The following is a 144,179-nucleotide window of genomic DNA, read 5'->3' as shown; positions in this document are numbered from 1 at the left end:
AAGTCATATTCCAAGTTTGGAAATGATCCGGTGCATTTATGGCAGGTTCTAGAAGGTTCTAGAAAAGTCCGGAAGAAATCACCATGGAAAGTAGAGTCCCGGAGGGACTCCACCTTGCATGGCCAGCCAACCCTAAAGGGGAGGAGTCCAAGGTGGACTCCCCAAGGGTGGCCGGCCAACCCCCCTCATGGAAGGGGGGAATCCCACCCCAAGTGGGATTCCCACCTTGGGTAGGTTTCCCTACACATGGAAGGTTTTTGGTTCGGGTCTTATTCGAAGACTTGTAGTCCAACACTTGGGGCTTCCACCTATATAATGAGGGGCATAGGAGAGGGGGCTGACCACCACAAGCCCATAGCTTGGCCGCACCCATAGGTGGCCGGCCACCCCCTCTCCCAACCCTAGCCGCCCCCTCTCTCCTCCTCTTCTCCCGCACGCTTAGCGAAGCTCCGCCGGAGATCTCCACCGCCACCGCCACCACGCCGTCGTGCTGCCGGATTCAAGGAGGAGCTACTACTTCCGCTGCCCGCTGGAACGGGGAGAAGGACGTCGTCTTCATCAACACCGAACGTGTGACCGAGTACGGAGGTGCTGCCCGATCGTGGCACCGTGATCAAGATCTTCTACGCGCTTTTGCAAGCGGCAAGTGATCATCTACCGCAGCAATAAGAGCCTACTCTTATAGGCTTTGGAAATCTTCAAGGGTTAGTCTTGATCATCCCCTCGTTGCTCCCGTCTTCTAGATTGCATCTTGGCTTGGATTGCGTTCTCGCGGCAGGAATTTTTTTGTTTTCTATGCAACGAATCCCTACACACACACACACCTCTTTTTATTTGTATAGCAAAAATGTTTATTTGTAATATAAGAAAGTCAAGCAAGCAACAATGCGAAATGTGTTTCGAAAGTCATAAATAAAATGAAGTGCATGAACCTAATGGCCAACACCGGAGGGAGATGATTCCCGTCATTGAACCCAGGAATGTTAATCTAGAAAAAAGACACATACCCGCAAGCTAACGTGATAATTTTAGTCCCGCGGAGTGAATGCATTGTGAACCATTGGATCTTCAATTATACGTTGGATGATAATTTGTTTTTTTAAACTTGCCAAGGGGAAAATTGCTATGGCATGTACAAAACCCAATTTTCTTGGCAACTTCCCATGAGAGTCGTTCGTGTGTATGATCGCGCACATGCACGTGCAATCAGTGTCCTATATAAAGTCAGGCAAGAAAATATAATAGAAAGAACAAACAACTTAAACAAAACCTTTGCAAAATTTAACGAATAAGCATATCTACGGCTCGAGCCTTTCTTCACCCCTATATCTTGTAAAGATACTAGGTGACCACCATGATGACAATGAGAGTACCTTGCCACCTTGCTCTTTTGATCTTGTCATTTGGGCCACAAGTCCACGACTGATCCATCATCCCTCCATGGGCATCGTGTACAACGGGGATGCTTTGCTCAGGCGCTAGGATATAATTCATGGTATATCCAAGCTAGGATATATTTCACGGTTTCTAGACAATGGGGTGAACTGTCTCCAAAAGAAATTAGACTCGTGTATATCCAAGCTAGCCATATGACCACATGAAGATTAAACTATAATTCTAGACACTTTATTGTATATTTGTGAAAAGTCAAGGGCTCACCGAATTGTGGTGTGGTTGGGCTCGGGTCCTGACGTTTTGTTGCAGGATCTGAAGCTTACGTCACTCTGTAATCCCGCCTGCTTAATAAAATCCTCTTTTACCCGCATTTTTTTCAATCCTAACTCACTTCGTACAATCATGGCAACAAAAAGTCATATTATGATAAAAATTGCATGCAGAAAATAAAAACTACATGGGAAAATACTAGTAATATTGAGATCTTTCCATGCAACAAATTTCGTGTGATGAAAATATCTGTTTTGCGTGATGTGCTTCTACGTAATACAGCAAACACATCCTAGAAAAGCAAGTTAGTACTGTAGTAGTACATGAAGACATATAGAATTTATGAATAATTTTGCCAAGTTAATAGAATGATGTAAAGTTATTTATGTGAGTGATTAATCCTCAGCCAATCTGTAGTAGTTATTTCTGATTCAACATTCATAAATCTTGCATGAAGATCTTCTCATCCCTATTTTCTTATAAGGAATTTCTCACCCCTATGTACCTGCAAAAATCCTCAATATTTAAATCCAGAGAATATATGGAGTCCACTTGAAAATAGTTAGTACCATCTCATAGTCGAGATATAGCAAAACTGTTTATCTGTGTATATAAGGAAGTCAAGCAAGCCATAAGCTAAAACATATTTAGAAAGTCAATAAAATGAAGTACATGACACTGATTGCCAACACTAGAGGGAGATGATTCTTGTCATTGAACTAGAAAAATAAATCTATAGAAAGACGACTAGAGAACACAGTAATTTAGCCCCTCGGATGAATGTATCGTCAACCGTCGGATGTTTATTTAAGAAATCTGCAAAGTTGCAAATTCCCAAGGCCCACAACCCAATTTCTTTGGCAGCTTCCGGTGGGAGTCGTGCGTGTGGATGAACCGTGCGGACATATGTGCAATCAACAACCTATATAAATTAGGCGCGAGAATATAATAGAAAGAACAAACAACTTGAAGAAGATCTGAATCGCAAAATTTACCCAAAGAAACATATCTAGGTCTTGCGCCTGTCTTTCACCCCTATTTCCTATGACAAGACCTGGTGACCACCATGATAACCCTAAGTGTGTCGCGCCACCTTGCTCTTTTGATCTTGTCATTTGGGCCACAAGTCCACCACTGATCCATCATTCCTCCGTGGACATGTACAACATGGGCGCTAGGATATAATTCTTGGTATACCCATGCTATGCTATAACTCCCGGTATTTGGATAATGGAATGATCTGTCTCCAAATGGACACTGACTCTTTGTATGGGGAGATTAAACTGTAATGCTCGATTCTTTATTGTACATTTGGGAGAAGGTAAGGACTCAATAGTTCAATCCTAACAAACTATCGTACAACCATGGCAACAAAAAGTCATACTTTGACAACAAAGTTCGCATGCATAAAATAAAAAGATATATGGGGAAATACTATTGCTATTGAGATTCTTTTATGCAACAAACTCCGTGTGATGAAAACATTGTTTTGCATGATGGGCTTCTGCGTAAAACATTAGCCACGTCCTGGAAAAGCAAAGATCGGGCTACATGAAGATGTATATGATCTCGGAATATTTTCCAAGTTATTTATAATAATGTAAATTTATTTATGGGAGTGATTATTCCTCATCCAATTTGCAGCTATTTCTCATTCGACATTCCTAAATGCTGCATGAAGATCTTCTCATCCCTTTTTTGTTTGTGGGGAATTTATCATCCCTTTGTACTTGCACAAATTCTCAATATTTAAATTGGATGATACATGAAGTCAACTTGAAAAAAGTTAGTACACCATCTCACAGTCGAGAAATAGCAAAACTGTTTATCTGTATATATAAGCATGTCGAGCAAGCCACAACCTAAAATGTGTTTAGATAATCATAAATGAAATGAAGTACTCCGCATGACACTGATCGCCAACATCGGAGTGAGAGATGATTGCCGTCATTGAACCAGGAAAGCAAATCTAGAGAAAAAGACGCATACCCGCTAGCCAGTACTCCTAATAATTAACTAACACCGATTGATACATTTAATTTCCAAATCAAGCACATGCGAAGAAGACGCATACCCGCTAGCTAGTACTCCTAATTAACTAACACCGATTGATACATTTAATTTCCAAATCAAGCACACCATACCGAACAAGTGGGCACGCGCACGCATGCAATTACCGTCACCACTCACCACCCGGCCTGGCCCTTTTTTCAAAAGAGTAACTACCGCCTTACCGGCTTACTCAGGTATATGTTGTCGAATGCATGCATCTATCGACTTTCGCCTACGTATATGTTCAGATGAATCTCCAAAGAGAAAACCATTAGACTACCCACAATGAAAGTATTATAGGTAGTATCATGCATCACATGCATGCAAAAAACTAATGTGACAGTGCGATTAAAGATGAGAGAGGGTTGTATTATCATAGGTAGATACTGTATCATAGCACATAGTACTAGAAAACTTAATGTTAAATACATCTTATACATATATTTGTACTGAGGATTCTACAAATCAATTAATATAAGAAAACTATGATACTAGTACATGATACTATGCATTGTTGATATATTAACATATGGAAGTATCATACGCATGATACTTCTATATGATACTATGCATTGTGACTAGTCTTAGACATCGCTGTCAAATATAGCCTGGCTGGCTACTTCGGTCTTCTTCACCTTGGTAATAACCAAAAGTTGCCTAACCGTGAGGGCTATAAAGTTTTTTCTTTTCGAAGATAGTACACATTTTTTGACGAAGTAGTAATTCAAGCAAACGGATCAATCCGAAGTAGTAGAATCCCATTCAAGCCTAGCTAACAACGAGATGATCGACCGGTTGTGTCTCTTTGACAAGATACAGTTACTGCTGATTGCCAGCTAGCTAGAGGAGTAGAGGATAGACACTTGACAAAATTCAGGTCTAGCTAATAACAAGGAGATGTGATCGACCGGTAGTAGTATCTCTAGTTTAACAATTGTGAGCTAGGTGCCGATCGCCTGCTTGATCACCGCCGTCGGGCGTACTCAGGCGCATAGTAGGTTTGCAAGCGGCATTTTTGCATAAGCCTGTGAAAACATTATTTAGATCAAGCTAAACTTATTTACTAAAATAATTATAAATTACTTAACTGATTTTGACTTAGAAGGGTTGAGTAATCCCCTCTTGATGTTTCAGACTTAAACCATATCACATGGGACGAAACCCACCCCGCATCGCCCAACCCTAAGCGACACAGGGGTGAGCCGCGCCGCTGGTCTCGAGCCCCACCCACCCCCGTCCCCGCTCCTCTGCCGCCGCCAGAGGTCTAGGGCGAAGCAAAGGACGGTGGGGCCTCTCCCTCGCGCAACGACGATATTCTCTTCTGACGAAGACGGTGTGTGCCGTTCTGTTGGCGAGGTACTGCAGGAGTCTGACGACATGCGCATCTTGGTGATGATAGTGGAGGCGCCCTCCCCACTCTCTCTCTCTCTCTCTATGGAGGCATCGACGGTTGCGGCCATGAACTTGGGGCTCGCTCGTGGCCCAGATGGGCCTCCACGGTCCTACGGCTGCAAGCCGGTTCGTTGACACATGTAGGCATCGGCTGGTGGGCACTCTGGCGGGGCCAGCAGCCGGCCGGGTGGCCCTCAATTAAGTGTTGGAAGCAGTAACTCCTATCCACTCGTACCACGGAGGGGAGCCCCAAGTATTTCTGAGTGAGCAATTTGGTGACAATATTCCGCAGGTTCCATACCTCTTAGTGTGGGTTGTGTTAAACCGTGTGGCGTCATGTTTGTATCGTGTTGTCTTGCTTGATGTTGCTTTGCCGTCTTGGTCCCTTCTTCTGTAAAATTTGATACACCTCACATGGTGTATTCTCGAAACAAGATTTTGTCTACGAGGGTGGGCAGATCGGGTGCCGCTTTACAGCCTTAGGTGCACCGTACGATAATAAATTTAAGAGTTAGTGACTCTGTCGCTGGACATGGAGTGACTACGAGCGCTAAATTTGGACCTGAAAGCAGCTAGCCCCAGATCCTCACTCTGACGGGATTAGGTACTGCATGTACTGTACGTCCGATCAGAATGAATGAGAAATCGGCGCTCAGATTTGCGGCTCTGGCGCCAGTGCAAAAGAACTGTGTAACGTACTGCATCAAATTAATCGCACGCACGGCCATCCTTCGCGAGCTAACGGTCCAGATGATCCAAGCCAACATTTAAGTCTTGTCTTGACTACTTCCGGCCTGGCCGTCCGGTCCACGTCGCCGTCGGAATAATCCGAAAGCGCAAGCTAGGCCAGCACGTACGCGCGCGTCGCTATACCACGGTCCACGGCGCGCTCGATCGCGCGCGCGCGCGCGAGTGCAATCAATCGACATGTGACTGATCACGTATGTGACGCAACGCACACGATCGGAACCTTCGGGTCAGCATCCCCGTGATGAAGCATCCATGAAGCTGAGAGCTTGCCGGCCGTCGTCCTAATAGCTAGTATAAATTGCGGAGCTTGACACGGGAAATCCCGTCAAGGCTATCTGCACAGGCCCACCGCCGCGCGCCCACCACCACTGCCGAGTACCCTAGCAGGCGGCACACCAGTACGTGCTAGTGCTAGCTAGTCGATCATGGCGGCTTCGTTAGGATTTAACAGCAGCCATGAAGCATACTACTACCAAGCTGCTGATCCCCTCGTAGCAGCAGCAGCAGCAGCACACAGTGCCGCTCCGCTCAGCTTCCCCGAGCTCGGCGCCGTTCGGCCCTCCGACTACTCGCCGGCGCTGTCTCCGGGGTACTTCGCCGCGGCAGGAAGCGAGATGAGCAGCTTCCCAACGTCGTACTACTACTACAACGGAGCCGGAGCGTACGACGGCGGCGCGGCGAGGGGAGTGAGCGGGCGGTCGCCGGCGGGGAGGATCGGGTTCCGGACGCGGTCGGAGGTGGAGGTGATGGACGACGGCTTCCGGTGGAGGAAGTACGGGAAGAAGGCGGTGAAGAGCAGCCCCAACCTGCGGAACTACTACCGGTGCTCCGTCGAGGGGTGCGGGGTGAAGAAGAGGGTGGAGAGGGACCGCGACGACCCGCGGTACGTGATCACCTCCTACGACGGCGTCCACAACCACCCCACCCCCGGCAGCCACGGCGCGTCGCGGGAGGCGGCGTACTCGGCACCGGCGCCGCCCACCTGGACCTGGAGCGACCTGCACGCGGCGGCGGCTCATTCGTCCGAGTCTTCGTACTGAACTGAGCTACGGATGAACGGTAGCAGCCGGTTGGTATGTGCTACTATATGAATATGGTTCAGAATCGTCACGGATCCATATATGCAATTCGTTGGCCTTGGTGGTGTTGTGCTGTCACTGAATAACTCGATCTGTCGCTTCCATGTTCATCGCGGTGGGAACGTCGATCGACGGCATGCAGCATCTGTAAAAACAAAATAAACTGGTCTCCAACAAACAAACTTTTTTTTTTGTTTAACCCAACGAGGCCCATCGTCTATTTCCATCAAAGAAATCGCCATCGTTTTTACAGTGAAGCAGAAAGTAAAATAAGTAGTAGCAAGAAAGCAAAAGGGTTCTAAAGATGATGCCTGATGCACATCAGAACCTTTGAAGAAAATGTTAGCTCAACTTTTTTGCAATTTGTATATTGAACAGTTTGTTGATGTTGTTGGAGTAAATTGACAACTCTCATTTAGGAGATGGTTGAATGAGGAACAACACTATCTTTTAAGAAGGCTCTCTGATCTCATTATTACTTGTCCTTTTAGGTGTAGGGCAAGATAAACCAATGTGGTCCCTGACAAAATCTAGTCTTTTCTCTCTTAAATCATTGTACTAAAAATTACATGGTAATCTGAGAAGATGAAATTTTAAATATCCGTAAAAAGCAAAAATTCCTCCCAAAACTAAAGTATGGCTTTGGTTGATATGGCATAATGCAATAGCAACAAAAGACAATATAGAAAAAAGACATTGGCATGTGGATTTTAAATGTAGATTCTGTGATGAATTAGAAACAATTCATCATTTGTTTTTCACTTGTTCATCTGCAAAATATATGTGGAGTGTGGTGAGCCCAACTATAGGAGCTAATACTAGACCTGGTAACCTCACCCAATACTTTAGGTTGATTGATGTTGTTTTTCCTAGGAAGACAAATCTCCATGTTGTTGGTCTGGCTACTCTGTACTGGGCACTTTGAAAACTGAGAAACATAGCATGTTTTGAATTCAAAATAATTAAGACACATGCGGAAAGTATATATGTATGCATGTTCCTTTTTGAAATACTGGGCTGGGTTACAAAAAAGGTTGACAAGTAAGATATCTTGGCAGGTGCAGAAGCACTTCAGAAGATGGTGTTATCTTATCAGGTATCTACATCGACATATGTGATGTGAAGGCTTGATCCTTCGAGTTCGATGGAAGATGAGGAGAACTAGGTGGTGGCTGCGAAGAAACAATAAAAGTACTGAAGTTGTTTTGCCAGAGTTATGAAGGTGCTTTTGGTATTTTAATTGGGCCGTGCCTCTTGTCATCTAAATTCAGTTGGTTGAAGTGCTTTGTAATGATCGTGGATGCTCAGGATTTGGGGTCTGTATCTACCAATAGTCGGTTAGACAGTTATGTTCTAAGATATGTTTGACGTATTGAACTTGTAATGTTTCTTTTTCTTTCTTTCTTTTGTTTTTGGGTGGTGGTCCGAAGCTCATTTGAGCAGGACGATGTTGTTCCATTATCTTTTGATACTCAAACCGGGAGCCATGCTTCATGTGGAAACAAAAGGTTCTAAAGCAAAGAAGGGTAAAGAGCTGATTAAGCTACTTATTTAAATGAACACAAAAGGAACTCAGGGAAGCATAGTAGACACCAACATATAGGCATAACATCAGCTTCCAGATCATCAAGACTGAAGCAAGACCAATTTTTCTTTTCACAACACCATCCTAGCCTCGCCGTAATAGGTACCCAACAATGTCGAACTAACAGATGTTCTTGTGTAACTACCACCACGACTCCCATGCAATTATACAAGACCAAGAGAATAGATGGCTCATCCCGTGTTTCCCCTGCTCGGGTGGCATGGGAGCCCCCCAACCCTAGCCATCGCGACCCATAGGCCAAGTCTCCTGGACGCTTTCGCCTTTAGTGGCGGTGGCGGTGCCCGTCTTGTCGAAGTAGGAGGGCCGAGGAGACACACAGTGGCGGTGCATCAGGGCAGAAATTCATGGCGCCGAGGGCGGGTGCGTGTGTATGGTGGTTTGTGGGAGAGAAAGCAAGGTGGTGGCACACCTAGGGGCGGATTGGGCGAGGTGACGATCCTCAGCGGTGCCATCAGGTCGGCAGCGGTCTGGTTTTGTCTTCTCCTCTATAGTCGGCTGGTGGCGTGGGGGCTACTGGCAAACCAAGAATAAAAGTGGTTGGACCTGTTGTTTTTCGAGTTACAAATAATTAATCTTGTTCATGCCGGTTGGACCTGTTGTTTTTTGAGTTACAAATAATTAATCTTGTTCATGCCGGTGATGATGGTTAACAACAACGCTAAATAAATCTTGATACATTGGGACTTCAAGTGCAGAGTGTTGTGTCAGCAGAGTATTTATCCCACAAGGGTGACTCGAGTGTTTAAATCGAACTCTCGGGAAACTACACAAAGAGTATTCTCTTCTCTCTTCTTCTAGCAATCCTGCAAATAAATAAAAGCTTTGTGTCCCCAACTCCACCGTGTGGTTGTCAAGCACAAGGTTTTTGCGTAAGTAAATAAAACACAAGTAAAAATAAAGCGAGTAAAACTAGATGAAATAAAGTAACTAAGTAAAAACTGTAAAGGGGTTGATTGTTTTTGGTATTTTGGATGCAAATAAGAAAAGTAAATATTTTTATATTTTCAGATTAAAATAATGCAGAAAGTAGACAACAGGATAAAAGCAATATAAAGGTGTTTCTTATGATAAAACATGGACCGAGGTTTCATGGGTTCACTTGATTATTCTCTCTTTTAAGTTGTAGCGGAGAAATAATAATTCATCAGTGAGATATGAGATGCAAAATAATAATATGAGTAATATGCGCATTCATATGGGCATCAACTCCTAATATAGAGATGATGGAACACATCTCTCTTATACTCCACAGGAAAGGAAAACCTCCATACAATCCTGTATTAGGAATTAACAGAGCATAGCCTTAAGTACTTTGACATGATGTTTGAATATCAAATATGATACCTTGACAAAACAAGATCATCACTTTTTTGTACCTGACGAACATAACACATGCATTCACTTTATCCCTAGTGAGGTAGCAAAAGAAAAGCCAAAGCCACAATAGATCATGAATTTGTTGTCACTATTCAATCACTAAAATCATGCTAGTCCATCTAATACACACATCACCCCACACACGCTCTTACATAGAGGTTGGACCAGAACAAATACTTAAGAACGGGGTACATAATATGCATCTATCAATACATCTTACACATAATACGATCAGATCTCATAGCACAATATCATAGAAAAGGATCCACCACATAGGTATTACAAACATGGCCATAATCATGTGAGGCAGCTCATATGACACTAAGAACTATGAAGAACATGAGAGAAGTAGATCAAGCTACTGCCACAAACCCGTAGTCCAGAGGTGGGCTACTCTCCCTTGATCATGGTGATGATAACGAAGACGTTGGAGAAGGCGGAGATCCTCCGGTGGTGATCCTAACGGAGTTTCCCCCTCCAGTCTTCTCTGTTGCAGCCTCCATTTTCGTGTTTCTGTCTTTTTGTGGTGCTCTCCTCCCGAGAACTCCTCGAGGCCATATATATAGTGATTTTTAGGTCAAAATACATCGGTGCGCGAAAGAATTAGGTCGATTGGACGAACGACTACTAAAAGAGTATGGGTGGCGCGTCCTACATGTTTGGGCGCGCCATCTATGCTCTTTTGGACCTCAGGGCCATCCAGGCCTCCTCCAAAGCTCCAGGGTGCTTCTCCCGATGAAAAAGTGACGCTCCAAAAATCCTAAGTCAATATTACTCCGTATAGGTCTTTGAAAATGAAAATCACGCAAAACAGGGTTTTCCTGTTCTGGAGAGTTATAAACCAAATAAAGGGGATCATTGGTACATCCCCATAAATCAATGCAAAGTATGGTATTAACATCATATATGTTGCAAATATGTGTGAATTCAACATGATAAAGGACAAAGTTCATGTATGCATTTTACATGCATCATCCGGCCTCCTCGATATGTATGTCGATGAGTTCTAGTCTCCCTCTCTGAGATCTCCGCTGATTGGCGCATAACATCACTTGATATCTAGATCGGAATTGATCCGGTCGTCCACGCCCTTATCTTTGGCTAGCGAGGCTTCCTGATGGCATGACAAGAAGCTTCTCTTTCTTGTCAGTGCCATGAGGCATGTCTAAATATAGATTTTCATGGTATTGACATTGGTGATGAAAGGTATGGTGGCTGCGATTGAAGGCTGGTAATGGCGGAGAGGAGTTTTGGTTGCGATGGAGACTTGCAACACATGTTTTTTCCTGTGTATCCGGTGTTGATGACTTGCATCAGTGGCCTTGGCAGGAGGGGGCAGAAACACATGTGGATATCATTATTGGTGGTGCTTCTCGAGTACGGAGCCACAATTTTCAGGGTGAAAGCCCAAGGTCTTGCCATCATTGTTAGTGCCTAGAATTGGCCTTGTTGAAGACAATGTTTAAGGAACTCAGACCTTCTCCATGGCGAAAACTCTAGATCCTTGATCGTGCGAAAAACTCTCGTTTAGGAGATGGTTGAGTTAGGAACAAAAAATCTTTTGAGGGGCTATGTGATATGATTTTTTTACTTGTCTTTTGGGGTCAGGATAAACCAAGTTGGTCCGTGAAAAAAATCTTAGTTTTTTTTCTCTTAGATCATCTCCACCGACGGCCCCCAAATAGGCACCGACATCAATGCCAGCACACGCGTATGGGGGACTCCGGCACGAGTTCCTCCGTTTGGGAAAGGGTTCCCCACACCAGCGGCCCCAATACGACGGCCCGAATAAATGTCGAAAACACAAATTTTGATGTCCAATATAGTATGAGTCCCCCACCCCGTGATGTGCATATCTTAGAACTTGAGGGAAATCAAATTCACATATCCATCTATGAATATTCCGAGGAATTTAAACCAATTGAGGATCCAAAGATTGCAATAAGATGACATGGTGAAGAAACTTTAACAAAAGAAGAACGCTATTAAAAGGTCTAATGAACTAGTTGGAAAAACGATATTATAAGAGAGAAAGAGTGATCAAATGAAATAAGGAAGCTCTCCAAGGTTACTGCACAAAATAAATGTGATAGGACATAAAAATGCCGATACGAAAAACACAATATTTTTGGTATCTGGGCTCCGATTTTGATAAAAAATTAGCTTGTTTTCAAGATAGCAAAAAAAAAAAAACACTCGGAATTACATGGAGAGAAAATACCAACACCGGGGAGGTGTGAAACCCCCTCCCAAAACAAAAAACACAGCAAAACCTCCAAACTCGAAAACTCAATAGAAGATGCGTACGAATTTTGTTTTCAATGAACTTGGACTTGCTGAAAATATAACAACAAGATCAGAAGCATCACACAAAGAAACATCAATAAGCAATAAAATAGAGAGATACATGGTATGCAAAGGATTGATCTCCCCATGATGATATGATCAAGTTACTCAACCAAAAGCCCCTTTTGATGGTAAAACTACACACCCTATAACCCAGTCTCCCAACAATAACCTTGGGACCGGTAAAACGAATACCTAGAAAGGCTATTCCTTTGCCTTGCACGTCCACTTGATCTTGATGACGAGGCTTTACGGTTCCCTCAAGCTGAAATTCTTCAGTTGATCATTGTTACTTGGTGAAGACTCAAGATTTTCTCCCTATACACGACTATGGGATAGATTCATTAAAGAACATCTTCACATGTCCATTATCAACAAATGAGATCATGAGCTTTAATCATATGATCTTCTTGAGATTCTCATCATGAACTTGTGATTCTCAACCTTGATGGCGATCACCATTAGATGTCATGCTTTCATGGGCTATGTGAAATCCTCCTTTTGATGTAAGCCCATAGAAAGATACCTAAGCTAACCCCACATACAACGCATGAGAAATACATCATGGGATATCTTAAAAGCATGGTTGATAAATCTTACCATACCACGTGATCACATGATATCACATCATGCATTCTTTATGCTTAGTGTGTTGAACAACTAGAATACAATCTCCGCTCTTCATCTCTAATAATAAAACAGCGCTGTGATCATGGTATGTCGCGGTATTCTTTTGTCCATGGTACGTCTTCCAGCCACGAACTCGAGTTCCTACCGAACTCTCCTAGCCAATCAAAGTCGGGTCAATTTTATTTTTGTTTCTTGCTCAATTACCAAAGAATACGTCCATATATAGCATGTGTCCTCTGCCAATGATTACCACAGAAACCAACCAAATTGATTGGATAAATTCGCCCAACTTCGCTAGCCACAAGCTCAAAATCAAGTTCTCTAAATAGAGAAAAAAATCGGGGAGTCACCTGAAGGGGTGACGGAGCTCTAGCTCTAGGTGGAGGCCGGTTGGAAGCAGGTGAGAAGAGCCGGCAAGCGAGCGAGATAAAGGGGAGAGGTTGAACAAGTGGGAGGCATCGGAGGGGAGTGACATAGGCATCCCCAATGGGCCTGCCGATGAGGGTACCCGGGGTTTACTGAAGGCCCACGACCCGAAGATTACAAAGCCCGGAAGCCCAATAAAGTGTCGATATGGAAGTTAGAGATATATTAGGAATAGACTTGTAATTATATGGGACGAACTCAAAGAGTCTCCCGTTGTTTGTAACTTGTACATCACGAAACCCTCGACTCCATCTCCTATATAAGGGGGAGAAAGAAGGATCGATTCATTGTCAACACAACCCTAACTTTTAGCAGTCGAACACTTTTTCGACTGAAACCTTCGAGATCTACTTGTCCTCTACTTTCCACGAAACCCTAGTCTAGAACTTGTAGGCATTGACAAGTCGATACCTTGTCAATTGGCGCCATCTGTGGGAACTAGAGGCGACAAGGAGCTAATCTCGATGGCACGTTCAACATCTTCGACATCTTCGGTGGCAAGCAACGCGATGGACGGAGGTAAACAGATCAAAAATGGTCTCATTGATTTTGTTCCTCACCCTCCCGCCCGTTTGGATGCATATGCCCTTCTGTAAGAGCCAATGGAGATGAAGTTTGGGAGCTTCCACTTCTGCATCGGGAGAGAAGGATCACATCGTTTAGTGTCACCGATTTGTTTGGGACCGTTAGCAGTTGGTTCCGATTTCTTGGGATCATCATCATCAATCAAGTCAAGCGACGGGGAAATTTCGTCGGCAAGCTGCGTCAAGCCCGCCGTCGGAGATCTCGCCAATTTGTTTGGCGGGATGTCTTTCGGGTTGTTTATGGACTCCGATCTGGACAACGACTCGAAAAGCATCGATAGCTTCAACTTCATCGACAAATCTACTTCTATTCGGGAGATCTTCGCTGATCGTTACGACGTTGTCACCGACCCCGAAGATGAGCACACAACGCAAACATACCATCAAGTTTGTGTGATCAGCGAGTCAAGTCGTCCAGATGAGGAAGCATCAGAGGCTTTCGATGATTTGGGAAATCTATACATCGATCCCGCTGACCTCACACGAGGATTGGGGAGTAAGTACGTCGGGCTTACACCTCGCCAGAGGTTACAACTTTCGCAAGCATCTTGGGACAGAGCGACAAGAGCTATGAACGGTACAGAACCGATGACTACCACGGCCACGGTGGAAGAGCTGCAAGCATATCAATATAGACTCGCACGCGCTAGCTGAGAGTTGGAAAAACAAAGGGTGATACTCGAGCAAAGAAAAGCTGCAGCCTCCGTGTCGAGCAAGCGAAGAGCTGAGCAAAGTCGACAATCAAGAACCTCGGGGGATAATCATAGAGAAACTCGTGATAGAGGAAGATCTCGGCTGCAGCATATACCTGAGGGCGAGCGGGAGCATCTGATCCAAAACCTCAACATGTCTTTTATGTCGATAGATACAAGAGAAAACATCATCCCAAAACACCGGAAGCTGGATACATGGCGACTCAAGCTTATATATTGGAATTCAGGCCACCTCCTGGAGATCCAAGAGAAGCGCTATACAACATAGCTATGGCAGGAGTTGGAGCCATGGGAACAACGTTCGCAAGCACAAGCGCACCACCTGAAGGTGCGCCGAGGCGAAATAGTCCTCGACCCGCCGTGGTAACACAAGATCCTCCAAGGACAGGCGACACAAGAGACACAACGACACAAGCACGAGTCGATAGAGCATGGCAAGAAAGGAGAGAACTTCAACATTCACCAGAAGTAGATGAGGATGATATGTGTGGGCTCCTTTGCTTTACTCGACGAGTTCGTAAAACTCGGGTTCCGTTTGGGTTTAAATTACCTGACAACTACAAAAAAATGATGGTTTGCAAGATCCTGAGGACTGGTTAGTCGACTATCTGGAGACAATGAAGTTGACAGGTGGAACTAAAGCAACTGCCATGCAGAGCATCCAGGTCCACCTAAGCGGAGTGGCAAGGTCATGGATAAAAAAGTTACCAGCAGGATCCATCGACAGCTGGGAAACTTTTGAGGACATGTTTGTGAAAAACTTTCTATCCACATGCAAGAAACATGCATCAATAGAGCAGCTGAGGTCCTGCTGGCAGAAGTTTGATGAGCCAATGAGAACATATATCCAGAGGTGGAACATTATCAAAAATTCGGCAGAAAACATATCTGACAAAAGAGAAATAGATGCGTTTGTGGCGGGGATCCGAAGAAAGGACCTAATCGAGGACTTGGGAAGGAATAACCCGAAAACAATAGCAGCGCTCATGGAAATAGCGAATCGCTGGGCAGATGGAGAGGATGCTATTCAAAACAAATGGCACAGGTCACCTGATGACGACCGCAACAAAAACAATCAAAATAGACGACGTTTTTCTCGACAGTTCTCAGACTACGATGGCCCTGGCCAAGTAGCGGCTGGTTTCCGAGGAAATAGTAGAGGAAATAATCGAGATGACTATTAGAGGAGTAACGAGCAGCGCAGTGACTACATGGATGCTCCCCGATCTAACAGGAAAAATAGTGGACCAAGGTTCCAAAGGCCATATGTATTACCCGAGGATCTTCTGAACGGACCATGTCAGATGCACTTCTTTCTCGATAATAATGGGAAAAGACAGTCGGGTTATCTCCAGAAGGACTGCCGAACTTTCCTAGCATTGCATAGATACGCAGGACATACCAATGCGCATGCAGCAAGCAGGAACCCTCAAGGGCCAAGGAGCGAGATTCACCTTCCACCTCCACCTACAATTACCGATGAAAATCGACATCAGTTGCAATTGGCGGCAGCCCCAACTAACGGTCATTATATTCAGAAGGGCAGACCCTCGAATAGGGCCCAGAAGGTGATTTCGCGACAAGTTTATATGGCAGAGAAGATGCCTCCACCAACGATTGAGTACTTGAATTGGTCGGCACAGGACATCGGTTTCACCCAAGCGGACCACCCGCAGCAAGTTCCACGACCAGGGCAGTCAGCTCTGATTCTGCCAGCGGTGATTGCAGGATTCGACGTTTCACGTGTGTTCATGGATGGAGGGAGCAGCTTGAACCTTATGTACGCAAATACATTGAGGAAGATGAACATATCTCTGGCAAATTTAACACAACTGACACGCGATTCCACGACATTACACCGTAGAAGCCAAGCTATCCATTGGGAAAGATCAATCTCGACGTTCAGTTTGGAACTCGAGAGAATTATAGAAGAGAGAGGCTGGAGTTCGAAGTCGTAGATTTCCCATCGCAGTATCATGCTCTACTAGGACGACCTGCTTATGCCAGATTTATGGTGGTACCACACTACACATACTTGTTGTGGAGGCTCCCTGGACCCAAGGGCCCAATTACGGTAATGGGGAGTTTTTCCCTAGCAGATAAGTACGACAAAGATTTCCACAGGTTGTCAGAAACCTTCGGGATGCAGGCATAATACATGGCGTCAAGGTTAACAACTGATTATGATGAGTTGCCTGATGGAGGGAGGCTGCTGAAAGAGAAAACTTTCGACACCTCCAAGAATTCAAAGGAAGTGCAGATTCACCCGACAGATCCTAAGAAGATGACAGCTATCGCAACAAACATGGATAGCGCATAGGAAAGCGCGCTCGTCGAGTTCCTCCGTGAGCGTTGGGAAATCTTCGCATGGTGTCCAGCTGACATGCCAAGAGTACCCAGGGAACTTGCCGAGCACCCCCTTAATCTGGATCCAAGGGCTAGGCCAATTCGACAACCTTTGCGGTGTTTTTCGGAACCAAACCGCAAAGCTATGCTATTGGAAATTAATCGACTCCGAGAAGCAAACTTCATCAGGGAGCTGCACACAGAGGCCACATGCGTAGCTAACCCAGTTCTGGCCCCGAAAAAAATACTGATGTCCTTCGCATGTGCGTCAACTTCACGTGTCTCCATAAACATTGTCCAAAGGATCACTTTCCCATCCCGAGGATTGATCAAATTATCGACTCCACAGCGGGATGCGAACGTCTTTCCTTCCTGGACGCATATTCTGGTTACAACCAGATCCGCCTAAAAGAAGAAGATGAGGTCAAAACAGCTTTTATAACCCCTTATGGCGTGTTCTGCTACAGAACAATGCCCTTCGGGTTGAAAAACGTGGGAGCTACCTATCAGAGGATGATACAAAAGTGTCTCGCCACGCAGATTGGCAAGAACGTTCAAGTGTAAATCGATGACATCGTCATAATAACAAAACATGGATTGTCTCTGATTGATGATCTTCGGGAAAACTTCGACAACCTTAACAAGTTTCGCCTCAAGCTAAACCCGACGAAATGCTCCTTTGGCGTTTCCGCAGGAGAACTCCTCGGATACTTGGTATCAGCGAGAGGAATTGAGGCGAACCCTGAGAAAATACAAGCCATCGTGACAATGAGGAAGCCCACGAGCGCAAGGAAATACAGAAGCTAACAGGATGTGTTGCAGCTTTGAGCAGGTTTGTCGCCAGGCTAGGAGAAAAAGCGCTGCCCTTCTACGCGCTCATCAAGCAAGGAGAAAATTCGAATGGAACGAAGAAGCAGACAGGGCTTTCGAGCACCTCAAGCGTACAATATCGACACCTCCAATATTGGTGGCTCCAAAGGAAAAAAGAACCTCTCCTGCTGTATATTGCAGCCACACCTCAGGTGGTCAGCACAGTTCTTGTTGTAGAAAGGGAAGAAGAAGGGAAAATCAATGGAGTTCAAAGGCCGGTATACTTCATCAGTGAAGTTTTATCGCCTTCAAAACAGCGTTACCCGCATTATCAAAAGTTGGCATATGGGGTGTTTACGACTGCAAGAAAGTTGTGCCACTATTTTTCGGCACATCTGATAATAGTGGTCAACGAGGCGCCTTTATCAAACATCCTAAACAATCCAGAAGCTACGGGCTGTGTCTCCCTTTGGGGAATAGAGCTTTCCCCTCGGGACATCACGTATGAAAAACGAAAAGCAATAAAGTTGCAAATTCTGCCAGATTTCGTCGCAGAGTGGATGGAGCTGCAAACCACGGGACCCCCTGATTTGTCGAGTACCTGGCATATGAACTTCGACGGGTCTAAGAGAGTAGAAGGAGCTGAAGCAGGCGTGATATTAGTGTCACCCCAAGGCAAAAAATGAAGTATGTACCGCGGATGACATTCCCCAATGCATCCAACAATGAAGCAGAATATGAAGCACTCATACATGGAATGAAGATGGCAAAGGAGTGTGGCGCGACTCGATTAAAAATCTTCGGCGACTCCTAATTGGTGGCTCAATAGGTGATGAACCAGTGCGATGCAGTCAACGACAACATGATAGCATACAAGGAGGTATACAATGAACTCGAGAAACTCTTTGATGGACGCGAAGTAAACCATATCAACAGACTCAACAACGATGAAGCCGATGTTTTGGCAAATATCGGGTCACAGTGTTTACCGATACCACCTGACGTATTTTGGGAAGAGATAAGGGAGAGATCAACTAAGGCGAAGAAAACATCGAAGCAGCCGAAGAAAAAAGAGAAGCATGAAAAATAGTCGGGGGCTCCAATAGTCCTAGAAACAAACACATCGGAAGATGAGGAGGAACCACATGAGGTTATGATGGTACAAGTTCCTTGGATACAAGTTTACGTAGCATATATCCTGAGGAAAGAAATACCCGAAGATCCGGTAGAGGCAAGATGAAATATATCGGGAGTATTGCAAAGGTGCGTCACACCCGAGGAAGGAAGAGTTATACTGAAGGATGTACATGAGGGAATATGCGGCCACCATGCTAGCAGCCGAGCAATAGCAGCCAAAGTCTTCAGGGTAGGTTTTTATTGGTTAACCGCAGTAGAAGACGCAAAAGACATAGTCCGCACCTGTGATGCGTGCCAAAGGTTTGCGGCAAAACCTCATTCTCCGGTAGCAGAGCTGATGCCAATACCATTGGCATGGCGCTTAACTACCAGTAACTTCGGCAGATGCAGCATCGGTGGTGAGCATCATCAAGGGCATAGTCTTTCGATTTAGTGTTCCTAACAACATAGTTACAGACAATGGCAGCAATTTTACCTCCAAGGAATTCAAGGCGTACTGTGCAGAGGTAGGCATCAAATTACACTTTGCATCAGTGGCGCACCCGGAAACCAATGGCCAAGTCGAAAAAGCAAACGACATCATCTGCAACGGTATAAAGAAACGGCTGTTAACACCATTGGAGAAAGCTTGACACACTTGGCTAGATGAGTTGCCTAGCGTGCTATGGAGCATACGGACAACACCCAACACAGCGACGTAAGAAACTCCATTCTTTTTGGTCCATGGAGCTGACGCGGTGCTCCCGATAGAAATAGAACATAACTCCCCAAGGGTGGCGAAATATGATGAAGAAGCTTCGAGAAAGGCGCTAGAGGATGATGTCGATGCACTCGATGAAGCTAGAGATGAGGTGTTGTCAAGAGTCACCAAGTACCAAAAGGACCTGAAAAATTACCATAGTCGATGTTTGCGACCGAGGTCCTTTCAAGTTGGCGACCTGGTTCTTCGGCTTACGCAGGACAGCCATGAAAAATTCAAGTCACCGTGGGTAGGACCATACATCATCACCGAGGTGACCGTAGGAGGAGCATACATATTGAAGGACAAGAAAACAGGGGTCGCAGAACCAAACCCCTGTAATGTGGCGCAACTTCGGCGTTTTTTACGCGTAGAAGTCAAAATAGAGTTACATATGTAAACATACAATGTACTGAAAAGCTCGCGAGTTTTCAGACGCACTCTTTTCCGTTCAGGGCACCGAGTGGGGTGATACGTCTCAAATGTATCTATAATTTCTTATGTTCCATGCTACTTTTATGACAATACTCACATGTTTTATACACACTTTACATCATTATTATGCATTTTCCGGCACTAACCTATTGACAAGATGCCGAAGAGCCAGTTCCTGTTTTGTGCTGTTTTTGGTTTCAGAATTCCTACAAAGGAAATATTCTCGGAATTGGACAAAACCAACGCCCATGGTCTTATTTTTCCACGGAGCTTCCAGAAGACCGAAGAGGATACGAAGTGGGGCCACGAGGCGCCCTAACCATAGGGCGGCGCGACCATCATGGGGCCCATGCCGGCCTATGGTGTGGGGCCCTCGTGCCTCTCCTGACTCTGCCCTTCCGCCTACTTAAACTCTCCGTCGCGAAAACCCTATTACCGAGAGCCATGATACGGAAAAAGTTCCAGAGACGCCGCCACCACCAATCCCATCTCGGGGGATTCAGGAGATCGCCTCCGGCACCCTTCCGGAGAGGGGAATCATCTCCCGGAGGACTCTACATCACCATGATCGCCTCCAGACTGATGTGTGAGTAGTTCATCATTGGACTATGGATCCATAGCAGTAGCTAGATGGTTGTCTTCTCCTCATTGTGCTATCATGTTAGATCTTGTGAGCTGCCTATCATGATCAAGATCATCTATTTGTAATGCTACATGTTGTGTTTGTTGGGATCCGATGAATATGGAATACTATGTCAAGTTGATTATCAATCTATCATATATGTGTTGTTTATGATCTTGCACACTACAAGGGAAAGGCCTACCGCCGGCGCACCAAATAGGCTTATTGCCGGCGCACCAAAGCCCGCTGGTGCGAACGGGCCGGTGATAACTGGCCACTGCCGGCGCACCAGGCAGTGCGCCGGCGATAGGTCAGATACTGCCGGCGCACCATCCAAGCTTCGCCGGCAAAGGCAAGTTCCACCGGCGCACGTGCAGCTGCGCCGACAGTAGGTCTTCCAGCAGTGGCGCATGACACGTGCGCCAGCAGTAGGGCATTTAGGTGCGCTGGCAATAATATTCGAATATTCACTTTTACAGCTTTTTTTTCCAGCATATTACAATACATATTTGACAGCGGTATATATTTACAAAGCAGTTCATATTTATACAGCAGTACATGCAATATGAGAAGCACATAGAGAGCCAAGTTTCATTTCGGTATCAATACACAAATACGCAAGTCTCGTTTCGGAATGTTGATTCATACAACACATGTGCATATGCAACACCGAACGACGAAGTTTCACAAAGTTAGAAGTCTCGGTACATAGTCGTCACAAGTATCGTCATACACCTCACAATGTAGGTCCTAACCTAAACTACAATCACATAGAACATGACCAACATGGTCATGATGACCATCATCACGAAGGCCATGGTCTTCATCTGGTTCCTCCTCATGTCCCTCATCTCTCCCGCTAGATAACGAGCGTATCTTCCTTCCGCCTCCACCCTAGTGGGGTATCCCTTGTAGCTGTTGCCGCTGAAATGGTGCACCTGTCTCCGACAGTCCTCCCAGTCGTCGTAGACTCCAGGAACCCTCCCCTTGTACACGACGACATATGTCGTTGGCATCTCCATGCACAAGACAAGTAAAACGTTAGTACCAATTCAATGAACAAGTGCCAACTCAAATAAGAGACAAGTAGTATGAACTAAATAGCATGTGCCTCATACTTTGTTGGTCAAAATAAATAATAACATACAGGGATGGGATCAGCGAGGCTAGGTAGGATGCACAATAGATTGATATTTGTGGCCATCACACCAAGCCTCACTGGCCCCACCCCGGAATGTACAAGTGACCAAACATTTTAATCATCGGCCAATGCAATTAAGAAGTGTGAACTCAAATAAAAGACAAGTAGTACGAATTAAATAGCGTGCCTCATACTTTGTCGGTCGAAAGAAATATTAACATCCAGGGATGGAGTCAGTGAGGCTAGGTAGGATGCACAATAGATTGATACTTGTGGCCATCGCACCAAGGCTCACTGGCTCCACCCCCGAGTGTACGAGTGACCGAACATTCTAATCATCGGCGAACTCCAAATACGAGGCAAGTAGTGGTCGAGTAAATGCAAATAATTATTAAGCTATCTACGCCATAATCTTGAAATATATAGCAAAGTAAATGAAACTATAGACACATGTAAACGGATCGGATTGGATCGGATATTGCTCTTACCATATCCTTTACCATATTTTTATAATGGATTCGGATCGGAGCGGATAATGGTCGGATGCGGATTCGGATGCGGATTATATCGGATTATGGATATGGAGCGGATTCGGATCGGACTCGGATCGGAAGCGGATTATTAAGAAAATATACATAAAAAATTGATGTAGGCTTTTTTATGTAAAATATGTTTGTAATTATAGACTATAGCTAAATGTACACACTTGTTCGTACAACAAAGCAAATTGCGTGCTAATAGAATACATATTTTGGCTGATGAATTAACTATATTGTCTAAATATTTAGGGTTGGGCTAGTTTTCTCGGATTATCCTCTTTGTGCGACCTCGAATAATCCGCAAAAAATGGCGGATAATCCGTATCCGTCGGATAGTACCAATACCATATCCTCTACCATATCCGCCGGATATCCGCTTGATCACTATCCGCATCCGTATCCATATCCGGCGAATTTCTAAAAATGCATACCATATCCTCAAAAACGGATACGGATGCGTATTCGGAGCGGAAATTATCCGTACCATTTACATCCCTACATGTTCACATGCACATCCATACAACTAAATAAAAGCAACAAGTAGATTGTATGGGAATATATAGCAATTATTACAATACGGAAGTTCAAGGACATATCGTTCAAGCTTTAGCAAGTGTTCCCGTCGTAGGATCAGGTTGTACGCCTAGGGGGGAATGGACGGCAGCCCTCAAGCGAGTTGAACGGCCTCTCATCACGCGACATCTCCAAGTGGAGTTCTATCTCGTCATTAGGTGGTACACCGTAGCCGTAGAAGAACTCGCCAGACCTACCGTTGACATCCTGCAGGATTATCGTGCAAATGAACTGCTGGATGCGACCCCAATTCTTTCTAATCTCTCTATCAGGGGCATCCGCCATGTTTGCAAACCTGTTTCTGAGATTCTCTGGCAGCAACATGTCATCTGCGTACTTTATGTACTCCTGCATCTGAAGGATGGCGTACCACGCGTCCATCCCATTGTCTTGCGTCGACTGCCTGAGGCAGGGGAAGTTGGTTGTGCGGGTTAAGACCAAGCCTCCTCGGGATTTCCTCTCTACTTTGAGGGGGCCTGCCTTGTTGGCGAAGCCGGTGAGAGCATCATTGAGAAGGGCCTTGATGTGGGTGTAGTCTTTCTTGTGGTCCCTACCCGAGTCGAGATAGACGGCATGCGAGTGTTGCGGGTGCACGACGATGAGGGTGCAGAACTTGTCTCTGCGGAAAACACACGGATTAACCTTTGGAAATGCAAATGGAGATATAGGATAGAATGGTAATGGGGGACTAGCGAGTGATTACTTACTCGGGGTAGTAAGGGATGAGAATGGCGCCCTTTTTAATGTTCGCCAGCATGAAATCCTCGACCTGCTGGGTGGCAATCGCCCGATCCCCAGCGTTGCAGATGATGCTCTCCCGCATATAGAAGGGGTCCATTATCGCGATGGTCGGCGTCCCCTCCTTAACAATCTGGGAAGACAAGCTAAGAGCAACTAGGCGAACCACACTAAAGTGGAGCATTTGCATGCGATAGATGCTGAAGATGTCATTGAACCGGATGAAGCGCAAGTCCGCGGGGTACTTCTCGACGAAGTTCATGCCAGTTGGCACCTTCGCCACGAAGAGAGGGTAACTAGGATTTTTTGATTTGAGAAGTTGCTTCTCCAGATGCCTGACACTCTCATGCAAGCTCCTCATATCCGGGGTGAGTTTGTTGACGACATGCTCTGGCAGCATCGGTTCACCCAAGTGATGCAGAGGTTGCCAATTGTTTGGCAACTTGTCAAGGAGTGGGACCTTGTCCTTGGATTTGGCCGCCGCCTTGTCTTGGGCGTCCTTCTTATTTGGCCTCTTCCTCTTCTTGGGTTGTACTACTGGACCATCCATCGCCGTATTGGACGTAGCACGGAGTGTGTTTGGGCTCAGCATCTTTTTGACGGCGGTGGTGGCGACCTCCTCAGGATTTTCCTCCTCAGCCGTTTCTTGAGAATCAAACAGCTTCTTGGAGCACACATATTTCGAGGCCGGTGCATCCTCATGGACAACTTGTGAATACGTAGGAATATCCCATTGGAAGTTCTCATGTTCGTATTCCTCGGCCTCTGGCGCAGCTGGCCGTTGTGGTGGGGCGCTGACCTCTGGCGCAGCTGGCCGTTCTGGTGGGGCAATGACCACCGGCGCCGCTGGCTATCGTGGAGGGACGCTGACCTGTGGCACCGCAAGTTGCTTGTCTTTGCTTGTCGTCGACCCAGAGTAGGTGTTGATCCGAATTAGGGTCTTCGGCCATAGCAGTACCCAACCCTTCAGTGAGGCCAGATTCAACGGGCTATCGTCATCGGCACCATGCGGTTGATTAGGAGGAAACAAATCCTCATAGCCTGGTAACGCCCGATCCACTTCAACCCGGTAAACTTCATCCTCCATATCTCGTGTGTGCCACTTCTTATCTAGGGGCTGAAGGATGGACCCCCTCACGACGTCTTTGAGTTCGTCGTTTACTCTCATCAGGAAGGTGCATGGCGTTGAGAGCGCCTGCGAGAACATGTGTATGACGTTAGAGAGAGGGAAAGGATGACGAAACTAATATATTAACTTGATGTACACATTAGTTAATTACCGTGAGGGCGTTGAGCTCGGCTAATGTCGACGGGCCGGCTCATGCGGCGGCGGGCGTGCAAGTGACAGAGGGGCTGCTACCCGGCATGGACGGTGAATCCCTAGCACCAGCGACATTGCCGGCGGCCGGAGGAGTCTCCATTATAACATTGTCATTGCCGGCAGCGCCATCGAGTTGCTGGCATCGAAGTTAACCACTTGCATTTCCGGGGGGGGGGGGGGGGGCTTGTTTGCCACCCTCATACGACGCGCGTAGAGCGTTGAAATCTGCTTGGACTGAAGCGGCGACTTCAGCTTTGACTTCAGGTACGAGTGTAGCTTTGAGTTGCGGTACCAGTTGCGGTACCAAACCAGCTTGGACTTGGGCTAGGATTGAATCCCTCATTTCCTCCGCCTCCCGCTGCTTCCTCTCATTGCGCGCATTTTTATCGGCCGCAGACGACAAGCCATAGTGACCATGCTTGTAGCCTGTACCGGTGCCAGCCACACGGCCTCTATGCGGCCTTCTCATAGGTGAATGCTCATTAACGATGTTTAGCGCCCGTACGAGAGGCTTGTCCCATGCTACCCTGCCCGTTGACGCCTGGGACGAGGAGCCTTCGTCACCTTGAGAAAGTCTTTGTCTTTCTTCTTCCTGCGGAAGAAACGTGAACCATTTAGAAATATTGCTACTATTATATGAACGATACTTGATCTAATTAAACCGGTAAATTGCTTACCAGTTTTTTCTCCAACGACAGGACCTTCTGGTCGTTCGTGAACCAAATTATGTCGGTTACGACCTTGGGGTCCGTGACAAGTTCCCCGGTTAGTTTCTTCTTATGCTACCGGGACCTGATGAATCTTCTTTCAAGCGGGTCCTTGTACTTGAGCCATGGGTTCTCAATGCTGACATTTACATACGCCTCGTCCTCCTTCGCCCAATAGGGCTCCTTTCCCTCGTACCCACGGCTCCCAAGGTTGTGGTTGCCGATGTTAAGCTCCCGCATTTCCTTCCCCCACAACTTGCGATTCTTGGTCGCTTGTAGCTCTTCATTGGCCACAAAAGCAGTGCTCCTCTAACTGTTCTTGAGATTCCATGGTGGCTTGCACTAATAGAAGATGAAAAAGAGTTAGAATTCACAGAAAAATTCGGCATGACCTTTGCTAAAAAAAATTCATGCCGAGTGCTAGAATTGCCAGAACGGAAATGAATCGACATTCCGGCACTCTATAGCAACTCAATCCCTGTAACAGAAATGCAATTCACATATATATAGCCATGAACACCATAACCATCACCATAAACGAGAGACAATATAACTTGACCATTATAGTAGGGGAGCAGCTTCATTTTCATTTTCATTTCACCATAACCATCAGTAATAGCACTTACAGTAGCATTACTGTAGCACTTAGCATTACAGTAGATGAATGTAAATCAAATTCTCACACTCAGACAACAACAGCTTTAGAGCTTCCTAACTACTGACTATGTTCTCTGTATTAAGAAAGAAATATTCCAGTGACAGAATTTCATCATGCTAGCCCTGGACACTTGCTACTGGTGGCTGTTTGATGCTTAGGTACTGCAAGCATAAAAAAAACCTACTGCCTAGCTACCTAGGTACTGCAAGCATTTTTATTTTCATTTTCTTTTTTGGCAGTGAGCATGAGCATGAGCAGTAGCATTTCAAAATCTTTATTTGCAACCAGTGATCATCAACATGAGCATTCAACCATGGTGAACTAAACCAGAGCACATCAAATTTTAGCCATGAAGAAATCAACCATTTAAATCATTCATACTGCAAGAAATCGGAGGCAGAGAGGGAGATGGCAGGGGAGGGAAGAATTCGCCCTAACTAGCAGGAACCCTAAAGCATTTCAATTTGCAAACAGAGACTATGAACTCCAATGAACCCTAACTAGCAGGAACCCTAGCCGGGAGGGGGGAAGGTGGAGGGAAGGGGAGAGGGGAGGGAAGAGGGGAGGGGGAAGGTGGAGGGAAGGAGAGAGGGAAGCTCACCGATGGTGATGGTAGCGACGACGGTGGCCTCTCCTCTTCCTCCTCGAGGTGCAGCGGCCTCCTCCTCCTCGATGTGCGGCGGCCTCCTTCTCGGGTCCTCCGCGGCGGCGTACAGGAAAGGTGGTGGGGGCTGGTGGAGGGATGGTGGAGGACGGTGGCGGGGCAGAATGGCGGCGCCCGAGAGGGGGGAGTTGGGGTGGCGCGCGCGGATCCTTCTTCTCCAACGACGGCGGCGCTCGATCTAGGCAGAGGGGATTTGGCTGGGGAGAGGAAGAGAGAAAGCGGTTAAGTCATCGTTACAGTTGTGCCACGCTTATTGCCGGCGCACCAGGTCCCTCATTCGCCGGGGACACGTATACCCCCGGCGAACAGTGGACGTGGTGCGCCGGCAATAAGCATGGCACAGCTATAACCTGGGACATGTGTAGCAGTATACATGCTATACAAAATCCTATACTTTTATTTATTTATTTATTTTCTCTTTATTGTATGTTTATTTTCTTTTACCCAAAATGCTATACTATTTTATTTTTCTTATCTTTTCAAGATAATAACAAAGAAAATATGCATGAGTTATGTAAAAAAACATGAAGAGTGTTTCACAAAATAATACATACACAAAATATTGACCAACACAATATTAATTAGTCATACATAAAATATTGGCCATGACCATATGAGTAGTTATGAATTACACAAAATATGAGTAATACATTGCAAATAAAGTTTTACATCATCGATTGAGAAGAGTGTTTCACTTTCTTCTTGCTTTTGAAGGGTCGACCTGACCTCGGTAGCGTGGTCCTGCTTCTTCTTGTGGTGTATGTTGTGTCTTCGTCCTCGGATTCTTCCATCATTGGGTCTCCGACTTGTCCTTCGAAGTCTTCCTCGTTGGCGACTCCATCCATTCCGACGATGGTCCTCTTGCCTCTCCTCACGATAACACGGCTAGGCCTGGATGGGTCGGTTATGAAGAAGCATTGGTGCACGTGTTCTGCCAGTACCCATGGCTCATTCTGCGCGGTGGCGTTCGTGGACTTTGATTTGTTGGCTTCGGGTAGAACCTGTTGCGGTCAGAAACCCACCGGCGAGCAGCGACGGGCAACACAGTAGAGCCGGGAACAACTTAGGGCTGCGGCTGGCCCTGGTCCCTCCGAGCGACGGCCCGCAAAGATTCGGCACGCACGTCCGATGCTGGTGCAAGGGCGTGCCACCTGACCTATACCTGGCCAGGAAGGTGATGGATGTGCCTCGCTTAGTTTCCTGCATAGCATACACGTAAACATTAAATACGAGCCTCGATCGGCTCTCAGGTTATCCTGTGAATCGGCTCAAAGAGCCGATCCACCCATGATTCGCACGAGGTGTGCGAATATATGGTGGTCCTGCTTGATCAGAATAAAGCTAAAATGATCTACGACGATTTAGGGTTTTCACCACATAATCGGAACATCCTACTCGTGATTGAGCCTCGCGGCCACGCACGGTGATCGTAAGCCGATCCTAGACAAGGCCTAAAAACCAACACGAGGTTGATCCCCGAAACATCCTGTCTAGGGCTAGCAAACTACACCCTACGTGCCGCTGGATCCTTCAACCCTTTGTAAGGCCTAACTATGCAGATATTAAACTAATCCTTGAAGAACAAGGAGCAACCATAACGGATCGGATCTACTAAATAATGATCAAGAGGGGTGCCGCCCCTACACCTAAGATAGGTGTAAGGGCGGCTAGATGTCTAAGGGTTGCACGACGACAGCATATGATACGAAGAACAATGCTAACCCTAACACATCTAAGATAACTACGTTGCTCGCCATCAAAAAGGCTTCAGTACGAGCAACACATGAACAACGAATAAACTTGTACTGCCTAGATCGCAAGATGCGATCTAGGCAGCATGATGCTTAACCGGAAGAAACCCTCGAGACAAGGGAGTTGGCGATGCGCCTAGATTGGTTTGTGGTGAACGTGATTGTTGTTTATTTCATAAACCCTAGATACATATTTATAGTCCGTAGACTTTCTAATGTGGGAATAATCCCAACCGTGCACGAGCCAAACTCTAATCTAATCAACACGTATCCTACTATATTACAGATACACGGGCAAACTAGCCCAAACTTTGCATACAAGGCCGATTCACGTATATTCTTCCATGTATATTCTTCAAGCCCATCTTGATCGCGGCCCACCTCTGATTCGGTCAAATTCTGGTGATAACACATGCCCCCCTGGTTTTGGAATTGATAATTCCAAAATCACTCTGCTTTTCTTCGTCGGGTCATGTCGTGGCAGAGCAGAACCGTCGCAGTATCCTTCATCATGATGCCCTGCCTTCTCGACTTCTACGCGTGACTTGGCAGTTTTTTCTTTGGGCACCACCTCCTCGGAAACCGCTGTGGCATTGAATCTCCACTATATCTCCTTTATTTAACTACGCCGCATGGTTCGCCACTTCATCCCCTTGCTCTGTTCCGGCTATCGGCACCTAAAAAACCCTCTTCCCCTGCAGCAATGTCATCCTCTTCCTCCATCTCCTCAGGCCTCTCCCTCCAGTCTTCCTCCTCGAGCGAGCAGGAGTGGAACTTTGATCAGGTGCCAGACGGCCCACCCGAAGCACTCGTCGGGTCAGATGGTGACTTACCTCTGACCGATGGGGAAGACGACCTCAAGTTCCTCATCGAAGGGGAGCTGAAGAGCGAAAGCGAAGATGACTGATACGTCTCCGACGTATCGATAATTTCTTGTGTTCCATGCCACATTATTGATGATATCTACATGTTTTATGCACACTTTATGTCATATTCGTGCATTTTCTGGAACTAACCTATTAACAAGATGCCGAAGTGCCAGTTCCTGTTTTCTGCTGTTTTTGGTTTCAGAAATCCTAGTAACAAAATATTCTCGGAATCGGACGAAATCAACGCCCAAGTTCCTATTTTCACCGGAAGCATCCAGAACACCTGGGAAGGACCAGAGGGGGGGCACTGGGCCCCCAAACCATAGGCCGGCGCGGCCCAGGCCCTGGCCGCGCCGCCCTATGGTGTCGTCGCCCCTTCGACCCTCCTGCGCGGCCTCTTCGCCTATATAAAGCCCCTGGATCGAAAACCCTGATACGTTCGACGAAAACCACAGAAACCTTCCAGAGCCGCCGCCATCGCGAGGCCAAGATCTGGGGGACATGAGTCTCTGTTCCGGCACGCTGCCGGAGCGGGGAAGTGCCCCCGGAAGGCTTCTCCATCGACACCGCTGCCATCTCCACCGCCATCTTCATCACCGCTGCTGCTCCCATGAGGAGGGAGTAGTTCTCCATCGAGGCTCGGGGCTGTACCTGTAGCTATGTGGTTCATCTCTCTCTCATGTACCTCAATACAATAATCTCATGAGCTGCTTTACATGATTGAGATTCATATGAGTTTTGTATCACAATTCATCTATGTGCTACTCTAGTGATGTTATTAAAGTATTCTATTCCTCCTGCATTGGTGTAAAGGTGACTAGTGTGTGCACCATGTGGTTCTTGTCGTAGGCTATGATCATGATCTCTTGTGGATTGTGAAGTTAACTATTACTATGATGGTATTGATGTGATCTATTTGGTTATGTTGATCTATCTTGCACTATAAGGTTACTAAAATATGAACATTAATTGTGGAGCTTGTTAACTCCGGCATTGAGGGTTCGTGTAATCCTACGCAATGTGTTCATCATCCAACAAAAGTGTAGAGTATGCATTTATCTATTCTGTTATGTGATCAATGTTGAGAGTGTACACTAGTGAAAGTGTAATCCCTAGGCCTTGTTCCTAAATACTGCTATCGCTGCTTGTTTACTGTTTTACTGTGTTACTACTGCTGCAATACTACCACCATCAACTACACGCCAGCAAGCTATTTTCTGGCACCGTTGCTACTGCTCATATATATTCATACCACCTGTATTTCACTATCTCTTCGCCGAACTAGTGCACCTATTAGGTGTGTTGGGGACACAAGAGACTTCTTGCTTTGTGGTTGCAGGGTTGCATGAGAGGGATATCTTTGACCTCTTCCTCCCTGAGTTCGATAAACCTTGGGTGATCCACTTAAGGGAAAACCTGCTGCTGTTCTACAAACCTCTGCTCTTGGAGGCCCAACACTGTCTACAGGAAAGGAGGGGGAACGTAGACATCAAGCTATTTTCTGGCGCCGTTGCCGGGGAGGAAAGGTAAAAGGTACTCACACTCCGGACCTCGGCTACCAAGCTATTTTCCGCCATTGTAAGTACTCGAAGCTATTTCCTTTAGATCCTGCAATTGCAACTTTTTGTTTCTTGTTTACACTAGTTAGGCATAATGGAAAACAACAAAAAAATTGGTGAGCTTTTTAATCTTTTTCCTGATTTAGAATTGTTTGATGCGAAAATTAAAAAACCTATGGAACTTATTTGCATGCTAGTAGCGATGTTATTAGTATGAATGCAATTACTGCTAATACTATGAAGAAGTCTAAGCTTGGGGAAGCTAGTTTTTGTGATCTTTTTAGCTTCCCATCTTTAGGGGAGAAAATTTGTTCTGATAATGCTTTATCTTCCATATGCGATAACTCTAATGATGCTTCTGATATTTTGAATCCACCTGCTGAAAGTATTCCGTATAAAATACCTATGAAAATTATTGAACGTGTTATGGACAATCACTATAAAGGGGATGGAACTGTCCATCCTAGAAATCATTTACTGTTTTTGCACGAATTGTGCGGGTTATTCAAGTGTGCAGGTATCTCTATGGATGAAGTGAAGAAGAAGCTATTCTCCGTTTCGCTGTCTGGTAAAGCGGCGCATTGGTATAAATTGTTGGAGAATAGGCATTCTCTTGGTTGGGAGGAAATTGCATCTCTCTTTTATTCTAAATTTTATCCTCCGCATGAAGTGCATATTGATAGCAATTATATTTATAACTTTTATCCTCGTGATGGAGAGAGTATTTCTCAAGCGTGGGGGAGATTGAAATCACTAATGCTCAAATGTCCCATTCATGAGCTCCCCCGTAATGTTATTGTTAACAATTTTTATGCGAGGCTTTCAGGACAACACAAGGACTATCTGGACGCGTGTTCAGAGGGATCTTTCACAAGCAAGGAGGTTGAAGCTAGGTGGGATCTCCTTGATCGGATTGAGGATAACGCTGAAGGATGGGAGAACGACAAAGGTAAAGAGTCAGGTATAAATTATGATTATGAATGCATTGAAGCTTTTATGGATACCGATAAATTTCGAAATATGAGTGCTACTTATGGTCTTGACTCTCAAGTTGCTGCAAATCTTTATAAAGCCTTTGCTTCTCATTTTGAATTGCCTAAAAATAATTTTGATAAGTATCATGAACCTTTTAAAGAGGCTTGCATGAAGAATGAAATTGTTGTTAATTATTGCAATAAGCATGCTCAAACTCCTAAGAATGCTATTTCCTATAAGCATGTTAATTTTTGTGGAATTCATAGACCTTGTGGAATTAATCAAGTCAAAGATGAATATTGCATCCATCATATTAATGAAAAAACTAGAAAGTGGTTTAGGGCTCTAGATGATCTTGGTAAAGAAGTTTGTGCCCTCTATCCTTTTATTTGTGAAGTTTGCCATGAAGTGGGTCATTTTAATTTTCAATGCTCCTCCAATGATAATTTGAACCCAATGAGTGCTGCAAATTTGTATTGTGATGATGAAATTACTCCTAATCAGCATGATGAACTTACTTTATTTTTGGGGTGTGAAGAACTGTCGAGAAAAATCTCTTTGTTACATATGAGTGATCTTGATATTGATGATGTCCTGCATGGGTGTTTTTCTTATTGCATTGATAATAGCCATACAAATATTTACATACAAAATATTTTAGAAGATGACACCTTGCCAAAATATGATAGGACCGCCATGTGTTTTGAACTAATTAATGAAAAGGAGGAATCCTCCCAAGTTTCTTCTATTGTTTCTAAAAGTAAATCAGGTTATGCGGACAAGCCACCCTTCAAGCCTCTTCCCCCTAAAGAAGGAAATGAGGAGAAGGAAGTGAAGAAGAAGAAGAAGGAGAGTAAAAAGAAAGAGGTAACGGCGTATCCCCGCGTGAATGAGATAACGCTAAGTAACCGTAAGTATGTTGCTCCTAATGATTATTGTGATAATGAATCTAAATATGATGATCTTCCTATGCCCTTTACATACATTAGAGATCATGATTTGAATGAGCACACTACTTTTGATATTACAAATCTCTGGGAAACTAATTCTGAAAATGATGATGATAATAATTGCCATAGTGTCAGTGCTATCCATGCTTCCTCCCATAATGATATAGAAAGCTTTAAGCTTGGGGAAGAGGTGTTTGAAAATCCTTTTGCTACTGATCATTATGTGTTTGATACATCTCCTTCTAATAACAATGATGGTATGGTCATAGATAAACCGACTGTGAAAGATAACTATTCTATTTCTTATGATGACACTGTGCCTCCGATCTTTGATGATTATTATAAAGAATGCTATGATATAGGTTATAATTATCCTTATGAAACTTTTCATAGTCATGATTGGATTACCAAAAACAATTCTTTTAATATGCAACTTGTTTACCATGTTCAAATTCTTGATAATAATCTTGCTCCAATTACTATTAATGAGAATAACTCTTCTTATGCCAAATTTAATGATACTTCTATGCATATGAACCATGATAAGAATGTTTTAAGTGATGGGTATATTGTGGATTTCATCAATGATGCCACTGAAAGTTATTATGAGAGAGGGAAATATGGTCGTATGCATCTTAATAATATTAAGTTTCCCCTCTTTATGTTGAGAATCTTGAAGTTACTCGTGTTTTATCCTCTTATGCTTGTCACTTTGTTCTTCATGAATTCATTTGTGTACAAGATTCCTCTTCATAGGAAGCATGTTAGACTTAAATTTGTTTTGAATTTGCCTCTTGAAGCTCTCTTTTGCTTCAAATACTATTTCCCGCGAATGGATTATTAAGACTGCTGAGCCCATCTTAATGGCTATAAAGAAAGAACTTCTTGGGAGATAACCCATGTGTTATTTTGCTACAGTAATTTGTTTTTATTTTGTGTTTTGGAAGTTGTTTACTACTGTAGCAACCTCTCATTATCTTAGTTTTGTGTTTTGTTGTGCCAAGTAAAGCCTCTAATCGAAGGTTGATACTAGATTTGGATTTCTGCGCAGAAACAGATTTCTATCTGTCACGAATCTGGGCTGTTTTCTCTGTAGAAAAATCAGAAAAATATGCCAATTTACGTGCGTGTTCCTCAGATATTTACGCAACTTTCATTAGTTTTGAGTTTTCTGATCTGAGCAACGGAATTATTTATTAGAAATTCGTCTTTACGGACTGTTCTGTTTTGACAGATTCTGCCTTTTATTTCGCATTGCTTCTTTCGCTGTGTTGGGTGGATTCCTTTGTTCCATTACCTTCCAGTAGCTTTGAGCAATGTCCAGAAGTGTTAAGAATGATTGTGTCACCTCTGAACATGTGAGTTTTTGATTATGTACTAACCCCTCTAATGAAGATTATGAGAAGTTTGGTGTGAAGGAAGTTTTCAAGGGTCAAGAGAGGAGGATGATATACTATGATCAAGAAGAGTGAAAAGTCTAAGCTTGGGGATGCCCCGGTGGTTCATCCCTGCATATATCAAGAAGACTCAAGCGTCTAAGCTTGGGGATGCCCAAGGCATCCCCTTCTTCATCGACAAATTATCAGGTTCCTTCTCTTGAAACTATATTTTTATTCGGTCACATCTTATGTGCTTTACTTGGAGCGTCTGTATGTTTCTTGTTTTTGTTTAAATAAATGCTTGTGTGGGAGAGAGACACGCTCCGCTGGTTCGTATGAACACATGTGTTCTTAGCTCATAATATTCATGGCGAAGGTTGAAACTGCTTCGTTAATTATTATATGGTTGGAATTGGAAAATGCTACATGTAGTAATTGGTATGATGTCTTGGATAATGTGATACTTGGCAATTGTTGTGCTCATGTTTAAGCTCTTGCATCATATACTTTGCACCCATTAGTGAAGAAATACATAGAGCTTGTTAAAATTTGGTTTGCATGAGTGGTTTCTCTAGAGTCTAGATATTTTCTAGTGAGGTGTTTGAACAACAAGGAAGACGATGTATAGTCTTATAATGCTTGTAATATGTCTTTTATGTGAGTTTTGCTGTACTAGTTCGTGCTTGTGTTTGCTTCAAACAACCTTGCTAGCCTAAACCTTGTATCGAGAGGGAATACTTCTCATGCATCCAAATACTTGAGCCAACCACTATGCCATTTGTGTCCACCATACCTACCTACTACATGGTATTTTCCGCCATTCCAAAGTAAATTGCTTGAGTGCTACCTTTAAAATTCCATCATTCACTTTGCAATATATAGCTCATGGGACAAATAGCTTAAAAACTATTGTGGTATTGAATATGTAATTATGCACTTTATCTCTTATTAAGTTGCTTGTTGTGCGATAACCATGTTCACTGGGGACGCCATCAACTTTTCATTGTTGAATTTCATGTGAGTTGCTATGCATGTTCGTCTTGTCTGAAGTAAGAGCGATCTACCACCTTATGGTTAAGCATGCATATTGTTAGAGAAGAACATTGGGCCGCTAACTAAAGCCATGATCCATGGTGGAAGTTTCAGTTTTGGACATATATCCTCAATCTCAAATGAGAAAATTATTAATTGTTGTTACATGCTTATGCATAAAAGAGGAGTCCATTATCTGTTGTCTATGTTGTCCCGGTATGGATGTCTAAGTTGAGAATAATCAATAGCGAGAAATCCAATGCGAGCTTTCTCCTTAGACCTTTGTACAGGCGGCATAGAGGTACCCCATTGCGACACTTGGTTAAAACATGTGCATTGTGATGATCCGGTAGTCCAAGCTAATTAGGACAAGGTGCGGGCACTATTAGTATACTATGCATGAGGCTTGCAACTTGTAAGATATAATTTACATGATGCATATGCTTTATTACTACCGTTGACAAAATTGTTTCATGCTTTCAAAATCAAAGCTCTAGCACAAATATAGCAATCAATGCTTTTCCTCTATGGAGGACCATTCTTTTACTTTCAATGTTGAGTCAGTTCACCTATTTCTCTCCACCTCAAGAAGCAAACACTTGTGTGAACTGTGTATTGATTCCTACATATTTGCTTATTGCACTTATTATATTACTCTATGTTGACAATATCCATGAGATATACATGTTACAAGTTGAAAGCAACCGCTGAAACTTAATCTTCTTTTGTGTTGCTTCAATGCTTTTACTTTGAATTATTGCTTTATGAGTTAACTCTTATGCAAGACTTATTGATGCTTGTCTTGAAGTGCTATTCATGAAAAGTCTTTGCTTTATGATTCAGTTGTTTACTTATGTCATATACATTGTTTCGATCGCTGCATTCACTACATATGCTTTACAAATAGTATGATCAAGGTTATGATGGCATGTCACTCCAGAAATTATCTTTGTTATCGTTTTACCTGCTCGGGACGAGCAGAACTAAGCTTGGGGATGCTGATACGTCTCCGACGTATCGATAATTTCTTGTGTTCCATGCCACATTATTGATGATATCTACATGTTTTATGCACACTTTATGTCATATTCGTGCATTTTCTGGAACTAACCTATTAACAAGATGCCGAAGTGCCAGTTCCTGTTTTCTACTGTTTTTGGTTTCAGAAATCCTAGTAACGAAATATTCTCGGAATCGGACGAAATCAACGCCCAAGTTCCTATTTTCACCGGAAGCATCCAGAACACCCGGGAAGGACCAGAGGGGGGGCACTGGGCCCCCAGACCATAGGCCGGTGCGGCCCAGGCCCTGGCCGCGCCGCCCTATGGTGTCGTCGCCCCTTCGACCCTCCTGCGCGGCCTCTTCGCCTATATAAAGCCCCTGGATCGAAAACCCTGATACGTTCGACGAAAACCACAGAAACCTTCCAGAGCCGCCGCCATCGCGAGGCCAAGATCTGGGGGACAGGAGTCTCTGTTCCGGCACGCTGCCGGAGCGGGGAAGTGCCCCCGGAAGGCTTCTCCATCGACACCGCTGCCATCTCCACCGCCATCTTCATCACCGCTGCTGCTCCCATGAGGAGGGAGTAGTTCTCCATCGAGGCTCGGGGCTGTACCGGTAGCTATGTGGTTCATCTCTCTCTCATGTACCTCAATACAATAATCTCATGAGCTGCTTTACATGATTGAGATTCATATGAGTTTTGTATCACAATTCATCTATGTGCTACTCTAGTGATGTTATTAAAGTATTCTATTCCTCCTGCATTGGTGTAAAGGTGACTAGTGTATGCACCATGTGGTTCTTGTCGTAGGCTATGATCATGATCTCTTGTGGATTGTGAAGTTAACTATTACTATGATGGTATTGATGTGATCTATTTGGTTATGTTGATCTATCTTGCACTATAAGGTTACTAAAATATGAACATTAATTGTGGAGCTTGTTAACTCCGGCATTGAGGGTTCGTGTAATCCTACGCAATGTGTTCATCATCCAACAAAAGTGTAGAGTATGCATTTATCTATTCTGTTATGTGATCAATGTTGAGAGTGTCCACTAGTGAAAGTGTAATCCCTAGGCCTTGTTCCTAAATACTGCTATCGCTGCTTGTTTACTGTTTTACTGTGTTACTACTGCTGCAATACAACCACCATCAACTACACGCCAGCAAGCTATTTTCTGGCACCGTTGCTACTGCTCATATATATTCATACCACCTGTATTTCACTATCTCTTCGCCGAACTAGTGCACCTATTAGGTGTGTTGGGGACACAAGAGACTTCTTGCTTTGTGGTTGCAGGGTTGCATGAGAGGGATATCTTTGACCTCTTCCTCCCTGAGTTCGATAAACCTTGGGTGATCCACTTAAGGGAAAACCTGCTGCTGTTCTACAAACCTCTGCTCTTGGAGGCCCAACACTGTCTACAGGAAAGGAGGGGGAACGTAGACATCAATGACCTCCACCCCTGGGCGAAACCCACCTCCTCCGACGGGGAGGAGGAAGAAGAAGAAGTAGAGGAAGAAGAGGAAAAGGAGGAGGATGATTCCTCCTCCTCCGCTGGGTATCCGCCGGCAAAGCGATTCCGCGCTTGGGCGGACAGCAAGGACGATGATGATGACGAGGAAGAAGAGGAGAAGGAGGAGGATGATTCCTCCTCCTCCGCTGGGTATCCGCCGGCAAAGCGCTTCCGCGCTTGGGCGGACAGCGAGGATGATGATGATGATGAGGAGGAAGAGGCTCCGGCCGAGGGCTGGGGTAGCAGCGACGAGGAACTCTCCGGAAACAGCGCCGACGGCAGCGATGCCGACGACGAGGCCAGCGAGGACTAGTAGGACTAGTAGCCCCTGAGCAATCGGCTCTTCTTTTGTTTTTCCCTTTCTTGAGCAATCAGCTCTTCTTTTGTAAAAAACCCCTCTTATTATGAAGAAGAACTTCTCAGCTGATTCTGTCCTTTCACCGAATTTACCGATTGCTAAAATAAGTCAACAAATTACGAGCCGATGGCAGCGCATCGGTCCTTGGCATGAAAACGCGAGCAGAGCCAACTCTATTGTTTACCCAAATGGTAATCTGTGGCCTGTCCGCAAGGGCAAAACCCAATTCCCCAAAGCGCCACTTGAACAGATCCAACCCACGGCCATACGAACCTCAGATGTCAATCGCGTAGGTTCGCAACTGCAATGAATCCATGGGCAGCACCATCCAATGCCCACGCTATGGTTTCCAGCCTGAAGGTGATCCTTAACTGCCCCTTACTGTCCGAACATAGCGCCTTGCTCTATCGTTTCGCAACAATAGAAATGGTTCTGACCCTGTAGATGATGACGGCTTCCCTTTCAGCAGCTCTAGTAGTCTTCTACTGCAACAACTCACCGTTTTCGAAGAAGGTTATGATGCAGGGTCAGCCGACGACACTCCGATCGGCTTCTAAAAACAGAGCATCTACCAGGCCAGCTGCCCCCGAGCCTCAGTCAAGGCGAGAATAGCGGTGAGGATGCACAGATCAAACAAAGGGCTTTGAACTCAGGTAATCTGAGACAGCCACCATGCAGAGTCAGCCAAACTTGCCCCCATTGACCACCTTTCTTCCGCTGAAAGCCGATGTTGCAGACGAAACACCAACAGCTTAATGAGAAAAAGGTTGCCTTGCATGCCAAAACTGATGCTCCTGACAGTACTGCTGAATTGGCGCAAAATCGGCTCCTTGCAGCTGAGGCAGTTCTCATTGTTCACCCCCTCACGGAAGCAGAAGGCCTTGAAGCTGAACTGAAGACCGTCTTGGCGAAAATCCGCGTTTTGAACACGCAGCTGGTAGACCTTGTGCAACTGTACTAGAGTCGATGTCCGTGCATCGGCTGTATACCATGAGAATTTTTTTTACTGGCCGATTTTCTATCGGCCGATTTTCTATCGGCCCCCAATATTGTACATGTATCGCACATGTTCATCTGATTAAGTGCCCCCCGAGCCGAATCTGCCAGGCAACTGCGGATATCGGCTCTGTAGTTAGCCAAGGCACTGTATTTGCACGTCGGCTCTGGTAGGACCAATGTTGATTTTTTCCAAGCTCATCAGCCGACGTAAAACCGCTGCCCATTAGATAGATGTTGAATACAGGCAGAACGTATGGTGAGGATAATTTTGGCTGATTGCTGGAATCGGCCTCCATGTTGATCGAAGCGCTGAATGAAGGTTTTGCAATGTCCCTCCATAGATCTTTGGGGCCGATCCCAAGGATCGGCCTCGCCACGTTTGTCCATAGGTTTGTTCTTGCTACACGGTCAGGCCGGTGGATAAGACCAGCCTAACCCCGTTCTTCGTCACGTCGATGCGCTCGCAGTCGTCCAAATTGATGCCTGAGAGTGGCTCTTGGCCTGCTGTTTCCCAAGCGTTCATGCCAGCCGTTGAAATCTCGGCTGAGTCATCGGCCTGGACGACCTCTACCTCATCTCCATCCCACTGTATTACGCATTGGTGCATCGTGGAGGGAATGCAACAGTTGGCGTGGATCCAATCTCTTCCCAGCAGGACAGCATAGGTGCTCTTGCTATCGACAATAAAGAACGTCGTAGGGATGGTTTTCCTTCCTACGGTCAGATCCACGTTCAGAACACCTTGTGCGTCAGACGCTTGGCCGTTGAAATCGCTCAATGTCACGTTGGTCTTGATCAGATCCGAGCTAGAGCGTCCCAACCGACGTAGCATGGAGTATGGCATAATGTTGACTGCCGCTCCGGTGTCCACCAGCATCTTGTTGACAGGCCTCCCATCGATATAACCTCGCAAGTACAGGGCCTTCAGATGTCTGTAGCTTCTTTCTCGTGGCTTCTCAAAGATAACCGGCCGTGGGCCGCAGTCAAGTTGTGCCACAGGTGCTTCGTCTAATCCTGGAGCACTAAACTCCGTCGGAAGGATGAACACCATGTTCGTGCCAGCCGATGTTTCATCATCGGCTTTCCTTTGCTTGGGGCTCCACTCCATTTTTTGTGGTCGACCCTCTTCATCCAAGGTTCGCTGAATTTTGGCGGCCAGATCAGGCCGCGCCTTCCTCAACGTGTGCAGGTACAACCTTTCGGCTTCCTCCAAACCACGTAGTCGCTAAACCCTACGCTTTTGGGAACGGCTGAGTCCATCAGGGCACCACCTTGGCCGGTGGTACTTATCTTCTTCTTCTTCATCGTCTTCCAAATCCTCGAGATCTTCCACCCGAGGGGACTCAGCGCGCTTGTTCCGAGGCGGGAGAGGCCCTAGACGTTGGAACACAGACACGTTAGCTGCCTCCTTCTTCTTCTGTTTACATTCTGGGCAATTGCCGATTGTAGGCAATCGGCTCATTCCTGAATCCCAACAGTGTCTGAAGAAGGGACAGTCCTAGTGCCTATCCTCGTCGTCTTGCTCCCTTGACTTTTCCTTGGCACGGCGCTCGTACTCCTCCTCATCGCGATCATGCCGACGATGTCTCCTGGCGTCCCTAGCCAGACGATCTCTTTCATCATCATCGTTGGGTAGTCGGCGTTGGTCATATTGACTCACATACTTGTTGAGGAGGTGATCAGAGAGAGGTCGCTGATATCTCACGTTCCTTACTTCTCCCTCTGTGATGTAGCGCTTGCCATCGTGACGGAGCCGATCGCGTGGAGCGGCTTCCTCTGTGTCCTTGCTATGAGAGCAGCTGCCCTCGTCTCCTTCCTTACCAGAGTGGTGTCCAGGTCCTACCATGTTGATGTTGAACGAGAATCCTGGCTGGCACCCTCCAGGGTAAGTGCACTCCACCATGTTAACGGCGGGGAAGGGGTGAGTGTCGACTTTCATGGCGTACTGGTTGAAAATTAGACGTCCCTGTTCTATCGCCATTTGGATCTGCTGACGCCACACCCTGCAGTCGTTGGTGGTATGGGAGAACGAGTTATGCCATTTGCAGTATGGCTTTCCGTTCAGCTCCTGTACCATGGGGATTTTGAGGCCTTCGGGTAACTTCAACTGCTTCTCCTTCAGTAAGAGGTCAAAAATTTGCTCAGTTTTCGTTACGTCGAAATCAAACCCTCGATGGCTTAACCCATTTGCAGGATATGGGGGTTGCCCCCCGAGTCCATTCAGCCACTGCTACCTCTTGATCTCCCGCAGACCCTTCATCTTCTCCTGTTTCAACCAAGACTACCGCACGCTTGAATTTGTCCTGGTACAAGTCTGGGTGGCGCTGTTCATATAATGACAGTTTCTGAACCATGTGCGCCAGTGAAGGGTAGTCTGCTTGGGAGGCCATATCCTTGATTGGTGATGCAAGGCCCACCACTGCCAACTCGACTGCTTCTTTTTCAGTCAAACGAGCCGAATAACATCGGTTCCTAACAGTTCTGAAGCGCTGGACGTATTCTGCCACAGTTTCTCCACGCTTCTGACGTACTTGTGCTAGATCGGCAATGCCAGACTCGGAAGCCTCTGAGTGATACTGCATGTGGAACTGTTCCTCCAACTGCTTCCAAGTCCGGATTGAGTCTGGTGGCAGCGATGTGTACCACCCGAAAGCCGATCCTGTGAGGGACTATGCGAAGAACCTCACACGTAGCTCATCTGCCGCTGAGATCGTGCCCAGCTGTGCCAAATATCGGCTCACATGCTCGATGGAGCTGGAACCATCTGATCCATTAAACTTGGAGAAATCAGGGAGCCGATATTTCGGTGGTAGCGGGATCAACTCGTACTCGTTGGGGTACGGCTTGGAATAGCCGATTGTCCTCCTCTTCGGCACCATGCCGAACTGGTCTCTCAGGATTGTACTGATCTGATCCGCGGTGCTGGCTGCAGGAGTCGAACTCTGAAGATTCGCCGGAGTGGCATACTTAGCCAGCCATGCTTGCTTTTCCAGCTCTGAGCCAAGTGCAGGAGCTGAGCTCTGGAGGTTTGTCGGAGTGGCATACTTAGCTAGCCACGTCTGCTTCTCAAGATCTGTTCCCGAAGTTCCTCCTGTTGTTCCAGAAGTCCCTGCCGTCGCAGCCTGGTTTGTGAGTGCCCAGTTACTGCAGTTTGGCACGTATGTGCACGTGTATCCGTGAGGGATCTCCTTAGGCGCCTCATGCAAGAACTGGTAGTCGCTAGGGTCACCACCGATCTTGTAGACGACGTATGCCGGTGAACTCGGCACTTCTGGTGCTGCCAACGCGAATTGCAGCGGTGGACGGGACTGGAGTGGCATCTCTCCTTGGTAAGTCCCGAGAGCTGGTCCTGACGGAGAGTATTGATGCCTCATGATTTCCTGGATCACCCGAAGAGCGACACGCTCCAAAGTGTTCACCAGGCTCTCAGAATGGCGGTGCAGCGAGTGAGCTACCATGTAGTTAATCTCCTGACGCAGAGACCTGGTGCGTTCTTCTGACGGGGCGGACAGGTCCACTCCATCGAGCGCACCTTCAGGTGAGAACCCTTTCCACCTGACGCCATGTGAGCGGGTTCTGTGAAAAGAGCCGATGAGGTCGGCTTCGAGGATTGCTTTGACCTCGTCATACTTCTTCTTGAGCTCCTCGGTCAAATCCTCGTACGTGACTGGAGTGCCCTCCGCCATCTCGGATGTAGATGGCGATGTGGTTGATGTCGAAGATGGTCCCACCGGGCGTGCCAGAATGTGTTGCGGTCAGAAACCCACCGGCGAGCAGCGACGGGCAACACAGTAGAGCCGGGAACAACTTAGGGCTGCGGCTGGCCCTGGTCCCTCCGAGCGACGGCCCGCAAAGATTCGGCACGCACGTCCGATGCTGGTGCAAGGGCGTGCCACCTGACCTATACCTGGCCAGGAAGGTGATGGATGTGCCTCGCTTAGTTTCCTGCATAGCATACACGTAAACATTAAATACGAGCCTCGATCGGCTCTCAGGTTATCCTGTGAATCGGCTCAAAGAGCCGATCCACCCATGATTCGCACGAGGTGTGCGAATATATGGTGGTCCTACTTGATCAGAATAAAGCTAAAATGATCTACGACGATTTAGGGTTTTCACCACATAATCGGAACATCCTACTCGTGATTGAGCCTCGCGGCCACGCACGGTGATCGTAAGCCGATCCTAGACAAGGCCTAAAAACCAACACGAGGTTGATCCCCGGAACATCCTGTCTAGGGCTAGCAAACTACACCCTACGTGCCGCTGGATCCTTCAACCCTTTGTAAGGCCTAACTATGCAGATATTAAACTAATCCTTGAAGAACAAGGAGCAACCATAACGGATCGGATCTACTAAATAATGATCAAGCGGGGTGCCGCCCCTACACCTAAGATAGGTGTAAGGGCGGCTAGATGTCTAAGGGTTGCACGACGACAGCATATGATACGAAGAACAATGCTAACCCTAACACATCTAAGATAACTACGTTGCTCGCCATAAAAAAGGCTTCAGTACGAGCAACGCATGAACAACGAATAAACTTGTACTGCCTAGATCGCAAGATGCGATCTAGGCAGCATGATGCTTACCTGGAAGAAACCCTCGAGACAAGGGAGTTGGCGATGCGCCTAGATTGGTTTGTGGTGAACGTGATTGTTGTTTATTTCATAAACCCTAGATACATATTTATAGTCCGTAGACTTTCTAATGTGGGAATAATCCCAACCGTGCACGAGCCGAACTCTAATCTAATCAACACGTATCCTACTATATTACAGATATACGGGCAAACTAGCCCAAACTTTGCATACAAGGCCGATTCACGTATATTCTTCCATGTATATTCTTCAAGCCCATCTTGATCGCGGCCCACCTCTGATTCGGTCAAATTCTGGTGATAATAGAACCATGGTGGTGAAATACCGGTCTTCTTTTGTGACGCTCTTAGCCCATCTGATACGGAACATCGGCACTTTCTCCCCAGCGTAGCTAAGCTCCCAGATTTCCTCGATTCTTCCGTAGTATCTAGTCTTTACGTCACCCGTCCAGGAATCCATCGTTACCCCTGAGTTCTGGTAAACACTGTTCTTGTCTTTTTCTTCCGTGTAGAATGTGTACCCGTTGATATCGTACGCTTGGTAAGTCATGATGTTGGGTGCGGGGCCATGTGACAAGGCCAATACTAGTTTATCCTTGTTAGAATCCATTGGTGGGGGATTAGCATCAATGTGGTCTTTGAACCAGCGCGCGAAAGGGGAGTTGTGCTCTCTGTATATTTCTGCTTCCGTCATCATCGGCTTTCCACTTTTCTCTATCATGGTTTTGTGCTCTTTCAACCAAGGATCGATCAATTCAATGTGTTGTAGCGCTACTAAGTTGGCCCTGTCAAAGTCGGAAGTCCGACCAGACATGTGCACGTGTAGTTCCTTCCTTCCATTTTTGTGGCATACTCCCTCGAACCTGCGGAGGTGCTTGTTTTGAGGCAAACCAACAGGGTCCTCGATGTCTAGATAATTCGTGCAGAAAGAGATGCACTCTTCGGTGAGCCAGCCCTGGATGATGCTTCCATCCGGATGTGACCTGTTACAAACGTATCCTTTAATGACCCAATTCATTCTTTCAAACGGCATCATGTTGTGTAAGAATGCCGGCCCTAGACTGATGATATCATCCATGATATGGACCAACAGATGGACCATCACGTCAAAGAATGCAGGCGGGAAGTACATCTCAAGCTCACATAGGATCACCACGATCTCTTCCTGGAGCCTTGCGAGTTTCTTAACGCTTATCGACTTCCGAGTTATGACATCAAATAAGTTACAGAGCCCAGTCAGCGTTGCACGGACATGGTCATCCATTATACCTCGGATTGCAACCGGAAGAATCTGCGTCATCATCACGTGACAGTCATGAGACTTCATGCCGCTGAAGTTTCGTTTCTTGGGGTCCATGTATCTGCTTATTATCCCGGAGTAACCGAAGGGCACTTTGACTCCTAGAAGGCAATTGAAAAATTGATCGACCTCAGCCGGACTAAAAGTGAAGCAGGAGGGGGGACAGTAATAGTCTGGCTGCTTAATCCTTTTGCGCTTCTGACCGCCGTCCGCCTCGTCCTCCGACTGTCCCTCTTGGGCCGCCGGGATCTGAAGCTCTTCCATGATGCCCAAAACTTTCAGGTCGTGTCTTGCTTTCGGCCCATCTTTGGTCCGGTCCGGCATGTTGAGAAGAGTGTCAAGCAAGCTCTCGCACACGTTCTTTGTAATATGCATGACATCAAGGCAGTGAGTTGTATCGAGAATTTTCCAGTACGGCAAGTCCCAAAACACGGACCTCCTTTTCCATACACCAATGAGCGGCGTCGTTTCCTTTTTCTTCTTCTCTCCAGGCTTTTGACGAATCTTTCCCGGCACAGGGCACTCCTTCCAACCTTTCAGTAATATATCGATCTCTTCGCCGCTCTTCTTACGTGGAGGTCCTCGGGGTTCATTTGTACCATCGAACAGATCTCCACGCTTTCTCATCGGGTCAGTCTTGTGTAGCCACCTTCGATGCCCCATGTAAACTGTTTTCGAAGAGCCGGGATCCTTACCAAGCTGCGAAAACATCGTCTCTTCCATGCACCTGACACATGCCTTGTGTCCATGGCACACCTGACATGAAATATAACCGTATCCGAGGTAGTCCTGCACCGTCGTGATGAACGCAGCTCTCAAAGGGAAATATTCTTCCGCGACGGCGTCCCATGTATCTACCCCTTCCTCCGCCCACAACGTTTCAAGATCCTCCTTTAATAATTCGAGATACATGTTGATATCGTTTCCTGGCTGTGTCGGCCCTTGAATTAGCATACTCATCTGTATGTACTTCCTCTTCATGCACAGCCAGGGCGGGAGGTTGTAGATCCATACAAACACGGGCCATGTGCTATGTGTGCTGCTTTTGTTTCCGAATGGATTGAATCCGTCCGTGCTCGCACCCAACCTAATGTTTCTGGGATCTGCCCCAAAACTTCCGAATTCATTGTCTAATGCTTTCCACTGGCTTGCGTCCGAAGGGTGCGTCAGCACTGGGTGCTCAATCCGCTCTTCATCATTCAACACTGCCTCCTTTCTTTCAGCGTGCCAGCGCGTGAGCTTTGCTTCCTTGCGGTCCGCGTAGAACCGTTGAAGCCGGGGGGCGAGCGGGAAGTACCACACAACTTTCCGAGGAGCTTTCTTCTTCCCTTTCTTGTACCGTTCAGCGTCACACACAGGACATTTGGTCTTGTCCACGTGCTCCTTGCGATACATGATACAGTCGTTGATGCAGGCGTGATACTTTTCGTGGGGTAAGTCGAGAGGGCACACGATTCTCTTGGCCTCAGCTAGACTACCAGGACACGTGTTCTGGGCAGGAAGGAGATCTTTCACGTATTCCAGAATGTCTTCGACGCTTGTGTCCGTCCATCCGTGTTTCGCCTTCATCTGTAGCACATCGAGCGCTACTCTTAAGCGAGACTCCCCCAACCCGCAACCTGAGTCGTACAACGGAGTATTCGAGTCTATCTCCAGTTGCTCAAGTTTTGATTTCCGCTTGGCGCCTTTCGTCTTTTCGAGAAGCAGATCTTGAAGATGAGGGTCCCGCACGACTGAAGCTAGCGGCACCTCTTCGTCGTCGTCAAGGTTATTGTCTTCGTCAAGGTTATCGTCCTGTGCGACAAACTCTTCATCTTCATCAATATCATGATGCCCTCCTTCTTGTCGGCCATTACCACCTACTGCCGTCGCCCCATTGACCTCCGCGCCATCATCACTCATCCATTGAGTCTGTCCATGCATGAAACCATTAGTGAGCAGGTGCCCCTTCAATTTGCCTGAATAGGGGTCAAACCATTTCACTCGTTTGCATCTTCGGCACGGACACAATACCTCCGTGCGGTTATTTTCATACATGTCGATGATCGCGTGTTCCAGATATCTCATCACGACACTTTCACTCATCTCGATAACCATTATCGCCTGCATGGTAAGATTATATAATTGATTAGAACCATGCATCCGACGGTAGTTTTCACGGAAAATTTCGGCATGACCTTCCTACACGATAGGACATAGGAGCGCCAGAATTGTGCCGAAACGGAAACTTAACGAATCAACATTTCGGCGCAACGTTGGCAACTCATTTTCAACGCCAACACACACAAACACAACATATATATATGCAACACACGAGCTTTTGCTTCAAATGTCCAACATACGTCGATTTCATTAATCAATTTATTCATTAATCACCTATTGGTTTGATATATTCGTCGACGAGATCGAGACGACGCGCCGCGACCATGGCGTATGGAAGCCGACTTTCTAGATCTAGATCTCGATTGAGCGGTCAATGCGGGATAGTAGATCTAGATCTACATAGGGGGATGTGGGAGATGCATGTAGGAAGGGAAGATTTGCTCAAAAAAATATGATTTTGTATGGTCAAATTGGCTAAATTGGGGGTAGAAATGGGCAAAAATGAGCTGGGTTGGAAGAAGGCTCGGGTTGTGTGGAGGAGTTGAGTGTAGTGTGGTGTGTGTGAGTGCTTGTTGTGGCTGAAATATAGCCCAGGTTACTGCCGGCGCACCAGCACCAGGGTGCGCCGGCAGTATATAGCCCATCCGGCTATGTCTGCTCCGGGCCAGGCCCAGGAAACACTGCCGGCGGACCAGCCCAGGAGCGCGCCGGCAACAGAAAATTACCGCCGGCGCGCTCCTGGGCTGGTGCGCTAGCAGTGTTTCCTGGGCCTGGCCCGAATCGGCCGAGCCCATGCGAGGAAATAACGCCGACGCGTCTACTTCCCTTGTGCGCCGGCAGTAGACATGCATCGCCGGCGCGGCTGAAATGTGGTGCGCCGGCAGCACATTCCACCGGCGCGTGGATAGGGTGGTGCGCCGGCAGCACATTCCACCACCTATAGGCTTTTCCCTAGTAGTGGCATGCTCTCCGTTGCTAGTAGAGGCTCTGGCCAAGTTGATACTTGTGACTCCAAGAGGGAGTATTTATGCTCGATAGTGGGTTCATGCCTCCATTGAATCTGGGATAGTGACAGAAAGTTCTAAGGTTGTGGATGTGCTGTTGCCACTAGGGATAAAACATCAATGCTTTGTCTAAGGATATTTGTGTTGATTACATTACGCACCATACTTAATGCAATTGTCTGTTGTTTGCAACTTAATACTGGAAGGGGTGCGGATGCTAACCCGAAGGTGGACTTTTTAGGCATAGAAGCATGCTGGATAGCGGTCTATGTACTTTGTCATAATGCCCTAAGTAAATCTCATATTAGTCTTCATGATATGTATGTGCATTGTTATGCCCTCTCTATTTTTCAATTGCCCAACTGTAATTTGTTCACCCAACATGCTATTTCTTATTGGAGAGACACCACTAGTGAACTGTTGTCAACACCCGGATTTTTAAGTCCGGATGCCTATTATGTCATACATCGCAATCCCAGGAATATTGTTGTTGCGAGGCATAATAGTTAAGTATCACAGTCATCATTCATTACAAACCATAATGTCTTACAAATTGGAATCACATGATCCATATTACATGAATAGTTGATCTACTGATCAACGAACAAACACAAGTTCATAGCGGAAGCGTAAGATACAAGGACTCTCTAGTCCACAGGCCAACGCTTGACGTCGGAAGGCTCCTAGTTGTCGTAGGCGTCCTGCTGGTCATCTCCTTGTTCATCCTCATACTCTGGCCATTTGAATAGCCAGGGACAAAGCCGTGAGTACTTCAAGTACTTGCAAACTAATACTAATATAAGTGCTAGACATTTCTAGTAAGGTTTGCTAAGCTCTATTTTATTTGCATAAAGCCAATTTTAGTTCACAAGTATTTGAGAAAAGCTTATTCATGTGCTAACGAACTCAAGTGGGAACATTAGTGTCATTCCCACCATTCAAGTGGTGATTTCAGTTCAATTCACCACTTCACCATTCATTTCACCCATTTCATTTCAACATCACTTTCAAGAATTTGACATCGGAAACTGTATGGCCTTTCCAACCGTCCGTATCCGTGGACACGGCTATTCGAATAGATTGACACTCCGCAGAGGTTGCACAATTGTGCCACAACATTTGATTTCATCCGTCGGGATTACCCCGAATCATCGTAACACAGTACGCGGATCATCAACCATAACCTTTCACTTATAAATCCTAGTATGAGCACCTCTCCCCATGAGCTTGGACTCCCAGTGAAGACCAACTGTCAACCTGGGAACTGCACAGGGCTTGGCCGTACAATTCACCTCAATTCACATCATTTCTCAACACGGAGGCAGCCTCGGCATAACCCCTATGACGTGTGTTCAGAGGGAACTCATACTAAGATACATAAACTTCCAGTTAAGCCCTACCCATAATCAGGTATTGTGGGGGTACTCAATATTGGAAAGGTGTCGCATTCAAACCAATATCATTTTTATCAAAAATCACCATCTTCTCTTGTTCACCTTCACCTTCAAAATTCATTCAATGGAATGCTTCATCATTCCAAGGTTTCAAAATTCAGTTCAAGTCACCTTGTTCCCATCTAGAGTAGTCAAATTTTAAATCATTAGCACTAGCTCTAAATCATGAGGGGTGCTATCTTGCTTTGCTTGATTGAGACTAACTTTACCACTATAGTAAACTTCTTTACTTTAACCAAAGTTAACTATAAAAGTAACTCTTGGAAAACAACAAGTAAAACTTGTAATGTAGAAACTTGGGATAGGCTTATGGTAAGAAAAGATAAGACTAATGGTGCCTTGCCCCAAAGGGCTTTGCACTTTGCAAGAATATTAGCTTGCCTTGGTAGTTCTCAAAGTTTTCATCCTCCTCCTCTTGGTAGCAACCTTCTTCTTCTGGGTATTCTCCGGTGCTAGCGTCTAAATTTGAAATACGAGTATAATCACTCAACTAATTCAATGGCTATTCCATACATCACATATATTCACACAAACTATTCTAAGCACACAATTAATCTAATTTGGGTGCATTGATTGTGTTGCTTGAGGAGAATTAACTTCCTTTTATTTAATATGTAAATGATAGTTTCCATAGGGTTCTTGAGAAATAATTTCCTCTCATTAAAATCTTCTTAAGATTTAATTTCTCAAACAATCATGCATGACTTTATATTGACCTAAGTCAAACATTCATTATCATCATTTGAGAAAATGATTTAAATGAGGTAGACCACCTCATACCATTTAATAAATCTACAAATGATTTAAATCTCCAAGTAATTCATATAAGAGAGTTTGACCAGGGGTTCAAACATCACATGAATTCATTTGGGACAAGCTTTAAATGAAGTTAAATACTTCATATGATTTGCATAATAGTTTTGGACAATATCACTTAGATAAACTAGCCATATGGTCCATTATTTAAACTAGGGCATGATCATGCAAAGTGACCACACCATTTTCTTGCAGAAACAATTAGTGTAAGTCAAATGTGAGCTATTGGAGTTGGAATTAACTTAATATCTATTTTGTTTGATTTTTAATAATTATTTGAATAGGGAAAAGTCCCTGCCTTCTTCTTTTTATCAGATTAATTCTACAACTAATCTTGAAGTGGGACCAGTGGCATATTGTAGATCTTTTTAGTAGCTTTCCAATAATATCAAATTGGTTAAATTTGGCCAAGCCAAACAGATTCTATGGATTTTCAAAGTTGGAGCCAGTATTGAAATTTAAATGGATTTGGATTAATCTGGATTTGAATTAATGGGCTGGCGGGAAATAGAGTGGGCCGAAACCAATTAAAACGTAGCAAATTGGCCCAGTAACGAGTCCAACGCGCGTGGGCCTGCTGACAGGGTGGGTCCCGCATGTCAGCGGCTGTTTAAACCCGAAACGGTATGAGCTAACATGGTGCATTGGATTAGATCATCATCGGACGGCTCACGTGCATCGTCGTCTCCGACGAGATGCCGTGGCTTCTCCGGCGAGCCTAGGGGGTCGGAGGGCTAACCAGTGGTCCGGCGAGCGACGGCGGTGGTCGAGGCGAGGTTGTCGACGATGAGGAAGCAGCCTGTAGCAGTGGCATCTCTCGAGGAGGCTCCAGTCGATGGCGATTGCTCCAGGGCTTCCGTGGCTTCGAGCTTGCGATTGCGGCATCTCCGGCGATGATCGAGGTAGCTACTGGGTTGAGGAGAGGCAGTGGAGGATGGGGAACGAGGTGGTGTGCTCAATGGCTTCCCCAGGGAACGCTCTATTTATAGAGGCGGAGAGGTGCTGCGGGGCAGGGTTGAAGTCGACCATGCCTCGGCGATTCCGGCGAGTTGTTGGGCTAGGCAATGGTGCGGCAGCGTTCTCCTCGTCCAGGCGAAGCTATAGGTGGTGACGGCACGGTCGGGCGACGTCTGGTGGCGACGCATTGCTTCCGTGTTTGCGGGCGGCGTCTACGGGATCTGCTCCGTCGTCTCCGGCGGCGGCGGTCCAGGGAGTGGTCGTGAGCGTGTTTGGTGGAGTCGTGGTGTCACGGCGGTGCTCAACGCAGCAAGAGAGGGGCCAGAGGCGGCGTGTACTGGCAGGGTGGCGCGTGGCCAGTGCGCGTCCGCGACGTGCATGGTCGCGACGCGAGCGGCATGCTGGCGCGTTCTGCGCGCGCGTGCTCCGGCGATGGTCGGCGTCGAGCTGGACCGTGGCTGGGCTAGGGTGATGTAGGAGAGTGCGGTGGCGAGTTTCGGCACGGTGGCCAGGGCAGGAGAAGAAGGAAGAGAGGGGAGGTGCATCGGGGTGGCGACATGGCCGGCATGGCCATGCCCTAGCTTACCCTCCTCTCTCCTTAGGGTTCCTGTGGGTCATTAAGTGTGAGAGGGAACCAGGGGACCAAGTAGAGGGGTTTAGGGCAGGTTAGGGTAGTGTAGATCACTATTTGACATAGTGTCAAATAGTTCCATATTTGGAATTTGTAAATTTGTCCAATTTTTGAGTAAATTCAAATGGTGGCAAGATTTGAATTGTGTGTGTTTGGTTGAGTTATAAATGACCAGAGAAGATGAGGTGTGGTGGTGGAATTGTTAAATTCAAAGATTTGCAAAAATTGATAAGTGTGAGGATGTTCCACTTGATAAAATGTTGCAACTTTGGATGAGCATAGTATTTGATCTAAAAGGAGTTTGGCATGGTGATCTTTACAAAAAGTGTTCACCTTGATGTTGTCTTGGATGAGGTGCAAAGAGTTGACAAAGTTTAGTTTGGAAAATTAGAATTGCAGGGGCTCAAAGTAGTGATCAGACTAAAAATGGCAGATTTGACCATTATCATATGTGATCCAAATTTGAGTTTGAAATTTATTTGATTTGTGTTTCTTTGATTCCAAAAGTTGTAATAAGTGTTTAGTAACATTGTTCAACTAATGGTGAAGACCAAATTGGTCTAGGGTCAAAATTTATAAAAATGGCATAGGCCATATGTGAGGGTTTTAGGGTTTTTCTTTTATTTGATTTCTTTCTCTTTTTGATTTATTTGGTTGGTGATCTTCATATGATCACATTAGGGTTTTAGAGTATAGCACATACCCATAATAACAATAATCATGGCATATCACTCAAATGCACAAGTCCTATGCATGGCACTATATGCAATTTAAAAAGTTTTTGTTGGTTTGAAATTTTGCTCTCTGGAATCTTCTAACTTTCTTTTTATTGAAATTTGGGATGTTGCAAACCCTTCTCCCTTACAAAAGATCTCGTCCCGAGATCTAAAAGAAAGTTAGGTACTAAAGAGATCTGGGTACTCCTTCTTCATGAAGTCTTCACGTTCCCAGGTGGCTTCATCCTCGGTATGATTGCTCCATTATATCTTCAGAAATTTGATGCTTCGGGTGCGGGTGGTTCGGTAAGCTTCCTCCAGGATGCGAATCGGCACTTCGTGGTATATTAGGTCCTGGTTGATATCCACCGATCGGTGAACGATGTTCTTGAACACTTCGGTCTTCTCAGGGACTTCAAGGCACTTCCGGAGGAGTGATATGTGAAACACGTCGTGCATAGCCGTCATTTCTTCAGGCAACTCCAGTTGATAAGATACTTCACCGTGGCGGCTGAGAACTTTGAAGGGTCCAACGTATCGGGGTGCAAGCTTTCCTTTCAGCTGAAACCTCTGCATTCCTTTCAAGGGGGATACCTTGAGATAGACAAAATCTCCGATCTCGAAGGTCATCTCCCGACGTCTCTTGTCGGCGTAGCTCTTCTGTCTTGATTGCGCCGTCTTGAGGTACTCGCGAATCTTGTGCACTTTCTCTTTGGCTTCACGAAGAACATCTGGGCCAAAAACTTGGCTTTCTCCAACTTCCGACCAGTTCAGGGGGGTACGGCATTTCCTTCCGTACAAGGCTTCAAAGGGGGCCATCTGCAGGCTAGCTTGATAGCTGTTGTTGTAAGAGAATTCTGCGTAAGGTAAGCAGTCTTCCCACTTGGATCCATACTCCAGTACACATGCTCTCAGCATGTCCTCCAGTATCTGGTTGACTCTCTCAGTCTGTCCGTCGGTCTGAGGGTGATAGGCGGTGCTGAAATTCAGACGGGTTCCTAGTCCTTCATGCACTTTCTGCCAGAATCTTGAGATGAACTGTGATCCTTTATCTGACACTATCGACTTCGGGGTTCCGTGCAGGGCGACTATTCTGGAGATATACAGTTCAGCTAACTTTGGGCCTTGGTATGTGGTCTTGACGGCGATGAAATGGGCTACCTTGGTCAATCTATCGACAACTACCCATATTGAATCATTGCCTTTGCTGGATTTGGGTAGTCCGGTGATAAAGTCCATTCCTACGGAGTCCCACTTCCATTCTGGAATCTGCAGTGGTTGTAGCAGTCCGGTGGGTCATTGATGTTCTGCCTTGACTCTCTGACAGATGTCACACTTGGCGATGTAGCTGCCGATTTCTCTCTTCATTCCATGCCACCAGAATTGTTCCTTCAGGTCTTGATACATCTTGGTACCTCCGGGGTGGATTGAGTAAAGGGTGTCATGGGCTTCTTGCAGGATGACTTGCTTCAAGTCTGAGTCCGATGGTACGCAGAGACGTTCTTTGTACCAAAGAACTCCTGCTTCATCAACGGTGAATCCAGGGGCTTTTCCTGCGGCTATCTGTTTCTTGATTCCATCGATGCTAGCATTTCCCTTCTGGGCTTCCTTGATCTGGCTAACCAAGGTGGGTTGCAGTTCTATGCTGGCTAGGAATCCTTCGCTAACAAGTTCTAGGCGAAACTGTTCAAACTCTTGATACAAGCTGGGCTGCTCGGTTGCGATCATGGAGTTCAACTGACACGGCAGTCGACTCAAAGCATCCGCTACCACATTGGCCTTGCCGGGGTGGTAGTGAATCTCCATGTCGTAATCCTTGATCAATTTGATCCATCGGCGTTGTCTCATGTTCAGCTCCTTCTGGGTGAAGATATATTTCAGGCTCTTGTGGTCGGAGTAGATCTCGCATCGATTACCCATGAGGTAATGACGCCACACTTTCAAGGCTAGGACCACGGCTGTAAGCTCGAGGTCATGGGTTGGGTAGTTCTGATCATGTTGTTTTAGCTGTCTTGAAAGGTAGGATACAACCTTGCCTTCTTGCATAAGCACACATCCAAGACCAGTCTTGGAGGCATCGCAATATACGTCAAAGGGCTTAGCGATGTCTGGCATGATCAGGATTGGGGCTGTTGTCAGTCTACTCTTGAGCTGTTGAAAGCTCTCTTCACATTTATCGGTCCACTCAAACTTCTTGTCCTTCTTCAACAGTTGGGTAATTGGTCGAGCGATGCTCGAAAAGCCTTCTACAAATCTGCGGTAATATCCGGCTAATCCAAGAAAAGCGCGGACCTCGGTTTGGGTGGTTGGGGCTTGCCATTCCATAACGGTTTTGATCTTGGCGGGATCTACGGCAATTCCTCCTGCAGACAATATATGTCCCAGGAATCCAACTTCTTCCAACCAAAACTCACACTTGCTGAACTTGGCATACAACTTGTGGTGTCTAAGGGTTTCTAGGACAGTCTCCAAGTGCTGTTCATGTTCCTCTTCGGACTTGGAGTATACCAGAATGTCATCGATGAAGACAACGACAAACTTGTCCAAAAAGTTCATGAAGATCTTATTCATGAGATTCATGAAATAAGCGGGGGCATAGGTTAATCCAAATGACATGACGTTGTACTCATACAACCCATATCTGGTGGTGAAGGCAGTTTTTGGAATGTCGGTGGCTCGGATCTTCAGCTGATGATAACCAGTTCTAAGATCTATCTTGGAGAAAACTTTGGCTCCGGTGAGTTGATCAAACAAGTCTTCTATCTTGGGTAGGGGGTATTTGTTTTTGATGGTGACATCGTTAAGCTTACGATATTCCATACATAAACGATTGGCACCATCCTTCTTGTCCACAAACAAAACTGGGGATCTCCAGGGGGATGCACTAGGTCTAATCAGACCTTTGGCTAACATATCATCTATCTGTTTCTTCAGCTCCACAAGCTCTGTTGCGTTCATGTTGTAGGCTCTTTGGGCTATAGGTCCAGTTCCGGGGATTAACTCGATGATAAACTCGATATCCCGATCCGGGGGCATACCGGGTAGATCATCCGAAAACACATCAGGGTAGCGACAAACGACCCTGATTTGATCCAGAGTTGGCTTGGATACACTTTGGTTGCAGGTGAATTTTCTGGGTAGTCTTTCAGAGACATGTTCTACTATGATACCGGTGCTGCTAGTCATAGTGATGGCTTTCTTGGCACAGTCTATCAATACATTGTGTTTTGACATCCATTTCATTCCTAGTACGACTTCCAAACCTTTGGTTCCCAGAATGATTAGATTGGCATAGAAATCTACATCATGGATTTTGATGGGTACATTTTTGCAAAATTTTCTGGCTTTGGTGGTTGATCCGGGGATTTGAACTATCATAACATGCTTCAAACTGATGGGTTGAATTTTACTTGTTGATGCAAAGTCTTCAGTGACAAAAGAATGAGATGCTCCGGAATCAAACAACACTCTGGCAGGGATATGGTTGACAGAAAACATACCCAGTACAACATCTGGTGCTTCCTGGGCTTCTTCGGCGTTCATGTGGTAGAGACGGCCGTTGCGGTTATTGGGGTTGTTGGGGGCGAACTTCTTGCCGGTGGAGACACGGCGTTGCTGCTGAGCAGGTGCAGCGGTGTTCCCTGCGAGCTTGGCGAGCCTCTTGGGACACTCGTTGGAGTAGTGCCCCACTACACCACACTCATAACAAGTGATGGTGGCCTTGTCCTTGGTCGCAACGGGGATGGCGTTGCTTCCGGTTCTGGGAGCGGTATTGTTGTTGTTGTTGTTGTTGTTGGGGGCTCTGGGCGGAGCGCGGTTGTAGTAGTAGTAGTAGTTGTTGTAGTAGTAGTTGTTGTTGTACTTGTTGTTGTTGTAGCCTCCTGGCTTGGAGTTTCCTCCACTCCGGTTCTGATATCCGGGGCGCGAGTTCTGCATGGGGGGCTTGTTGTTGTTTTCTCGGAGTGAAACCTCCGCTTGAGCTGGGGCGATACTTCTGGGCATTTCTAGACCCACTCTGGTGCATCATGCGGCGCTTGCGGTTCTCATTGGCTTGGTTCAGCTTGCCTTCCATCTGGATGGCGGAGTCAACAACGGCTTCAAGGTCGGCGAAGGGGATGTTGACGAGGACAGTCTGCATCTCATCATGCAGTCCGTTCAGGAATCTCTCCTTCCTCTTCTCGGTGGTGTCGGTCTCATCGGGGGCGTACCTTGACAGTGTAAGGAACTTGTCGCGGTATTCTACCACCGTCATGCGACCTTGCTTCAGTTCACGGAACTCATCCCTCATCTTTTTGATAAGACCCGGGGGTACATGGTACTTGCTGAACTTGAGCTTGAAATCCTCCCAAGTCATGAACTGACCTCCGTTCATGGCACGAGTGCTTGTCCACCAAGCGCGGGCTGGTCCGGCGAGATAGTGGGTTGCAAACAAAACCTTCTCATTGGCTTCCACTCCGGCTACTTCCAAGTTATTCTCCATAGTCTGGAGCCAGTCGTCGGCGTCGAGGGGTTCCTCCGTCTTGCTAAACACCGGAGGGTTGGTGTTCTGAAAGTTCTTGAGCTTGGATCCGGGGTGGTCATGATTTCCAGGGCCCTGATTGGCAATGTTCTGCAAGGCTGCGATGTTGGCTTGGCGTTCAGCTCTTTCTGTCTCCCTGTCGGCAAGCAGGGTTTGCAGCAGTTGCATCATCGCATCATTGGTGCGATTGGGAGGGGCCATCTGAAGATAGAGAAGATCATGAGATAAGAGAGAACATTTCTATGGTTTATTTTGAGTAAGTTTGAAAACATTTGAAACTTGTAATCTTTTCATGACAAACATAACATTCATTCCTTCATTCAACACACATTACAAACTAACACACTCATACTCCAAGGTTTTAAGAACCATTCTCATGCTATGATACAAAGGACGGGATAAAACTCACACCTACATAAGTGAAACTAGTGCAACTACTCCTCATCCTCGACGTCGATCGGGACGTAGTCGTCAGGTCCTGCCTCCAGGAACTCGTAGTCCTCCTCCTCGGTGAACTCGTCCTCCTCAAAGTCGTCGTCATCACTCAGGAAGGCTCCTCCTCCCTGAAGGTCGATACCTCCGTCGTCGTCCTCCAGCTCTCTAATCTGATCCTCCTGGGCCTTGACAGTGGCCTCAAGAGACGCGATCTTGGCGCGAAGGCGCACAATCGTAGCATCCTTCTTGGCACGCTGCTGGCGAAGGCTCTTGCGGTCGTTGTTGAGTAGCTTGATCGCCTCACCCTGCTCGACGATGTGAGCATGGGTCTGATTCGCGTAAGCGCGAGTGGCGTCGAGGTCCTTATGAGTCTGGTAGAGCATGAAGTCCAGGTGCTCAGCATGGTGCCTCAACTGCGGGTGCGGCTGCAGCTCCATGGGCACTCCCATGGCATCACGCCTCACGAGATGCGCGAAGCGCGAAGCGAGGATGCGCACCACGTTCTGTCCACAAAGGCGCGCAAGTGCCTCCTGAAGGCCACGTGCGAGTCCGTCGAGCCAGTTGCTCTCGCGGAAGGAGAAGAGGATCCTCTCCGAGGTGGGAGGCTCCATTTTGCCCCTCAAGTCAGCGGTGATGATCCACTGCAATTCTCCTCCAGGAGTGTCGTCCACCTGAATCCCGTGGAACTCAGGGTGCGGGCGCTCGAGGAAGTCCGAAAGGGCGTTGAGGTCGTGCTCGAAGATCAAGCTCCCTCCGTTCCCAAGCTGGTAAAACTTGGTGTTGATGGGTTCATTCGGTTCCATGTAAAAGAAAAATGGGATGAGTAAGTTAGAGAGTGACAGGTGTGGCAAAATTTTAAGTAGATTCAAATAAGATAGAACATGATTCATCAAATTTTGGCAAAGTCTCAAAGACAAGAGTGTAAGTAAGTTTTCACAAATATTCACTTCATTTGATTTCAAAGTTAAGTTTTTCAGAACGCCCATTTTAACTAAGGTCTTCTAAGGTCAAACAATGGCTCTGATACCAACTTGTCAACACCCGGATTTTTAAGTCCGGATGCCTATTATGTCATACATCGCAATCCCAGGAATATTGTTGTTGCGAGGCATAATAGTTAAGTATCACAGTCATCATTCATTACAAACCATAATGTCTTACAAATTGGAATCACATGATGCATATTACACGAATAGTTGATCTACTGATCAACGAACAAACACAAGTTCATAGCGGAAGCGTAAGATACAAGGACTCTCTAGTCCACAGGCCAACGCTTGACGTCGGAAGACTCCTAGTTGTCGTAGGCGTCCTGCTGGTCATCTCCTTGTTCATCCTCATACTCTGGCCATTTGAATAGCCAGGGACAAAGCCGTGAGTACTTCAAGTACTTGCAAACTAATACTAATGTAAGTGCTAGACATTTCTAGTAAGGTTTGCTAAGCTCTAGTTTATTTGCATAGAGCCAATTTTAGTTCACAAGTATTTGAGAAAAGCTTATTCATGTGCTAACGAACTCAAGTGGGAACATTAGTGTCATTCCCACCATTCAAGTGGTGATTTCAGTTCAATTCACCACTTCACCATTCATTTCACCCATTTCATTTCAACATCACTTTCAAGAATTTGACATCGGAAACTGTATGACATTTCCAACCGTCCATATCCGTGGACACGGCTATTCGAATAGATTGACACTCCGCAGAGGTTGCACACTTGTGCCACAACATTTGATTTCATCCGTCGGGATTACCCCGAATCATCGTAACACAGTACGCGGATCATCAACCATAACCTTTCACTTATAAATCCTAGTATGAGCACCTCTCCCCATGAGCTTGGCCTCCCAGTGAAGACCAACTGTCAACCTGGGAACTGCACAGGGCTTGGCCGTACAATTCACCTCAATTCACATCATTTCTCAACACGGAGGCAGCCTCGGTATAACCCCTATGACGTGTGTTCAGAGGGAACTCATACTAAGATACATAAACTTCCAGTTAAGCCCTACCCATAATCAGGTATTGTGGGGGTACTCAATATTGGAAAGGTGTCGCATTCAAACCAATATCATTTTTATCAAAAATCACCATCTTCTCTTGTTCACCTTCACCTTCAAAATTCATTCAATGGAATGCTTCATCATTCCAAGGTTTCAAAATTCAGTTCAAGTCAACTTGTTCCCATCTAGAGTAGTCAAATTTTAAATCATTAACACTAGCTCTAAATCATGAGGGGTGCTATCTTGCTTTGCTTGATTGACACTAACTTTACCACTCTAGTAAACTTCTTTACTTTGACCAAAGTTAACTATAAAAGTAACTCTTGGAAAACAACAAGTAAAACTTGTAATGTAGAAACTTGGGATAGGCTTATGGTAAGAAAAGATAAGACTAATGGTGCCTTGCCCCAAAGGGCTTTGCACTTTGCAAGAATATTAGCTTGCCTTGGTAGTTCTCAAAGTTTTCCTCCTCCTCCTCTTGGTAGCAACCTTCTTCTTCTGGGTATTCTCCGGTGCTAGCGTCTAAATTTGAAATACGAGTATAATCACTCAACTAATTCAATGGCTATTCCATACATCACATATATTCACACAAACTATTCTAAGCACACAATTAATCTAATTTGGGTGCATTGATTGTGTTGCTTGAGGAGAATTAACTTCCTTTTATTTAATATGTAAATGATAGTTTCCATAGGGTTCTTGAGAAATAATTTCCTCTCATTGAAATCTTCTTAAGATTTAATTTCTCAAACAATCATGCATGACTTTATATTGACCTAAGTCAAACATTCATTATCATCACTAGTCATCATCCCGTGCGCGTTGCACGGGCTACATATGTCCCACACTTGGATATATTAAAATTATTTATTTTAAAAGTTCGGCATGTTTCAGTTGTGTCAGCGTAGTATGTTGTCAAGCATATTGATGATTAACTATTGAATTTATTTCATATTTTTAATCTTACTTTGGCGTGCCTATATTTAATTGTGATCCATATTTCCTTATTTAACATAATCGTATGTATGGATTTAGATATTGTAGTTAAAAGCTAAATGCATTTTCTAATTTTATCTTCCTCGTCTATGTTTTATTTTCTTAGCATGGTATTATACATAATGTTCCTTATATTCTTGTAAATAGTAAAACATCTTAGCCAAATGCAGAAAATTATGACCTATATAATAAATAATTAAATATTGGGTGTTGCCAGAAACTGTACGTTTTATGACAATATATGTTTACAACGGAACAAATACTCTCCGCGTTATATCTGCAACTAATAAATAATTAAGCAAATGTGCATTCAATTGTAGAAGTCTCCTGCCATGGTGTGTCCCTCAGTTTGAAATATCATTCCTTTTGTTTTTTTATGCAAAAGACAAAGCCAAGTTGTACTTCATCTAAAACACCAGCCACGTTACAACACAGAAAGGACAATCTATCATGTCATTTTGGGCCTGGTTTGCGCCATAATAGATCAGGGGGGAAATTTAGTACTTGTAAATTTCAAGCACAAACTATAGCTTCTTTAGTGATCATGATTTTGATCTGGAAGTCCCAGTGTGTCAGTGTAACATTGTGACTAACAATTCTGCATAGCTCAGGCACATGTTTTGTAACACCTGAGTAAACTATCGAACAGTGTGATGCACCACTTGAATAGATGTGGCATTTATCTTTGGATGGATAAATTGATGCAGCTTATTGGAGATGCCTCCTGCAGTATGTGCATTCTTAGAGACAAACCATGCAACATGTCGATCTTACTACTTACTATTACTTTCTGAAAATCCCACACGCCGTCTGTCGTGTCCTTATGCAACACAGATTTCTGCAAGTATTTGGCTATTTGCTAAAGATAAGGTGCATCGAGACAATACTACATTAGTGGAGAAACTTGAGTTGTATGTACAGAAGCAAATATAGCTTGTTAAATAATTACGCCATAAACTTTACTGCATATCGGTAGTAGCTAAGATCATATATAGACACCCAAGATGAAGATTACAAATTCCTATTTGCAGTCGGGGTAAATAATTAGGTTAGTATTTGCATCTTTAAATGCTCATATTTAGATGTTGGAAGGCATAATTTTTCTAATTTGGTGAAATTTTGTTTAACTAACACTATATGACCATTAGGTCATAATCCTTGTTCAGGAGTATTATTGCTGCTAGACTTTCAAATAATTAGTTATTTGTATTCTATAATCTATATAAGAGGCAAAACAACTTATAGAATTGTGCTGATGAATTCAGCCCCCCCCCCCCCCCCTCCTCTTCGTCATTGCGATGGATGTGCTCCCCGCCATGTTCCGCTTTGTACAAGACGCCGGTGCCCTCTCTGACCTCTCCTCCTTTGGGCTTCATCATCGGGTCTCCCTATACGCCGACGATGTGGTGGTCTTTGCGCGGCCGTCACTTGAGGAACTGACGGCGGTGTGGCGAACCCTGGCTTGTTTTGGGGCGGCCTCTGGGCTGCATGCCAACTTCTCCAAGAGCTCGGCCGCGCCCATCCAGTGTTCCCCTGAAGTGATCCAGGCTGCCTCTCAGGTGTTGCCATGTCCGCTTGGGTCTCTTCCTTGTGCCTACCTGGGCCTACCTCTGTCCCTTTCCAAGCCCAGGAAAGCGGAGCTGCAGATTGTCCTGGACAAACTTGCAGCCAAACTCCCCTCTTGGAAAGCCAAGCTGATGTCGAGAGAAGGCCGGCTGGTCTATGTTCGCGCAGTCATGACGGCGTCCGTGATCTACCAGCTCCTCGCGCTCGATCTCGACCCTTGGTTCTTCAAGGCGGTTGACAAGCTGCGCCGCAATTTCTTCTGGGCAGGTGCTGCAGATGCCCATTCGGGATGTTCCTCGGTGGCTTGGCGTCTTGTGTGTCAACCCAAGGAGTTGGGTGGTCTTGGGCTGCTCGATGTTCGCCGAGCGAACATTGCTCTACGGGCACGTTGGGCTTGGCTACGTAAAACTGACGGCTCACGCCCTTGGAGCGGCCTCAAGCTTCACTTGGGATGCAACTCCCTGGCTCTTTTCAATGCTTCTGTCAAGATCGTCGTGGGAACTGGATCGTCTGTCCTTTTCTGGGAAGACGCCTGGATTAATGGGCTGACCGCGGAGACAATCGCTCCTGATCTCTGCCGCCTAGTCAGGCCTGCAGTTCGTTTCAGTCGCACTGTCCGTGATGGTCTGCTCGGCAACGCCTGGGCAAGAGACATTTCTGGCGAGCTCAGCATCGATGCCGTCGTCCAATACCTCAGACTGTGGATGCAAGTCAGCAACGCCGCGGCCACGCAGCTTGACTCTCCTGCTGATGATTCCTTTGCTTGGAAGTGGAATGGAGATGGCCGTTTCTCTGCTAGGTCTGCATACCGCATGCTTTTCCACGGATCCACAGGGTTGCCCGGTGCGCACCTCATCTGGCACTCCTTTGCTCCGCTCAAGTACAAGCTGCACGCCTGGCTGGTTTTGCGTGGAAGATGCTGGACAGCGGACCGTAGACTGCGCCGGGGCTTGACATCTCATGTCATCTGCCCGCTCTGTGATCTCTACGACGAAACCATCGGCCATCTCTCGCTCCACTGCCCCTTTGCGCAGGGCGTTTGGAGCGGCTTGATCTCTAGGCTGGGCTTGCCAGACATCACACCGGGAGGGGATCTCTCCATCGCCGATTGGTGGCTCCAAGCAACTGCCCGTTTCGCGCGAGGTGACAGGAAGAAGGCCAACTCAGTCATCATGCTGATCCTCCGCTCCCTGTGGCTCGAACGTAACAGCCGTGTTTTTGAGCGTAAACCCACGGCCATGGCTCCTACCGTCGATCTTATTGCGGCAGAATGGCAGCTTTGGCTTGACAGTAGAGGTAGGCCGGCTAGAGGTTTAGGATAGCTCGAGGTGTGTTGCCGGCGTTCTAAGCATCGTCGGCTCTGGTGGTTTCCGCTGGTTTGGTTGTACCCGGCGTTGTAATCTTGGACATCTTGGTCCGTCTCTAAGCTTAATACAATGATACGCAGATCTCCTGCGTATTCGCAAAAAAATTTAGCGAAACTGTAAAATAGTGCAAGGAATTTATTGATGATGGTTTACTTGCCTGCGTACTGGCGGCGGCAGCCTTGCCAATGATGATGGCCGACCAACCTTGACTGCGTAGTGGGCTAGTGGCGACGGCAACACCGTTCCTTCACTCGGCAGCCTTTCCGATGATGAATCAATCTGTTTCAAACTATTGGTACGTGTACATAGTTTGTTCCGGTGCGTCCGATGCTCTACTGGAAAACGTCGATATTTATTTCTATTCCATAAATCTACATAAGATGTAAAAAAATTGTGATATTATAGTGATGTATTTAACGAAACCGTAAAATTGTGCATGGGACTCTTTTGATGGAAGTTTGCTTGGCAGTGGCAGCGCTGTTTATTCATTGCGCAGCCTTGCCGACGATGATGGCCGATTAACCTTGCACGCGTAGTTGCGACGGCAGTACAGTTCGTTCACTCGGGAGCCTTGCCGACATGACGGCGATGAATCTGTTTCAAATTGTTTGCATATACAGTTTGCTACGGTGCATCCGAGGATATGCTGGGAAGCCCTGATGAGATATTTTAGACATAGAGCGATCCTCACTTTTTGTAGAAAAGCAATTGGGAAACAAATTCCATACCTGATTCTTTTCCTGTGGTGCACGTGATTTCTTATTGTGAAATTTCCCTGCCTGGCATGCCAAACTGAATATGAATACGAAGACGCGAGCAGGGAGTACAGATTGCTTCTCTACCATTATTTCTGAAAAAATTGAAAAGGCAATCGTCTTGTGGTCTCTTTCCAGAGTATCTTGATCTGAGCAAAGCTGTGACTGAGCAATACCCAACGAAGATCCGGATTAAGGAAGAGGAGGATGTGTTGTGCACCATCATCCCTAATGGGAGTGAATCAGAGGACATCCGTGAGGAGCCTGCCTGCCGTAGGTTCCCGCCGGCGGCAGCGCACTGTGCTTCAGCAATATATTGCTGCGCCTTGTCGTCCGTATACTATCGCGGTAATTGATTTTCATGAGAAGATACGATAGATTACAACGTGGTGGACCAGAATTTGGGGAGCAATACTACCATGCATGCAATTGTATCGTCCACGAACATCAATCAGCGGTGTCGGAGGATCTAGCAAACCTGATTTGAAAGATACTCTGCCAGATCGAACCAAGTTAACCCATGGCGCGGCAGTCTAAAATCTAGGAGACGCCCGCAACTTCGAAAATAGTTAGTGCTGTCGGAGGAGCTCCCAAACCTGAATTGAAAGATACTCTGCGAGTCCAAGTTAAGACCATGGCGCGGCGGTATAAACTCTAGGAGACGTAGACCGCCTCGAAAAAAGTTGTCCGCTGCCACCGGACGCGCGCAGAGAGAGGTGCCTTGCATCGTAACATAAAATCAATCTGGAGGTGGATGTGCTGCTTCTGGATTGAATTCCGATCTTCCTCGCCAGATCCTGAGACGCACTCAATTGCAGATGATTTTCGTTTTCTGGTAAAATATTGTCTTCGGTAGGCTATGCGGGTGGGCCAAAGGGAGCCTGTGTCTAATAATTAATCGGACGACTACAAACGGATTATGGATCCATCGGATGGATAAAAAGTGTTAACTTTCATGATTAACGTGGTAACTCCTAGGGAGTCTCCAATTAGTAAATATAAGATTTGAGAAAATGATTTAAATGAGGTAGACCACCTCATACCATTTAATAATTCTACAAATGATTTAAATCTCCAAGTAATTCATATAAGAGAGTTTGACCAGGGGTTCAAACATCACATGAATTCATTTGGGACAAGCTTTAAATGAAGTTAAATACTTCATATGATTTGCATAATAGTTTCGGACAATATCACTTAGATAAACTAGCCATATGGTCCATTATTTAAACTAGGGCATGATCATGCAAATTGACCACACCATTTTCTTGCAGCAACAATTAGTGTAAGTCAAATGTGAGCTATTGGAGTTGGAATTAACTTAATATCTATTTTGGTTGATTTTTAATAATTATTTGAATAGGGAAAAGTCCCTGCCTTCTTCTTTTTATCAGATTAATTCTACAACTAATATTGAAGTGGGACCAGTGGCATATTGTAGATCTTTTTAGTAGCTTTCCAACAATATCAAATTGGTTAAATTTGGCCAAGCCAAACAGATTCTATGGATTTTCAAAGTTGGAGCCAGTATTGAAATTTAAATGGATTTGGATTAATCTGGATTTGAATTAATGGGCTGGCGGGAAACAGAGTGGGCCGAAACCAATTCAAACGCAGCAAATTGGCCCAGTAACGCGTCCAACGCGCGTGGGCTTGCTGACAGGGTGGGTCCCGCATGTCAGCGGCTGTTTAAACCCGAAACGGTATGAGCTAACAGGGTGCGTTGGATTAGATCATCATCGGACGGCTCACGTGCATCGTCGTCTCCGACGAGATGCTGTGGCTTCTCCGGCGAGCCTAGGGGGTCGGAGGGCTAACCAGAGGTCCGGCGAGCGGCGGCGGTGGTCGAGGCGAGGTTGTCGACGATGAGGAAGCAGCCTGTAGCAGTGGCGTCGCTCGAGGAGGCTCCAGTCGACGGCGACTGCTCCGGGGCTTCCGTGGCTTCGAGCTTGCGATTGCGGCGTCTCCGGCGATGATCGAGGTAGCTACTGGGTTGAGGAGAGGCATTGGAGGATGGGGAACGAGGTGGTGTGCTCAATGGATTCTAGGGAACGCTCTATTTATAGAGGCGGAGAGGTGCTGCGGGGCAGGGTTGAAGTCGACAATGGCGCGGCGATTCCGGCGAGGTGTTGGGCTAGGCAATGGTGCGGCAGCATTCTCCTTGTCCAGGCGAAGCTATAGGTGGTGACGGCACGGTCGGGCGACGTCTGGTGGCGACGCATTGCTTCCGTGTTTGCGGGCGGCGTCTACGGGATCTGCTCCGTCGTCTCCGACGGCGGCGGTCCAGGGAGTGGTCGTGAGCGTGTCTGGTGGAGTCGTGGTGTCACGGCGGTGCTCAACGCAGCAAGAGAGGGGCCAGAGGCGGCGTGTACTGGCAGGGTGGCGCGTGGCCAGTGCGCGTCCGCGACGTGCATGGTCGCGACGCGAGCGGCATGCTGGCGCGTTCTGCGCGCGCGTGCTCCGGCGATGGTCGGCGTCGAGCTGGACCGTGGCTGGGCTAGGGTGATGTAGGAGAGTGCGGTGGCGAGTTTCGGCACGGTGGCCAGGGCAGGAGAAGAAGGAAGAGAGGGGAGGTGCGTCGGGGTGGCGACATGGATCAATGCCATGCCCTAGCTTGCCCTCCTCTCTCCTTTGGGTTCATGTGGGTCATTAAGTGTGAGAGGGAACCAGGGGACCAAGTAGAGGGGTTTAGGGCAGGTTAGGGTAGTGTAGATCACTATTTGACATAGTGTCAAATAGTTCCATATTAGGAATTTGTAAATTTGTCCAATTTTTTAGTAAATTAAAATGGTGGCAAGATTTGAATTGTGTGTGTTTGGTTGAGTTATAAATGACCAGAGAAGATGAGGTGTGGTGGTGGAATTGTTAAATTCAAAGATTTGCAAAAATTGATAAGTGTGAGAATGTTCCACTTGATAAAATGTTGCAACTTTGGATGAGCATAGTATTTGATCTAAAAGGAATTTGGCATGGTGATCTTTACAAAAAGTGTTCACCTTGATGTTGTCTTCGATGAGGTGCAAAGAGTTGACAAAGTTTAGTTTGGAAAAATAGAATTGCAGGGGCTCAAAGTAGTGATCAGACTAAAAATGGCAGATTTGACCATTATCATATGTGATCCAAATTTGAGTTTGAAATTTATTTGATTTGTGTTTATTTGATTCTAAAAGTTGTAATAAGTGTTTAGTAACATTGTTCAACTAATGGTGAAGACCAAATTGGTCTAGGGTCAAAATTTATAAAAATGGCATAGGCCATATGTGAGGGTTTTAGGGTTTTTCTTTTATTTGATTTCTTTCTCTTTTTGATTTATTTGGTTGGTGATCTTCATATGATCACATTAGGATTTTAGAGTATAGCACATACACATAATAACAATCATCATGGCATATCACTCAAATGCACAAGTCCTATGCATGACACTATATGCAATTTAAAAAGTTTTTGTTGGTTTGAAATTTTGCTCTCTGGAATCTTCTAACTTTCTTTTTATTGAAATTTGGGATGTTACAACTGTGGACCCCGGTCCGTTCTTTTACATCTGAATACAATCTACTACAATCATTGTTCTCTACTGTTTTTCGCAAACAAACATCATTTTCCACACCATACGTTTAATCCTTTGTTTACAGCTAGCCGGTGAGATTGACAACCTCACTGTTAAGTTGGGGCAAAGTATTTTGATTGTGTTGTGCAGGTTCCACGTTGGCGCCGGAATCCCTGGTGTTGCGCCGCACTACACTCCGTTACCAACGACCTTCACGTGGCCCTTGACTCCTACTGGTTCGATAACCTAGGTTTCTTACTGAGGGAAAACTTGTTGCTGTACGCATCACACCTTCCTCTTGGGGTTCCCAACGGACATGTGCTTGACGCGTTATCAAGCTCTTTTTCTAGCGCCGTTGCCGGGGAGATCAAGACACGCTGCAAGGGGAGTTTCTCACATCCAATCTCTTTACTTTGTTATTGTCTTGCTTTACTTTATTTTATTTACTGCTTTGTTTGCTTTCTCTATATCAAAAATACAAAAAAATTAGTTACTTGCTTTACTTTATTTACTGTCTTGTTTGCGTTCTCTATATCAAAAACACAAAAAAAATTAGTTACTTGCATTTACTTTATTTAGTTTGCTTTATTTACTATTGCTAAAAATGAGTAATCCTGAAGTTGAAGTTCGTTCGTTTAAGCAACAAGGGGAGAATGTTTTAAAGATGCTTGGTATAGAATTAGCGATGCTCATCATAGGTGCACTTAGAAACACTCCACTATTATCCTACTTAAGAACTTTTATGTTGGTATCTCTAGCTGGAATATGTATGTTCTTCATACTCTTGCTGGAGGTAATTTCCTAGGCACTCCTGCTTTAGAAGCTAGTTGCATTATTGAGAGTCTAGTTGGAATACCACCTGTTAATGAAGCTAAAATTGAAATCTCTCTTGAAGATGTCATGAAAAAGTTGGAAGCCATAGAGAAAAATCTTCCAAGTGTTGAGACTAAATTGGGAATATTACTTGATAACACTGATAAACTTGATAAATCTCTAAGTGAAATTAATGAGATAATTGCCATCTTAGAAACTTGTGCTACTCATGATAATCAAACCCATAGGATTAATGAACTTGAAAAAGCTATGGGAACCTTGGGTTCAACTTTTTCTTCTCTTAAGTTTAAGGAGAAAGCTTATGTGGGAAAGGAGCAAAAGTTCATGTATGTCTCTAAGGTGCCTAAGCCAAAAAACTATTATAGGCCTAAAATTGATAAAGCCCTTAGTACCACTATGAATGAAGGAGCATCTAATATACCTATTGTGACAAATTGTGAAAGTTATGATGTTAATGCTTCATCTCTTGATAATACTTGATTCACACTTTCTGCGCCTAGCTGAAAGGCGTTAAAGAAAAGCGCTTATGGGAGACAACCCATTATTTTACTTCTGCAATTTTGTTTTATATTTGAGTCTTGGAAGTTGTTACTACTGTAGCAACCTCTCCTTATATTTATTTTATTGCATTGTTGTGCCAAGTAAAGTCTTTGATAGTAAGGTTGATACTAGAATTGGATTACTGCGCAGAAACAGATTTCTTGCTGTCACGAAATTGAGTAGCCCCCTCTGTAGGTAACTCAGAAAAATCTGCCAATTTACGTGAGTCATCCTCAGATATGTACGCAACTTTCATTCAATTTGAGCTTCTTCATCTGAGCAAGTTAAATGCCCCTAAAAAATTCGTATTTACGGACTGTTCTGTTTTGACAGATTCTGCCTTTTATTTCGCATTGCCTGTTTTGCTATGTTGGATGGATTTCTTCATTCCATTAACTTTCAGTAGCTTTGTGAAATGTCCAGAAGTGTTAAGAATGATTATGTCACCTCTGAATATGTGAATTTTTGATTATGCACTAACCCTCTAATGAGTTTGTTTTGAGTTTGGTGTGGAGGAAGTTTTCAAGGATCAAGAGAGGAGGATGATACAATATGATCAAGAAGAGTGAAAAGTCTAAGCTTGGGGATACCCCCGTGGTTCATCCCTGCATATTTCAAGAAGACTCAAGCATCTAAGCTTGGGGATGCCCAAGGCATCCCCTTCTTCATCGACAACTTATTAGGTCACCTCTAGTGAAACTATATTTTTATTTCGTTATATCTTATGTGCTTTACTTGGAGCGTCTGTATGTTTTTTTTTGTTTGAATAAAATCGGATCCTAGCATTCTTTGTTTGGGAAAAAGACACGCTCCGCTGTTTCATATGAACACTGGTGTTCTTAGCTTTACTTTTAATGTTCATGGCGAAGGTTGAAACTGCTTCGTTGATTGTTATTTGGTTAGAAACAGAAAATGCTTTATGTGGTAATTGGTATATTGTCTTGAATAATTTGATACTTGGCAATTGTTGTGCTCAAATAGATCATGTTTAAGCTCTTGCATCATGTACTTTGCACCTATTAATGAAGAACTACCACAGAGCTTGTTGAAATTTGGTTTGCATGATTGGTCTCTCTAAAGTCTAGATATTTTCTGGTGAGGTGTTTGAACAACAAGGAAGACAGTGTAGAGTCTTATAATGCTTGCAATATGTTCTTATGTAAGTTTTTCTGTACCAGTTCATACTTGTGTTTGCTTCAAACAACCTTGCTAGCCAAAGCCTTGTATTGAGAGGGAATACTTCTCGTGCATCCAAATCCTTGAGCCAAAAACTATGCCATTTAGGTCCACCATATCTACCTACCACATGGTATTTCTCTGCCATTCCAAAGTAAATTACTTTAGTGCTACCTTTAAAATTTCATTCTTTGTCTTTGCAATATATATCTCATGGGAAAATAGCCTTAAAAACTATTGTGGTAAAGAATATGTAGCTTATGTATCTTATTTCTTATAAGTTGCTTGTTGAGCAGTAACGATGTTTCTGGGGACGCCATCAACTACTACACCTTTGTTGAATATCATGTGAGTTGCTATGCATGTTCGTGTTGTCTGAAGTAAGGGTGATTTATCATGATCAAATGGTTTGAGTATGCATATTGTTAGAGAAGAACATTGGGCCGCTAACTAAAGCCATGAATCATGGTGGAAGTTTCAGTTTGGACATCAATCCTCAATCTCTTATGAGAATATTATCTGTTGTTGAATGCTTATGCATTAAAGAGGAGTCCATTATCTGTTTTCTATGTTGTCCCGGTATGGATGTCCTTAGTTGAGATCTATCAAAAATGAGAAATCAAATGCGATCTATCTCCTTGGACCTTTCTACAGGCGGCATAGAGGTACCCCTTTGTGACACTTGGTTGAAACATATGTTATGCAATGATAATCCATGTAAATCCAAGCTAATTAGGACAAGGTGCGAGCACTATTGGTATTCTATGCATGAGGCTTGCAACTTATAGGATGTCTTATGCATAACACATATGAATTATTACTACCGTTGACAAAAAAAATTCTATGTTTTCAAAATAAAAGCTCTAGCACAAAAATAGTAATACATGTTTCCCTCTGCGAAGGGCCTTTATTTTACTTTATGTTGAGTCAGTTTACCTACTTCTTTCTATCTTAGAAGCAAACACTTGTGTCAACTGTGTGCATTGATTCCTATATACTTGCTTATTTGCATTCATCATATTACTTTGTGTTGACAATTATCCATGAGATATACATGTTGAAGTTGAAAGCAACTGCTGAAACTTATATATTCCTTTGTGTTGCTTCAAAACTTTCTACTAAGAATTTATTGCTTTATGAGTTAACTCCTATGCAAGTCTTATTAATGCTTGTCTTGAAAGAACTATTCATGAAAAGTTTTTGCTATATGATTCAGTTGTTTAATCATTGTCTTTACCATTGCTTCGAATCACTTCATTCATCTCATATGCTTTACAATAGTATTTATCAAGATTATGATAGCATGTCACTTCAGAAATTATCCTTGTTATCGTTTACCTACTCGAGGGCGAGTACGAACTAAGCTTGGGGATGATTGATACGTCTCAAACGTATCTATAATTTCTTATGTTACATGCTACTTTTATGACAATACTCACATGTTTTATACACACTTTACATCATTATTATGCATTTTCCGGCACTAACCTATTGACAAGATGCCGAAGAGCCAGTTCCTGTTTTGTGTTGTTTTTTGTTTTAGAAATCCTACAAAGGAAATATTCTCGGAATTGGACGAAACCAACGCCCAGGGTCTTATTTTTCCACGGAGCTTCCAAAAGACCAAAGAGGATACGAAGTGGGGCCACGAGGCGCCCTAACCATAGGGCGGCGCGGCCAGCATGGGGCCCGCGCCGGCCTATGGTGTGGGGCCCCCGTGCCTCTCCCGACTCTTCCCTTCCGCCTACTTAAACTCTCCGTCGCGAAAACCCTATTACCGATAGCCACGATACGGAAAAATTTCCAGAGACGCCACCGCCGCCAATCCCATCTTGGGGGATTCAGGAGAGCGCCTCCGGCACCCTGCTGGAGAGGGAGATCATCTCCCGGAGGACTCTACATCACCATGATCGCCTCCGGACTGATGTGTGAGTAGTTCATCCTTGGACTATGGGTCCATAGCAGTAGGTAGATGGTTGTCTTCTCCTCATTGTGCTATCATGTTAGATCTTGTGAGCTGCCTATCATGATCAAGATCATCTATTTGTAATGCTACATGTTGTGTTTGTTGGGATCCGATGAATATGGAATACTATGTCAAGTTGATTATGAATCTATCATATATGTGTTGTTTATGATCTTGCATGCTCTCCGTTGCTAGTAGAGGCTCTGGCCAAGTTGATACTTGTGACTCCAAGAGGGAGTATTTATGCTCGATAGTGGGTTCATGCCTCCATTAAATGCAGGACGATGACGAGAAAGTTCTAAGGTTGTGGATGTGATGTTGCCACTAGGGATAAAACATCGATGCTATGTCCGAGGATGTAGTTATTGATTACATTACGCACCATACTTAATGCAATTGTCTATTGTTTTCAACTTAATACTGGAAGGGGTTCGGATGATAACCTGAAGGTGGACTTTTTAGGCATAGATGCATGCTGGATAGCGGTCTATGTACTTTGTCGTAATGCCCAATTAAATCTCACAATATTCATCATATCATGTATGTGCATTGTCATGCCCTCTCTATTTGTCAATTGCCCAACTGTAATTTGTTCACCCAACATGCTATTTATCTTATGGGAGAGACACCTCTAGTGAACTGTGGACCCCGGTCCATTCTTTTACATCGAATACAATCATCGCAATACTTGTTCTACTGTTTTCTGCAAACAATCATCATCCACACTATACATCTAATCCTTTGTTACAGCAAGCCGGTGAGATTGATAACCTCACTGTTTCGTTGGGGCAAAGTACTTTGGTTGTGTTGTGCAGGTTCCACGTTGGCGCCGGAATCCCTGGTATTGCGCCGCACTACATCTCGCCGCCATCAACCTTCAACGTGCTTCTTGACTCCTACTGGTTCGATAAACCTTGGTTTCTAACTGAGGGGAAACTTACTACTGTACGCATCACACCTTCCACTTGGGGTTCCCAACGGTCGCGTGCTGTACGCGTGTCACGCGGCCATTGTGGGGCCCGCGCCGCCCTGTTGTGTGGGGCCCACGCGCCGCCTCTAAACCTACCCTTCCGCCTACTTAAAGCCTTCGTCGCGAATACCCCAGTACCGAGAGCCACGATACGGAAAACCTTCCAGAGACGCCGCCGCCGCCAATCCCATCTCGGGGGATTCAGGAGATCGCCTCCGGCACCCTGCCGGAGAGGGGAACCATCTCCCGGAGGACTCTTCATCACCATGATCGCCTCCGGATTGATGTGTGAGTAGTTCACCCTTGGACTATGGGTCCATAGCAGTAGCTAGATGGTCGTCTTCTCCTCATGTGCTATCATTGTTAGATCTTGAGAGCTGCCTATCATGATCAAGATCATCTATTTGTAATGCTACATGTTGTGTTTGTTGGGATCCGATGAATATGGAATACTATGTTATGTTGATTATCAATCTATCATATATGTGTTGTTTATGATCTTGCATGCTCTCCGTTGCTAGTAGAGGCTCTGGCCAAGTTGATACTTGTAACTCCAAGAGGGAGTATTTATGCTCGATAGTGGGTTCATGCCTCCATTGAATCTGGGACAGTGACAGAAAGTTCTAAGGTTGTGGATGTGATGTTTCCACTAGGGATAAAACATCAATGCTTTGTCTAAGGATATTTGTGTTGATTACATTACGCACCATACTTAATGCAATTGTCTGTTGCTTGCAACTTAATACTGGAAGGGGTGCGGATGCTAACCCGAAGGTGGACTTTTTAGGCATAGATGCATGCTGGATAGCTGTCTATGTACTTTGTCGTAATGCCCTAAGTAAATCTCATATTAGTCATTGATACGTCTCCAACGTATCTATAATTTCTTATGTTCCATGCTTGTTTTATGACAATACCTACATGTTTTGTTCACACTTCATGATAATTTTTGTGCGTTTTCCGGAACTAACCTATTGACGAGATGCCGAAGTGCCAGTTCCTGTTTTCTGCTATTTTTGGTTTCAAAAATCTTACACAGGAAATATTCTCGGAATTGGACGAAATCAACGCCCAACATCTTATTTTTCCCGGAAGCTTCCAGAGCACCGAAGAGGGGCCAGAGAGGAGCCAGGGGGGCCCACACGCCAGGGCGGCGCGGCCAAGGGGTGGGGCGCGCCCCCCTATGGTGTGGCCCCACCAGGGCCCCTCCGAGGCTGCCCTTCCGCCTACTTAAGGTCTCCATCGCGAAAACCCTAAAGGAATAAGCCACGATACGAGAAAAGTTCCAGAGCCGCCGCCATCGCGAAGCCAAGATTCGGGGGACAGAAGTCTCTGTTCCGGCACGCCGCCGGGACGGGGAATTGCTCCCGGAAGGCATCTCCATCGACACCACCGCCATCTTCATCACCGCTGCTGTCTCCTATGATGAGGAGGGAGTAGTTCTCCCCCGAGGCTAAGGGCTCTACCGTAGCTATGTGGTTCATCTCTCTCTTTGTGATCTAGTTGAATATCATCTATGTGCTACTCTAGTGATGTTATTAAAGTAGTCTATTCCTCCTCCATGATGTAATGTTGACAGTGTGTGCATCATGAAATACTTGGTGTAGGTTATGATTGTGATCTCTTGTAGATTATGAAGTTAACTATTACTATGATAGTATTGATGTGATCTATTCCTCCTTTCATAGTCTGTCGGTGATGGTGTGCATGCTATGTTAGTACTCGGTATAATTGCGTTGGTCTATCTTGCACTCTAAGGTTACTTAAATATGAACATCGAATGTTGTGGAGCTTGTTAACTCCGGCATTGAGGTGCTCTTGTAGCCCTACACAATCAATGGTGTTTGTCATCCAACAAAAGAGTGTAGAGTGGTTTTATTATGTGATCAATGTTGAGAGTGTCCACTAGTGAAAGTATGATCCCTAGGCCTTGTTTCTAAGCATTGAAACACCATTTCCAACAAGCTCTGTTACATGTTTACTTGCTGCAATATTTATTTCAGATTGCAATTATTACTTACAATCATCCATATTACTTGTATTTCACTATCTCTTCGCCGAACTAGTGCACCTATACATCTGACAAGTGTATTAGGTGTGTTGGGGACACAAGAGACTTCTTGTATCGTGATTGCAGGGTTGCTTGAGAGGGATATCTTTGACCTCTTCCTCCCTGAGTTCGATAAACCTTGGGTGATTCACTTAAGGGAAAACTTGCTGCTGTTCTACAAACCTCTGCTCTTGGAGGCCCAACACTGTCTACAGGAAAACAAGCCAACAGTAGACAGCAGTCATCATGATATGTATGTGCATTGTTATGCCCTCTCTATTTGTCAATTGCCCAACTGTAATTTGTTCACCCAACATGTTATTTCTTATTGGAGAGACACCACTAGTGAACTGTGGACCCTGGTCCATTCTTTTACATCTGAATACAATCTACTGCAATCATTGTTCTCTACTGTTCTTCGCAAACAAACATCATTTTCCACACCATACGTTTAATCCTTTGTTTACAGCAAGCCGGTGAGATTGCCAACCTCACTGTTAAGTTGGGGCAAAGTATTTTGATTGTGTTGTGCAGGTTCCACGTTGCCGCCGGAATCCCTGGTGTTGCGCCGCACTACACTCCGTCACCAACGACCTTCACGTGGCCCTTGACTCCTACTGGTTTGATAACCTTGGTTTCTTACTGAGGGAAAACTTGCTGTTGTATGCATCACACCTTCCTCTTGGGGTTCCCAACGGACGTGTGCTTCACGCGTTATCATGGGGCTGAAAGGTTTTTAATGAGGCGGGCTCGCGATTGTGAAATATAGTAAAAATATTGGTGATATATATCTTCTTCGTCAAGACTCGGGGGCTTACAACCTGCAGATTTAACAATATATATTCGATCCTTACAATATATAACTCAAAAACTATTCGCCTTGGTTCAAACACCTCGCGAATAATAAACATACATACACCCACCAAAACACTCGGGGGCTAGAGAAAAAGAAAAAACAAACAAACTTGCTTTTACTATACATGGTTCTCAGAATATACAAGATCTCTCTTTTGTTTCAGATAAACCTCGACATCAGAAAAAAGAAGACAAGGTTCATATCAAGTCATTTATATTTATTCTTTCATCTTCCGCAGAAGCACCCATGGTATCAGCATAACGGTATTCCGTGAAGAAAGCAGCATCCATCCGAAGAAGATCCTCAATCATTTTCTCAGCTACGGGTGTCACCGCATCATTGATCTTGTCGACGTTCCTTCTTCTTTTTCTCAATTGGGCGTGACAGAGGTCAACAACGTTGGACATATCCAATTTCGGGTAGCAGATTTGCAACATGATCAAAGAAAATCTAGCACCAGCCATTAATTGGGCCTTCACAAATCCATGGATTCAACGAACACTCTTGAATTTGTCCATCAAGTCAGGAAGAGTTTTAGGTTGAAGATTCCTAGGAAACATGGCATTGTAAACCATGGCCAGTGTCTTTGTGCAGAATTCAAGATACTCCCGAACCTGAGCCGTGCGGTCTTGAAATCGTACAATTCGTCGGGTGCGGTCTGGGCTAGACCAAAAGATAGCATTGTTTTGCAGAGCAAGTTGAATAAGAACCTCGGATCTTGCATCAACACGCTGATCTTCAGCAGCAGCATCAAAAAAGGATCCTAACCATGTTAAATGAAACAATGAGGTATGAAAAAGGCCCATACAGATAGTAAGAGTAATGAGGAGCAACATACCCGCCATATCTAGGCTTGCGTCAATCATCAGGTCAAGCATATAGTTTTCTCGAGAGGTAGCCTGCAAAGCTTCGGCCACCGCAGTTTCTTTCAGTTCCAGAGCTTCGTGAGCTTGGCGAAGTGCGATTTTCACGCGTTCAGAGGATTTGTGGGATTGGTCCATGACAGTAATGGCTTGTTTTCCATAGCTTGAAGTTGTTGTCGAAGTTCAGCCAATTCTTGTTGAATTGAGTCAGCGCACGAAGAATCGTCCAATAAAACATCGCCATGAATCCGTTGAGAGCGAGACACGGCAGGAGAAGCAGAGGATGGTCCACCAGCATCAGAATAGTTATCGAATATGAGCTGGAAGAAGGAAATATCGACATTAATCATTCAGCAGGAATTCCCCTTTTTCATTGATAGTTGAGATATTTACATCATTTGGAACCATTACAAAAGTTGACTTCTAGGATAGTCGCAAATCATAAGGATAGCGACAACTACAAAATGGAAAAGAAAATAAAAAGGGTAGGTTGGTCTACTTGACCTCCGGTTTGGCAGTGCTAGTAGATGTAGAAGGTTTGTGCCCCAGGAAGGCAAGGATTTTCTTCGAATGAGGCTTTGCAGCCTTCACCAAAGTCTTCCATTTCTCCTTGTTCATTCCCATGGGGTTGTTAACCTTTGCCCAGTTGACATCTTGGCGGCTGTCGGCAACCAGAGCAATGGTTCCTTCGACCCCGACCTTCAAATTCTCTTGTCGATAAGCCAACGCAAGGTCTTCTTGAGGAAGGAAGCGCCTGGCAAGCTCGGAGAAAATTTGCGGTTGCGGCTGCTTGGGGAAGAAATGGGGGAATAGGCACGTGAACGCAGCCCGCGCATCGGAAATATTGGTGAGCGCCAGATCCCCGTGCAGCTCGAGGATTGAGAGGGTGTCGAGAAGACGATCCTCATCAGCTTCATGCAAGGTGAAATCTTCACCCATTTTTCCTGCTGGAACAAAATTCGAGTTCATCAAAATACGCAGAGAACCAATCCCAGAAGAAGCTTGGAAGATAAGGGTAAAAACTTACTAACAAACCATCGGTTCCGAGTCTCCAAACGAGCTATGATGGCGTTTTTGCGCGCTATCTGTTGAGACACCGTGTCACTTAGAGCATTTTCAGCTTTGTGAAGCCTCTGGTGAAGATCTTCAACAGTAGCGGCTTCACGTTCAACTTTCTCGCAAGCCTTCTCGCTTCGCTCAAGCTTAGCAGCGAGTTCTTCAACATGTTTCTCGGCTCGGTCGAGGTTTTTGAAAAAGAAGGTCCAAAAGGTGAAAATCTATCGTCCAAAACAAAAGGAGGTTTGCCGAAGAAAGTGGGCTATATGGAACAAAGACGGTGTTACCTCTGATATCTTCGGCTGCATCGCGGTACCCAATAAATTGGGTCCCAAGCTTGATGAGATGCTTCATCATAGGCTACAAAGAGCATTGGAAAACAAGTTTAGAAGGGAGAAAACTCGACAAATGACTAAAGATAGACTAGCAAAGCAAAATAGTAAATCAAGAAGAAAAAGAAGACTTACATCATCCAAGGCAGAAGTCGAGGAACCCCCTGCAACAATCACATGACTATCTCCAGCCCCAATCCTTGCTCTCTTCGGTGAGGGGGCACGGGGGCTGGCTGTAGGAGGCGAGGTTTCCATGTCTTGTTGAGGGGGAGGCGAGGATTCCTCGGTAGCACGACGATCTTCAGAAAAAACTAAGGTTTGGGAGGTACTCACTAAGAGCCACACCAGGAACCTCGGTTTCTTCTTTTTATTCTTCTTCGTCGCCACTATCAACACAAAAAAATGAGTACTAATAAAAAAAAGTGGAACAAGTAATGATGGTATAGAATCTTATGAGGTAACAGAGCCTTGCTGAGCACAGAGTTGATGAAGGAGAATTTATGCGCAACGTTGAGTGGAACCCCAAGAGGAAGGTATGATGAGTACAGCAGGAAGTTTACCCTTAGTAAGAAACCAAGGTTTATCGACCAGTAGGAGAAAAAAACATTCTCTCCCGAGGTGTTGCGAACCAACTCATGGTAGGGCGCACTGCTGGCGTCAGCAGCAACGTGGAGACCTGCACACAAACAACCAAGTAGTTTGGCCCCAACTTTCAGCGAGGTTTTCAAGCTCACTGGTTTTGCTGGAAAAAAAAGGATTAAACGAACCGTGTGGAAGAAGAATTGTTTGCAGCGAACAGAACATAAAAATGTTGTAGAAGATTGTAATTAAAAGAAGGAGGACCGGGGTCCAGAGTTCACTAGAGGCGCATCCCCAATAAAATAAATATGCTGGGTAAACAAATTACAGATGGGCAATTGACAAGTAGATATTCTACGCTAATAGTTGGGGCAGAATACATGCTATGAAAGTATGCAGGCATTACAACAATATATATAGACCGTAACCCAACTGCATCTATGACTAATAATCCACCTTCAGGATTGCATCCGCGACACCCTCCAGTATTAAGTTGCAAGCAAGGGACTATCACTTTAAGCAATGTGTGTAAAGTAAACGATGAAACTACCCTTGAATAGAACACCGTTGTTTTCTCCCTAGTAGCAACAACACATCTACAACCATAGAGAACAAGATCACTTCCCATGGTTAAATAGAGGCATGAACCCACTATCGAGCATAAATACTCCCTCTTGGAGTCGCTAGCATCTACTTGGCCAGAGCATCTACTAGCAACGGAGAGCATGCAAGATCATAATAACATAATACATAATCTCAACCAAAGCAATCTCTCTATAAATCGGATCCATATCAAACCAACATGTAGCAATTACAAATAGATGATCTTGATTATGTTAGGCAGGTCACAAGATCTATACATGAAGCACAACAAGGAGAGGACAGCCATCTAGCTACTGCTATGGACCCATGGTCCCGTGGAGAACTACTCACGTATCACCTCGGATGAAGACATGGCGATGTAGAGGCCTCCGGCGGTGATTTCCCTCTCCGGCAGGATGCTGGGATGGACTGCAGAACCCTCCCGAACTAGGGTTTCGGTTGACGGCGACATCAGAACTTTTCGTGGATGGAGGCTCTGGTCCCTGGGGTTATCCCGATACGAGGAATAAATAGGCGGAAGGGCGGAGAAAACGAGGCGACGAGGCGCCAGTACATGGGCCAGACGCGGCCAAGGGTGGGCCCGCACCTGCCCTATGTACTGCCACGTCGGAGCTCTCCTGCACGTGTCCTTCTGGCTCCGTCTTCGTCCCGGAAAAATAAGACTCTGTTTCGTCCAATTCCGATAAACTTTCATGTACAACTTTTCTGAAATACAAAAACAACAGAAAACAGGAACTGACACTACGACACTGCGTTAATAGGTTAGTCCCAGAAAATGCTAAAAAGTGTGGAAAAGTGCACATAAAACATATAAGAATTGTAACAAAACAAGCATGGATCATCAAAAATTATAGATATGTTTGGGACGTATCAAGCCTGTGTCGTCATAAGGATTAAAGGCACCCTCCTCTTCGGGTGATTTTTCTTCGGCAGCAGGCTCCGTGGGATTGGAAGTGTCAGAATCTTCGACTTCATCCCTCTTCCTTTTGCTCCTTGGAGACACAGCGGAAGGAGGAGAGTGACCTGATTCAGAAGGCTCTGATTCATATTTTTCGGAGGAAGTCGTGGATTTGTGAGATCCTGCGACTTCACTCTCAGGACGAGAGGGGTCTTGCGAGTCGTCATTGACAACATCTCGCTCCTCTACTTCTCCACCTTCGGGAAGGGGAGGAAGGAAAGATAGAATTTGGTGGTTCTGCAAGAAGAAAAAGCAAGGTCAAGGTCAAGGTAAAACATACAAAATAGATGACAAATAAAAAGTACAACTCGAAGGAAAAAGTTACTTACTTCGGGAAGGGCGTGGTTGCCGCTATACGGCTCCATGTGGCAAGAGGTTGGAACATCATTTTTCTTGCTTAGCGAGGAGAAACATCAAACGAGCTTCTCCAAGTCTTTCACACAAAGATCCTTGGATAGGCGGTCAACATCCTTCTTGCCAGCATACATCCAAAGTGGGTTTTTGCGAGCCTGCAGAGGCTGCACCCTGATCCTAAGGAAGTAGGCAGTGATCTGGACACCCGACAGTTCTTCACCGCGGGTGTTCTGCAGCTCGTGGATGCGCTTCATCAGAGCATCTGTAGCTGTCTTTTCTTTGGTAGTAGCTTCAACATCCCAGGATCGGCGCGTGAGGATTTTTGTGACACCATTAAAAGGAGCAATGTTGTAATCTTGAGAGTTGTTGTACTCCTCTTGGACGTACAGCCACCTCCTGCGCCACCCTTGGATGGAGTTGGGGAATTTGACGTCGAAGTAGTCAACTTCGGGACGAACGCATATGACAACGCCGCCCACATTGTAGGTGACATTGCGGGAGCTATTGCACCAAAGATAGAAAATGCACTTCCACAGGCCCCAATGAGGATGGGTCCCGAGGAAGCACTCACACAAGGTGATGAAAATCTAGATGTGGAGAATGGAGTTAAGGGTCAGCTGATGTAGCTGAATCCCATAGACAAAAAAAGTCCATGAAGGAACTCGTGGATGGGGGTGGAAAGGCCGCGAATGAGGTGGTCGATGAAAGTTACCCGGTATCCAATCCGAGGTGTTGGGAAACCTTCGTCGCTAGGAAATATCACCGCGTCCTTCTTCTTCATCAGCCCGAGCATCTTGAGGGTCCTTTGATCTTGGTTCGAGATCTTGGATCTCTCCCATCCAGAGATCTTCATCCCCTCCGTCGGCGTGTTGGTTCCTGGAGCGGTGTGCTTGGTGAGCTTTGTGCATGGTGGCATAAAGGAGGGAGTTGGGGGAGAATGGAGATGAGCGGGCACGTGAGGAGCTTGGGGATGGCAATGGCGATTTTGGAGAGAGAAGGAAAAGGTGAGCGGCGCAGCGAAGGGGAAGAATGAGGACGTAGGAGAAGATTTATAGCGAGAAAGCGATCCGTCGCACCGTTGGATGAAAAGGAAATGAATCTCACGCCCTACGAGTGTCAATAGGGGTATAACCATCTTTTCACTGCGAAGTTACTGGACAGGCGTTACAGCGCGCGTGCCAGAAATTACGGAGGACTGTGTCCCTCACTTGCGCAACGTGTCAACGGCGCATGGTTTTGGACCCACAGATTAGAGAAGTGACAGGATTCAAGCCTTTCCAATAAGAAGGTTGTGGCCATCGTCAGCATTGACATCGCCAAGAGAAAATGACGACTGGTTTTCTTTCAAAATAGCGATAGGGAAAATTTCGATGGTTCAGATAAAAAATTCGGGAGCCTTTGATCAAATACAAGTATTTGTCCAAATGCTCGGGGGCTACTCTTATCAGAAGTTTTATTTTTTACTTTTGATAAGAGGATAATGTGAAGAACATGTATATAGAATTGTTCCAAGAAGACAGAAGTTGAGCCTACAACCAAGTATAAATACTCGACTGTAGCCTCGGGGGCTACTCCCATCGGGAGCGCTGGCCGAGCACCCGATAAAAATGAAAAAGATGGGAAGCTGACAATATAGCGACAAGACAGCAAAAAGGTGAGCCTACAACCAAGTACAAGCACTTGGCTGTAGCCTCGGGGGCTACTCCCATCGGGAACGCTGGTCGCGTACCCGATGAAATATAAGGAGTCATATTGAGCATATTCGAGTTAAAACATAACTCTTCATATACTCCCATCGGGAAGTCAAGATAACGAGTCGTCATATGACTCGAGTAAATATGCCATTCCAGCAGCCGAAAAAGGCACTCGACAATATATTCTCAGAGCGCGTCCGTCACGAATAAATCTCTGAATGCCGTAATATTTTACGAAGGTAAGACGCCGGGATCCATCCTGTGTGGCGTGGTATCGCACATGAATGCGCTCTGCTACTTTTTTCCGTATCAACAGATGCGAAGAAAAATCCTAACGGACAAGTTAGGTACCCGATAAAATATGACTGGAATTCGGATCATGGTAAGATCTTAAGCGGCACATGTCGAATTACACCAGTATACCGGGGTCAAGTCTAGGGACTTGACCTTGAAGTAGGTTCTTGCGGGATTGCCACAAGAGAAGTTAACTGGTAACTGAAAAGTGCAATGAACCAACCCCATTTACCATTATCCCTGTACAATATATAACTATTTTTATGAAAATTTTCTAGTAACTCAAAGAAATGGTGTGTTACTTATAATGATGGAGATTTTACTCGATTCTACGATTCAAGCAAAATCTCGGGGGCTACTGACATAGGAATCCCCAATGAGCCTGCCGAAGAGGGTACCCGGGGTTTACTGAAGACCCACGACCCGAAGATTATGAAGCCCGGAAGACCAAATAAAATGTCGATATGGAAGTTAGAGATATATTAGGAATAGACTTGTAATTATACGGGACGAACTCAACGAGTCTCCTGCTGTTTGTAACTTGTACATCACGAAACCCTCAGCTCCGTCTCCTATATAAGGGGGAGTCGAGGGAGAAAGAAAGGATCGATTCATTGTCAACACAACTGAATGGATCGTAGCGAACAAGAGGGGGGGTGAATGGCGCTACGGCAAGTTTTAACCTTTTTCAATTTTAGCGCAACGGAAGGTAAAGGTGATAACTTTAGCAATAGCGGTGATCCTACAATGATGCTAGAACATGTGCAACAAGTGAAGGAAACAACAAGATAGTAAGAGTAAGGAGCGAGACAACCGGAGGGCGCGGAGGCGAGGCGAGGTTTGTTTACCGTAGTTCCTTCGACAACAGGAAGTACGTCTGCGTTGACGAGGTGCTAGTCTCACACAAGAGACTAGACGGCCACACCACGAAGGAAGGCCTCACCTTCTTCCTCGAGATAGCTCCACGGAGGTGCTCTCCCTCTTCCACTAAGGCACCGGTCGAGGCGGTGATTCCTTCACAAGGTTGGGGCGAGCTCCACACACAAAGATACTCCCAACACCCTATGGAGCTAGTACATCACCAAGCTAGACTCCATAGCTGCACATCTCCAATGCTCCACCATAGGAACCCATCTCCAATGCCCCACCAAGGAACTCTTCCAATGCTCCACCAAGAAGCTCTTCCAGTGCTCCACCAAGAAGCTCTTCCAGTGCTCCACCAAGAAGCTCTTCCACCAAAGGAACCCTAACACCAATATCCACTAAGGAGTACCACGAATTGGTGAACTTTCTCTCGGTAGAATGATAGATCGGGGTCTCCTCCAACACCTCTCAAAGTATGAGCAAGATTGGTTGGGTGGATGAGGAGATCCCCTCAATTTTGAGCTCAGCAACAATGGAGGAGAGAGAGAGAAGAGCTAAGGCGAGCTGGAGAAGAAGGGGCCTTTATATAGGTCCCTCCGAATCCAACTGTTACCTGCTGTTTTTGCCTAAGCGGTACTACCGCTTCTGGAAGCGGTACTACCGCTCTGAGTTCGAATCTCCACTGAACTTGTCCACGTGGACACATTGAGGTACTACCACTCGCGGTACCGCTTGAGGTACCGCAATAGGGTCCATACCTTACTGGATCCCAAGCGGTACCCGAGCGGTACCAGAGCGGCACTACCGTAACGCGTTACGGTACTTTACATGGTACCCTGGGCGGTACTACCGCTCTCAAGCGGTACTACCACTCAAGGTACCGTGAAGGTACCGCAACGTGTTCTGTGAGGCATTTCCAGGTGCAATACTCAGAGCGGTATCTCGGGCGGTACCAGTAGGGGTAGCGGTACTACCGCTCCTGGTACCGGTAGTACCGCTATGACTAAAACAACTTTTTCCTCTTTTCCTCTCCTACCATGTTACCTCGCGACACACACACAAAACCGGAGACCCTAAGAACTACGCTTCGGTCTTCTGATCATAATATGTTCAGCGAGGGTACCGTGCATCTTGCAAACTTATCAACGACAAACTTTGTGCACGGTTAGAATTGTTCGAGTGTTGTTATCAAACACACAAAACACGGGATATGGATCTTGCTCTTACAATCTCCCCCTTTTTGGTGTTTGATGACAACACACGAATTTGCAATAATTCATAGGATATTATGATAAGGTATTTGGTTTGCAAGTATAGGCGAAGCTCCCCCTAGATGTGTGCATATTTAAAATATGCATTTGTATACAAATGCACACATCCTAGAGAGAAACTCCCCCTAAATTCTACAAACCAAGCACAAGTGCTAAGAAGAACATATGACAAGATTATGTAGCACAAGTACACTATAGAGGCAAGAATATTTGTATATAGGGGAGTTTGGGTGAACCTTTTCATACCTTTGCCTTGAGAAAACCCAAACTCATCATAATAATAAGTGCCTCCATAGAAATGATGTAGCCAATCAAAGAATAAATAATGGAGACCATTGACCATTAAGCTACGCACGATTAAGTCTTAATACAAACAGGGGGGATTGGGAGATCCACGAATAGAGTAGCAAACACACATACGAATAAAGTTCCGCATAACTAGGGGAAAGGTTTGATGCCAAGGCCGAAAGAACCAAAATGAAGCCACCAAGCCCTTGGCATCCCCATGTAAATTCCCGTTCTAATAGATCAACTTCTCCCCCTTTGGCATCGAGACACCAAAAAGGGAGAAGGAGCATACTAACGTCCCAAGGGAATCACTCGTCGTCGTCATCCTCCTCGTCATCCATCATCCTCGTTCTCATCACCCTCATCCTCGACGTCCTCCTCTTCCCCATACTCGCCTTCATCATCATCTTCTTCTTGGGTGAGGCCCTTGCCATGAGGTGGCTCGGGGATGGATTCCTCAGAGCTTGACCAAACAAGCTTCAACTTCCACTCACCGGGAGGAGTGATGTTGTCCTCGGAGCCCTCGGAGACCGGAAGTTGCATGTTCCTCATCATCGCTTTTGGCATTGGCGGATCTTCTTGTTGTCGTGATGAGCTTGATACATCCGATCTTCAAGATCCCTCTTGAAGCAAAAGGACTTCTTGAGGCGAGCGGTGAGCTTGGCGAAGAGGCCCTTGGTCTTGATGGAGTTGGGCACATAGTCAGAGTCATCGCTATCGGCTTCGTCTTCATCCTTGTCCTTGGGAGCTCCCTTGCCAAACCTTGGAAGGTCATGGTCCTTGACAAGAGGACTCTTCTCCTTGTGGATGGTGACGTTGGGGCGGCATTGTTCCAGAAGATCTCCGCGGCCTTCTTGATCCCACTTGATACAAATGAGCCTCACGAGGTAAGGACCATACTGAGGGAGCTTGCGAAGGAAAGCGCAATCACGCATCTCATGCCAAATGTAATCCATGACATCCAGTTGCTTTCCGCTGCCCTTCAACTCATGTGTGCGCACAAGGAGATTCACAAGAAACCCATGCATCTCATCGTGGTTGGTATGCTTGGGGTTGATGGTGCTGCGGTAGATGCGGTTCATGATATCGTAGACATGTAGAAGGCCTTTGGTGCTTCCACACAACATCCTCCCTCGAATGTAGAGATTGGCCATTTTCTCCTTGGCCATTGGCTTGGCTTGGAGATGAATGCGGAAGGTGTTTGAGTCGTCTTCGGGGAGCTCATAACCAATGCCTCTAGCAAAGTCTTGCCATGCGGCCTCCATCACATGCTCCTTTGTCATCCACTTTAAGGTGCGAAAGCCTCCTTCATCCTCAAGAAAGACAACCGTGGCATAGAATTGGCAAATCATCTCCCGGGAGAAATCGTGAGAAAAGGTCATTATAGGAATAAGTCCTTGTTCATCACATATCTCAAGTGCTTCTCCAAAGTAGTCGAGGTCGGAGTTGAGCTTGTCCATGCTTATGGAGTATTGGGGGCAACACTTGAACTCTTTGGCCCCATAGACCTCAGTGTAGATCCTCTCTTTATTGACATGATGAAAATAAGGATTGGGGCATTGACGAGCATTTCTTGGGAGCAAATAAGGATTGGCCCCCCGTACTTCCAAGAACTGGCCTTTCTTGACATCAAGCATTGATCTTTGAGGTCCCCTTGCCCCTGATGCTGCTTCTCTCTGTCGCTTGGTGGTCCTTGTTGGCATGATCTCCTCTTGCTCTTCATCTCGATGACGACGAGAGGATGGCTTGACCTTGCCACCACGGGTCTTAGGTGCTCCTGTGAATAACAAAGGTTTGGGAAGGAATAGGGGATAAGTGCACAAGCCGAGAAATTAAGGATCAAAGAGGACACTAACAAGCAACATTGGTAACTCTAGACAGAGCGGTAGTACCGCAATTTCAATCCGGTAGTGCCGCTTTGATCGGTAGTACCGCCCGAGGATGAGTGGTACTACCGCTTATGCTCCGCACAGCCAAATCGAGATCGGGTTCATGGTAAAATCGATCTAGAGTCACACATTGTTGCTAGCTAGTATCCCTGCACATGGATAGCTTCCAAGAATGCTTCTCCACCACAAAACTCCAACAAACCCTAGCATATGCATCTAGGGAGTTCAACATACCCTAGAGAGAGAAATTAGGGTTCATACCGGAGGACATGGCGGAGAAGGGGGTGGGGAAGCTTCTCCATGGAGGAGATTTGGCCGGCGGCAGCTGGAAAAGGAGATCGGGGCCGATCTCCTCGAGGTCTTGAGCTTGGAGGAGCTTTTGACTTGAGGTGGAAGAGGAGTTGTGGTGATTTGGGGTGAAACCCGACCCCAACCGGTACCTCAAGTCAAAAGATGCAAGCGGTAGTACCGCTCGTAAAAGCGGTAGTACCGCTTACCGGTACTGACCCGGTACTGAGAGCGGTAGTACCGTTCTGGGGAAAATTGTTCAGTTTCGTCAGATAACTACCCCAGAGTGGTAGTACCGGCCTGAGAAGCGGTAGTACCGTCCTCCAAATTCAAAAACCTCAGATTTTGGTGTAGACTTGTGCTTTTAGACTGAGTTGGCTCAAGAGATAGATGATGGCTTAGGATTAGATTACGGAACTGTTAAGGTACTACCCAACCAAGCTTGCAAGAATCAAAGCAAGAAAAGCCAAGCTTGGGTGAATCTCCCGTGAAGAAACAAAGAGAAAAGAAGAAACGACAAACAAAAACAAGAAGAGAAAAGAAAAAGAAAACAAAAGGAACAAAAACTCCTCGAGGAGGAGGTTTGGTGGCCGAAGCCACCGTGTAAGAGTTTGGTAGTGTGAGGTCGCGTAGAGACCTAGGACTCACGACTACAACTCAACATGAAGCTCATAGTCACTTGATTGACGAATGTCATATGCTTTGGGTTTCTTTGTGCATCATGGGGGGAGGGATAGCTAAATAATTTAAACCGCACTCCCCCTATGTTCATGCGTGCTTTACATCTAGACATATGGCACAAGAGTGGTATAGGTATCCACTTATGACACAATGTCCGGATGAGAAGCACAAAGTTAGAGAGGCAAACCTTGACGATAATCGATAGAGAGTGAGTCCATATTCTTGTTGGGCACATTCGGGAAGAATTGATACTTGGGATTGCTATACCGTTGAATCCCATCATATCTTGCTCTTGAGTATGTCTTGTTCTTTGCTTGAATTATGAGAGAGTCTTGACGCTTTAGCACCCCGGCGAGAATCGATCAAAAGAATAGATTCTTGTGAAGTTCATTGATCTTCATCATAAATTGGGTCCTCGCCTTGACCTCATTGATGTTGATGCCGAACTTGAGGTTGTGGAAGAGGTGACCTAGCACTTGGTTGTCCAATGGAAAAGACTTGGCCTTGTGGTGTAGATGGCTCCACATAGGTGGAACTTCGTCCTTCCCCGGTACTCATAGAAGGTAGCTTTTGAGATCGGCATGTGCCAACACTCATCCTTCCTATGGTAATCGGGGGAATTGCATCTCCTTTCTCACAAGAAGCACTTCGCCTCCTCCAAAGAACTATCATATCCATCGAAATGTCTCATCACTCAATACCACAACCTTCACAATAGACTCATACTCTATCATCATGCTTGAGTGTCTTCTTAGGTTTGACTCTCACTTCCGGCAACCCTATGAGGTTAGGGTAAGAGTATGGCTAGGAGCAAAAGGTTGATTCCTTCTTTGCCAAAGAAGATATCCAAGATCTTGAGCACAAACTCCGTTCCATTATTGCTTCTTCTTGCAAGGATTATGTCATAGAACTTGTATTGAAATTGTTTGAGGAGCTTCATCATGGTTCATTTCCTTCAACACAATTCCTACAAAACACAATCTCTACACAAAGAAGCAAATTCCATTAGTCCTAGGCCGTGGCCTCTTGAAGAGACTAGCTCCACAAGAGGACCACTACATGTTCATAATAGTAGGTACAAAGACCCAAGAGTGTAGAGAAATGAACAAAGAGTATATATGTAAGAGTCTTGACAAGGTAGGACTTGATTACCACCTTGTCAAGGCTCCAATACCTTTAAGCTTGCTTGTGTCGTCGTCATGAGAGAGATAGATATAAGGACTTGATGACGACAACGAATTCCTTGCTTCCGGACATAAGACTTGTGGCTTCAAGATAACCACCCAATAAGCATCTCCGAAAGCAAGGCCCTTCATGGATCAAGAGTTGGAAATAGGAGCCCATTTTTCAATGGGCCCTATCTTCATATTCTTTGCTTCATAGATCCTTCTTCCTCTCTCAATCTTCTTTGGCATAATTGCCACTTCTACTTCATTGCATAAGTCCTCATGGGCTTCAATGACTCCTTCCAAGAATTGGATTTGAATTTGGAAACTCTCAATCTCGGACCTCAAGTCGTTAGCTTCATCTTCTCGATCCACTAGAGCTTCCTCAAGAAGATAATTCCTTCTCAAGAGTGAATGCGTGTATCTCTCCAAATTGGCAATGTCGTCCTCATGATTACGACAAATGTAATCCTTGCTCGAGCGTTTGTATTCTTTTATGGCTTCATCTTGCATAAGCTTGATCACCATAAGTTTGTCCTTGCTCCTCTTAAGATAAGCAATTTCATCCTCATGGTTACAACAAGTGACTTTTTCTTTGCTCAAACGGATCCACTCCAACAAGGATTCATTTTGCCTCTCATTCACTTCGACTAGCTTGGCCTTGTGTTTCTTTAGAGTGACAATCTCTTCTTCATGTCACAACATTGCACCTTCTCTTTACTCAAGCGATAGTATTCATCTAGGGCCTCCTCTTGAGTTGAGACGACATCCAAGAGTTTTGCATCGTGTTTTCTCAAGAAGCATACTTCGTCAAGGAGCTTGTCACAACATGAATTAGGACCTTCATCCTCTTCAAGATAATCCTTCTTTGTCTTGAGCTTGTCCAACCAACCAAGAGCATAATCTCGGTCCTTGATGAGTTGGGAGATGAGAGAATTGTTGAAGTCTTCAAGAATAAGAGCACTAGCTTCAAGAGTCATACGCATGTACACTTCTTCCTCATAAGCTTGGGTGAGAGAGATAAGCTCCAATTCCTTCTTCTTTTCAAGCCCTTCATTTTCCACCATATGGTCTTCATCTCCAAGCATGTTAGTTCTAGGCTTCTCGGTGAAGGAGATCTTGGTGACGTCGTTGTTGTGGGGTAGCTTGGAGAGCCCTTTGGGAAGGGGTCTAAACTTGCTCTTACGAATGAGGTATCCACCATATAGGTCCCTTGTCTTGTAGAGACAATCCGCAACGAAGTGACTTTCGTCGTGACAATTGAAGCAAGAGTCCCTTGGTCTTGAGTTTGGTTTCTTGTTTCCACTCCAAGGAAGTAGAGCATTATAGAACTTTTTCTCGATCCAACGGTCATCCACAAAAGTCGCTCCAAGATCTTGCATTTGTATGGCGAGAGCAATAAGGCGCCGGTACATCTCTTCGGGCGATTCTCCCTCTATCATGACAAAGTCGTTGGCCATCACTTCACTAAAATGAGAGCATTGGATACCCCCATTTCCAAGGAAGAGCTTGTCAAGTTTGTCCCAAGCTTCCTTGGCGGTCTTGAGCGAGTGGATATGAGCGCGGTCCTTGGGAGTAATGGCCAAGTGAATCATGTCGATGGCGATGGCGTTGAGTTGGTGGTCCACCACTTCCCTACTTGTCAAGTTCATTGGGTCTTGTGGTGAATATCCTTCTTCAATGATACGCCAAAGCTCGGTAGAGGTGCTGCGCATATGAGAATGCATTAAGAGTTTCCAATAACCAAAGCTATTAGATTCAAGTAATGGTGGTGGACCATGAGTCAAGATGCAAGGCATGGGCATTGGAACATTTACGGCGTAAACACTTGGTGGAGATACATCCTTCCCCTTTGATGAGGTTTCAACATCCTCAAGATCCTTTTCCCGATGTGAATTTGTTGATTGCTCAACAATCTCAACACAAGGAAAAGAGTCGACTTGTGATGGGGAAACATTGACACCTCTCTTAGTATCTATGATGGGGTTTGGTTTTGGAGTAATCAACTCCATCATCATAGCCTTCAATTGAGATACAATGGATGACTCCAATTTCTTGAGGTCATGCAAAGTAGCCGGAGTATTATCGGCACTTGGTGATGGAGATGATTGCTCACGGGGAAGGACTCCATTCACAACCACCTCTTGTTCGGCCATTTCTTAGGCGGTAAAGCCCGAGCAAGAAAACCTTGCTCTGATACCACTTGAATGGATCGTAGCGAACAAGAGGGGGGGGGGGGGTGAATGGCGCTGCGGCAAGTTTTAACCTTTTTCAATTTTAGTGCAATGGAAGGTAAAGGTGATAACTTTACAATAGCGGTGATCCTACAATGATGCTAGAACATGTGCAACAAGTGAAGGAAACAACAAGATAGTAAGAGTAAGGAGCAAGACATTCGGAGGGCGCGGAGGCGAGGCGAGGTTTGTTTACCGCAGTTCCTTCCACAACAGGAAGTACGTCTGTGTTGAGGAGGTGCTAGTCTCACACAAGAGACTAGACGGTGATGTCTACTCACGCTTCTTTTCCTGTAGACAGTGTTGGGCCTCCAAGAGCAGAGGTTTGTAGAACAGCAGCAAGTTTTCCCTTAAGTGGATCACCCAAGGTTTATGGAACTCAGGGAGGAAGAGGTCAAAGATATCCCTCTCAAGCAACCCTGCAACCACAATGCAAGAAGTCTCTTGTGTCCGCAACACACCCAATACACTTGTCAGATGTATAGGTGCACTAGTTCGGCGAAGAGATAGTGAAATACAGGTGGTATGAATGTATATGAGCAGTAGTAACGGCACCAGAAAATAGCTTGCTGCTACAACTGGTGTGTGGTTGATGGTGGTAATATTGCAGGAAGTACAGATGCAGTAGAACATTAAACAAGCGATGATTGCAGTATTTGGAAACAAGGCCTAGGATCATACTTTCACTAGTGGACACTCTCAACATTGATCACATAAATGAATAGATAAATGCTATACTCTACACTCTCTTGTTGGATGATGAACACCACTAATTGTGTAGGGCTACAAGAGCACCTCAATGCCGGAGTTAACAAGCTCCACAACATTCGATATTCATATTTAAATAACCTTAGAGTGCATGATAGATCAACACAACTATACCAAGTACTAACATAGCATGCACACTGTTACCATCACACTATGAAAGGAGGAATAGATCACATCAATACCATCATAGTAATAGTTAACTTCATAATCTACAAGAGATCACAATCATAGCATATACCAAATACTTCATGATGCACATACTGTCAACATTACATCATGGAGGAGGAATAGACTACTTTAATAACATCACTAGAGTAGCACATAGATGAATAGTGATACAAAACTCATATGAATCTCAATCATGTAAGGCAGCTCATGAGATCATTGTATTGAAGTACATGGATGAGAGATTAACCACATAGCTACCGGTACAGCCCTTAGCCTCGATGGAGAACTACTCCCTCCTCATGGGAGACAGCAGCGTTGATGAAGATGGCGGTGGTGTCGATGGAGATGCCTTCCGGGGGCACTTCCCCGTCCCGGCGGAGTGCTGGAACAGAGACTCCTGTCCCCCAGATCTTGGCTTCGCGATGGCGGCGGCTCTGGAAGGTTTCTCGTACCGTGGCTTATTCGTATCGAAGATTTAGGTCAGGGGGCTTCTTATAGGCGAAGAGGCGGAGTCGGAAGGCTGACGGGGCCACCACACAGTAGGGCGGCGCGCCTGGCTCCTTGGCCGCGCCGCCCACACGTGTGGGCCCGCTGTGGCCCTCCTCTGGTCCCTCTCGGGTGTTCTGGAAGCTTCGTGGAATTATAAGATGATGGGCGTTGATTTCGTCCAATTCCGAGAATATTTCCTTACTAGGATTTCTGAAACCAAAAACAGCAGAAAACAGGAACTGGCACTTCGGCATCTTGTCAATAGGTTAGTTCCGGAAAATGCATAAAATCATCATAAAGTGTGAACAAAACATGTAGGTATTGTCATAAAACAAGCATGGAACATCAGAAATTATAGATACGTTGGAGACGTATCAGACGGCCACACCACGAAGGAAGGCCTCACCTTCTTCCTCGAGAGAGCTCCACGGAGGTGCTCTCCCTCTTCCACTAAGGCACCGGTCGAGGCGGTGATTCCTTCACAAGGTTGGAGCGAGCTCCACACACAAGGATGCTCCGAACACCCTATGGAGCTAGTACATCACCAAGCTAGACTCCATAGCTGCACATCTCCAATGCTCCACCATAGGAACCCATCTCCAATGCCCCACCAAGGAACTCTTCCAATGCTCCACCAAGAAGCTCTTCCAGTGCTCCACCAAGAAGCTCTTCCAGTGCTCCACCAAGAAGCTCTTCCACCAAAGGAACCCTAACACCAAGATCCACTAAGGAGTACCACGAATTGGTGAACTTTCTCTCGGTAGAATGATAGATCGGGGTCTCCTCCACCACCTCTCAAAGTATGAGCAAGATTGGTTGGGTGGATGAGGAGATCCCCTCAATTTTGAGCTCAGCAACAATGGAGGAGAGAGAGAGAAGAGCTAAGGCGAGGTGGAGAAGAAGGGGCCTTTATATAGGTCCCTCCAAATCCAACCGTTACCTGCTGTTTTTGCCTAAGATGTACTACCGCTTCTGGAAGCGGTACTACCGCTCTGAGTTCGAATCCCCACTGAACTTGTCCACGTGGATACATTGCGGTACTACCGCTCGCGGTACCGCTTGAGGTACCGCAATAGGGTCCAGACCTTACTGGATCCCAAGCGGTACCCCAGCGGTACCAGAGCGGCACTACCGTAATGCGTTGCGGTACTTTACGCGGTACCCTGGGCGGTACTACCGCTCAAGGTACCGTGAAGGTACCGCAACGTGTTCTGTGAGGCATTTCCACGTGCAATACTCAGAGCGGTATCTTGGGCGGTACCAGTAGGGGTAGCGGTACTACCGCTCCTGGTACCGGTAGTACCGCTATGACTAAAACAGTTTTTTCCTCTTTTCCTCTCCTACCATGTTACCTCGCGACACACACACAAAACCAGAGACCCTAAGAACTACGCTTCGGTCTTCTGATCTTGCAAACCTATCAATGACAAACTTTGTGCACGGTTAGAATTGTTCGAGTGTTGTTATCAAACACACAAAACACGGGATATGGATCTTGCTCTTACAACAACCCTAGCTTTTAGCAGTCGAGGACTTTTTCGGCTGAAACCTTTGAGATCTACTTGCCCTCTACTTTCCACGAAACCCTAGTCTACAACTTGTAGGCATTGACAAGTCGATACCTTGTCAGGGAGAGCTAAGCGAGGAGGTTAACGATGGGAAAGGAAAACGATGTAGCTAGGGTTGGGGGAATGTTGAACACTGGCCTTGTTGTGCCTCTTGGCCCTGCCTGGCCCAGCTGCCTTGCTGGGGTTTTAAAACCTTTTTTTACTATTATAAAACTCTAACTTCCCCAAAAAGAAAGAGAACAATTTTTTCACACCGATAGGAAGCAAGAAGTCATTTACATGATGTATATATATATGACTATACGTAAAACTATTGACAGGAAAAATGGTTCCATGATATCATATATCATGATAATATGACATTACATGATAACCCTAAAAAAGTTACAAGTTCTTATTGTTATCAGAACTATAATGCCTGATCAAGCACCTTAGTGGTGGGAAGTTGATCAAGCCATGAAAAGGAGACCCATATATTTAAAGCTGGAACATATAAATAATGCAAGGTGCCTATAGGAAAATCACGCGCAACTAGAGCGGCACGTTTAATAGTGAGATCCACTTAATATCTTGGTGTATTTAATGTTTATGCATGTGATGTTTATGACCATGATGTTTGATGACCCATAGCAACCATGGGTATTCAGCTAGTACAAGTAGATACCTCTTTCAACGCCCATGGGTGTTTTGGCTAGTCCTGGTAAACATTGTATATTCTTATGCTCTATCAAAATCTCTTTGGATACATAAGGAATTCGATCTTAAGTTTATTGCATGCTCTAAGTTTTGGTCAACCACATAGCCCATCATGACCTCGACATAGAGCCATGACTTGAATTCTTCTCTTCTAAGTAAACTCTCAAGATCTTGAACCACCAAGGCTTAACACACATAAGCTAAAGCATGTCTTCATTTGATTTCCAAACACAAGCTCCACCTCCTTTAACTTCTTATGGATCATATTGAATTCATCTCTTCAAATCCATAATGTCGATGCCAATATATACATCTTTATCTTCGCGGCATCAATACTTGAATCCAACACATGGTCTTAAGTATTATCTATGGAATATCTTGTTAAAGCTAGAATTGGTTACGTGATTAGTTTCCTTGGATAGAGAAGATTGTGTATATCTCCTATTTATGAGCACATCAGCTTGTCACTACTAGGAAATAGGCTATATTATGTCGGGCCAGGCCCAGGAAATACCGCCTGACGAGGGATCACCTCGCCAAGCCTACAAATTGTTGACCTAGGTTTCGGGAAAAAAGCGATGATGGAGATTCCGGGATCGAGATTGGGCACAAGATATACCCAGCTTCGGGTCCCCTCGGTGGAGGATCCCTATGTGCTGCTAGCAATCTAATATATGATCACAAGTATATTACAGGGTGCCGCCGTTGGCGGAACTATGTTGTCTATATGTTCCCTCCCCCTATATGGGTGCCCTGGCTGGCTTTATATATGCAACTAGCGAAGGGTTGTAAAAGAGTCCTAGTCGACTACTTTTTTTGGGTTGCCTTCTTGGGCCTTCTCCATATTGGGCCGAGCCGGGTATGGTAATAATGGGTACCTAAAAGGTATGCCCACGACAGTAGCCCGCGAGTGTCTAGGGAAGTCGAAGACTTGCATAGAGACTCCAATCATAATCATCTCCGAAGTCGAAGAAATACAAGGCGATGCCGTTGATCCAGAAATACATCAGGCCAATGTCGTAGACGATGTCGATGATTTTCGAATTTATTTTTCTATCGGATGCGCGACCAGCGCTTCCGATGGGAGTAGCCCCCGAGTCTATGGGAAGGTGTTTGCACGTGGGCATAGACTCAAGTTGTACTACTTGATGAAGAACTGATCATATTCCTGGGCGCAGCCCCTCTTTTTATCGACTCCTGCTGGAGGACTTGATATAATTGTCGAGTCCTATTGGGAGACCTGATGAAATCTATGTGCTCACGATGGGAGTAGGCTCCACTCGAGTCGCAGAGTCGAGTTGATCCTACACACCTTGATTTATTTACCATGGAGCTATTGGATGGCAGAATCGGGTTGAATCTCAGAACCCTGACTTTTCTTCTTGATTTTTTCGACTACAAGCCATTGCTATTTTTATTCGACATCTATATTATAGAGGGATATTGGTAAATGAGGCTGGTTCATCTGATAGATCATGTACTAGTTAATTTCTCTTGTGGCAAATCCGCATAAACCTACTTCAAGTTCAAGTCCCCAGACTCGAACCAGGAATACTGGCGTAATTCAGGACGTGCCGCTTTAGGACTTATCGAAATCTGAATTATAGCTAAGTTATCAGGTACCCAACACGTCCGCTGAGATTTTCTTCACATCTGTTGATGTGGATAAAGTGGAGAGCGCATTCGGGTGCGATGCCATGCCACACAAGACAGATCCTGGGTCTTACCTTCGTGACCCTTTTACCAGTCACAGCATTCCGAGTTTTTACCACGGCGGATGCGCTCTAAGAATATAATGTCGACTGCCTTTGTTCGGCTGATGGAACGACCAATTCTTATGGTTCTTCTATATTTTTCTCGGGCGTGATGCGATAGACAAATGTACTGTGTTCTTCTATATTGTCGTCGAGTATACCACCGGTGTTGTCGATGGGAATAAATGACAAGTCTGCGAACTCGGAGATTTTTCCATCTCTATTTTGTCGTCTTCTTTCTTTGAAGAATTTTTTAGTCGACTTCCTTGCAGTAATTTTTCCAGCAAATATGTGATTGGAATAATGACGAGTCAGTAGATATGAAGAACTTTTCGTCGGGTTCTTCCTTGAAGTAATTTTCGTCGGGCTCCTTCTTGAAGAACTTTTCGTCGGGTTCCTCCCTTATTGGATATGACAGAGTGGATGAAGAGGCAGGTCGTGCAGCTGAGTCGATGAAGTCTTCAAGTGCAGCGAAGAAGTAGAGCCGAAATAGAAACCACCAAATAACGAAAGTGGATGCCTGCCAAATTGTTGATGAAGAAATAGCTGAGCCCCTGAGCGCTGTCAAGGTATTGTCATGATTGTTGCTTAGACGCCGTGTCACAGTTGTGACCCGGGGCGAAGTCGTTGTCTAGCCCCTGAGTGTTGGCTCCATGGATATGTGACCTATTTTTGTTTCGCCTAGAAAATCAATGACCACATACGCCTGGGTTACGATGAAATTTGCGACATCTTTTGCTCATTTTTAACTTCCACTAGCGAATTCAACCTCATTGAAGCTGAAGCCATTTGAATAATAAGCCCTTGAAGATTACGCCATGAGAGATAAAGCATTGAAGCTGAATCCAAGATAACGTATTTGAGATGAATCCATATTGAAGATTACGACATTAAATATGAAGCATATATTGAAGATGAATCCGCTAATATCATAGAGGATGAATCCATTGACCCGAAGAAAATAAATCCAATAATAATCATGCATAATAAATCCACCGAAGAAAATAAATCCAGTAATAATCATAACTGATAAATCCAATGACCCGGAAATGCGTCGGGTAGTATTATATTTAGAGGAAACCAATGATAACCCGAAGAAGACAAATCCAGTAATCCGAAGAAGATAAATCCACTGAACCGAAGAAGATAAAGTCACTAAGATGAAGAAAATAAATTTACTAAGCCGAAGAAGATAAATTCGCTGACCGAAAGTGCATGAGGTCAGTATTATATAACTTGCCACAAAATCCATGTAAACAATGGTAATGTTTCTTGTCCACACACATAGTAGCGCTTAGCCTTATCGCATAAGTGCACAACTTTTTCAATATCATAATTGAAGTCAAAGTAAATTGTCTTGCCTATCGTAACCAACAAATTATCGTATAGTAGAAAAGAAATTTACGAAGATAAATTATAGTAAGAGATTAGCATCCAAGACAAATTATTGTTGAAATATTCTAATGAGGAAAAAGATGTGTTCACGCATTTGATAATCGGGTACTTGAATGCTATATCAGTTAGGTCATTCCATATATATATATGAAATGATATGCAGAAAGAACGGGTTACCGATGAGTTTTACTTCGTAGTGCTCGAATAATTGAATGTATTTGCGGTAATAGTGTGGCGTAGTGTAATGTCCCAGGTTTAGAGACGATCGAGGGGTAGATTCTAGAAAGGGATGTGCATTGCATTTCAAATTCTGGGGAAATTTCGCGCTTTTAAAACAAAATTGCATCAAAGGGGGACAGGTTTCTCTCTCGACACCTTACAGGGTTAGGGTTTCGAGAGTGCGATGAACTGGTTCCTACTTATTTAGATTAGGGTTTTGAGAAGAGAGAAGTGATATTACATTGAAATCTTAAGTTGCATGATTGAATTATAAGTTAAGAAGTTTGAATGAATTCAAACCATATTTGAATTTGAATTTCAAATTCAAACATTAAATAATCATCACATAATTCAAATTCAAGATAATTTCACAAACAATTATCATTAAGCAAGAACATGAGTTATACAACAATTAAATTAAGCTCATTGAGAGAAACTTGAGCTTTATTGATCAACACACACATAATACATTGTCTTTACAATATTCAAATTTGAATTATGGAATTACAACACATTACAAGAATTGTATAAATAGAAAAAGAAAAAGGAAAATTACAAGATATCTAAATGACCTAAACTACATTGTGATCTTCCTGAATTCTTTGATCTTGATGATCTTGAGTTCATCCTGATCAGTACTTGATACCTGCACACATACACAATAAACAGATCATTAAGCCAAGTGGCAGGTTAACAAATAAATGAAATGTAGGGGATATGATCAAGCTGCCGAGCTGATCCTCTCACAGCCCAAGTTCCCAAGCACCAGGTCACACACACACACACACTAGCTGCTCACACAGCTAGTGTGCATGCACAACAGCAACACACACACAGGGAGAGTCACCAAGTAGTGACAGGCACTGCTGTCGACCAAGAGAGCCATGAGGGGTTCATATATAACCTTTTCCACCGCCAGAACTCCAGCAGTTCATCAGCAGCAATTCACCAGGGTAAGTTCACCAAGAACACAAGAACAGGAAGAACATCCACTGCTATTCAACCTGCTCAAATAGCCACATAACCAAGAGGCATCAAGCTCACCAGGAGGAGCAGGGCAAGTAAATCAACCACAAGAACAACACAGAAGCAATCCTCTACACCAACAAACCATCTAGGAGCTGGAGTGAGGTATAAACAAGATCAACCTGAGCAAAACCCTGTTTTGCTCATAAATAAGCATACACTTGCATCACAGAAGCAAAGTGGGTATGAAACCCTGTTTTCATCATCATCTGGCTACTAAGCCATTTGGTGTAAGCAAACTGAAGATTAGCCAGAAGGAATTCACCAAGGGAACATTGGTGTGTCAGAATGGTGACACTACCAGAGAAATCCAACATGGATTTAATCCCTAGCTAGCCATCCAAACTCACCTAGCACCACACAGCTAGTTACACCATCAGATTATAGACATCTAATTGTCTATTTTGTTTTCAACATCAAAAGCTATTGGTAATCCAGACATGGATCAACCAGATAGCATGAGAGAGTCATAACAACAGCCACAGAGTGGGGAGCTACCCTTGACAGCATCATAGTGCTGCCAGGGTCACCTCAACCCAAGCCAACACATAAAACCACCACATCATCATCTATTTGGATTCGATGAGGGCTAGGGTACCAACCAGTGGTTGTCATCCAACTAGCCCTAGCTAATTCAATTAAAATGATCATCAACGTACCCACAGTTCACATCATTCATCCAGTAAACAAGCACAAGTTACACAGATAAATGAATTACATAAGTCACCAGTAACTAGAACACTTGCAAATGAACCCAAGGATCACTGCCAGCATCAGCAGATGTTTGATCAAGCAAAACCTGCACCAGCACAAGGCATGGTGATACCTTGTCACCAGGATAAGCACCAGATAGGCAAAGGCAGGGAGTAAGCAAGCAATCAACAATAATATGATGCTCATTTGATCACCAGAGCTTGCTAAAGCAAGCTAAAGCCTGCTAGAATCAATTCTAGCATCATCACAAGGCCCAGACAATTAAATTAACCATATAATTGAACAATTGCATCACAGATAAGTGAATAAAGCATTATAATTGTATCCAGAAGCACTCCATCAAGGGATGGAGTTGTTAATGCAACAGTTAGGCTCAATTGAGCATGTCCATGAATTAGAGCACAGATAATAGCACATCAGGAGCACTGGCACTTGCCAAAGGCAAGGATCATCACAGAATGATCAAGCCAAGGGCAATCAATGGCATATACAGGAGAGGAATGGTATACAGAGAATCAGCAGGAGCCACTAAATTACACAAAGCACCACAGCATGCTCATGAGCAATAGTTCATGAGTTGCAACAGCAAGTAATTGAGAAAGAACAAAGACAAAGACAAAGAACTAGAACCATGGCGGATGCACAAGAAGAAGATAAAGAACATAAAGACAAGAAAGATACGCGTTAGTTAGCAAGGCGCAGCAGCTAGCACAGCACATGGGCTGGCAAAGCGCAAGGCCATAGAAGAGTAGCAGCAGCAGCACATCGGCACAGCAAGCATCTCCACATGGAGAAGCAGGCCAGTGGCCAAGCTAGACGAAGGGAAGGAGAAGCAGTAGAACAAGTAGCAGAGAAGGACGGAGGAGATGAGAACTTACTGGTGAAGCGGAGAGGAGCTCGACCATGGCGGCACGGCGGCACACGCCGGGCGAACGGCGGCGCCAGGCCAAGACTAGCCAGGCACACCTCGCCGCAACGCCAGCACCACCACGGCGAGGCACACGGCCACGGCACCAGGAGCGTCGGCGGCGACGAAATCGCCGTGGCACACCACGGCAGGCGAGCAGAGGGGATGGGGACGAGTCGAGGAAGCGGCGAAACACAGATCGGCGCGGTGGATCTGAAGCGCCGTCGAACGGCGGATCAGATGCGCCACATCTCGCCGGCGGCGATGGCCGGAGTCGGCCAGAACAATTCGGCGAAGGGGCGGCGACGCGCGCGTCGCCAGAGCTCAAGGATTAGGGTTAGGACACGCGCGAGAGAGAAGGAGAGACTGAACGGGTTGGGCCGGACCAGGTGGGTCGGTCAAACCTGACCCTTTGGGCCACCTGACAGGTGGGGCCCAAGGGCATTTAGGTCATTTCACAATTCATATAAATACAGAAACTTTGAAATTAATTAAGAAATGCTTAGAAGCTCAGAAAAATAAATTAAAAATACGAAAATGGATCAGCATAAAATTCTCTATTTAAATAAAATACCAAACATAATTTTTGAAGACAATTAAGAATAAATCTTATTTTGATGATTTAAATAATAATTTAAATCACACATACTATTTTCAATAATGAAAATAAGTCCATTAATACAAATGGACTATCAAAAACACCTTGACAATATCTCAAGGTTGTATTTACCCTAAATTAAGTATCTCTAAGATGTTCTTAGTATTTAACCTCTCATAAAATAACAACGACATCGGAAGGGGGGAAAACAAACCCTAAAAATGGAATCATGCATAATTGCTTCTTTAACCATTGCCCTTATCGGACAATGATGCTATTTTTTCAGAAACAGAGGACAAGGGTCAGTCCACACCTTCCAACTGCAAAACTTTGCAGTGTTCAGGCAAGTTCATCACTTGCTCATGTCATTTGAGTACTTTTATCAAATTACTTGCAAAGTACTATGATTATCACTATTGCATAAAAACCAAAACCACTATTTTCATAACTATGAATATGACTATGTGGTGGGCAATGGAACCATGGATTGTGTTGATATGGTGGAGGTTCCATTGCAAGGGTTTATATCCATCTAGGATTTAACAACAAATGTCGCCAGTGATTCTTGTGCCGTAATAACCGTGTTAACCATAAGATCTGAAATGGGATGGACTAGTCAATCGTATTTCCACCTCTTGTACATCAACGGATGCGCTTACCGTAGCAGTGGTATCTTGCGGAGCAACTTGTGGGTGGGGAACCCATTCTAAGTCCCCACGGTTATGCTGTGCATACCGTAGCGGTTGCGGCTTGCGGAACAACTTGAGGGTGGGGATCCCACTCTAATTCCCCACGGTAATGTGGTCTATGATGGGTTGCAGCTACCGGCGAAGGAGTTTGGTTCGATCCCAGACTGTTGTCGTGGTCGGGGTCCGTCCTTAAATGGTGTAAGTGGACCGACGAGGACCCAGGGTCGGGGTTTGCAACAAAGGGTGGGTGTGCGAGGTAGCGGAGGAATATGATTGGCTATGACCTTATACCGAGCCTCACACCGAAGGAAGTGTGGACGGGAAAGCTGCCCGGTTGGCACCAAGGTTAAGATCTCTTATGGGTAAAGCAACACACCTCTGCAGAGTGTAAAGAACTGTGACCTGTCACTCCCTGTTCCGGGATGAGGAATCGCTGACAGCGGCCGGAAAGGAGCTCCATGAAGTTCTAGTAAACCGGTGAAGGCTGACGGACATAGCTCTTTGGAATAAAAGCAATCTCTTGAAGAAATGTTTATCAAAACTTGCATTGGTATTAGACTTTCTGGTCTAATATCGTAGCTAGTGCATTAAACACCTCTTATCTATAATGAACTTGTTGAGTACGCCCGTACTCATACCACTCTTAAATCCCATGCTTAGATTGTCTGAATCGTCTGGAGGAGGACTACGACAACAATGAAGGGGCCGAGATCATCGGCTATGAAGAACCAGACCTCTCTGGAGGTATAGAAGGCGTAGAGTACCTCATCGTCTACGGATCCGGGGAGGCTTCCGGAGGAGATCAAGCCTAGAGACAGCCAGTAGTAGTAGTAACCGAGCAGCCCGAACTCTTAGTATTTAGCTGCTCGAGGAAATAAACGTATAACTTAATGAGACTCTTATATTGTAAGCTAAGTTGGGTTCGCCTCGAACCCAGGAGTATTCCTCTTAGGACCCAAGAGGAGCTCCGAGACGACATGTGTATGATATTTGTAATAATAAATGAATGAGTTATGGACCTGCTATGTTCTGTTGTACTACTCTGAGGGATGTAATATTTGCGGAATGGTACTTCGTGAATGTTATATCAACGACTGACATACTACAACATGCAGTGGTATGCAGGGTCACCATAGTTGGTATCAGAACAAAAGCTTTGACCTTAGGTTGGAACCTAGTAAATGGGACCAAACGTTAGGAGTCAAATAGGACTAGTAATGAATTCTCTAAAAATATGGTGTATATTCAATTGAGAATACAACAATCATATATTTTAGTGCGATAATTCTTTATTATCTCTATTATGATGCTTTAATATTAATCTTATAATCTTTCTATTTCTACAGCCAACATGGGAAGTTCACGTCCCGGACGAAATGTGAAAGTGATGGATTCCACACTAAGTGAATACGAAGGAGGACTTGCAGATATTCTACGAGCCATGTTACTTGAATTTGGGTGTGATCCCCAGATCCAAGTAAAGAAATACATGTACTATGATGGTACTGTATTGGCCAAGTGTAGGGTAGGACTGCGACTTCCCGAATCTTTGGGAATGAGCGTAGTCATGCCAGCAGGGGAAGCCAGGACTATCAACACAGCCTATCATATAGCAATTATGAGAGCCATAACCGACATTCGGGAGCATAAGACAAAAGAGCTTATGGGTTCCGAATTCACCCACATTCCTCATATGCAGGAGGAAGAAGATCCCATGCTTAACCACTACAAATATGCAAAACGCAAACCTATAGCAGCTGCAAAATACATGGACAATAGTCGCAACTTCATATCATTACTCTTTCAGTTGAACCATCACCTGACAGGAGCAATTGATACGATGCTAGAGGAGTTTACTGAACCCAAGGAGGAGATTAGGGGGAAAGAACCTATGGAGAATGTGGTGCACACACCAGTTTACTCAGCTGGTGACTACATTAGTATTGATCCTCTTGAGCGTGAAACTACACCTGTTACACCTGGGAACTATCTGGGAAGTTCCTATGGGGGATATGAGGGCGGAGAGGAATCCGGAAACAATCAGCGTTCCGAGACTCCTATAGAAAATTCCACGGGTTGGCGTTGGGGATCTGATACGGGAACTCATAGTACTTCAGTGTATTATGATGGAGAGATGAATGATGACGCCACAACCCAGAACCAGAGTTATCCTAGTAATGAAGGAGTTTATGGAGGGTATCCGACACAGGTTGAGTCGGGTACGAGTGTTGGAAACACCTATGGTGGAGCTACAGGGGAGTACACCCGATGGGTGGACTATGATGCACTTAACGATCAGTTTGTGAACACTGATTTCTCCCTAGGATCATCATCTGATTCGGATTATCAGCCGACGGGGAGACCTTATGTTCCAGGGTCTATCAGGAGGACGACACGTTCGACCGGATGGAAGCCTGGGATGTACCGGGAGTGAAGATCGACTAGAGTCCACCAAGGGAGGCGAGGCTATAATACACAAGTACCACGTGTATTATAGTATGTAATATTTGTATAAATTTGTACATATACTTTAATAAGTGAGTTTGCATACTCACATCGACTTGAGTATTGTAATAAGACCACTTAAGTATGTATATACATGGTATATGTTTTGTATGATTTGGATTTGCTTCTTGATTTCCATTGCGTGACTAGTTCTGTGCACAATGTTGAGCTCAGAAAACTTGCGCATGGAGTAATTATGAGTATCATCTTGTGTTGCAGAACTAGGGGGATATGTCGGGAGCGTTAGGAGAGGAGACCGAGGCGCAGCGCATGGAGCGCGAAGCAAAACAAAAGGAAGAGGCTGAGTGAGCAGCCAGAGATCAGTTTCCACCACCACCACCACCCATGACGCAGCAGAATTTTGTACAGTACATGCAGCTGGTGGAGGAAAGACAACGTGTAACGTTGGAGCAGCAGAACAAATTCTTCCAAGAATTGCTGCAACAGAACAGGGTGGAGAGACCTGAGAATCCGGGAGTCACCTTAGCAGACTTCCAGAACACCAAGCCTATATCTTTCGCATACGCGCCCGAGCCAATGGACGCGGAAGATTGGCTTATGGATACTGAGCGAAAGCTCAATACCGTTGGATGTAACGACCAAGAGAAGGTCCGTTATGCTACCCACCTGCTGTGTGGACCTGCCGCATCATGGTGGGATAACATAGTAGCCGTTTACCCGGCCGGAAAAGTATTCACATGGGAGGAATTCGCAAGGAAGTTCAGGGAATCCAATGTCCCTGAAAGTATCGTGGAATTGAAGCGTCGAGAATTTGAAAGTCTCGAGCAGAAGGACAAGGCCATCCTGACTTATGTCAGGGAATTTTCAAAGCTGTCCCGGTATGCGGTTGAAGAAGTCAACACCGAGGACAAGAAGAAGAGGTTTCTGAGGGGGTTAAGTCCCCAGTTCAAAGTACAGCTCCGTATGATGAGGGCAACAGAGTTCCAAGAGTTGGTGGATGCAGCCATCACTCTGGAAGATGATTTTAAGCAACTGCAGGAGGAAAAGAGGAAGAAGGCCAAGTTTGAGCCTAAAAGATTTTCCAATAACAAGCCCAACACCAGCTTGAATTTCAAGCCAAGATACAACAACAACAACAACAACAACTACTACGGTAGCAGGAAGAACCAAGCGTTTCAAACTGCTAACCAAATAGTTTGTCGCATCTGCGGGTTTAAAGGACATGCTTCAAAGGATTGTTGTAAACCCAGAATCATTTGCTTCGGGTGTCGTCAGGAGGGGCACATGATGAAGGATTGCCCCAATAAGAAGAATGGAGGAGGTCAATCTGGAGGAGGAGGAAACCGAGGAGGAAATAATGGAGGGAACTGGAAGAATAAGAAGCCCTTCGGCAAGCTGAACTGCACTAGTCTGGAGGAGGTGGTCAACTCCGATCAGGCGGTGATAGGTACGCTCCAGATACTCACTCATCCTGGCAAAGTACTTTTTGATACTGGTGCAACTACATCATTCATTTCTCAACAATTCATCACCAAACATGGGATTAGTTGCACTAAGTTAGATACACCCATAACCATACTTTCTGCGGGGGGAACGATAGTAGTAACCCATACCAAACAAAAACAAGTCATCATGATCAATAAGTGCGCGTTTGACGCGGACCTGTTCATTTTACAAATGAAGGACATTGATGTCATTCTTGGTATGAACTGGTTGGAAGCTAATGGAGCATTGATCGACTGTGTGAACAAGACGGTATCTTTGAAAAGCCCCGATGGAAGTAGAATGATTTACCAAGGTGACAAACATACACAGATTGCAGTGGAGCTACAGCTGAATAGCATGAAGGAAGTGAAATTGGAAGATATACCTGTAGTAAATGAATTCCAGGATGTGTTTCCTGCGGAATTACCTGGTATGCCACCAGATAGGGAGATAGAATTCACTATAGACCTAATTCCAGGAACAGCTCCAATTGCTAAGGCACCATACAAGATGGGGCCCAAGGAGTTGAAAGAACTTAAGGAGCAACTGGATGACTTAGAACAAAAAGGATTCATACAAGAGAGTGTTTCACCATGGGGATCACCTGTAATCTTCGTGGATAAAAGAGATGGAGGTAGAAGGATGTGCGGAGATTACAGGAATCTGAACAACGTCACAATCAAGAACAAGTATCCACTTCCAAGAATACAAGATCTATTTGATCAAGTTAGAGGCGCGGGAGTCTTTTCCAAGATTGATCTAAGATCCGGTTATCACCAGATAAAGATCAAGAAGGAAGACGTTCCGAAAACTGCCTTTGTCTCAAGGTATGGACATCATGAATACCTTGTAGTGCCTTTTGGATTAACCAATGCCCCAGTAATATTCATGAATCTCATGAATAAGATTTTCATGCCATATCTAGACAAGTTTGTCATCGTATTCATCGATGATATCTTGATATATTCCAAGAATAAGGCCGAACATGCTGAACATCTGAGACTAGTGTTGCAAACACTAAGGGAACATCAACTCTATGCCAAATTCAGCAAGTGTGACTTTTGGCTAGATCAAGTGGAATTTCTTGGTCATGTCATTAGTAAAGATGGAATTGCTGTTAACCTGAGCAAGGTAGCAACAGTTTTAGAATGGGAAGCACCCAAGACTGTCAAGGAAATCCGAGGATTCCTAGGAATGGCAGGATATTATCGGAGATTCATAGAAGGATTCTCCAAGATAGCAGGACCCATGACAAAGCTGTTAAGAAAGAACACACCATTCGTGTGGTCAGAGGAGTGTGAGAAGAGTTTTCAAACTCTGAAGGAGAAACTCACCACGGCACCGGTGTTAGCAGTTCCTGAAGTTGGCAAGGATTACACCGTGTACTGTGACGCATCCAAGCATGGATTGGGTTGCGTACTCATGCAAGATCAGAAAGTGATATCTTATGGATCGAGGCAACTCAGACCTCATGAAGTGAACTATCCAACACATGATCTAGAATTAGCAGCAGTTGTATTTGCACTCAAAAAATGGAGACATTTTCTCTATGGAGCTAAGTGTGAGCTCTATACAGACCATAAAAGCCTCAAATATTTCTTCACTCAGAAGGAACTCAACATGAGGCAGAAAAGATGGCTAGAATTGATCAAGGATTATGATTTGACTATCAATTACACTCCAGGGAAGGCCAATGTTGTAGCAGATGCCCTGAGTAGGAAGAGCACCGGAGGAGTGGAACAAGAAATATCACCGGAGTTGAGGAAGGAAATAAGTCAAGCCCAAATACAACTTTGGGAGAAGGAAGCTCATGAAGGACTATCGGCTTTACAAGTAGCCGATGAGCTAAATGTCAACCTGAAGAATGAGATAATGATGGGTCAGCTGGACGATCCATTCATCGTGGAGGAGATGAGAAGAATAGATGAGGGAAGACCATCAGAATTTCACCGAGGAGAATCTGGATCATTATGGTTCCAGAAAAGAATTTGTGTTCCGGATATTGCTGAAATTAAGGAAGTAATACTTCGGGAAGCCCATCAAACACCATACTCCATTCATCCGGGTAGTACAAAGATGTACATGGACCTAAAGGAGTTATTCTGGTGGAATAATATGAAGAGAGAGATAGCACAATATGTGGCGGAATGCCATACCTGCCAGAGAGTGAAGGCTGAACACCAGAGTCCGGCAGGAAAGTTACAACCTTTACCTATTCCAGAGTGGAAATGGGAGGAAATAGGGATGGATTTCATCACCGGACTACCCATGACCAATAAAAAGAAGGACATGATATGGGTAATCGTGGACCGGTTGACGAAGAGCGCACACTTCTTAGCGGTAAATCAGCAGGACAAAGGAGAGAAACTCATCGATCTTTACATCAAAGAGATCGTGAGTAAGCATGGAGTGCCCAAGAAGATAGTGTCGGATCGAGGATCCGTGTTCACATCAGCATTCTGGAAGCAACTACACGAAGCTTTAGGATCCAAGTTGGACTATAGTACCGCTTATCATCCTCAGACAGGTGGACAAACCGAGAGAACCAACCAGATCTTAGAGGATATGCTTAGGGCTTGTGCCCTAGACTTCGGAGGATCATGGGAGGAGCACTTGCCACTAGCAGAGTTTTCATACAATAACAGCTATCAAAGCAGCATCAAGATGGCACCGTTTGAAGCTCTGTATGGAAGAAAGTGTAGATCACCGATATGTTGGTATGAAGCCGGAGCAAGCAAAGAGTTCAACCCTGATTATGTCAAGGAAAAACAACAAATCATTGACATTATCAGAGATAGGCTCAAGATAGCCCAAAGTCGGCAAAAGAGTTATGCTGATCAGAAGAGGAGAACATGGGAGCCACGAGTTGGAGACATGGTATATCTTAAGGTAAGCCCGATGAAAGGACTTCAGAGGTTTGGAGTAAAAGGAAAGCTCAGCCCCAGGTACATCGGACCTTTCAAGATTTTGAGTCAAAATCGAGGGTTAGCCTTTGAATTGGAATTACCGGGAAGGTTATCTCAGGTTCACAATGTATTCCATGTGTCGCAACTCCGAAAGTGTCTGAAGACCCCCGATGAACCAGTATCACATGAAGAGCTCGAGTTGCAACCAGACTTGACCTACATCGAGAAGCCAGCAAAGATTCTCGAGGAGAACTGGAAACAACTCAGGAATCGAGCCATAAAATACTGCAAGATACAATGGAAGCACCATCCCGAGAGGGAAGCTACCTGGGAAAAGGAGGAAGATCTGAGGAAAACATACCCCGAACTCTTCAGGTATTACAACCACAACTTCGGGACGAAGTTTTCTTTAAGGGGGAAAGGATGTAATGTCCCAGGTTTAGAGACGATCGAGGGGTAGATTCTAGAAAGGGATGTGCATTGCATTTCAAATTCTGGGGAAATTTCGCGCTTTTAAAACAAAATTGCATCAAAGGGGGACAGGTTTCTCTCTCGACACCTTACAGGGTTAGGGTTTCGGGAGTGCGATGAACTGGTTCCTACTTATTTAGATTAGGGTTTTGAGAAGAGAGAAGTGATATTACATTGAAATCTTAAGTTGCATGATTGAATTATAAGTTAAGAAGTTTGAATGAATTCAAACCATATTTGAATTTGAATTTCAAATTCAAACATTAAATAATCATCACATAATTCAAATTCAAGATAATTTCACAAACAATTATCATTAAGCAAGAACATGAGTTATACAACAATTAAATTAAGCTCATTGAGAGAAACTTGAGCTTTATTGATCAACACACACATAATACATTGTCTTTACAATATTCAAATTTGAATTATGGAATTACAACACATTACAAGAATTGTATAAATAGAAAAAGAAAAAAGAAAATTACAAGATATCTAAATGACCTAAACTACATTGTGATCTTCCTGAATTCTTTGATCTTGATGATCTTGAATTCATCCTGATCAGTACTTGATACCTGCACACATACACAATAAATAGATCATTAAGCCAAGTGGCAAAGCCACTTGGCAGGTTAACAAATAAATGAAATGTAGGGGATATGATCAAGCTGCCGAGCTGATCCTCTCACAGCCCAAGTTCCCAAGCACCAGGTCACACACACACACACTAGCTGCTCACACAGCTAGTGTGCATGCACAACAACAACACACACACAGGGAGAGTCACCAAGTAGTGACAGACACTGCTGTCGACCAAGAGAGCCATGAGGGGTTCATATATAACCTTTTCCACCGCCAGAACTCCAGCAGTTCATCAGCAGCAATTCACCAGGGTAAGTTCACCAAGAACACAAGAACAGGAAGAACAGCCACTGCTGTTCAACCTGCTCAAATAGCCACATAACCAAGAGGCATCAAGCTCACCAGGAGGAGCAGGGCAAGTAAATCAACCACAAGAACAACACAGAAGCAATCCTCTACACCAACAAACCATCTAGGAGCTGGAGTGAGGTATAAACAAGATCAACCTGAGCAAAACCCTGTTTTGCTCATAAATAAGCATACACTTGCATCACAGAAGCAAAGTGGGTATGAAACCCTGTTTTCATCATCATCTGGCTACTAAGCCATTTAGTGTAAGCAAACTGAATATTAGCCAGAAGGAATTCACCAAGGGAACATTGGTGTGTCAGAATGGTGACACTACCAGAGAAATCCAACATGGATTTAATCCCTAGCTAGCCATCCAAACTCACCTAGCACCACACAGCTAGTTACACCATCAGATTATAGACATCTAATTGTCTATTTTGTTTTCAACATCAAAAGCTATTGGTAATCCAGACATGGATCAACCAGATAGCATGAGAGAGTCATAACAACAGCCACAGAGTGGGGAGCTACCCTTGACAGCATCATAGTGCTGCCAGGGTCACCTCAACCCAAGCCAACACATAAAACCACCACATCATCATCCATTTGGATTCAGTAGAGGGCTAGGGTACCAACCAGTGGTTGTCATCCAACTAGCCCTAGCTAATTCAATTAAAATGATCATCACTGTGCCACAGTTCACATCATTCATCCAGTAAACAAGCACAAGTTACACAGATAAATGAATTACATAAGTCACCAGTAACTAGAACACTTGCAAATGAACCCAAGGATCACTGCCAGCATCAGCAGATGTTTGATCAAGCAAAACCTGCACCAGCACAAGGCATGGTGATACCTTGTCACCAGGATAAGCACCAGATAGGCAAAGGCAGGGAGTAAGCAAGCAATCAACAATAATATGATGCTCATTTGATCACCAGAGCTTGCTAAAGCAAGCTAAAGCCTGCTAGAATCAATTCTAGCATCATCACAAGGCCCAGACAATTAAATTAACCATATAATTGAACAATTGCATCACAGATAAGTGAATAAAGCATTATAATTGTATCCAGAAGCACTCCATCAAGGGATGGAGTTGTTAATGCAACAGTTAGGCTCAATTGAGCATGTCCATGAATTAGAGCACAGATAATAGCACATCAGGAGCACTGGCACTTGCCAAAGGCAAGGATCATCACAGAATGATCAAGCCAAGGGCAATCAATGGCATATACAGGAGAGGAATGGTATACAGAGAATCAGCAGGAGCCACTAAATTACACAAAGCACCACAGCATGCTCATGAGCAATAGTTCATGAGTTGCAACAGCAAGTAATTGAGAAAGAACAGCACAGCACAGCAAACTAGAACCATGGCAGATGCACAGCAGCAGCACAGCAACACAGCACAGCAGCATACGCGCAAGCTAGCAAGGCGCAGCAGCTAGCACAGCACATGGGCTGGCAAAGCGCAAGGCCATAGAAGAGTAGCAGCAGCAGCACATCGGCACAGCAAGCATCTCCACATGGAGAAGCAGGCCAGTGGCCAAGCTAGACGAAGGGAAGGAGAAGCAGTAGAACAAGTAGCAGAGAAGGACGGAGGAGATGAGAACTTACTGGTGAAGCGGAGAGGAGCTCGACCATGGCGGCACGGCGGCACACGCCGGGCGAACGGCGGCGCTAGGCCAAGCCTAGCCAGGCACACCTCGCCACAACGCCAGCACCACCACGGCGAGGCACACGGCCACGGCACCAGGAGCGTCGGCGGCGACGAAATCTCCGCGGCACACCACGGCAGGCGAGCAGAGGCGATGGGGACGAGTCGAGGAAGCGGCGAAACACAGATCGGCGCGGTGGATTTGAAGCGCCGTCGAACGGCGGATCAGATGCGCCACATCTCGCCGGTGGCGATGGCCGGAGTCGGCCAGAACAATTCGGCGAAGGGGCGGCGACGCGCGCGTCGCCAGAGCTCAAGGATTAGGGTTAGGACACGCGCGAGAGAGAAGGAGAGACTGAACGGGTTGGGCCAGACCAGGTGGGTCGGTCAAACCTGACCCTTTGGGCCACCTGACAAGTGGGGCCCAAGGGCAGTTAGGTCATTTCACAATTCATATAAATACAGAAACTTTGAAATTAATTAAGAAATGCTTAGAAGCTCAGAAAAATAAATTAAAAATATGAAAATGGATCAGCATAAAATTATCTATTTAAATAAAATACCAAACATAATTTTTGAAGACAATTAAGAATAAATCTTATTTTGATGATTTAAATAATAATTTAAATCACACATACTATTTTCAATAATGAAAATAAGTCCATTAATACAAATGGACTATCAAAAACACCTTGACAATATCTCAAGGTTGTATTAACCCTAAATTAAGTATCTCTAAGATGTTCTTAGTATTTAACCTCTCATAAAATAACAACGACATCGGAAGGGGGGAAAACAAACCCTAAAAATGGAATCATGCATAATTGCTTCTTTAACCATTTCCCTTATCGGACAATGATGCTATTTTTTCAGAAACAGAGGACAAGGGTCAGTCCACACCTTCCAACTGCAAAACTTTGCAGTGTTCAGGCAAGTTCATCACTTGCTCATGTCATTTGAGTACTTTTATCAAATTACTTGCAAAGTACTATGATTATCACTATTGCATAAAAACCAAAACCACTATTTTCATAACTATGAATATGACTATGTGGTGGGCAATGGAACCATGGATTGTGTTGATATGGTGGAGATTCCATTGCAAGGGTTTATATCCATCTAGGATTTAACAACAAATGTCGCCAGTGATTCTTGTGCCGTAATAACCGTGTTAACCATAAGATCTGAAATGGGACGGACTAGTCAATCGTATTTCCACCTCTTGTACATCAACGGATGCGCTTACCGTAGCAGTTGTATCTTGCGGAGCAACTTGTGGGTGGGGAACCCATTCTAAGTCCCCACGGTTATGCTGTGCGTTCCGTAGCGGTTGCGGCTTGCGGAACAACTTGAGGGTGGGGATCCCACTCTAATTCCCCACGGTAATGTGGTCTATGATGGGTTGCAGCTACCGGCGAAGGAGTTTGGTTCGATCCCAGACTGTTGTCGTGGTCGGGGTCCGTCCTTAAATGGTGTAAGTGGACCGACGAGGACCCAGGGTCGGGGTTTGCAACAAAGGGTGGGTGTGCGAGGTAGCGGAGGAATATGATTGGCTATGACCTTATACCGGGCCTCACACCGAAGGAAGTGTGGACGGGAAAGCTGCCCGGTTGGCACCAAGGTTAAGATCTCTTATGGGTAAAGCAACACACCTCTGCAGAGTGTAAAGAACTGTGACCTGTCACTCCCTGTTCCGGGATGAGGAACTGCGAACGCGGCCGGAAAGGAGCTCCATGAAGTTCTAGTAAACCGGTGAAGGCTGACGGACATAGCTCTTTGGAATAAAAGCAATCTCTTGAAGAAATGTTTATCAAAACTTGCATTGGTATTAGACTTTCTGGTCTAATATCGTAGCTAGTGCATTAAACACCTCTTATCTATAATGAACTTGTTGAGTACGCCCGTACTCATACCACTCTTAAATCCCATGCTTAGATTGTCTGAATCGTCTGGAGGAGGACTACGACAACAATGAAGGGGCCGAGATCATCGGCTATGAAGAACCAGACCTCTCTGGAGGTATAGAAGGCGTAGACTACCTCATCGTCTACGGATCCGGGGAGGCTTCCGGAGGAGATCAAGCCTAGAGACAGCCAGTAGTAGTACTAACCGAGCAGCCCGAACTCTTAGTATTTAGCTGCTCGAGGAAATAAATGTATAACTTAATGAGACTCTTATATTGTAAGCTAAGTTGGGTTCGCCTCGAACCCAGGAGTATTCCTCTTAGGACCCAAGAGGAGCTCCGAGACGACATGTGTATGATATTTGTAATAATAAATGAATGAGTTATGGACCTGCTATGTTCTGTTGTACTACTCTGAGGGATGTAATACTTGCGGAATGGTACTTCGTGAATGTTATATCAACGACTGGCATACTACAACATGCAGTGGTATGCAGGGTCACCACACGTAGCCCCGAGTGTCGGGTCTGGCGAAAGTAAATAAATAATTAACTCGTGGAAGAGGGACACTTAGCTTTATTATTGGAAGCGGCGGAGACGACGGGGAAGCAGGTCGTCCGGCAGACGAAATCGTCGAAGTGGACGCAACCGATGCAGCGGAGCCGAGCGGCGTTTAACTGAAAATATTCGACATGGTGGAAGTAGTCGGCATGGAGGAGATAATTGTTGAGTTCGTGGCGGGTGAGCCCCCGGGCGAAGCGAGTGCGCATTGTCGGGTTCATGGCAGGCGAGCCTCCGAGCGAAGCTACTGCGCGCTATCGAGTTCGCCGCGGGCGAGCCCCTGAGCATGCGACTGCACGCGGTCGGAACTTGTTCCGATCTGAAGTTGTATTGGACTGCAGAAATCCGCGCGCAGATAACAGCACAAGCCAAAAAAATATTTGGCCGAATAAATTTTACAAATAGTAATTAATTTGAAACATAGCACCTGATTGTTGTTGTGTTAGAGAACGATGTCGGCTGCTCTGAAACCGATGGCGATGTAGGCTCCTCCAGACTTGAGGGCGATGGAAGTTTCCCTAATTGAAGTTGTTGGCCATGGCACTGGCTAGATCTGACGAGGACATCCCTACCAAACTACTACCTCCGTCATTACAAGATGAAGATGATGTTGCTGTGAAACTCAAGTCCAATGAAGTCAGGATTTGACCTATTACAAGGGCTCGTGCGAAGCTACTTAAACAACAGGTGAATTCGCTCTTAAACGATACTTTGATCGATGAAAACTTTATACTACTAAGTCCTTTCACTTATGTATGATCAGGTATGAAGATGGAGCAAGCATCAAACGAGGAAGAGAGGCGCAGCTGGACATGATGCTGGACGTGAAGACATCCCATGGACGTGCGAGGGAGGAGCGGGAAGGCATGCGCGAAGGAAGGAGAAGGAGACGTCAAGACCAGCGCCACGTTTGGGCAGCCTGGCGCCACGCCCGGTGCCGCTGACCCTTGCGTCAGATGGCCTGGTCCCGATCGGCCCACCCACCGATGCCCACCGGATGGGGCATACTGAGAGCCTAGCTTTTGGCCCGGTGGCAACCAGGCGCCTCGCCCGGCCGCTGCCGGCCCGCCCGGTGCTACACCCGGTCCAACCGGACCCCACGCCGGCCGGGTCTGAAACAAGTTTGGTCGAATCCTATTTTGGGTCGGTTTGTATCCCGTAGATCCGATCTCTGGTCGTCCTGAACCCCTATATAAGTGCCCAAGATGACCCAAAATAGACTGAGACCATGTTTAGGATAAACCCTAGTTCATATTTGATTGCTTTGCAAATCTATTGAATCTATACACCAATTCGCATCGATCTGGTGTTTTGCTACTGAAAGTTTTGTGTGATCTGTTGTTCCATTGGGAATTAGACGGTTGCAATTTACCACTTCGTGGTCTGTGGCTACGTACGCAAGTGTGTGGAGTTGTGAATATCTTGCAGGGTTAAGAGCTATTGCATTGGCGACAGGAATCAATCGAGAGACTTCGTCGGCGTCATACAAGTTATCTCCACCTTCTCATCGTGTTATCTCCGCTGTGTTCGTCGTGTGTTCATCACCACCACCGTGCTTACTGAGAAGATCGGGCAACCCCTTATCATCTTGGTATCAGATTTCAGCGTTTCCTCTGTAAGCCATCCATAATCCACCCCATAGTTGAGTTATGAGTACGTGTTTCCTATCCAGAAAAAGCCAAAAATATTAGGGTTAGGGTTTATCATAGCCTTAGATTACGTCAATTTCTAGTTTTATTGCTTTTAGTTGTTGTTTTTGGTATATTTTTCTTCCATCTAGTAGATTGCTAGGGTTTGTGTTTTAGCTATCATATAGTTGTCGGTTTTTGTTACTCTGAGTCCACATAGCGTACAGTTTGCTTGTTCCCAACCATAGACACAGCCTTTCGATACACGTGACTAGGAACTTTCCCAAAAGAGACTAGTTTTACCGCTCGACAGGCTACGCGTTAGGTTATCGGTGCTTTGCAATTTTCTGTTGGCCATGTTACAAAGAGTAGAGTCATAAAAAAATATAATAGAAAATAAGCAAAAAGAGCTACATTGATGCGTGTGATATAAAAGAAAATTAAAAAAAAAGTGAAGTGCTAGTAAAGAGATCAAGTTAAGGCCTAGTTTACTTTTCTGCACCCGTAGTTGAGCAATCTTGTGCCTGTTTTTGTTGAGCTTTGCTAGTGTCTTTCGAGTGCATTGCAACCTGTTCATCCATATAGTTGCATTGCCACATTTATCTCCTTGTGTGAGTATCATTGGTTGTTCTACGGTCAGCGCTAGAGCTTGTTATTGGTGCAAATAGGTAGCCTACCTACAGCCCCACATATATTCTGCTTTGTCATGTGATTGTTCTTAAACCCTTAATATTCGCTTCGCTACATCCATGCACTAGTTGTCAATCCAAGTGGTAAGCGATACTAATTCATTTTGGAGCGGTAAGATTTACCTTTTCTTATCAGTTTTGAGTGAGTTGTGAGAGTACCACCACAAATATTTGTTGTAGTGCACTAACCTACTAACCATGTCTTCTAGTGATGCTAAACTTGTTGACCAGAAAAAAGGATGAAGCTGATATTGTTTCTTGGAGGGAGTATGAAGCTCTTCGTAATGAGATGCGACATGAATTTCGCGAACAGGGCGAAGGACTTAATGATGACATTCAGAAGGTCACCAAGAATCTTGACACTACTAATGAGACCGTCAATACAATCCACGAACAAATGACGGATATTCAGCGCTCTCTTCAAGCGTTGCAGTTAGCTGTTGAGAACCTGACCCAACAACGACAAAAAACAACAACAACAACAACAACAACAACAACAACATGAAGATGGGGACAGTGCTCATGGCGATTTTGAAGAACAACCCAATGCTGAAGAGCGTGGTGTTGGTCGTGGTGTTGGACGTGGTATCCATGGTCGTGGATTTTCCGAACTCAGAGCTCGCCGTGTTCCTCCATAACCGCAAGACGATGGTTTGGGTAAGCCAAAATTCTCGATCCCCAAATTTGAAGGAGGTCATGATGTTGAAGAATACCTTACTTGGGAGCTGAAAATTGAGAAGTTATGGCGCCTACATGATTATACTAAAGATAGGAAGATTAAGCTTGCTTTCTCAGAATTTGATGGCTATGCATTGCGTTGGTGGGTTGGAGTTACACGTGCTCGTCAAGAAGAGGGAGAAGTGCTTGTTCTTACATGGCGCGAGATGAAGGCAATTATGCAAGCTCACTTTGTTCCCACTAATTATTTGCGATCTATATATGATAAGTTGACCCTCTTGAGACAAGCCGTTCTGACGGTTGATTCTTATTTCATGGAGATGGAGATGCTTATGCAGCGTGACCGTGTCCGTGAGTCACTTGAGATGTGATACGTCCATTTTGCATCACTATTTTATATCATAATTTACTGTTATTCATTGATATATTTCGTATTTAGAGATGATACTTATGTTATTTCACCTATTTTGCATGTTTCATGATTATTGGAGAATTACTCACCGGAGTCAGGATTCTGCTGGAAAAAGCACCGTCAGGATACGATATTTCTGAAGATCAACAATTGACGGAAAATACACAAAAAGTCTTATTTCTCCAGAAGAAGGAGCCAGCCAAAAGGAGGGACCGAGGAGGGCCGCCATGGGCCCCCCCCATAGGCCGGCGCGGGCTCCACCCTGGCCGCGCCGCCTTGTGGGGAGGGGGCCCATAGCCCCCCTCGGCCGTCTCTCCTTTGCGTACTTCATCTACTCGAAAACCTAAGGTGCTGGGAGGCATCGCGAATAGACACAGCTGCCTCTGCGGGGCAGAAAACACCAGAGAGAAAAGAGCTCTCCGGCAGGCTGAAATCCGCCGGGGAAATTCCCTCCCGGAGGGGGAAATCGACGCCATCGTCACCGTCATCGAGCTGGAATTCATTGGGATCATCATCACCATCATCTCCCCCACCGACACCGTCATCTCCACCGCTGCACCTCGTCTCCACTGTAACATCTAGGGTTGAATCTTGATTATTTCATAGGGGAAACTCTCCCGGTGTTGATTACTTCTTGTTATTGATGCTATTGAGTGAAACCATTGAACCAAGGTTTATGTTCAGATTGGTATTCATCATCATATCACCTCTGATCATGTTCCATATGATGTCTCGTGAGTAGTTCGTTTAGTTCTCGAGGACATGGGTGAAGTCTAAATGTTAGTAGTGAACTATGTTGAGTAATATTTAAAGGTTTGATATTTAAGTTGTGGTGTTATTCTTCTAGTGGTGTCATGTGAACATCGACTACATGATACTTCACCTTTATGGGCCTAGGGGAATGCATCTTGTATTCGTTTGCTAATTGTGGGGTTGCCGGAGTGACAGCAACCTGAACCCCCGTTGGTATATCGATGCAGGAGGGATAGCAGGATCTCAGAGTTTAAGGTTGTGGTTAGATTTATCTTAATTACTTTCTTGTATTAGCGGATGCTTGCAAGGGGTTTAATCACAAGTATGTATTAGTCCTAGGAAGGGCGGTACATTAGCATAGGTTCACCCACACAACACTTATCAAAACAATGAAGATTAATCAACTATATGAAGCGAAAGCACTAGACTAAATTCCCGTGTGTCCTCAAGAACATTTGGTCATCATAAGTAAACAAACCGGCTTGTCCTTTGTGCTAAAAAGGATTGTGCCACTCGCTGCAACTATTACTCTCGCATTTTACTTACTTGTATTTTATTTATCTGCTATATCAAAACCCCCTGAATACTTGTCTGTGAGCATTTACAGTGAATCCTTCATCAAAACTGCTTGTCAACACCTTCTACTCCTCGTTGGGTTCGACACTCTTATTTATCGAAAGTACTACGATACACCCCCTATACTTGTGGGTCATCAAGACTATTTTCTGGCGCCGTTGCCGGGGAGTGAAGCGCTATTGGTAAGTGGAATTGGTAAGGGAAACTTTTACTGTACGTGCTGATTTTATTTCTGCCCACTGCTATAATTCATTATGGAGATATATTCTCTTGAATTCCTATTTGGAAAATTTACTACTACTGCAAAGGTAGTGGATGAGGCGCCAGGTGAGAAAGAGGTTCCATACAAAATACCTACGAAAATTATTGAACGTGTTGTGGATAACCGCTATGAAGGGGATGGAACTGTCCATCCTGGAGATCATTTACTGTTTTTACATGAATAATGCGGGTTATTCAAGTGTGCAGGTATTTCTATGGATGAAGTTAGGAAGAAATTATTCTCTATATCGCTGTCTGGTAAAGCGGCGCATTGGTACAAATTGCTGAAGAATGGGGATTCTCTTGATTGGAAGGATATTGTGCCTCTATTTTATTCTAAATTCTATCCTCCAAGTGAAATTCACAAAGACCGAAACCGCATATATAATTTCTGGCCTCATGATGGAGAGAGTATTTCCCAAGCATGGGGGAGATTGAAGTCTTTAATGCTCAAATGCCCCATTCATGAGCTTCCTGGTAATATCATTATTGACAATTTCTATGCAAGACTTTCTTTTCAGGATAAAACCTTGCTGGATACTACTTGTTCTGGATCATTCACACGCAACAAAGAAGAGTTTAAATGGGACCTTCTTGATTGGATTAAGGAGAATACTGAAGGATGGGAGAACGACAAAGATAGAAAGTCAGGTATAAATTATGATTATGAATGCATTGAAACTTTTATGGATACTGATAAATTTCGTAATATGAGTGCTACTTATGGTCTTGACTCTCAAGTTGTTGCAAACTTTTATAAAGCTTTTGCCTCTCATTTTGAATTGCCTAGGAAGAATTTTAATAAGTATCATGAACCCTACAAAGATAAAATTGATTCACCTATAGGTAAATGTGTTGAAATTAAAACTATTGATCATATTCTTCCTGAAGCTTATATTGAAAAAACTCCTTTTCCTGTTAAAATGAAAGAGTATTTTGTTATAACTAGTGTGGTTAATAAAAGTGCAAAGAAACCTATAGAACCTGAAGAGCAAATAAAGGTTGAACCTGCTATTGCAATAGTTAAAGATCTCGTGACTGAAAATGTAGAAGACGGTCATATCATTTTCTGTGAAGATGCTTCTAATATTGTTTCATATCCTAATAAGTCTAGGAAAGCCAGTGTTCCTATGCTCTCTGTTAGAATTGGTGATCATTGCTATTATGGTTTATGCGATATTGGTGCAAGTATTAGTGTCATTCCTTATGAGCTTTACACTAAATCATGCATGAAATTGGTTTTTGTGAACTTGAAGATATTGATGTGGTTATTCGGCTAGCTAATAGAGAAACGATCTCTCCTATTAGTATTTTTCGAGATGTGGAAGTTCTATGTGGTAAGATTAAATATCCTGCTGACTTTTTGGTACTTGGTTCTGCTGCTAGTAAGTCTTGTCCTATCATTTTTGGTAGAACTTTTCTAAATACTTGTGGAGCTGTTATAGATTGCAAGAAGGAGAAAATTGTAACTAAATTTGCTGGTGAATCATATGAGTTTAATTTCTCTAAATTTGCTAAAGCTCCTTATAAAGCTGAATTACCTAATAATGATTTTAGAGTTGAACAGTGTGCATCTATTGCTCTTGCTCCTAATGATCCTTTGCATCAACATTTGGAGGATAGTGAGAGTGAAGTCTTTAGGGAAGAAAGGAATGAGATTGATGAAATTTTCCTTCGTCAACCTATTCTTAAACATGACTTACCGGTTGAAGATCTAGGTACAACACCACCACCAAAGGAAGATCCTGTTTTTGATTTAAAACCGTTGCCTGATAATCTTAAGTATGCTCATATTGATGATAAGAAAATATATCCTGTTATTATTAGTGCTAAGCTTTCAGATTTTGAGGAAGAAAGGTTATTGGAAATATTGAAGAAACACCGAGGAGCTATTGGCTACACTCTTGATGACTTGAAGGGGATTTCCCCCTCTATTTGCCAACATGCCATCAACATGGAAGATGATGCAAAGCCCGTTGTTGAACATCAGCGTCGTCTAATTCCTAAGATGAAGGATGTGGTAAGGAATGAGGTATTAAAACTTCTTGAAGCAGGAATTATATATCCTATTGCTGATAGTAGATTGGTTAGTCCTGTGCATTGTGTTCCTAAGAAAGGAGGAATAACTATTGTACCTAATGATAATGATGATCTCATCCCTCAAAGAGTAGTTGTAGGGTATAGAATGTGCATTGATTATCGAAACATTAATAAAGTTACTAAGAAGGATCATTACCCTTTACTTTTTATTGATCAAATGTTAGAAAGGTTGTCTAAAAATACACATTTTTGCTTTCTTGATGGTTATTCTGGGTTTTCACAAATTGCTGTTAAAACTAAAGATCAAGAGAAAACCACCTTCACTTGTCCCTATGGAACTTATGCTTATAGGCGTATGCCTTTTGGTTTATATAATGCTCCTGCTACTTTTCAAAGATGCATGTCTGCTATTTTTCATGGCTTTTGTGAAAAGATTGTAGAGGTATTCATGGATGATTTTTCTGTCTATGGGAATTCTTTCGATAATTGCTTGCGAAACCTTGATAAATTTTGCAGAGATGTGAAGAAACTAACCTTGTTCTTAATTGGGAGAAATGCCACTTTATGGTTAATGAAGGAATTGTATTGGGACATAAAATTTCTGAGAGAGGTATTGAAGTTGATAGAGCTAAAGTTGAAGCAATTAAGAAGATGCCCTATCCGAGGGATGTTAAAGGTATTCGTAGTGTTCTTGGTCATGCTGGTTTTTATAGGAGATTTATTAAAGATTTCTCTAAAATTTCAAAGCCTCTTACTAATCTTCTTCAAAAAGATGTACCTTTTGTTTTTGATGATGATTGTAAGGAAGCTTTTGAAACTCTAAAGAAAGCCTTAACAACCGCTCTTGTAGTTGAACCTCCTGATTGGAATTACCTTTTGAAATTATGTGTGATGCTAGTGATTTTGATGTAGGTGTTGTTCTTGGACAGCGAGTAGATAAAAAATTGAATGTTATTCATTATGCTAGTAAAACTCTTGATGCTGCTCAAAGAAATTATGCTACAACTGAAAAAGAATTATTAGCTGTAGTTTTTGCTTGTGACAAGTTTAGACCTTATATTGTTGATTCAAAAGTTACGATTCATACTGATTATGCTGCAATTAGGTACCTTATGGAAAAGAAAGATGCTAAGCCAAGGCTTATTAGATGGGTGCTTCTTTTGCAAGAATTTGATTTGCATATTATAGATAGGAAAGGTGCTGATAATCCTGTTGCTGATAACTTATCTAGATTGGAAAATATTACTTATGATCATGTTCCTGTTAATGATAGTTTTCCAAATGAACAATTGGCTGTAATAAAGGTGAGCTCGCGAGATAGTCCTTGGTATGCTGATTATGCTAACTTTATTGTTTCCAAGTACTTGCCTCCAACCTTTTCAGCTCAGCAAAGGAGGAAATTCTTTTATGACTTGAGGCATTATTTTTGGGATGACCCACACTTATATAAAGAAGGAGTGGATGGTATTATGCGAAGATGTGTTCCCGAATATGAACAACAAGAGATATTGAGTAAGTGTCATGGTAGTGTTTATGGAGGACATCACGCCGGAGATAGAACCGCGCAAAAGGTTCTACAATCAGGTTTCTATTGGCCAACTCTCTTTAAAGATGCGAGAAAGTTTATTTTATCTTGTGATGAATGTCAAAGGGTTGGTAATATCTCCAGACGCAATGAAATGCCTATGAATTATACTCTTGTTATTGAACCATTCGATTTTTGGGGATTTGACTTCATGGGTCCTTTCCCTTCTTCACAAGGTAACACTCATATACTTGTCGCTGTTGATTATGTTACTAAATGTGTGGAAGCCATACCCACAAAAAGTGCTGATGGTGAGACCTCTTTAAGAATGCTTTTAGATATTATTTTTCCTAGATTTGGAGTACCTAGATATCTTATGACTGATGGAGGTTCTCATTTTATTCATGGTGGTTTTAGAAAATACCACACAGAAGAGTCAAGACCGGGCTCCCTAATAGAATGTTTAACTGATCCATTCCGGATCGATTGAATTGGTACGGAAGTTGTAACATGGGAAAAGCACAGAAAACAACAAAATAAAGTAAGGGAAGACTTTGTGATTTCTTGGGAGGAGGACCTTAATTTAAGAGAGGCATCCCCCGAGAAACTTTGAAAAGTCGTCGGATGTACTTCAGAACTCTACAGACCCAACAACGATGCCTAAAATCCGGAGACGAGTTAGTCCGACTAGTTCGAGATTGGGAAAAATGGCACTAGTAGTGTCTACGCCCACAGGGTCTAAAGATTACGGACCGACCAAGCTCCTGTTGTTTCATCTGAAAGTTAGGGATTTCAGCAATCCAGATCTGGGTAAACTACATAAAATTGAGGATCGAATTGGGCGTTCATCCTCGAGGAGATCCTGGACCTTCACATTTTTTCATTCAATGGGTCGATACCGGTGATATTGTAGGTTCGAGCCCTACTAAGCCCATCTGACCTGCTTAATCAATGACTCCCCAGAAACCTGGGCATGGCTTTTTCGAACTTTGTTGATTTCGCAAGAAGCAACTTCTGGATGATTATTACCGATTCTCTTCGATTCTTGTTCAAATAACAACAGCCGCGTATTCGCCGCACTATTGCTAAATATGGTATTAATCATAGGATTGCTTCCGCTTCTCATCCTCAAACTAGTGGGCAAGTAGAATTGTCAAATAGAGAAATTAAATCTATCTTGCAAAAGACTGTTAATAAATCTAGAAAAAATTGGGCTAGTAAGTTCAAGGAAGCACTATGGGCTTATAGAACTGCTTATAAAAATCCTATGAGGATGTCACCTTATAAAATGGTTTATGGAAAAGCTTGTCATTTACCTTTAGAACTAGAGCACAAAGCTTATTGGGCTGTAAGAGAACTTAATAAAGATCCTAAACTTGCCAGTAAGAAGAGATTGCTACAATTGAGTTCTCTAGATGAATGGAGAAGTGAAGCTTATGAAAATGCTAAACTTTTTAAGGAGAAAGTTAAGAAATGGCATGATAGAAGAATTATCAAAAGAGAATTTAATGTTCGAGATAAAGTCCTATTGTATCGGTCTCATCTCAGATTTTTTGCAGGGAAATTACTCTCAAAATGGGAAGGACCATATGTCATTGTGGAGGTGTATCGTTCAGGGGCAATAAAAATTAGTTCGCTGAAAGGTGATGCCACACAAGTGGTGAATGGACAAAGACTCAAGCATTATATTTCTGGAGATTCTTATAATGAAGACGTTGATGTTATTCGAGTGGTGACTCCGGAAGTTTTCATCAAAGATCAAATTGACAGTTCTGTAGAGTTCGACTTTGAATAGGTAATAGTTCTAGTAATAAAAAGTCCGCGTTTAACTTTCCGAACAATGTTTTTGCTATTTTGGAAAACATGAAAAATTACGAGATCGAAACGGAGCGAAGGGGACGCACGAGGGCGTGCCCCCATAGGCCGGCGCGGGCACCACCTTGGCCGCGCCGCCCTATGAGGAAAGCCCCTCGGAGTCTCTTTCCAACTCTGGTTCGACCTGGTACTTTCCTTCTGTCGTGAATTTTTTTGCTATATAATCCCCCGGACCCCTGGAGGTCCGTATATCGTTTTCTCGTCGTGTTTTGTTTCGAGCTGTTTTCTGCCAGGATCTATTTCAGATCTAGAGCCACCATGTCTTCGTCGGGAACCCCGAAGGACAACTTCTTTGAGGACGTTGATACGTCTCCGACGTATCGATAATTTCTTATGTTCCATGCCACATTATTGATGATATCTACATGTTTTATGCATACTTTATGTCATAATTATGCGTTTTCCGGAACTAACCTATTGACGAGATGTCGAAGTGCCAGTTGCTGTTTTCTGCTGTTTTTGGTTTCAGAAATCCTAGTAAGGAAATATTCTCGGAATCGGATGAAATCAACGCCCAGCATCCTATTTTTCCACGAATCTTCTAGAACACCCGAGAGTCGCCAGAGGGGATCCCTGGTGGGCCCAGGAGGTTGGCCGGCGCGGCCCAGGGCCTGGCCGCGCTGCCTTACCCTCTCACCGCCTCTTCGACCCTCCGACTCCGCCTCTTCGCCTATATAAAGGTCCCTGACCTAAAACTTCGATACGAAAAAGCCACGGTACGAGAAACCATCCAGAGCCGTGATACGTCTCCAACGTATCGATAATTTCTTATGTTCCATGCCACATTATTGATGTTATCTACATGTTTTATGCACACTTTATGTCATATTCGTGCATTTTCTGGAACTAACCTATTAACAAGATGCCGAAGTGCCAGTTGCTGTTTTCTGCTGTTTTTGGTTTCAGAAATCCTAGTAACGAAATATTCTCGGAATTGGACGAAATCAACGCCCAGGGTCCTATTTTGCCACGAAGCTTCCAGAAGACCGAAGAGGAGACGAAGTGGGGCCATGAGGCGCCCAAACCCTAGGGCGGCGCGGCCTGCCCCTTGGCCGCGCGGCCCTGTGGTGTGGGGCCCTCGTGTGGCCTCCTGACTTGCCCTTCCGCCTACATAAAGCCTCCGTCGCAAAACCCCCAGTACCGAGAGCCACGATACGGAAAACCTTACTGAGACGCCGCCGCCGCCAATCCCATCTCGGGGGATTCAGGAGATCGCCTCCGGCACCCTACCGGAGAGGGGATTCATCTCCCGGAGGACTCTACGCCGCCATGGTCGCCTCCGGAGTGATGTGTGAGTAGTCTACCCCTGGACTATGGGTCCATAGCAGTAGCTAGATGGTTGTCTTCTCCCCATTGTGCTTCATTGTCGGATCTTGTGAGCTGCCTAACATGATCAAGACCATCTATCTGTAATTCTATATGTTGCGTTTGTTGGGATCCGATGAATAGAGAATACTTGTTATGTTGATTATCAAAGTTATGTCTATGTGTTGTTTATGATCTTGCATGCTCTCCGTTATTAGTAGATGCTCTGGCCAAGTTGATGCTAGTAACTCCAAGAGGGAGTATTTATGCTCGATAGTGGGTTCATGTCTCCGTGAATCTGGAGGGGTGACAAGAACCTCTAAGGTTATGGATGTGCTGTTGCCACTAGGGATAAAACCTTGGTGCTATGTTCAAGGATGTAGTCACTGATTACATTACGCGCAATACTTAATGCAATTGTCTGTTGTTAGCAACTTAATACTGGAGGGGGTTCGGATGATAACCTGAAGGTGGACCTTTTAGGCATAGATGCATGCTGGATAGCGGTCTATGTACTTTGTCGTAATGCCCAATTAAATCTCACAATACTCATCATAATATGTATGTGCATGGTCATGCCCTCTCTATTTGTCAATTGCCCAACTGTAATTTGTTCACCCAAGATGTTGTTTATCTTATGGGAGAGACACCTCTAGTGAACTGTGGACCCCGGTCCAATTCTCTATACTGAAATACAATCTACTGCAATACTTGTTCTACTGTTTTCTGCAAACAATCATCTTCCACACAATACGGTTAATCCTTTGTTACAGCAAGCCGGTGAGATTGACAACCTCACTGTTTCGTTGGGGCAAAGTTCTTTGGTTGTGTTGTGCAGGTTCCACGTTGGCACCAGAATCTCTGGTGTTGCGCCGCACTACATCCCGCCGCCATCAACCTTCAACGTGCTTCTTGGCTCCTACTGGTTCGATAAACCTTGGTTTCATACTGAGGGAAAACTTGCCGCTGTACGCATCACACCTTCCTCTTGGGGTTCCCAACGGACGCGTGTTGTACGCGTATCAAGCCGCCGCCATCGCGAAGCCAAGATCTGGGGGACAGGAGTCTCTGTTCCGGCACGCCGCCGGGACGGGGAAGTGCCCCCGGAAGGCTTCTCCATCGACACCACTGCCATCTTCATCAACGCTTCTGTCTCCCATGAGGAGGGAGTAGTTCTCCATCGAGGCTCGGGGCTGTACCGGTAGCTATGTGGTTAATCTCTCTCCTATGTACTTCAGTACAATGATCTCATGAGCTGCTTTACATGATTGAGATTCATATGAGTTTTGTATCACTATTCATCCATGTGCTACTCTAGTGGTGTTATTAAAGTACTCTATTCCTCATGCATGGTGTAAAGGGGCAGTGTGTGCATCATGTAGTACTTGGCGTAGTTTATGATCGTGATCTCTTGTAGATTGTGAAGTTAACTATTACTATGATGGTATTGATGTGATCTATTTGGTTATGTTGATCTATCTTGCACTCTAAGGTTATTTAAATATGAACATTGAATATTGTGGAGCTTGTTAACTCCGGCATTGAGGGTTCGTGTAATCCTACGCAATGGTGTTCATCATCCAACAAGAGTGTGTAGAGTCTAGCATTTATCTATTCTGTTATGTGATCAATGTTGAGAGTGTCCACTAGTGAAATTATGATCCCTAGGCCTTGTTCCTAAATACTGCTATCGCTGCTTGTTTACTGTTCTACTGCATTTGTATTGTCCGCAATATTACCACCATCAACTACACGCCAGTCCTGGGCAAAGCACTTTTCTGGCGCTGTTACTACTGCTCATACTTATTCATACCACTTGTATTTTACTATCTCTTCGCCGAACTAGTGCACCTATTAGTTGTGTTGGGGACACAAGAGACTTCTTGCTTTGTGGTTGCAGGGTTGCATGAGAGGGATATCTTTGACCTCTTCCTCCCTGAGATCGATAAACCTTGGGTGATCCACTTAAGGGAAACTTGCTGCTGTTCTACAAACCTCTGCTCTTGGAGGCCCAACACTGTCTACAAGAATAGAAGCTCCCGTAGACATCAAGCACTTTTCTGGCGCTGTTGCCGGGGAGGAAAGGTAAAAGGCACTCATACTTCGGTTCCAGATAACAGTACTTTTCTGGCGCCATTGTGTGTGTGCTCGAAGCTATTTCCTTTAGATCCTGCAATTGCATCTTTTTGTTTCTTGTTTACACTAGTAAGGCATAATGGAAAACAACAAAAATATGAGAGATCTTTATGAACTTTATCTTGAATTAGGACATGATGTGTTTGAAGAGAGAATTAAAAAACCCATGGAACTTTATATGCATGCTAATGGGAATGTTATTAATATGAATGCTTTGAACACTATTGTTGCTAATGCTATGGAAAATTCTAAGCTTGGGGAAGCTGGTTTTGATGAGCATGATCTTTTTAGTCCCCCGAGCATTGAGGATAAAATTTACTTTGATGATACTTTGCCTCCTATTTATGATGATTATAATGATAGTAGTCTTTTGGTGCCACCTGTTATGGAGGATAAATTTGATTATGAATACAATATGCCTCCTACATTTGATGATGAGAATAATAATGATAGCTACTTTGTTGAATTTGCTCCCACTACAACTACTAAAATTTATTATGCTTATGTGGAGAGCAATAATTTTATGCATGAGACTCATGATAAGAATGTTTCATTTGATAGTTATATTGTTGAGTTTGCTCATGTTGCTACTGAAAGTTATTACGAGAGAGGAAAATACGGTTGTAGAAATTTTCATGTTACTAAAACACCTCTCTATGTGCTGAAATTTTTGAAGCTGCACTTGTTTTATCTTTCTATGCTTGTTGCATTATGCTTCTTGAACTTGTTTATTTACAAGATTCCTTTTCATAGGAAGCATGTTAGACTTAAATGTGTTTTGTATTTGCCTCTTGATGCTCTCTTTTGCTTCAAATACTATTTCTTGCGAGTGCATCATTAAAACTGCTGAGCCCATCTTAATGGCTATAAAGAAAGAACTTCTTGGGAGATAACCCATGTGTTATTTTGCTACAGTACTTTGTTTTATATTTGTGTCTTGGAAGTTGTTTACTACCGTAGCAACCTCTCCTTATCTTAGTTTTGTGTTTTGTTGTGCCAAGTAAAGTCGTTGATAGTAAGGTTCATACTAGATTTGGATTACTGCGCAGAAACAGATTTCTTTGCTGTCACGAATCTGGGCAAAATTCTCTGTAGGTAACTCAGAAAATTATGCCAATTTACGTGAGTGATCCTCAGATATGTACGCAACTTTCATTAAATTTGAGCATTTTCATTTGAGCAAGTCTGGTGCCTCAATAAAATTCGTCTTTACGGACGGTTCTGTTTTGACAGATTCTGCCTTTTATTTCGCATTGTTTCTTTTGCTATGTGGGATGGATTTCTTTGTTCCATTGACTTCCAGTAGCTTTGAGCAATGTCCAGAAGTGTTAAGAATGATTGTGTCACCTCTGAACATGTGAGTTTTTGATTATGCACTAACCCTCTAATGAGTTTGTTTCGAGTTTGGTGTGGAGGAAGTTTTCAAGGGTCAAGAGAGGAGGATGATATACTATGATCAAGAAGAGTGAAAGCTCTAAGCTTGGGGATGCCCCGGTGGTTCACCCCTGCATATATCAAGAAGACTCAAGCATCTAAGCTTGGGGATGCCCAAGGCATCCCCTTCTTCATCGACAACATTATCAGGTTCCTCCCCTGAAACTATATTTTTATTCGGTCACATCTTATGTACTTCGCTTGGAGCGTCTGTTTGTTTTTGTTTTTGTTTTTGTTTGAATAAATGCTTGTGTGGGAGAGAGACACGCTTCGCTGTTTCATAGGAACACATGTGTTTTAGCCTTTAATTTTCATGGCGAAGGTTGAAACTGCTTCGTTAATTGTTATATGGTTGGAAACGGAAAATGATACATGTAGTAATTGGTAGAATGTCTTGAATAATTTGATACTTTGCAATTGTTGTGCTCGTTTTTAAGCTCTTGCATCATATACTTTCACCTATTAATGAAGAAATACATAGAGCTTGCTAAAATTTGGTTTGCATAATTGGTCTCTCTAAGGTCTAGATAATTTCTAGTAAAGAGTTTGAACAAGGAAGACGGTGTAGAGTCTTATAATGTTTACAATATGTCTTTTATGTGAGTTTTGCTGCACCTGTTCATCCTTGTGTTTGTTTCAAATAGCCTTGCTAGCCTAAACCTTGTATCGAGAGGGAATACTTCTCATGCATCCAAATCCTTGAGCCAACCACTATGCCATTTGTGTCCACCATACCTACCTACTACATGGTATTTCTCCGCCATTCCAAAGTAAATTGCTTGAGTGCTACCTTTAAACAATTCAAAATTTATTACCTCTGATTTGTGTCAATGTTTTATAGCTCATGAGGAAGTATGTGGTGTTTATCATTCAATCTTGTTGGGCAACTTTCACCAATGGACTAGTGGCTTCATCCGCTTATCCAATAATTTTGCAAAAAGAGCTGGCAATGGGATTCCCAGTCCCAAATTAATTAACAAAAATAGACACTCCTCCATGGTATGTGATTGTTGGACGGCACCCGAAGGATTCGGTTAGCCATGGCTTGAGAAAGCAAAGGTGGGGAGGAGTGTCATCATAATAAAACTAAAATAAAAAGGCACTCCTTCATGGTATGAGATTGTTGGCAGGCACCCGAGGATTCGGTTAGCCATGGTTTGTGAAAGAAAGGTTGGAAGGAGTGCCACATAAAAATAAAATAAAATGGGAGCCGCTCTTTGAAGGTTTGTCTGGCAAGGGGGTTAGAGTGCCCACTACCATTCGTTGACAACAACAAACACCTCTCAAAATTTTAGTTTTATGCTCTCTATATGTTTTCAAAATCAAAGCTCTAGCACAAATATAGCAATCAATGCTTCCCTCTGCGAAGGGCCATTCTTCTACTTTTTATGTTGAGTCAGTTCACCTATTTCTCTCCATCTCAAGAAGCAAACACTTGTGTGAACTGTGCATTGATTCCTACATACTTGCATATTGTACTTGTTATATTGCTTTGCATTGACAACTATCCATGAGATATACATGTTACAAGTTGAAAGCAACCGCTGAAACTTAATCCTCCATTGTGTTGCTTCAATGCCTTTACTTTGAATTATTGCTTTATGAGTCAACTCTTATGCAAGACTTATTTATGCTTGTCTTGAAAGTACTATTCATGAAAAGTCCTTGCTATATGATTCATTTGTTTACTCATGTCATTACCATTGTTTTGATCGCTGCATTCAATACATGTGCTTACAATAGTATGATCAAGGTTATGATGGCATGTCACTCCAGAAATTATCTTTGTTATCGTTTACCTGCTCGGGACGAGCAGAAACTAAGCTTGGGGATGTTGATACGTCTCCGACGTATCGATAATTTCTTATGTTCCATGCCACATTATTGATGATATCTACATTTTTTATGCATACTTTATGTCATAATTATGCGTTTTCCGGAACTAACCTATTGACGAGATGCCGAAGGGCCAGTTGCTGTTTTCTGCTGTTTTTGGTTTCAGAAATCCTAGTAAGGAAATATTCTCGGAATCGGACGAAATCAACGCCCAGCATCCTATTTTTCCACGAAGCTTCCAGAACACCCGAGAGTCGCCAGAGGGGAGCCCTGGTGGGCCCAGGAGGTAGGCCGGCGCGGCCCAGGCCCTGGCCGCGCCGCCTTACCCTCTCACCGCCTCTTCGACCCTCCGACTCCGCCTCTTCGCCTATATAAAGGTCCCTGACCTAAAACTTCGATATGAAAAAGCCACGGTACGAGAAACCATCCAGAGCCGCCGCCATCGCGAAGCCAATATCTGGGGGACAGGAGTCTCTGTTCCGGCACGCCGCCGGGACGGGGAAGTGCCCCCGGAAGGCTTCTCCATCGACACCACCGCCATCTTCATCAACGTTGTTGTCTCCCATGAGGAGGGAGTAGTTCTCCATCGAGGCTCGGGGCTGTACCGGTAGCTATGTGGTTAATCTCTCTCCTATGTACTTCAATACAATGATCTCATGAGCTGCTTTACATGATTGAGATTCATATGAGTTTTGTATCACTATTCATCTATGTGCTACTCTAGTGATGTTATTAAAGTACTCTATTCCTCCTGCATGGTGTAAAGGGGCAGTGTGTGCATCATGTAGTACTTGGCGTAGTTTATGATCGTGATCTCTTGTAGATTGTGAAGTTAACTATTACTATGATGGTATTGATGTGATCTATTTGGTTATGTTGATCTATCTTGCACTCTAAGGTTATTTAAATATGAACATTGAATATTGTGGAGCTTGTTAACTCCGGCATTGAGGGTTCGTGTAATCCTACGCAATGGTGTTCATCATCCAACAAGAGGGTGTAGAGTCTAGCATTTATCTATTCTGTTATGTGATCAATGTTGAGAGTGTCCACTAGTGAAAGTATGATCCCTAGGCCTTGTTCCTAAATACTGCTATCGCTGCTTGTTTACTGTTCTACTGCATTTGTATTGTCCGCAATATTACCACCATCAACTACACGCCAGTCCTGGGCAAAGCACTTTTCTGGCGCTGTTACTACTGCTCATACTTATTCATATCACCTGTATTTTACTATCTCTTCGCCGAACTAGTGCACCTATTAGGTGTGTTGGGGACACAAGAGACTTCTTGCTTTGTGGTTGCAGGGTTGCATGAGAGGGATATCTTTGACCTCTTCCTCCCTGAGATCGATAAACCTTGGGTGATCCACTTAAGGGAAACTTGCTGCTGTTCTACAAACCTCTGCTCTTGGAGGCCCAACACTGTCTACAAGAATAGAAGCTCCCGTAGACATCAGACGTCATCAACCTGTACATGAACGAGCTGAAGATGCACCCCAAGGAATTGCTGCTCGTAGATGGAGTGTTGCAGATTGAAGATGTCCGGGGTCCTAAAGGAGGAGGAAGCTTGGAGGACAGGATGGAGAAACTAGAACAAGAAGTTTTCAATTGCAAGAAGATGGCTGAGCGCGAAGTTGACATCTTCCACAAAATTGTGTCTGAACTAATTGATGAACACAGGAAGGAGACTACAAAGCTGTGGGATGATATCCTCTCGCTTCTGTTGCGGTCAGAAACCCACCGGCGAGCAGCGACGGGCAACACAGTAGAGCCGGGAACAACTTAGGGCTGCGGCTGGCCCTGGTCCCTCCGAGCGACGGCCCGCAAAGATTCGGCACGCACGTCCGATGCTGGTGCAAGGGCGTGCCACCTGACCTATACCTGGCCAGGAAGGTGATGGATGATGCCTCGCTTAGTTTCCTGCATGGCATACACGTAAACATTAAATAAGAGCCTCGATCGGCTCTCAGGTTATCCTGTGAATCGGCTCAAAGAGACGATCCACCCATGATTCGCACGAGGTGTACGAATATATGGTGGTCCTACTTGATCAAAACAAAGCTAAAGCGACCTACTACGATTTAGGGTTTTCCCCGCATAATCGGAACATCCTACTCGTGATTGAGCCTCGCGGCCACGCACGGTGATCGTAAGCCGATCCTAGACAAGGCCTAAAAACCAACACGAGGTTGATCCCCGGAACATCCTGTCTAGGGCTAGCAAACGACACCCTACGCGCCGCTGGATCCTTCAACCCTTTGTAAGGCCTAACCATGCAGATATTAAACTAATCCTTGAAGAACAAGGAGCAACCATAACGGATCGGATCTACTAAATAATGATCAAGCGGGGTGCCGCCCCTACACCTAAGATAGGTGTAAGGGCGGCTAGATGTCTAAGGGTTGCACGACGACAGCATACGATACGAAGAACAATGCTAACCCTAACACATCTAAGATAACTACGTTGCTCGCCATCAAAAAGGCTTCAGTACGAGCAACGCATGAACAGCGAATAAACTTGTACTGCCCAGATCGCAAGATGCGATCTAGGCAGCATGATGCTTACCCGGAAGAAACCCTCGAGACAAGGGAGTTGGCGATGCGCCTAGATTGGTTTGTGGTGAACGTGATTGTTGTTTATTTCATAAACCCTAGATACATATTTATAGTCCGTAGACTTTCTAACGTGGGAATAATCCCAACCGTGCACGAGTCAAACTCTAACTAATCGACACGTATCCTACTATATTACAGATACACGGGCAAACTAGCCCAAACTTTGCATATAAGGCCGATTCACGTATATTCTTCCATGTATATTCTTCAAGCCCATCTTGATCGCGGCCCACCTCTGATTCGGTCAAATTCTGGTGATAACACATGCCCCCTGGTTTTGGAATTGATAATTCCAAAATCACTCTGCTTTTCTTCGTCGGGTCATGTCGTGGCAGAACCGTTGCAGTATCCTTCATCATGATGCTTTGCCTCTTCCACTTCCGCTTGTCCTGGCAAATTTTTTTTTTGTTGGGCACCACTTCCTCGGAAACTGCTATGGCATTGAATTTCCACTATATCCCCTTTTATTTAACCGCTCCAAACAGTTTGCTTTTTCATCCCCTTCGCATTAGCACTCCAAAAGCCCTCCTGCGCAACCATGTCTTCTTCCTCCTCTGCCTCATCGGATCTTTCCACCCAATCCTCCTCCTCCCGCGAGCCGACGCCGGAGTGGAACCCGGAGGAGGCCCATGCGGCCAACATCCGCCGCGCCATCGAGGCCGGGGAGGAATCCAGCCATGATTTCTCCGTCTGGTCTGAGGACGACAAGTCCTCGACCGACGGGGAAAGTGACCTCCGCTTCCTCGCCGACGGGGAAACGGAGGAGGAGAGCGATGACGATCGCTTCTCCTGTGATGACTTCACCTCCCCTGAGGAGGAGGAGGAGGAGAAGGAGGAGGAGGATGACACCTCCTCCGACGAGCCGCCGGCCAAGCGCTTCTGTCCCTGGCCGGGGAACCTCAGCGACTTCGACAGTGACGACGACGACGCTGACGAGGAGGATGAGGACAATGAGGGCCCGGCCGGCGGCCGCTGGAGCAGCGACGACGAGCCCGCCGGGAGTAGCGCCGACAGCGGCGACGACGGCGACGACGAGGGCAGCGATGGCCCGTAGATAGGACCTTTTAGCATAGGATCAGTAGTAGTAGATGGGGCAATGTATCCCCTAGTACTTCCTTTTGAGAGCAATCAGCTCTTCATGTAAAAATCCTGCTTATCAATGAAGAATTTCCCCCAATTTGATTTTGCCGATTTCCTTCGAGCTAATTTAGCCGATCTCCCCTCATACTGATTTTGCCGATTTGTCCCCTTAGCCAATGCTTAATGAGCCGATAGCAACGCATCGGTCCTTCACAAACAATCCTTCAATTCTTCAGCTGATGTCCTTGAGATCTGGTGGATAATGTAGAGTTTTCAAGAGAGCCCTTAATTTTCTCCCACCAGCTCCAGTGATCTTCTTCTGCAAGCACTCACCATTTTGTGAAGAAGGTTGCGACGAAGGATCAGCCGATGACACTCCAATCGGCTTCTAAAAACAGAGCATCTACCAGGCCAGCTGCCCCCCGAGCCTCAGTCAAGGCGAGAATAACGGTGAGGATGCACAGATCAAACAAAGGTCTTTGAACTCAGGTAATCTGAGACAGCCACCATGCAGAGTTAGCCAAACTTGCCCCCATTGACCACCTTTCTTCCGCTGAAAGCCGATGTTGCAGACGAAACACCAACCAAAATCGGCTCATTGCAGCTGAGGAAGCTCTCATTGTTCACTCCCTCGAGGAAGCAGAAGGCCTCACAGCTGAACTGGACTTGGTGAAAATCCGTGTCTTGAACACGCAGCTGGTAGATCTTGTGTAATTTGTACTAGAGTCGATGGCCGTGCATCGGCTTTGTTTCTTAGTTCTAAAGTCGATGTCCGTGCATCGGCTATATATCATGCGAAATTTTTTTTTACTGGCCCATTTTTCTATCGGCCCCCAATATTTCACTGCACATGTATCGCACATGTTCATCCGATTAGGTGCCCCCCAAGCCGAATCTGTCAGGTAACTGCAGATATCAGCTCTGTAGTTAGCCAAGGCACTGTATTTGCACGTCGGCTCCGGTAGGATTAATGTTGACTCTCCGACGCAAAACCGCTGCTCATTAGATCGATGTTGAACACAGGCAGAACGTATGGTGAGGATAATTTTGGCCGATTGCTGGAATCGGCCTCCATGTTGATCGAAGCGCTCAATGAAGGTTTTGTAATGTCCCTCCATAGATCTTTGGGGCCGATCCCGAGGATCGGCCTCGCCACGTTTGTCCATAGGTTTGTTCTTGCTAGACGGTCAGGCCGGTGGATAAGACCAGCCTAACCCCGTTCTTCATCACGTCGATGCGCTCGCAGTCGTCCAAATTGATGCCTGAGAGTGGCTCTTGGCCTGCTGTTTCCCAAGCGTTCATGCCAGCCGTTGAAATCTCGGCTGAGTCATCGGCCTGGACGACCTCTACCTCATCTCCATCCCACTGTATCACGCATTGGTGCATCGTGGAGGGAATGCAACAGTTGGCGTGGATCCAATCTCTTCCCAGCAGGACAGCATAAGTGCTCTTGCTATCGACAACAAAGAACGTCGTAGGGATGGTTTTCCTTCCTACGGTCAGATCCACGTTCAGAACACCTTGTGCGTCAGACGCTTGGCCGTTGAAATCGCTCAATGTCACGTTGGTCTTGATCAGATCCGAGCTAGAGCGTCCCAACCGACGTAGCATGGAGTATGGCATAATGTTGACTGCCGCTCCGGTGTCCACCAGCATCTTGTTGACAGGCCTCCCATCAATATAACCTCGCAAGTACAGGGCCTTCAGATGTCTGTAGCTTCTTTCTCGTGGCTTCTCAAAGATAACTGGCCGTGGGCTGCAGTCGAGTTGTGCCACAGGTGCTTCGTCTAATCCTGGAGCACTAAACTCCGTCGGAAGGATGAACACCATATTTGTGCCAGCCGATGTTTCATCATCGGCTTTCCTTTGCTTGGGGCGCCACTCCATTTTTTGTGGTCGACCCTCTTCATTCAGGGTTCGTTGAATTTTCGCGGCCAGATCAGGCCGCGCCTTCCTTAGCGTGTGCAGGTATAGCCTTTCGGCTTCCTCCAAGCCACGCAGTCGCTGAACCCTACGCTTTTGGGAATGGCTGAGTCCATCAGGGCACCACCTTGGACGGTGGTACCTGTCTTCTTCTTCTTCTTCATCGTCTTCCAAATCCTCGAGATCTTCCACTCGAGGGGACTCAGCGTGCTTGTTCCGAGGTGGGAGAGGCCCTAAGCGTTGGAACACGGACACGTTAGCTGCCTCCTTCTTCTTCTGTTTACATTCTGGGCAATTGCCGATTGTAGGCAATCGGCTCATTCCTGAATCCCAGCAGTGTCTGAAGAAGGGACAGTCCCAGTGCCTATCCTCGTCGTCTTGCTCCCTTGACTTTTCCTTGGCACGGCGCTCGTACTCCTCCTCATCGCGTTCATGCCGACGATGTCTCCTGGCGTCCCTAGCCAGACGATCTCTTTCATCATCATCGTTGGGTCGTCGGCGTTGGTCATACTGACTCACATACTTGTTGAGGAGGTGATCAGAGAGAGGTTGCTGATATCTTACGTTCCTTACTTCTCCCTCTGTGATGTAGCGCTTGCCATCGTGACGGAGCCGATCGCGTGGAGCGGCTTCCTCTGTGTCCTTGCTATGAGAGCAGCTGCCCTCATCTCCATCCTTACCGGAGTGGTGTCCAGGTCCTACCATGTTGATGTTGAACGAGAATCCTGGCTGGCACCCTCCAGGGTAAGTGCACTCCACCATGTTAACGGCGGGGAAGGGGTGAGTGTCGACTTTCATGGCGTACTGGTTGAAAATTAGACGGCCTTGTTCTATCGCCATTTGGATCTACTGATGCCACACCCTGCAGTCGTTGGTGGTATGGGAGTACGAGTTATGCCATTTGCAATATGGCTTTCCGTTCAGCTCCTGTACCGTGGGGATTTTGAGGCCTTCGGGTAACTTCAACTGCTTCTCCTTCAGTAAGAGGTCAAAAATTTGCTCAGTTTTAGTTACGTCGAAATCAAACCCTCTGGGCGGACCTGGTGGCTTAACCCATTTGCAGGATATGGGGGTTGCCCCCCGAGTCCATTCAGCCACTGCTACCTCTTGATCTCCCGCAGACCCTTCATCTTCCTCTGTTTCAACCAGGACTACCGCACGCTTGAATTTGTCCTGGTACAAGTCTGGGTGGCGCTGTTCATATAAAGACAGCTTCTGAACCATGTGCGCCAGTGAAGGGTAGTCTGCTTGGGAAGCCATATCCTTGATCGGTGATGCGAGACCCACCACCGCCAACTCGACTGCTTCCTTTTCGGTCAAACGGGCCGAATAACATCGGTTCCTCATGGTCCTGAAGCGCTGGATGTATTCTGACACTGTTTCTCCGCGCTTCTGACGTACTTGTGTTAGATCGGCAATGCCAGACTCGGAAGCCTCTGAGTGATACTGCATGTGGAACTGTTCTTCCAACTGCTTCCAAGTCCGGATCGAGTCTGGCGGCAACGAACTGTACCACCCGAAAGCCGATCCTGTGAGGGACTGTGCGAAGAACCTCACGCGTAGCGGATCTGATGCTGAGATCGTGCCCAGCTGTGCCAAATATCGGCTCACATGCTCGATGGAGCTGGAACCATCTGATCCATTAAACTTGGAGAAATCAGGGAGCCGATATTTGGGTGGTAGCGGGATCAACTCGTACTCGTTGGGGTACGGCTTGGAATAGCCGATTGTCCTCCTTTTCGGCACCATGCCGAACTGGTCTCTCAGGATTATGCTGATCTGATCCGCGGTGCTGGCTGCAGGAGTTGAACTCTGAAGATTCGCCAGAGTGGCGTACTTAGCCAGCCATGCTTGCTTTTCCAGCTCTGCGCCAACTGCAGGAGCTGAGCTCTGGAGGTTTGTCGGAGTGGCATACTTAGCTAGCCACGTCTGCTTCTCAAGATCTGTTCCCGAAGTTCCTCCTGTTGTTGCAGAAGTCCCTGCTGTCGCAGCCTGGTTTGTGAGTGCCCAGTTACTGCAGTCTGGCACGTATGTGCACGTGTATCCGTGAGGGATCTCCTTAGGCGCCTCATGCAAGAACTGGTAGTCGCTAGGGTCACCACCGATCTTGTAGACGACGTATGCCGGTGAACTCGGCACCTCTGGTGCTGCCAACGCGAATGGCAGCGGTGGACGGGACTGGAGTGGCATCTCTCCTTGGAAAGTCCCGAGAGCTGGTCCTGACGGAGAGTACTGATGACTCATGATTTCCTAGATTACCCGAAGAGCGACACGCTCCAAAGTGTTCACCAGGTTCTCAGAGTGGCGGTGTAGCGAATGAGCTACCATGAAGTTAATCTCCTGACGCAGGGACCTGGTGCGTTCTTCTGACGGGGCGGACAGGTCCACTCCATCAAGCGCGCCTTCAGGTGAGAACCCTTTCCACCTGACGCCATGTGAGCGGGTTCTGTGAAAAGAGCCGATGAGGTCGGCTTCGAGGATCGCTTTGACCTCGTCATACTTTTTCTTGAGCTCCTCGGTCAAATCCTCGTACGTGACTGGAGTGCCGTCCGCCATCTCAGATGTAGATGGCGAGGTGGTTGATGTCAAAGATTGTCCCACCGGGCGTGCCAGAATGTGTTGCGGTCAGAAACCCACCGGCGAGCAGCGACGGGCAACACAGTAGAGCCGGGAACAACTTAGGGCTGCGGCTGGCCCTGGTCCCTCCGAGCAACAGCCCGCAAAGATTCGGCACGCACGTCCGATGCTGGTGCAAGGGCGTGCCACCTGACCTATACCTGGCCAGGAAGGTGATGGATGATGCCTCGCTTAGTTTCCTGCATGGCATACACGTAAACATTAAATACGAGCCTCGATCGGCTCTCAGGTTATCCTGTGAATCGGCTCAAAGAGCCGATCCACCCATGATTCGCACGAGGTGTACGAATATATGGTGGTCCTGCTTGATCAAAACAAAGCTAAAGCGACCTACTACGATTTAGGGTTTTCACCGCATAATCGGAACATCCTACTCGTGATTGAGCCTCGCGGCCACGCACGGTGATCGTAAGCCGATCCTAGACAAGGCCTAAAAACCAACACGAGGTTGATCCCCGGAACATCCTGTCTAGGGCTAGCAAACGACACCCTACGCGCCGCTGGATCCTTCAACCCTTTGTAAGGCCTAACCATGCAGATATTAAACTAATCCTTGAAGAACAAGGAGCAACCATAACGGATCGGATCTACTAAATAATGATCAAGCGGGGTGCCGCCCCTACACCTAAGATAGGTGTAAGGGCGGCTAGATGTCTAAGGGTTGCACGACGACAGCATACGATACGAAGAACAATGCTAACCCTAACACATCTAAGATAACTACGTTGCTCGCCATCAAAAAGGCTTCAGTACGAGCAACGCATGAACAGCGAATAAACTTGTACTGCCTAGATCGCAAGATGCGATCTAGGCAGCATGATGCTTACCCGGAAGAAACCCTCGAGACAAGGGAGTTGGCGATGCGCCTAGATTGGTTTGTGGTGAACGTGATTGTTGTTTATTTCATAAACCCTAGATACATATTTATAGTCCGTAGACTTTCTAACGTGGGAATAATCCCAACCGTGCACGAGTCAAATTCTAACTAATCGACACGTATCCTACTATATTACAGATACACGGGCAAACTAGCCCAAACTTTGCATATAAGGCCGATTCACGTATATTCTTCCATGTATATTCTTCAAGCCCATCTTGATCGCGGCCCACCTCTGATTCAGTCAAATTCTGGTGATAACAGCTTCACAACACCAGCAACAAACTCCAAGCTCAACTCTATGATGTTCAGAATCAAAATTGTGAGTATGAAAGCAGGTTTAAACACATAAGCTATGCTGCTAGTTTCAGGATTCCTGAGACCAAGATGTCGTTTGTTGATGGAGAGCCTCTTCCTTGGAAGTCTGATGATGGGAAGAATTCACCACCACCACCGAAGGAGTAATTCATCATTGGTATTGGCACCCCCTTGGTTTGTTCCAAGCTTGGGGGAGTGTCGCGGTATCACATCATCACTATCTTTTATCTTTTTACTATCAAGTAGTGTCATATCATGAGTAAGGAAGTTATCATATAAGATGGTTTGCAGTGTCGAAGTATCTCTCTTTAGTTGGTTATCTATGTATCCCTTAGTGTGAGTTATCATTATGGAATATTAATGAGAAGTTTTATCATTTACGTATTGCACACCTTATTTTAGTTTGGAATCTCTATTATATGATTGATCTTGTTGTTAGTATTGGTATCACTTTGGGAGCATCAAGTAAATCTATCTGGTTTTGGCAAACTTAGCATTGGTCAATAGCAACAATACTTTAAGGTTTAAGTAGAAAAGAAGAAATACATGTAGATATGTTATTTCAGTATCTTTCTTTCTTGTTAGCTAATGAGCTTAGTATTCTGAAGTTAAAATTATTTGTGCTTACAAGGAAGATGCATGATTGTTTCTATCACATGTATATTTGTTTGTCTCCCTCAACTCTTATGCTTGCTAACCAACCTTGCTAGCCAAAGACCTGTACTGAGAGGGAATGCTTCTCGTGCATCCAAACCTTAACCCAACCTATGCCATCAGTGTCCACCATACCTACCTACTATGTGGTATTTCCCTACCATTCCAAGTAAATACTTCATGTGCTACCCTTAAACAATTCAAAAGTTATCATCCCTTATTTGTGTCAATGTTTTATAGCTCATGAGGAATTATGTGGTGTTTTATCTTTCAATCTTGTTGGGCAGACTTTCACCAATGGACTAGTGGCACGTCCGCTTATCCAATAATTTTGTAAAAAGAGCTGGCAACGGGGTTCCCAGCCCCAATTAATTAACTTTCATTAATAATTCTCTTCACATGTTTTGCCCTGATGCATCAGTAAGCAACTTAATTTTGCAATAGACACTCCTCCATGGTATGTGAAATGTTGGAAGGCATCCGAGGATTCGGTTAGCCATGGCTTGTGAAAGCAAAGGTCGGGAGGAGTGTCATTCCTAAATAAACTAAAGTACATGTGTAAACAAAAGAGAAGAGGGATGATCTACCTTGCTGGTAGAGATAACATCCTTCATGGGAGCCGCTCTTTGGAAGTCTGTTTGGCAAGGGGCTTAGAGTACCCACTACCATTCGTTGACAACAACAAACACCTCTCAAAACTATACTTTTATGCTCTCTATATGATTTCAAAACTTAAAAAGCTCTAGCACATGATTTAATCCCTGCTACCCTCTGTGAAGGGCCTATCTTTTACTTTATGTTGCGTCAGTAAACCTATTTCTCTCTATCTTAAGCAAGCAATTGAGTTGTTGTGATCCAACCATTTATATTGTGATCTACTTAATCATGCCTTTTATTCTTCCTTGTTTAGTACAAGTTTTATCTGAATGAATATGGCTTTGAAAGTTATCAATGATTATGAGGAGATTATTATGATTGAGTATGTAAGTTTTCCCATATAAGCTCTAATATAAAGGCTCTACTCGAAAGATAAGTACAATCTGTTAATTGTTCTTTGACCAAGAACGAAGTTTGCCATCACCAATTATGATTTCTTATGCACCTTCATTTGTGATTTCCCTTTACTTGTTTCAAGTTGAGTTATATGAGGAAGTTGTTCACTAGAGTGTCTTGTGTGAATTAATGTGATGCTTCTTGTCCGTATTTTATTTATCGACTCTTCACTCCATAAACATGTGGTCTTGTTTACTGAGCTCAGTTTCGCTTGGGGACAAGCGAGGTCTAAGCTTGGGGGGAGTTGATACGTCCATTTTGCATCACTATTTTATATCATAATTTACTGTTATTCATTGATATATTTCGTATTTAGAGATGATACTTATGTTATTTCACCTATTTTGCATGTTTCATGATTATTGGAGAATTACTCACCGGAGTCAGGATTCTGCTGGAAAAAGCACCGTTAGAATACGATATTTCTGAAGATCAACAATTGACGGAAAATACACCGAAAGTCTTATTTCT

The 144,179-nt window shown here is 45.0% G+C and overlaps 1 protein-coding gene across 1 annotated transcript; it reads left to right on the top strand.

The window, feature by feature from the left end:
- Positions 1-6,172: 6,172 nt before the first annotated feature.
- LOC127341558 (uncharacterized) lies at positions 6,173-8,315 on the top strand. The gene is made up of 2 exons (XM_051367426.2): positions 6,173-6,932; positions 7,997-8,315. Exon 1 carries the CDS (start codon positions 6,285-6,287, stop codon positions 6,897-6,899), a length of 615 nt encoding a protein of 204 aa, XP_051223386.1. The 5' UTR covers positions 6,173-6,284; the 3' UTR covers positions 6,900-6,932; positions 7,997-8,315.
- Positions 8,316-144,179: the final 135,864 nt, after the last annotated feature.

This window comes from Lolium perenne, chromosome 3 (assembly GCF_019359855.2).
Source record: "Lolium perenne isolate Kyuss_39 chromosome 3, Kyuss_2.0, whole genome shotgun sequence".
In the NCBI taxonomy this organism is placed as follows: Eukaryota; Viridiplantae; Streptophyta; class Magnoliopsida; order Poales; family Poaceae; genus Lolium; species Lolium perenne.
Note: the sequence above shows the minus strand (reverse complement) of the source record. Positions and strands in the feature narration are given on the sequence as shown.

Bases quoted from the DNA above. Each gene is read 5' to 3' on its own strand.
- LOC127341558 (XM_051367426.2), top strand. From the start codon at position 6,285: ATGGCGGCTTCGTTAGGATTTAACAGCAGCCATGAAGCATACTACTAC.